We start from the raw sequence: 115,392 nt of genomic DNA, 5'->3' as shown, positions 1-115,392 counted from the left end.
AAGGTTATCCATCTCCTCATCCTGCTCCCATCAGGATCCGTCTCCATCAAGCCCCCGACAGCCAATCTCCCTCCTGTCAGCGGACGCTGCCATAAACCCGGACACTTGTCTGTCAACTTCATTTGTTTCCATTTCTCCAGCCAAGCCACTAAAAGCCTTTCCGGGCTCTCCGGGAGGCCCGGCCACGGTTCCTCCCAGCTCGGGGACCGAGGTGTGAGCCCTGGCAGAGCCACATTCCAGGGGCAGCTCCAGGGGCACGGCAAAATCCAGAGCTGCCACCGCACAGAGCGATGCCAGCAGTGTTTGTGGATTGGGAATGGGGACGATCCAAAGGGCACCGTGCTGGCCAAGGGGTCGGCCACGGGTTGTGGTGCCAGGTCATCAGCGGGCACTCGCTGGCTGGACATTCCCAGTTCATCCCAGCTCATCCCAGGGCATCCCAGTTCAACCCAGTATATCCCAGCTCGGCTCAGTGCATCCCAGTTTAGCCAAGTTCAACCCAGTGCATCTCAGCTTAGGCCAGTTCAACCCTGTGCATTCTAGCTCAGCCCAGCTCATCCCAGTTCAACCCAGCACATCCCAGCTCAGTCCAGTGCATCCCAACTAAGCCCAGTACATCCCAGCTCAGCCCAGTTCAACCCAGTGCATTCCAGCTCAGCCCAGTTCAGGCCAGCTCAGTTCTACTGGAGCTGTGGGGGATCCCAGCTGAAATTCCCTGGGAAATGGGGTGGGATAGGAGCAGCCCCACACCTGCTCCGGTGCATTCCCTCCCAGCCAGGATCAGTCCCAACACGTCCCTGCCCCAGGCGAGGGGGGGGCCCCAGCCCTGCTTTGCATGGAACGACTTCTCCTTCCCCACTCCTGGTAACGGGAAGGAAAACCTTTTCCAGGATTTTTCTGGCTTCTCCAAACAGCACCGGATTGTTTTTCTAACCAAACAAAACCAACTATTTGCCTTAATTACTGCAAATCCTGCAATTTCCAGCCCCCAGCTCCATGCAGGGGGCAAGGCTGGATGCAGGGAGGGATAATTCACACCCGCCTTCTTCTGCATTAATTGGATCGGCCAGGAAATTATGGAAAATATTTGCTACCGACAGAAAAAACCTTCCCACTAAAAAGGTGAGGAGTCGCAGGGAATGGGCCAGGAAGCACTGGTGCAAAGCAGAGCCAGGCTGTTGGGAATGGAGATGCAACAGGAAAAAAAAGGGGCCCGGGCGGGTCCCTTGGAGCTTCCCAAACTGGAAGGGATCGGTTTGACGGGAAATCCCAGCTGGCAGCAGGGTCCAGATGCCTGGCATGCAGGCAAGAGGGTGGTGCTGATGCCCCCAGCCAAGGGATCCTTGGCATTGTGTGGCATCCACATTCACCAGCTCCCATCCGTGGGCTCTGACCTCATCCATAGGCTTCGATCCCATCCAAAGGCACCGACCCCTCGGGGAGGAGCCTCTCCCTCCGGATCCCCAGGCTCGCCGGGCTGGGTGGCAGCGCTGGGGACACCCATCATTGTGGCCAGACCATGGTGCAGCTCTGACTCTCAGGTTTTGCTCCCTGGAGCATCCCAGGTTCCCTGAGCTCCCAGTTTATTCAGGACACCAAGCAAGCTGCCACAGATACACAAAATTGAAAATCTCCACAATCATACCCCAAATGTGGGTGCACCCGGAGCTCCTGTGTGGCCTCCAGGGATGCCGGGCAGTGTCTCCCCTCGAGCTGGGTGGGAGAGAGCCACAAGCCTGCGGCTCAGGGTGGCAACCCGGAGCCAGGGAACACCGAAACCCCTCCCTGGAATCGGACGCGCCTCGCCCGGGGCTGTTCTCTCCTTCCCCCATCAGCACCGGGCGCGTTCTGCCGCCTCATCCCATGCTCGTTAAAACACCCAGCCCCAAAATCCAGCTGCGGATAAATCCTTCCCACGCCGGAGCCGTGCTGCCACGAGAGAGCGCGGCTCCCCTTGGCTCGGTGGCATTCGGTGACCGCTGTCCCTCGGCCATCGGGGACGATCGCAGCGGAGCGCCAGCTCGCAGCAACGTCCTCAAAGCAATTTCCAGCCATTAATTAACTCACAGCCCCCTCGAGAAGGGGGCGGGAGCGGTGCGGGATGGCACTTGGGTACCAGCGCAGCCGACACCTGGAAAACCAGCCGGGAAACCGCCAAGGGCCAAAATCCTGCGGTTTCACCCCAAAGCCGAGGCGGCGGCGGCGGCGGAGCGGCGGCACCGCATTGCTTAGGCAATACCCCCCTCTAGTGCCGGTGCCCCTCGCCGCCCCCGGGGTTGTCACCGTGCACTCGGGTCGCCGCTAATGCGACACAGCCCCGGCCCCTGCTTGGATTGGAGGAATCGATCACCCGGGAAAACAAAAGTGTGGGATCACAGCTCCACGGCCCACCCAGACCCGCAGCCCCCAGCCCCCCTAATCTTGCACCCCCCCCCGAGTTCCGTAGCCTTCACCCCACAGCCTCCAGCCCTCCCAGTCTGGCATCCCCTCAGTCCTGTACAACACAGCCCAGCACCCTCCAGCCCCCCAGTCCTGCAGCCCCCAGCCCCCCCAGTCCTGCACCCCACAGTCCAGCAGCCCCCAGCCCCCTGATCCTGTACCCCACAGCCCCCAGCCCCTCCAGTCCTGCAGCCCCCAGTCCTGTATCCCACAGCCCAGCACCCTCCAAACCCCCCAGTCCTGCAGCCCCCCAGCCCCACAACCCTCTGAGGACAAGCAGACGAACAGCCGGGAGTTTTGGGGAGGGTCTGCAGCCCCTCACTCCTCTGGGGAGGCCCCATCCTTGCACAGACCATCCCAGAATCCCATTAACGGCGCTAAAGGGACACAGCACAGTGCCACGGCCACCGTGTCCCTCTCCCACGGTCACCGGCCCCGCACGCCGACCTGAAGCCCCCAGCCCCGCAGCCCCCGCTGCCATCCGGCCGCGCTCCGGGAGCTTTTGAATATGGAAAGCGCAGGGGAAAAGCGTTTTCTGTTCGGCCAAAACCCACCCAAGTGGAATGGGGAGGGGCGGGGGGAGGGAGGGCAGCCCGAGGAGTTAATCCACTTTGAATTGCAGCGGCTCCAGCCCGCGCTCCGGGCTGACAGCTTGACAGAGACGGATTGGCAGCTCCCGAGGTGAGGCATCCCGGCCGAGCCACGGAGCTGCAGGAAAACCCGGCTTGGAGAGGGAAGGTTCCACCGTGTGGTTTTCCATGAGGGGGGAAAAAAACCCCAATAAATTAAATAAATAAAGGTGAGAAGGAAGGGAGAGCAGGGAGCTGGAACAGGCCCTGGCAGGGGGAACGGTTCCCTGGAGCCTCCCTGTCACAGGGACCCCCGAGTGGCTCTTCAAGCACCCCCAAACCTGACCCTGGGGTCTTCAGGCACAGACCAAATCCCCCAGCGACCACCACAGCATCATCCCTCAGCTTCCACCCAGTGGCTGAGGCACCTTTCAGTTCCCACAGGACTTGGGGCAGGGTTTTCCCACCGGGATCCCCGAGGAGCCACTGGAATACAGATCAATAACGAACCAGGGTGAAGGAGAATGGGCACCGTGGGGTGATATCCCACAGGGCCACACACCTGCTCGGGGGTGTGATGGGCGAGCACAGCGTTAAATCCCTTCGTTTGGTAGAAAAAGGCATTTCCCAGGTAGAAAAGACCCGGGAAGGTGAGGCCCGGCTCTGCCTCCCAAGGCTGCTGCCTGTCAGCAGCCGGGAATCACTGAACTACGACGGATGTCTCGGAGGGATGATAGGGCAGCGACCCTCATATTTTCTGCGGCAAGCACTCCTGTAAGCTCCCTTTGTGCTGGAATGATGGGAATTCATTACAGACCACCCCCCGCCGCGTGCTGGCTCCCAGGGGAGGGATCTGCCGGCTCTCTCCAAGGCTAAATGGGATTAGGTTATCTCCCAGCACAGATACCCAGACAAGAGCACACCAGGAATGGTCCGGGAGCATCCAGCCCGGCACTGGCAGGACTCAGCAGACACGGTGCAGGTATCACCACCGGCTCCTCCAGGTGAGGATCCTCCATGGAGGATCTGCTTCCAGCTGGACATCTGCTTCCAGATGGGAGATTCAGTGGTGATGCTGATCCTGGAGATGTTTGGTGTTGGGGGAAAAGTCACCCTGTTGTGTGGCCGCCACCAAAGGAGCCTCACCCCAATCCTGACCCTCACCCTGTGATCAACCTGTGATCAACTGTTCAGCAAAGCATGGCACAGGTTCTGCCAGCCCTGTTCTCCCAGTTTTGGTGCCAGCAGCCCCGATGCCGCTCTCAGTTCTGGATCATGGCACGGGGAGCAGGGCTGAGCTGGGCTTCACCCTGGGAGGGAGCAGAGGGAGTATCGCTGCGCCCAGCCTGGCACTGCTGGCACTGCCAGTGCTGCTCCCAGGAGGACCCACAGTGAGCTGCTTCAGGAGCAGGAATCCCCAGGCTGGGCCCAAACAGTTTAAAGCACCAAAAGCTCCATCTCAGGGCCTGGCAAAATCAGAGGTCGAGTTGGGGTGGGAGCACCCTCACTCTGCCCTGCCCACGGTGGGGCTTGGCTGCTCCAGTCCGGAGGCATCACTGCCCCTAAAGACCACCACAACCTCCTCCCAAAGGTCACCATAACCTCCTAAAGACCACAACAACCTCCCAAAGACCACCACGATCTTCTGAAGCCCACACCTCTGTGCAGGTCCCAGCACAGCCCTGCTGCCCCCCCCCAAACCCTCCCGGTGCTCCCCCTCGGCACAAGCACCGGCTGCAGGGCTGATGTGAGCATGGCTGCACTTGCTCCATTCCCTCTCCCTGTGGCTGCTGGATTCCCTCAATCATGTCAAACAAACCCAGAGAAAAACACGTTTGACTGCATCAAAGTTCAAACCTCCACCTGGCCGCGTCCCTGAGCAGGGACCCTTTAAAGCTGCGAAGATGTAAACTCCCCCAGGTCTTCATTATGTCTTACAGGCCCGATATTATATCAGATTATGGAATCATTAAACAAAAAATTGTACTCGGCGCTGTCCAGAGGGGCCTCCAGTTACCTTGTCTAAATATAACAGCATCATTTTTAACTGAGGAGCTGGTAGAGTCCCTCGGGCCTTCATTATATTTCATGGGTCTGGGCTGGAATATCATCTCCCTCATCGGAGAACTCATCCTGCACTCGTGCCAAGGCCAAGGCCAAGGCCAGCAGTGCCAGATGCCACTCTCCATGGGACACCTCCCATTCCTTGGGGCACCCCCTCACCCCGCACTGGCAGAGAATGGGCACTGAGAGGAGTGGGATGGGCTGATAGGATTGAACAAAGGATGGAGAGGAGGAGATGAAGGGAGAACAGCGTCGAGGAGGGGGACATCAGAGCCAGGTACGCGCCCAATTATTTTAATTGCGTGTAGGTGCCCTTCCGGCTCGCTGATGCGACACATCAGTGTTTACTGCACCGAGCAGAACCAATTATGTTTGAACATGGAGGGGCTGAGAGACAGCAAATAAACACGGCAGCGTGCGGGGGGCTCCGCCAGCCTCCGTTTGCACCCGTCCATCAGTGGCCAGCCAGGCATGGACCGGGAAAGGGGGGCTCCGGGGATGGGTCTGGGCAGGGAGCCCCACGGCGCAGCACGGCCGCCGGCAGGAGGACGGCGCCCGGAGGGGAGAGGGAATAGATCTGTTTGGAAAAAAAAAAAAAAAAAAGGGCAATAAATAAAGCTGTAAAGCGATAGTTTCTGGCGGGGCTTTGACACGAGTTGTCAGAGCCGGTGGTGCGTGTGCTCCTGTCTTTACAGTAAATAACTGTCAGCAATTAGGAAGTGGAGGTGGTTCGGGGGAGTCGGGCGGCTCCGCACGTCACTCACCAGGGGTGGGGAGTGGGGACCACCGGCAGCGGCCCCGGGGCTGTGTCCCCTCAGGGAAGAGCTGTCTTTGCCCCCAGCTTACCCACAGCCAAGGCTCAAACCCTCAGGGCTGCTTGAATTCCCAAACATCGGGGACAGCAGTGGTGTGGGCAGGGGCACAGATCCTAAGGGTCTTTTCCAACCTAAATGTTTCTATGAGTCACAAAATCCCAGGATGGTTTGGGATGAAATGATCAACCAGTCCCACACCCCTGCCCTGGGCAGGGACACCTTCCACTATGCCAGGGTGCTCCAAGCCTCCTCCAACCTGGCCTTGGACGCTTCCAGAGATGGGGCAGCCACAGCTGCTCTGGCAACCTGTGCCAGGGCCTGCCCATCCTCACAGGGTTCTCACCAGACAAATTTCTTCCTTATACCTGGTCTAAATCCACCCTATTTTAGTTTAAAACCATCACCCCTGTCCCACTGCAACAGGTCCTACAGCACATCCCCAGCACCTGGGCTCCATGATTCCTGTGGATCCCTTCCCCCCAGGATATTCAATGATTGCATGATCAGTGATGAACCAAGCCCTGAGCCTCATCCTCCCCCCTGCCCTCCCCACCACTGACATCTCCATCACCTTCCACCTCTCCCTCCCACCCCCCTGGAAATAATTGGCTCTGGCTCTCAGCTCTCCTCTTCCCTCCTCCCGGTTTTCACTCCCCTCTGCTAAGAGCAGCTGTAGCCCCTAGAGCTGCCGAGTTCTTTGACACCAATAACCTCTGTCTTTGTGCTCCGGGGCTCGGCTGCCGCTCCGGCTCCCTCCCAGGCTGGCACAGCCCGCTCCCCCTGGCCTGGAGCAGCCCAGCTTCACAGGCTCGCTGGAGCTCAGCCCCCGGAGCTGGGTCCCGGGGGAGCGGGCGCGGGGGACCCCCAGCTCCCGTTCCTATGGCGACCGAGGATGCCGATGTCGCAGCCCGAGGCGGTACCTTTGGTACTTAGGGATCAAACTGCAGGGCAAGCGGTGCCGGGGAGGGGACACGGAGTGCAGGGAATGCAATGACTTGAATTAAGAGCAGGAGAGCCGGCGGCTCCCCTCGGAGCAGGGCGGGAGGAGGCCAAACTTATCCTGGGTGGGTCAAAACTCAAAATTTTATATTTCTGCCCCTGTCCTTGGCGTCTCCCAAGCTTTGGTGAGGTGAGGACAGCAGGCTGGGATCACCAGCGTGGGCTGCAGGGCACCAATCCGACGGATGTCAGCCCCGTTGTGCTCACCAGGAGAATCCTGACAGACTCCAAGGATCTACCCCTCCAGTGGCCCAGGGACCTCCTTCATTTCCTCCCCCCCCCCCACCCCCCCATGTGCCCACTGGTGTGGGACAGAGCCCAGGAAGGGCAGGAAGAGGGTGAGCGAAGCCCAGCTTTTCCTTGGAGGAGCAGCAGAAGCTGGGGGGACCCTCAGCATCCAGCTGCCTTCACACCAGCAAGGACCAGGAATGTGCAAGGGAAAAGGTGACTTTTCCCTGGTTTTGTGTCTCCTCACAGCCTCTTTTCTTCTCTTCCATCACGCTCCTTCCTCGCTGCTCTTTCCGCTCCGGAGCATTCCGTGCTTTGCTGGGGCATTAAGAGGCAGCAGCTCAAACTGTTTAGTGAAGCATTAAAGGGCCATGAAAACACTCACATCACGGGAGCTGAGAGCCCTGGAGCATCCTCAGGAAAAAAGCACCTCCCAGTTCTGGGAAATAAGACATATTTCTGTGCTCACAGCACCAGACAAAACTCATCTCCCGGCTCTTGCCAGCCCCGTCATCAGCCCAGCCATCGAACATTCCACTGCTCCTAAAGTCAATCCCTCCCCATTCCCATCCAGGTCACTCGGGCCACCACCCCCACAAGCCACCATCTGCCACCATTCAGTCACTCCCCAGCCCCCCCCAGGATGCCTCAGACATGCCCAAGCCACAGGATTCACATGATTTGGACACATAAAACCATCACAGCTTGAGTACATAAAAAGGAACCAACTCCTCATTCCTTCCTTCCCAAATCCACCAGAAACCTGCAAACACCCCAGGGCTAGAAAGGGATTTTCCCCCTTTTAAGTGGTTCAGAACCCATTGGGCACACACAGAGCTCAGGTGTCCCCTGTGCCCCATCCCAGGCTCTGAATGCAGAGCCAGATTTGGGAAAATCAGGAAATATCTGGAAATCAGAAACCTGACTGCTCCGTGGAGGGGAAAAGGCTGCTCCACACACGCCCCTCAGCAGCTGGCTGAGAGTTTTCCCTTCTTCCTTTAAACAGCCACAGGGAATCTGGACTCCTTGGGAGGGGCTGCTGAAGGTGGGAGCAATGTCTGGAGGTGGGAGCAATGCCTGAGCCCCATCAGCCAGCCCTTCTCCCTGTGGGAACTGTGAGGAACAGAGGGTTGGCTTCACATAGTGCAGGATCACAGCAGGAACAAGAGGATTTGGGGCTCCCTCTGAGAGACCCCTGTCCCTTTCCAAGCTCAGAAATCAATCCCAGATCTCCCACTCCCACTACTGCAAGGGCCCAGGGTGTCCCGAGCATACCCAAATGGGGCATTCCCCAACTCCAAGGATTCCAGACAAGAAACAGGATAAGCTGAAGAACGGCCCAGGGAAGCACCGTTCCCTGAGAACACACGGAGTGGGAGGAACCAAGCAGGTGCCATGGCCAGGACACAGGACCTGGGTGTGCTGGCTGGTGCTCCCAGCTCAGAGAGGGTTTGGCACAGGCTTTGCTCCATGAGAGCTGGACCAGCTCTCCCATTCCAGCAGGATGAGACATGACTGGTGCTGCTCCCAGACGCATATCCCCCTTCCCTTCTTGCCATGGATTTGCATCTCTCCTTTGGGCAGCTCGTTTCCAGCACAGACAGGGCTCTGTTGGGGTCTCCTCCCTCCGAGGGCCCCCTTCAGGTTCCCCCCACCAAGGGCTCCATGCGGGGTCCCCCCTTCCTTCCCCAGCAATTGTTATGTTAAAATCCCCAGGACATGTTTCTGCAAAGAATTAAAGGAGAGTGAGGAGGGGATTGTTTTCGTCAGTGTCTCACCGAGTCTCTGACCTTGAGCGTGAATAAAAACAAGAAAAAATGAACTTTATGCAAATCTCCTGCACTCGGCACAAGGGGGAAAATAATAACAGCAAATGGAGATTAGGAATGCAAATCGACTTAATGAAGAGGCAGGGGCTGGGCAGGAGCTTGTTTTGCTCTTGTACAGACGACTCACCCCGTCTGGTCCTGCTGCACCCCAGGTCTGATCGGTACAAATTGTATCGAGGTAGGGAAAGAGAAGCACAGGAAAGGTTTAATTCCCTAATCATGGCATTATTCATCTCCCATGCCCATGGCTGCTCCTTCCAAAGGCCTCTCACACCTCCCTTGAGTCAACTCCCAGCCATCCACTAGCCAAAACTGGCCCATTATCCTGCAGATCCCACCATGGATCCCAGGCTCAGGTCTCCAGTCCCACATTATGGGGGTGCAGCTGCTTCCAGGGGTCTGAGGGGATGTTGTGTCCCTGTTGCTGCAGCCACATCACCAAAGTGTCACCCCAAATGGGTCTGGCACTGTGGGACCCTCCTGCTCTCCACCAGCCTCTTAATTTTAAAGGCTCAGCTTCACTACTTGGATTGTTTTCCTCTCATCTTCCATTCCCTCACCAACCTTCTTGGCTCAGGATGCTGCATTGGGGCAAGGGAATGGCTCCCACATCCCCATGGAGTGGCCATGGAACAAAATCCTGGACCTGGCAGGGACCTCCAACACACAGCCACAGCCTGGACACAGGACCACGAGGAGCAGCAGGAGGCCACTGGCACCTTTTGAGGGGGGATTTGCTCACACACAGAGAAGTTGGGATTGAAATGGCTCAGGATGGCTCTCAGCACCACATTTCCAAAGGTCTGGAATGTAATTGCCTCTTCCCACTCAAAACCCATCTTAGAATCACAGGATCATGGAACATCCTGAGTTAGAAGGGATGCACAGGGATCATAATGCCCAACTCCCAGCCCTCCACAGGACAATCCCAAAATCCCACTTTTGCCAGGGCATGACACTCCTGTAAAAACTCTGCTTTACAAAACCCTGAGCTCAGAGCCACATCCACCCTGAGCAGTCACTACTGTGCTGGAAGGTGCTGAACACCCAGATCCCCCTGGGAAGGTGATCCCAGGTCTCTCACTGGATCACACACCCTCAGGTGATGCTTCCTCACTGGAAGTTTGGGATGGTTTTCCTTTCTTCTACAAAAGAGCAATCAAGGTCAGTTCTATTTAAAGGAGCCTTGCACTGGCTTGAAGGTGAAATCAGGCCCTAATCCCATTCCAAATTATGCTGGGATCACAAGAAATAGCCTGGGCTGGCTGAAACCCAGGCAGGATTAATCCCCGAGGTGTCAGAGCCCTCAGCATCCTACTCCCCCTGGCCCCACTCCTCGTGGCAACCAGAACAGATCCCACAGACCCGAGGCTGCCCTCAGGACACATTTAAACCTCGGCCTAAAGATGCTGAACAATTCCTGGAGTATTCAAAACCGAGTGAGGTTCCAGGGGCAGCGACCTCACCAAGGCCTGGAAACAATCCCTGGGCTCCAGGTCGCGCTTCTCCGCCAACGCCGGGGCTGGTGATGCTTCCACCCCACAAACACCCCCCTTTCCTCCCTCCCAAACAACATCCACGGGAGAGTTTGGCTGGGAACGCAGTGCTTTCATCTCCTAGAAGCCTTTGACAACCTGTCTCGTCCTGGCTTTTAGCTGCGTGAGAGCTGCTCGTTAATGGAGCATTAACCTTGGAGAGCTGCTGCAATTACTCCAACACTAATTCTGACAGTTTTTGGTGTATCTGTTTGTTCTTTTGACAGGCAAAAGGAATTTCTTTTTAAAAGCTGTTTGATACATTTGAGACCTTCTGTCCACATTTCCTTTTTTTTTTATGTTTTTTTCCTACTGGAGACGGGGAAGGTGGGGAAAAATGTGTGGAGGGGGAGACACCGCCTTCCCACTACACCTCGTTCAGGCACCAGTCGGGATATTTCCCCCCTCCCAAGCCCTTCCCACCCCTGCTTTAAGTCACAGAAGCGTTTGGTCTCTCCTGACCTCATTAGGGTAATTAGGAAACCTTTTGAAGCTGGGAAAATGGCTCTGAGCACTGGGAAAGGAGTAGAGCAAAGAAACTCTGAAGGAGCACGAGGATGGAGAAAGGGGGAGAAAAACATCTTCAGCAGCGAGGAGGTGACCTGCAGCTTTGCTCCCCTGGAAAGCTCCTTAAATTGCCTCTTTTAAGAGGATGGAAATCCAAGTCCTGGTTATCCCATAAGACCTGGGCAGCCAGGGAGCAGGGAAGGAAAAGGATGGTGGGGCAGGCGCGGGCTGAGCCGAGGATTTCACTTCCATCTCTGATCCATCACCACTTCCCCGCGTGCCCCTTGGCAAATCAGCTCTTGCTGTGCCTTAATCCTTCCTTCATTTGAGAAAAAAACATTCCCTACGTGTTATTTTCTATGTGGGAAACACAGGCTTTGGAGAGAAAGGGCTCCCTCTGACTGTGCATCTCCCAGGAAAACCAGGCAGCTCCTGGCCATCATCCAGCCTGGAAGTGGTGCCAACCAACACCTTGATCTGAAGTCTGATAAAGCCACAGCCTACCTCAGATGGAGGCAGAAGGTGATTTTGGTTTGAAGTCAGCTGCTTTCCAAACCCACCTGAGCCAGCCGGTAACTCCTGGGTGACAGGAGTGGGAACCTTTCTAAGAACACGCAGCCCTCTCTTCCTCTAATAAATGTGGGAAGCATTTTCCCTGCGCTCATCTGAGCCAGTGGAGAAGCCCAAACGATGACTGTGGCGAAGCTAAAGTTATCGCAGGGATAAAACCTCCAGTTCTAAAGGAAAAACACGCTATCACAGCCCTTTGCTACCAATCACAAAGGGCACAAACCCAATGCCTCTCTGTGTTCTGCAGAAAGAGGAGTTTGATGTGAGAGAAAAGCGGATTAAAATAACACTGGCAAGAAAAAGGATCAAAATAACAGCAATATACCCTGGCACGAGCGAGTTTGAGCCGCCTCGCCCGAGGTCCTGCCGTGCCTCCGGCACACACGGAGATGGAAGCACTGCCACGATCCTGCTCCACTGCTTTGAGGGTCCCCTTTGTAAGATGAGGCCCCCCCCAGCCACCCCTCCATTCCTCCAGGAGAACATCTCATCAGGAACTGCTCCTCCAGGATGTCCTCGGCAGGCAGAGCCACACCAGCCTGGGTTTCAGCAACGTCATGGAACACCGGAATTGTTTGGGTGGGAAGGGACCTTAAAAATCATCCAGTTCTACCCTCTGTCATGGGCAAGGACACCTTCCACTATCCCAGGTTGCTCCAAGTCCTGTCCAGCCTGGCCTTGAAGATTTCCAGTGATGGGGCAGCCACAGCTTCTCTGAGCACCCTGTGCCTCTCCATCTCACAAGGAAGAATTTCCTCCTTTTATCCAGTCTAAATCTGCCTTTTTTGGTTTAAAAAAACCTCACTCCTTGTCCTACTGCAACAGGCCCTGCCATACATCAACTGGAATTGGACTTGATGATCCTTGGGATGTCCTGGAGAGGCACCTGGGGGTTGCAGGTAGAGCAGCACCGTGACCTCCCCAAAGCCTCAGCTGCTGCTCAAGGTGCTAATGCCCATCAGTTTTTCCCTGTCAGGAACAGCCTTTCCAGCAGTTCTGCAGGAGCGGGGGTGGCTGGGCTCAGCTCGGGCTGAACAATGAAATAATTGGGATTATTTTAAGTACAAGAGGTTTTATTCTTTTAAAGAGTGAGAGTAATTAACCACCAGAAAGTAACAGCAGCGTAGCGGGGTGGAGTGAATGCTCCAGGGAGGGGCTGGAGCCTCTCCAGGGAAACCTGCTGCCTTCATCTCACATAGAACAGGACAAACCTCCTGGTACCCTGCAGGGGCTGAGCATGGCCCTGGAATGGGCTTTTCTGTCTGCAAACCTGCAAATCTCAACACCCCCACTTCCAGGCTCTGATTATGTGGCAGATGGAAACACTTTGAGGATGCCCAGGTGCTGCCAAGAGCAGTTCGTGGGGATTCCAGTGCGGCAGGAGGGAATCACACCAGCACTGGGAGATGCTTCCAGTGGGAGAGGGAATGAGGAAGTTGCCCACACACCAGTTCAGTGCAATTCCAGTTCCATTTTCCAGCACTGGATGTGACATCATGAACCTCTTCACACCCACGAACGACAATGACTGGGAATAGGGTGACCATGAAATCCCAGCACGGTCTGGATGGGAAGGGAATTCCCAATCCTCGTTCCACCTCCTGGGGAGCTGCTTCAACCCATCACCCCCCATATTCTTCACATACCATATTAATTAAAGGAGCTGGAAATTGTCTGCAAACACCTCTTCACGGGCAGGGGCTCTCCAAGTCCTGCTGAAGCAGGATCTGTTCAGATCCACAGCAATCCCAAAAACCGTGGAAGTGCTTTGACAACATCAGACCTAAAATCCCCTTTTTCTGGCAATTCCAGCCCACGGGTACATGGAAGTTCCATCCCCCCAACAGGTATCCCTGGACATGAGCTACTGCTCATGACTTTGATCCAGCATCATGAGAAGCAAACGTGGGATTGTAATATCCAAGACATCATCTCCAATTTAATTTTTGGGCTGTTCCCCCCACCCCGCCCCCCCTCCCACTGCAATTGCACATTCAGGAGCACAGAGCCCCTTTCATGTTTACTCATCCTTAGATTGCAAAAATTGTTGTGTGAATTCCTTCTCCAATTAGCTCTGGTACTCAAAAATAAAATATTGTTCCGTTGCCAGCACAGTTCTGATCATTCAAGTCCTTTATACTTTTATTCCCCAGAGTCACATGAAAAGCGGACGCTCCTTCCTCCTCCCCTGCAAAGCCCCCTTGGAAAATTTTTAAAACAAAAAACAAGCAGCGATTCTAAAGGAAAGGCTTTGGTGGCTGAAGTGCCACTTCCATTCACCTTTCCATGATATAAGGAAAAAAATAAAGATCAGAAGGAGGATTTAGAAAAAAAAGCCAACTAAGTAAAGGTAATTTCTGATACAGGAAAATCTGCTCGTTGTGTAGAGGTGCTTTGTTGAGTGGAACAGAAGAGACATCAGAGACTCTGCAGCGGGTTTTCAAACATTCCCAGCTTCCTTCCCAATGTGCCACGCAATTCCACACCAACCCAGAGACACATTCTGGAATGCCAGTGTCCATGGAATGAAGGTGAGGAAGACCACCCAGCCCCTGCCCACAAGGAGCCCCAGAGGGACACAGCAACGGCTGAAAACATTTATGGGGAAATTCCAAGAGCCACCCAAAGTCACCCCAGAGTACCCAGAGCCACCCAGTGAGTGTATGAGCAATAAATAGGACAAAACTTGTGACGCCTTCCCCTGACCATGCTCATCTCACCCATGCAGGGCTTGGCCTCAATGGGACCAAGAGCCTGACGTGTTCATGGGGACAATCTGTGACCCAAAGAACTGCCCATGGGGATAATCCCAGGATACTCTGGGTCGAAAGGACCTTAAAGGTCATCCAATTCCACCCCCTGACATGGGCAGGGACACCTTCCACTATCCCAGGTTTTTCCAAACCACATCCAACCTTGCCTCGGCTAATGCTACCTAAAAAAAACCCATGGTTCATTGGGTAGTGGAGGAATCCAGTGACAAAATCCATGAATGGAGGATCCTTTACCCATTCTATATTTTTCTCTTTTCCCTCCTTAGGGGGCTGGAGGGACTTGGACCATTTCTCCTTCCACACAATGACCAGAAAAATCACACACAGACCGCTGTCACATACAAAAACACCACAAAAAAACCCTAAAAACCCACAAACACAAGACACAAACCCTCATTAAAATCAGGGGACAGCGAGTGAGAGAAGAGCTCTGTGTGCCAGCAGTGCTCCCTCCCAGGGCTGTACCGCAGAGGTGATTTCGCACTCCACGGAGCACAGTGCGAGGAGCCGCAGCAGCAAACAGGCTCTGGAATCAAAAGAGCTCCCTGGCACTCCACCGGCCCCGCAGCTCCCATTCCAGGGAAGGAAATTTGCATCCAAAGCATCAAGAGCACTTTACCTCGAGTTTAAAATAAATTCTGAGCAGATCCATGCCGCCAGCTTGTGTTTGTGACTGGAATCCCAGCCAGCGCCAGCCGGAGCCTGTCCCCAGTGAGAGCTCGGGAAGAAGGGATGGCACAGAGCACGGAACAAGGATGAGGGGAAGACAGCACAGCTGCAGCTGGTCCAGCACCACGGGCCACAGCAATTAGTGCTAATTGGGGTAACAGCCCCCTGAGCCTGAAAAGGAACAAGCACTTGGTTCACATCCTGTGGCAGCTCCCAGCACCGCACACAGACAGAGCTTGGAAGCACACAATCATGAAATTTTTTTAGGTTGAAATAGACCCCCAAGATCATGAAGTCCAACCATTTCCCCAGCACTGCCAAGGCCACCATTAAACTGTGTCCCCACATGACACATCCAGGGGTTTTCTGAGCACTTCCAGGGATGGCGACACCACCACTGCCCTGGGCAGCCTGTGCTGAGTTGGATCCCTTCCTTTTGCAGAAGGAATTTTCCCTCATTTCCAATCTAACCCAACAGGGTGATGCTGTCCTGCCCATGCTGCTGCACTGGGAATGCTCTCTGTTAGTTCATTAGCACCACGGTTAATTTGGCCTGGGAAAGGTAGGGTGCCCCCAGGGTGGTGCTGTGCCAGGGCTGGGTGTTCTTGTCTGTGCTGGAGCATCACTCCATCAAACTAGGGCATCCAAAAAACCTTGTCAAGCCCAGAATCATAAAAACCTTTCCCAAACAAGTCCCAACAGGGCCAGGTGGAACCTGGCTCGGGTGAAACCAGGGCAAGACCCTCCCCTGCTGCTGAGACATTCCCCTGAGAGAGAACCCCCCAACAGCTCCCCAGGAGCCACCCCAAAACCTGCTGCTCCCCCACCCCGACACCGAGAGATACAGCCCCCAAAGGGCACTTCCAGCTCATCCCAGACAGCTGCTGGAGGAAAGAGATTTGCCTTTTAAGGCACCAGGATTTATTTGCAGCTTCTCCAGGTGCCGGCAGTGCCCCGGTAGCTGCAAGTCTGGTCTGTGAGTGCCACCTACAGGGATCCCCTGTGCCCCAGCTCCTGCTGTGCCCCGACCCTGCTGCCCCCCAGAACCCCATCAGCAACGAGGGTAAATCGGGGAGCAAACAAAACCCTCTCCCCCCCTCGGCTGCTCCAGGACATGAGCAGCAAGGACACAGGGACGCGGGCACCATGGCAGAGGGGGACAGGGGGAACGTGGCTCCTGTTTTCTTAGTGTCACTGATCCACACAACCGGAATGAGGAGAATGAGAAGCAGATGTGAGAGTCAGGAAACGCCCTTGGTTTTGTTCTGGAACTAATTCCTTGCAGGGAGGAGCCGGGACATTCCCCTTTCAGCCTGGAGGAGACTCGGGGGAGACTTCCGAGGGATAGCTCTGCTCTGTGGGAGCACGGGCAGGAGCTGAGGGAACGGCTGGAGCTGTGTCTGGGGAGATTTAGGGCTGGATATCAGGAAAAGGTTCTTTCCCCCGCCCCGAGGGTGCTGGGCACTGCCCAGGCTCCCCAGGGAATGGTCCCAGCCCCGAGGCTGCCAGAGCTCCAGGAGCGTTTGGACACCGCTCTCAGGGATGCTCAGGGTGGGATTGTTGGGGTGTCTGGGTAGGGACAGGGGCTGCACTGGATGATCGCTGTGGGTCCCCTCCTGCTCAGGAGATTCCATGATTCTATGATCCAGGGAACAGCCTCTCCTTCCCCACTCCCAAATAAGCAAAATGAAATTTGGTTCTGCTGCTGTGGAGAGGCTGGAGTTGGCCTCACAGGGACCTTATTTGGTCTTCTGTACAAGAAAAAGGATTAATATGAGAACAGGGAGAAAGGAGGAGACTTCGGAAAACTGAAACCAACCCAGAGATGGCTGGAAAATCACGGAATCAAGGCCTGGTTTTAAAAGGACCTTAAAACTCATCTCTTTCCACCCCCTGCCATAGGCAGGGACACCTTCCATAGACCAGGTTGCTCCAAGCTCAATCCAGCCTGGGCTTGGACATTTCCAGATGGGAAAGAAGGTGAGCAGCAGCCCTTGGAGCACAGTGTCACTGTCCTGTGAGCAGGAGCAAGGCAGGGGGAAAACCCAAAGGACTCCATAAATCCCTGAGCACACCAGAGCAGCCTCATCCCACGGGCTCAGCAGCCCCTGCACACAGCAAGGAGGGATGGGTGGGCTGGAATGCTTTATTCCAGTGGTTCCAGGTACAAGGCAGGGGATTCTGCAATGTCAAGGAGACCATGGATTGATGCAGGGCTGGTGGCTGTTTAAAGACAGATCAGCAGTTCCAGGAGGATGAAACACGAGCTGATCCTTGGGGAGCTCAGACAACAATGTGCTCAAGTGCCGTTTATTGACTCCCACCACTGGCCCCTCTCTCAGCACTTCCAGGGCTGCAGGTCCCATCACAGGCACAGAACAAAATGCACAGAACTGATCTGACCCTGTTCCCATGGATCCCACTAAACCTGCAGATGGCCCAGTTGGTTTGGGCAGGCTGATATCAGCAGCAAAGTATTCCAGAAAGCCTCCAAGATAACAGAGGGATTATGTAAACTTTGGAAAATTGGCTTTGGCTCAACTCTGAGCAGACTGTTGTAGTCGGTCCTGATGCACACAGGTGGTAACTGTTACAGGTTGTGGTCCATTGGCTCCTTTTGGCTGGGATGAGCAGGAATCCTGCAGACCAACAGGCACATGAAGCCTCCATCAACATCCTGATTCATCCAGAAGAAAAGTGCAATAGTAGCTGGTGAGGCCTCAGCCTGCCCAGGGCCAGGCACAGGCAGGTCCGTTTGCATTCCCACGTTTAGCCTGAAAAACTAAAACTGGAAAGCTACTGGAAGATCCAACTGGTGCAAACAGACCTAAAACAAGGGTATCAAATGCACATGGAGTAATGGAAGGAACACCTGAACTGCTCCTTTGTGGAAAAGTCATATGAGGTGTTCAAAGCTGCTGGTATTTGCAGGATCCACCCCAAAAACACCTGCCCTGGCCTGGCACTGCTCACACTACAGGAAGTGACAGCTCCAGCTGATGCTTCCCGGAGAAATGGGATCATGCTGAGCACCCCATGGAGTCTCAGATCTGTTAATTGGTTTTCTCCTCTTCGAAAAGGCCTCCAAGGAGTCAGAGAGGAGCAGGGATGGAATGTCACAGCCTGCAAAGGGCAAATCCAGATGCTAACTGCTGCCCAGGATGGAAATGGAAACAGTTTCACAGGGTCCCTGCTTACAGCTCCAACCTGTCTCCAGCCCAAGACCGGGGTAAGTGACAGCCCCACAAGCACCTTAGTACCCTTAGTACCCTTTAAAGGTGACCAGCAGGACTCTGAAAACATGGAAGTGGTTCCCTCAATTCCCTTCCCTGGTACCTACATAGCACAGCCCAGGCACCTCGTTACCTGATCCACGCCTTTCCCTGCTCAAACCCAAACAGCTGTTCCAGCCAAAATTAATTCCAGCAGAATTATTTTCAGGCCAGGACCTACCGCTTGAGGTTCCCTCTGATCCAAATCATTTAACATTAAACAAATGCTCCACTCCTTCGAGGTGAGGAAACTCGAGAATTGCAAACCCCATCTGTTCAACAAAAGGGGAGCCTAAGGAATGCTCATGTTCATTCCACATAAAGGAAGGATGAGGAATGTGTTGGTCGAATACTGAACATGGCAGTGGATTGGGACAATCAGGCTCATCTGGCTTCAACAGCACAAGGAACAACTTTCCAGAGGGAATAAAAGAGCCAGGGAATTACCTTCACATGCAGCCCTGCAGGATCAAGAGAGATTCTTGACCGTGGATCACAGAGCTCTGACCATCCCCAGGGAAGCTGCAGCGGGGTGGAGCCATCCCAGCAATTCCCTCATGGAACCCTCTGCCTGCTCCCACCCGCAGCAGCTACAAGCAGGGGAACACCCAAAAGAGGTGTGAAACGATCCAAAGGACAGGAAAACAGGGCATCCAAGCACTTTGTGCACACCACAATGTTATTAAAAATATATATATATATATAAGTATTTTTAAATCCTTTGTGCACATGCGAGACAGAGCTGCCACGGGGGTGGGATTTCTCCGGGAAACCTCACCTGTCCTGAACAAAGAAATGTGGCTACTTGCACAGGATCACAGCAATTCCCCAGCTGCCTTGGGAGCCCCCAGCCCATCAGCACATCCCTACCCCTGATCCACAGGGGATTTGCAAGCCAAAGGAAAGGAGCCAAAGACATCCTAAATATTCACCCTAAAGGTGCCACAGGGACCCTTCCTGCCCGCAGGGCAAATCCCTCGGGTTCTCCAAAGGCACTACCAGTTTAGGGGGAAGTGGGATTTAAGGATGCGCTGCCAGTTTGCAAGGAAAGATCATCCAAGTGACAGGAGCACTTGGCAAGCAGTTTTCACTGTTTTAGCAGCAGATCCACCCCAAAAAAAAAAATCTCCTGACACATTCACCTTTGGTCCTACACAATCAGATCCGAACCAACCACATAACAAAGGGCTGCAGGAAAGAACCCGGCTAAGTATCAGCCAAGGGAGTGAACCTTCAGGGTCCTTGAGGGGAGATAACTCAGCCAGGGCTGTCCTGAAACACAGTCAAGAGGGATTGGGGGTCCCCTTTTCCAGTTATCAGCTGCTCCAGGACACCCCCTAGCTCACACCTGGTTCTTCCTCAGACATCACAAAATCCAGAGCTTGGCAGATGTCACACATGTCCCTGGTGAGCTCACAACTAGGGCTGGGCAGAGTGCAGGCATTCCCAGCCCTTTTGGTGGTTCTTTTGGAGAAATATTCCTTTGGGTTGTGGCCCCTTTCGTTTGTAAACATATCTGTAAACCCATTAATTACCTGGATTATCCTGCCAATCCTGCAAAATTTAATTCATTTAACTCATTCCCAAAGCTGTTCTGTCTGAACTATCACCCTCCCACCCTCGTTTGTGTAAAAGATACTGAGAGCTCTCTCAGCTCCTCCCAGGAGATGGTTACAGTCACTTCCCAAAGAAGTAACCTGATATTGCATGAAGGAAAAAGGATCAGCCTGGAAAACGAATTTGATGCTTCCAGGGCAAGGAGATAAGAATATGAGGCACAGGGACAGCTCTCAAGCTCAGATTTCAGGTGCTGAAAATCACCTAGGAGCATCTCCCTTACCTCACCCTTTCCCCATGCAGTGAACAGCTCCCATCTTTCCCCAGAAATGTCCCCAAAAATGCATGTGAAGAAAACGGGTTTGGTCCCCATTCCCCTGCCCCAGCTATGGAAGGGCTGGAACTGTTAATTAAGTCACTATAAGCAGATATAAAACTTGAGCACTGGAGATTCCACTGGGATTGGACCCTCCATCATTCCGGGCAGCCAGTGCTGCTGGTCATGAGTCATCTGGAAAAAAAAAAAAAGAGACACTCAAAATCAGGGGGAACTGAGGTGACATTCCTTGAGATGATATTCCTCCTCAGCTTCAAACAACCTCCCCAGAAATCGAACTTGTGGGATGTAAACACAACATTGGGAAAACAGGAATGGATATCCCTGTGAGACTGGGACTTTGAACGGTGATGAGACTTGGAAGCAATTCCCAAAATGAGAAAAAAAACCAACCAAACAAAACAAACCAGGAATTTTGCTGGGAAAACAGGAATGCGTGTCCTGATAGGACTGGGAGATTGAACTGCGATATGAGTTGGAAGCAATTCCTAAGGTGAAAGAAAAAAAAAAAAAAAAAAACAAAAAAAAACCAGGAATTTTTGTTTTCCTGTCTAACACAGGGAGGCCCAGACTGGGCACCACGTCTGCCTCTCCCAACAGTTCTCTGACCCCACAGCAGTGTCCAAATAACCCTGGCAGTGAAACTTTACTGGGCCAGAAAGTGAGGAAAAGTGAGACAAATCCGTGTGCCAACACAGAGACCACACACAGGCATTTTAATTTATGCAGATCTGGTTGTAGGAGCTGTGCCAGAGCTCCCACGGCTTTGGGAAAGGAGCCTGAGCCCCTTGTGAGGAAAAGAGCAACACACAAAACACACAAAATGCTCTCTCACCGTCTCAGGTTCCGGGTTTCAAACACTGTGTCCTCGTCACTGTCGAGGGAGCCCAGCTCGATGTTGTCATCCTGGCTTGACAGGAGCCCGTACTTCTTCCTCTGGGGCTTCTTCAACCTGAAATGAGTTTTGGGCTCGTTTCTGGGGCCCTCGGACCTGGGGCTGAGGGACACGGAGAGTACAGTGAGTGAGCTGCTGCCCCAAGCCAGCAGGAGTGGAGACGGTTTAGCGCTAATTACCTCGGGTAATTAACAGTGCTGGGGATTTACAGCAACGATGCACTGAGAACTAGAGCCCTGCCTGGCAGAGGGGGGGAAGAGATTCGGGGAAAATGAGCACAAACTCAGGGATTAGAAACGGGATTGGGGCAGGCAAAGGACAGGGGACACCGTGACCGGATTCAGGGGGACGGGGACAAGCAAGGGGGACCAGTACCAGGACAATCAGGGTGACATCCCCGACCTGGGAGAACCGGGACAAGCAGGGCAGATCCACGAGCCAGAGAACACTGGAACACAGCCTAGGCCAACGGGAACAGAGACTGGGACCAGCAGGGACACAGCCCCGGGTCAGGGCACACCAAGACGGAGACAAGACCAGAAGCAGGACCAGCAGAACACGGATACAGCCCCGGCCGGGTGCCCATCCCCTCCCCGCACTCACCGGAACGCCCGCAGCACGAAGTAGAGCGCGGCCAGCGCCGACAGAGCGCTCAGCACATAAACCGCCCGCCTCAGCACCGGCAGCCCCGACCCCAGCGACAGCCTCGGCCCGGACTCCTGCTCCGATCCCGACTGCGTCTCGTTCCCTGTGACCGCCCGCGGCGCCTCCGTGCTGTTCCCCGGGCTGGGGGCGGCGGCGCGGCCGAGTTGTGGGACGAGGAGGAAAAGGAGGAGGAGGAGAAGGAGGCGCGGCATGGCCGGGACCGGGACCGGGGCAGCGGAGCGGGAGCGGCGGCCGCAGGAAGGCGCCGGGACGGTGCGTGCGGCACAGGCACCGCCCGGGCCCCGCGGAGCCGCTCGCGGGTTCCGGGGCTGCGCCGTTCCGGGCCGGCCGTGACCCGCTCACGGAGCAACCGCGTGGCTCCGACATTTTATCCTCAGGGTTGTTGTTGTTGTTGTTGTCGTCTCCCCGCCTCGCTGGCTGTTGTCGATTCAGCGGGGCCGTGATTTCTCCCTCACTGCAACGCCCAGTCCGTCACAGACGCCATTTTCCACTCGGGGTCATCCTTCCTCCCTCAGGGCCGCCATTGCCCTTTGAGGACTCTCATTCCTCACTCAGACCCGCCATTTCCCCCTCAGGTTTGTTCTTTCTCCCTCAAGGCCACCATTTGCCCCTGACGATCATTTCTCCCTCAGTGTCGCCACTTCCCCCTCATAGCAGGACCTTCTCCCCCAGAGCCGCCATTTCTCCCTCAGGATTATCCTTCTCCCTTCAAGGAGGCCATTCCAGCCCCATGGTGAAGACAGCTAGAAACAGGAGCATTTTGAATATTTCAAGAATTTCTATCCCCCACCTTTTTCCTCTGCAAACACTTCTGGCTGACCAGGGCTGAGTCACCAACCTTCAGCCCTGCTCCACTTCCCCATTTTTCCTGAGAGAACAGCTAGCTCAAGCTCCTTGCACACACCACGGCTTGCTTTGCAAAAAAAAAAAAAAAAAAAAAAAAAAAAAAAAAAAAAAAAAAGGCATTTTGGCAAAAAAATGGGTCACCCGAGCTCAGGTTAGACCCACGGCACCCAAACACCTTCCCGATTACGCCACTGGGTTCCACATCCAGCCCCTGGATCTGGCGATTCCCTCACCCATCCCAAAAAGGCATCATTAACTCACTGCCATAATTAGCAATGCCAAAAATAACACCTCCAACTAGGCTCTATTTTTGCACCTGTTCATTATTTCTGCCTGCGTCTAAGCATCCTATTTAGGCAGGTCTTACAAAGCATTATTTGTAAGTATTTTTCAGCCTGAATTAATTTAAGCCTCACCTGACTGCATTTTTATCAGCAGACTTCACACACTCCTCAGCCTTCATTATATTTAATACCCTCCTGCATTAACATGCAAAAATCCTCACTGGTGAATTGCTCAATACAACCCCCAGAAGTGTGTCATGGCTGATTGCTTTTTTAAAATGCTGCTCACTTAGATAATTTGAAAAAGGTTAAAGGAGGAAAAGTAGGTTTTGTGAAGTGAGCTCAATAATCCCTTCCTGCAGGCAGGAACTGTCTGGAGACTCTTATCAGTGGAAAATGGGGAACTGATGGCTCTTGGGCAGCAAGCCCTCAGGGCTCCTGAGTGAGCCCATCACCAAATTCTGAGTTTATCCATTTAAAAAACATGGAGAGAAAAGGGCAGGATGAAGCAATCAACTCTTTAGCACAAAAAAGGGCAGGAGCAGCTGAGATCATCAAAAACTCTCACTGCTCTCACCCTGCAATCTCCTGCCAGAAACACAGAGTTGTCAGCCTCTCCCAAGACAAATCCTCCTCAATCAGCTGCCACATTTTTGGGATTTAGCCAGCAGGACCTCATTTTCCATGAGGATCATACATCAATCTGCTTGGAGCAGTGTCCACCTCCAAGCACCACAGAGGTGGTTTGTGCTGTGTTCTGAACTGGGCTGTGCACCAGACAAATACTTTTGCCAAGAATATTCCGTTTCCCAGAGAAAGTACCACAAACATTTGTTTTTTCCACATTTCAGTGTTTTATTCGCGTTTGATTGACTTGGCTCATGTAAAAACGAGCAACACCACTGGAATAGGGAGATGAAGAGCTCAGAGCAGTGTCTTGTCCTTCTGTCTTCTCTGACGTGTCTCCGTGCTGAAACGGAATGGAGACAAAGAGAATTGGAAGGTGAATAAAGATACAGGAATGGAACAGGGTTACTGCACCACTTAAGAGTTCAGGAATACAGAAAAGGGACACAACAAAAGAAAAACTCAGGAAAGGGATGTTACCTGGTTGGCAAACTTGCTCCAGCATCCCTGGAACGCAGCTCTGGTCACTCAGGATCCGCCAGCCCTCCGAGGCGCGTGCCGGGTCCCTTCAGCCTGCTAAAGCAGAGAGGCATTAACAGGAGCCCTGGGCAGAGGCTGCTCTTGCCCCCAACCTCCCCACACAGCTCACAGCGCACGAGGGTCTCACAAGCCATCGCTGAACCCATCACACCACAAAGCACAGTCTGGGAAAACTGTTCCGGGCCGGCTGCTGCCCGTGCTCAGCCAGCCCATGGTTTGGATCCCCTAAGCAGAGAGTTAACACTTGGACATGGCTGCTTAGGAAGTGTGGGCCATGGGAAAAAGTTAATGGCAACAAGTAGGATGGCAAAGAAAGCTACAATTAAAGTGAGCAACTTAATGAAGTCTAGGAAGATTCTCAATAGATGAACACATATCGAGTCAGGGAGTTCGTTCCAATCTTGCTTCCGTACCTACAGCAAGACACGGCTGCATGCCCAACTCTGATCTGTGGAACTCAAGGTGTGCCACAAGCCAAAGGTTGCATACGGCATGGGTTAACGTTTTTCCAGCAGCTGACCAAAATTGTCAAAAGGAATATTTCACAGGTACATTAGACTTTCAAATGAGCTCTCAACAAGAGGAAGGATGCGGACATGAGCAAAAGGAGTTACCTCGAATTACAGGACTATTTCCACATATGAACTAGCCAAGAGAGCAGCTCTCGTCTCAGAGGTTTCTGTTGGAGGCACAACACTTCTTTTCTCCAAGGACACTGCAGTTTCCATTTGCTAGCAAAGAATTCTTAGAACTTGTAAGCAATGACACAGCTAAGCTAAGCCCGGCATTCCCCTACATCGCACACGCGCTCGGCACGCAGGGAACAGCCCAGGGACTACAGCACTTGGCTCTTATCTACAGCTTCCCAGTGTAGGCTACAGCAGCTTTGAAGAAAACATCTATTATCCTTCCTAACATTCCAACTGTATTTCACTCCTAGCACGCCCTCAGGTTTGTACTTCCAGCCTCTACAGACAAGTTTTGACTATTTTATGTGAAATTCGTTGGCCAATTCAGATGCCAAGACAGATTTTAGGATTTAAATTCCAGCGCCTGGGCAATCGTCCGGCTGGCTCTGCCACTGTCCCTAATCTCCTCTCGCTCCCAAGACTGTTCTTCATCTCCAAGGGTTGTGTTGTGCAATGAAATGTAAATGTCAGGAGCAGAGTTCATTTCAGACGGTCTTTTAATAGGCTTCGTAAAGCCAAAGAAAACTGTATACAGGAATCCTTTACCACTTCAAATACAACAGCAATGGAATATGCATATTTCTTCCAGTAAAAAAGGACAATATAAATAAACATTTTCAAGAACCTCTTTATGGTAAGTTTGCAAGTCTAGTTCTGGGTCATTTACATCATTACAACAGTAAAAATACCGTTATGCAGGTTGAACATACAAGCATGTTTCTCTTTAGATATATCAAGGTGGTTTGCCTTCCAACGGAACCCAGGCTGCATTCCTACCTTGCTACACTAAAGGAATGTTACAAAAGACGAAGGTAATGCACTTGGAAAAAAAAAAAGAAAAAAAAAAGGAAAAAAAAGTCCACAGCTTGTTCAGCTTCCAGTGAACATTGGTACAAGGTCCTTTCTAGCTCTAAAGAAACTGAATTGGGGCCCCATCTTTAAAAAAAACCAGAAACGAACACCTTGGCTCATTCATGGAGGATAAAATAAAATCTGAAGTGCTTTCAAAAAAAGATTAAAACCACTTGAAAGCAGAGCTTTCTCCAAGACGGTCTAATCAGACAGTCTCGTCTCAGAAGCTGCCAGGCTGTGTATGACAAGATCAGAACTGATAATACTACAAAAGTGAAAATACAAGTAGATGTACTACACAATAACCATTTCAGCGAAGCTCCAAAAATCTTTATAAATACAGCCATTGGAAGGACGATCTTGAGTCAGGAAGGATTTTTACTCGTTGTGTGTAGCTGAGGACAAGAAGCAGGCACAATTGTAAAGGCACTGAAGCAAAGACAAGTTCCAGCATTTTACTCCCTTTGCATTATTCCGAGGCTACGGCTACTTGGCTACTGAGATCCCCCACCCGCGGGTCAGTGCGTTAGGGCAGCCAGAGTTTGGGCTCCAGGAACACCTTTTTTTTTTTTTTTTTTTTTTAAACACTTGCTTTGCCTTAGATCCGAGCAACTCCTGCACATGCATTAAATTAAGACTCTCCCGGCACCACCACGTCCACAGCCTGAGCCTGCCCCAGCTCCAGGCTCAGGCTCAGCAGGTTCAGAACTCCTACAGCACACGGACTCAGCGCTCCCGGTCGAAGCAGGACTTACCGTAACTGTCGTAGCTGTCTCTGTAAGAGCCTCCTGAGTTCCTGTCTCCATAGCCACCTTGACTCCTGCGGGACAAACAGCACCTGCTTTACAGCTGCTCAACTACTTCTTCGCTGGTTTGAGCTGCCCCATGACTTCCCCACAACCCCTGGTGCTGGCAGAACCCTTACCTGCTATTATAGTAGTCTCTGGAGCCATTATAGCCTCCACTTCTGGAATCAAATCTGCTGCCGCCATAGCCTCTGTCTCCACCTCCTTCGAAAGGCACAGAAATGAGGTTTTTTTAACCATTCTAACAAGTGACCCCCCCACACACCTCCCCTAATCCAGAAATGACTGACCCCCCACACACTCACCTCTGGAGAAGCCACGGCCCCGGCCTCGGCCCCCACGGAAGAAGCCCCGGCCCCCCGAGGATCCCCCTCTGTAGCCACGGGATCTGTTCTCGGAGGATTTCCCAGCTTGGTCAACTCGGATTTGACGGCCATCTACAGACTAAAACACAACCACAGTTAGCCAAATTGAAATATTTAAATAGAATGAGTTGCACACCTTCACAATTAGCTGAGCAGTACCAGGACTTACTGCTTCTCATAACATAAACATGTACTTCAATAAAGCCAAGTAGGCAAAGAAGCTGATGCATTAATATGTTAACTGTATTTACAGGAATGCCTGTAAAGTCACTATCTCAGTCATCCACATTCCATAATGGAACTTCATAAATTTATATTCCTTATATTTATATATGTAGTTTTACATATCAATTCATATAGCCAGATTTTTTACAACTGTGTCATTTCATCTAAGACATTGGCATTCATCTCTTTTTCCACACAGCCTACACAGCAGCACACAGAATCTCTTCCTCCCTTATCAAAAATAAAGAACCAACTCCAGAGCCTCCTCACCTTTCCATTCATGGCCATCATTGCGTCTTTTGCATCATCGATATTTTCAAAAGTAACAAAGCCAAAACCTCTGGATCTCTGAGTCTCTCTGTCTTTCACCACCACGACTGTGAAAAGGAGAGGCAAGAAATAAAAACCCATCAGTACCCGGGAATTTCGACAGACTAAGGAAAACTGTCTCATCTTGGCTCTGGAGTCTCACCTTCAGAAATCTGTCCGTATTTAGAGAAGACTTGCTCCAATGACTGTTCATTGGTGTCGAAACTGAGCCCGCCGACAAACAGCTTTCCCTCATCTGATGCCATTCTGACCTGCCAAACCAACAGAACCGAGTCAGCGACTCAAGAGTACCCACATGATCCCCATGAGGTCTGTAACATTAAATCCTTCTAACTTAGCTATTACAACACCGGTGCGATCTCACACTCCCGGACGCCTCATGCGCCTCTGAACCCACGTTTCGGGTTATCTTCCAGCCATATGAGGGGTGTCCCTCAAGGTGGCCGGGAGCGAGGGCCCACCCGGGGCTCCGCGAGGCTCAGGGCCAACGGCAGAGGAGCAGCATCGTGGCCGGACCCCGGCAGAACCCGCGGCCGGGCCGGGTCCCGCCTGCCCCGGGTGGGACCCCCGGTCTCGGCCCACGAAGCTCCGGACCCAGCGCGCATGCGCGCCCCGCCGCGCCCCCTACCGGCCTCCCCCGCTCAACGCCGCCCTCTCCCTCCCGCCCGCCGCCATTTTGCACGGCCGCGGCCCGTCGCCATTTTGTTTCCGTGCGCGTCTTTCCCCCCGCCGCGGCCCCTTCCCCCACACGGCCCAGCCGGGCCGGCTTAGCCGCGCCGCCGAACCTGCAGAGAGTACGGATCGGCGGGTCTGGAGCCGCGGCCTAGCCTGCCGCGGAACCCGGCCCTCCGCCCCTGGGACACGGGTCCGCTCGCCACGGCCCACCCGGCCCGGTGCGGTCGCGGTCGCCCCGCGTAACTGTGCTCACCGATGCTCGGACGGTGTAAGGTCCACCAAACACTTCAAAGCCTCAGCGAAATGTACGGCGAGCCTGGCGGGGCGGCGCCTTATAAATGCCCGTGCTTCATCCCGCCTATCTCATGAATATGCAGATAAACCCCTCTGCAAGGCGGGGTGACACATCACCAAAGCGCTGCCGCCGCTGCACCTCCCGATTGGGCGGGATCTCATTAATATTAATGAGCCGCACCGGGATCCGACGGCAGAGGCGCGCAAACAAAACGGCAGCGTGGCCCCGCCCCCTCCACCCACGTGGGGGCGGGGCGCGGAGGACGGCGCCTATTGGCTGACCACACGGAGGCGGGCGGGAGCCCCCCCTGTGAGAGGGAAGGAAGTGGAGGTCGCTGATTGGCCGGGGGGCGGGGTTACCACGCCCCTCCTGTGGAGGGGGCGTGTCCATGCTGGCCCAGTTTCGCGCCCTTCTCGCACTGCGGCGCCGGCCGCAGACAAAGGGCCGCCTCAGGGGCCGCCGCCATCTTGGGAGTTGAGCGCTGCCCCCTGGCCGGGCCTCGGCGGCTCCTCCCGCTGCGGCCCATCCGGTCACCGCCCCGCTGGGGGAGCCCATCCTGCCCCCGCGAGCTGGTCCCCGGGGAGGCCGACCTCCTCCCTATCCCGTGGGGAATGATCCCTTCCGCTGCCTCCTTGCAGGGTTGCCCTACACGCACTTGGGAGATGATGGTGAGAAGTAGCCAAAGCAACAAAGTTTTCTTCAAAAATGAAAGGTCTTTGCTCAACCCGTTTTTCCAGGGATTGAAATCTTTAAAAGCCCATCCTGAGGTTTGTCAAAGGTGAGAGTGCGTTCAGTAAAAACTTCTGTATTGAAAGAGGAAACTGGCAAACCCAAAGACATGTCTCATCGAGAGGTTACACAGGTTTTAAAGACCTAAAAATAAAAATGTTCAGTGTTTCATACGATAACTACATTCTCATGTAGAAAAGTGTTTGGAAACACTGGAGAGGAGGAGACGCACGTGATTAAATAGATTGGAGAGGAAGGGGTGCATGGGAGGGAGTAACAGTGGGAAGGAATCAGGAAGGAAACGTGGCAAGACGGGGCTGTGGTGTCACTGTGTGAGTCCTGTGTCCAAGGACAGGACTGGACGCATCAGGGGTCACTCTGTGTGTGTCTGTGTCCCCTGTCCCCAGCCACGTTTGCTCTGTCTCCAGAAACTCCTTGTAATTCATGCTGCAGTTCACAGCAGGAGTTTGCAACCACTTCCTTCCTTCCTTCCTTCCTTCCTTCCTTCCTTCCTTCCTTCCTTCCTTCCTTCCTTCCTTCCTTCCTTCCTTCCTTCCTTCCTTCCTTCCTTCCTTCCTTCCTTCCTTCCTTCCTTCCTTCCTTCCTTCCTTCCTTCCTTCCTTCCTTCCTTCCTTCCTTCCTTCCTTCCTTCCTTCCTTCCTTCCTTCCTTCCTCCCCTCCCTCCCTCCCTCCCTTCCCTCCCTCCCTCCCTCCCAGTATTCCCAGTCAGAGCCAGCCTGCACAGAAGAAAAACACTGGAGTACAGAAATCACTGTTCTTTGGTGACTGATTTTCAAACCAGACAGTGAGACAGGGGAAAAACAAACCAAGGAGAATGCAATGAAACCTACCCGTGATTGCCCTGTGGAGCAGAGATCACTCATTTGCTGCTTCCCAGAGTGTGGAAATCAGTCTTTTCCACCCTGATTTGTTGTGATCCCTTTGGGATCTGCAGGAAAAGGACAGTTTGTACATAGGTTATGCAGTAATTACAAAACCCAGGGGCACCACATCTGTGGTTTTTCTGAGCTCACAGGGCCACAGGGAGAGAATGCTGCCACCGAAGTGCTCAAAAGCACATAAAAAACCCCAATATTGATGACAGACCAAGCCAATATTATTGTTTTTCTACCATGAAAAAATTTACTCACTTTCCTAGGCCTGGAGGAGTGAAGAGACGCATCTGCTGCTACTGCAAATTGATTTTTGCCCTTCAAGAGAGGAAAAGATCCCAGCTCTGCAATCACAGGCACAGCATTTTGATTAAATTAGAGACCCATTAAGGTGAGCCTTTCTGGTCCATGATGAGGGCAGATAAAGTGACCTTGATGCACAGAGCCATTTTCCAGCCTGGGATATGGGACAGCCAACACCAACCCCGCCGCAAATCTCAAGGGACAAACATCGGGATTCATTGGGATTTGACTCCACACAAAGCCAGGCAGGTTGAATGTCGTGAAAATAATACCAAGAACCTTTGCTGCTTCAGGGGAATTTGAGTCCCAGCCTGATGAAGGGCTGCTGGGAGCAGAGGAGCTTCTGTGACAGGGAATGGCAAGCACAGCCCTGCTTGGATGTGTCCCAAAAGTGTGATTTTTGTCTCCCTGGAGTGTGTTGATGCCTTTGCTTTGACAGTGAGAGTCACCAGGGACACAAGGCAAGAGCTGTGCCCAATGGACACTGCACGCTCCAGCTTCAGTCCTGCTGCTAACAGGAGGGTTCAGTGCCCCAGATCATTCCTCACCCAGGGCATCAGACATGGCATCAATTTGATCATCCTCGTGGATATTCCATGATCAGGCTGCACACAGGGGCCGCAACAGCCCCATGTCACCAGCCCAAGGGGTTCGGGGACATCTGCATGTCCCACAGGCTGGACTCTAGCTGGAAGCTGCACTGGGTGCAGCCAGGCAGGCAGCTCACCTGGCAGGTTGCACCAGTCATTAGGGCAGTTAATTAAGCACTGAAACAGCCCAGGATTCACATCCTTAGAGCAAACCTCCTGCAGCAGAAGGGCCCTGGCCAGGGATCCCAAACAGGCAACACCAAGTAGGAGATGCAGAGTTCACTTCTGTGTGAGTTCCAGACGTGAGCACCCATGGGTGTTTTCCCTGACTGGGTCCTAAGTTTGGTCATCTGGATCTGGCTGTGAGCAGGGCTGTGGCTGTAATGACCCAGTAAGTGCCAGCACTTCCTTTAGGGAGTGCAAATATCCGCTCTGAAGCAGAGCTCTGTGTGTGTACAGGTGCAGCCATGGGAAATCATGAATCACCAGAGGCTGGAGGGACCTCAGGGATCACCTGGAGTTGATTCAAGCAATCCCCCCACACGAAACTGATGTTTTTATCACCTACTTTTTAAAGCTTACAAGGGCAGAGGTTGTGGGACCAAACATCCTGTCAATGCAAGTCTGATTTCCTGGAAGTTCCGCCCATCCAGCAGCACAGCAGGGACAGTGCCACATGGAAATACCATGGGGGGGCAGTGATAGGAGGAGTTTTGCTGCCCTCCTGCCTTCACCCCGTGCTATTCCCACATCAGCGTGAACCTCTCTTCTGCCTCCAGAACATCCCGCATCCAGGCAGCTCCTTCCACAGCACCAGGGGCTTCTCCGGGGATCCCCACCTTGCTGTGGTGTTTGTAGGGACCTTTCCCAGTCCTTGCACTCACGGCCCAGGGCACACGGGATTTCCCAGAGCCGTGCAGCAGCTGAGCCCAAACCTGCTCGGCAGCTCCAGCACCTGCTGGGGAGCCAAGGGCAGCCCCCGCCCCGGGCACTGCTCTGATGAGGTTCCCAAATCCCGGAGCAGCTCCTCCGGTGCTGCCGCCGCGGGCCAGGGCTGGGGACGGGAGTGCCCGGAGGGGGAGGACGGGGCAGTGGGTGCCACGTCTCGTCCTCTGGAGCTGTGCCTTACCCGGGGCTGGGAGGGAACAAAGCCCTCCAAGAGCTCCCCCCTCTCTCGCCCGCTCCAGGCTCTGGCACCGCATTCCTGCCCCTGGGACCACCCTCTTTGCTCCCAGGCACAGCGGTGGAGGAGCTCTGCACGCCCCAGCACATCCTGCACGGCGCAAGAGCCGCCCCCTCTGCCTTTGTTTTTGCTGGGATTGCAGGAAAGGAGGGAATGTGAGGCTGGACTGAAGCAGGGCTTATCTCTGGGCCTCCATCCCATCCATCACCAAACTTCTGCCTCCTTCCTGGTTTTCCTGCAAGATCGGCTTATACCAGGAGCAGGGAGGTGCCACGGGGAAGGCACACGGAGTCTTCCCAGCACGGGAACCCTCACTGTCCCCAACACAGGACTCCTCGGTGTCTCTGGCACGGGAGCCCTTGCTGTTCCCACCGTGTCTGGTCCATGGCAGCCTCGGACCCAGGAGCAAAACACCAACCCTGGGCTGGATTAGGGAACCGTCAGTCCCAAAGTGCCCCAGGAAAAAGAATATTCCCTTCTCCCTTACTACTGTCCCCGAGGGAGTTGCTCATCCAGCTTTGCAGTTGGAAAGAAAAGCCCTGACGCAATCCCGCCGTTGCCATGGCGAGGAGCGCAGCCGCTGCGCTTCCCTGTGACCGGGATTTACCGGGTTGTAGGACAAAGCCACGGGGAGCGGGGGGACAGGATCCGCAGGAAACAGATCCACAGACAGCAGAAGGATTGGATCCACAGGGAGCAGCGAGATCGGATCCACAACAAATCTCTAGCACGAGATCAGGGCTGGCACAAGTTGCCCTGAGGTGACGGGGGCTGGGGAGGGTCACAGCACTCCCAAACTGGAGTATTAGGAAATGAGCTGAGGTCAGAGGGGATTTGGAAGTGGGGATACTGCTGCACCCAGCTGGGGCTGAGGAATTTGGAGCTGGGAATGCCAGTGCACCCCGATTGAGGTCAGGGGGGATTCAGGGCTGGGAATGCCGGTGCATCCCGGCTGAGGTGAGGAAGATGGTGAAAATAAGCATGTGGTAACCACGGCAACCATGTAACAGCCTTGGCGCTGAGCAGCAGCCTTTTCAGGGCTGGCGCTTCCCAGCCAGATTATGGAAAACCAAATCTTGTGTGTCAGACCGTCCCTACCTGCCCAAACACAGCCAAATTTAGAAGCAACTGCACCCAACGTCTCCAGCAGTGGCCTCATCACTCCTCACAGGCCACACCAGGGTGTTACTGTGGGATTTTTGCCCTTTTCCCTCCAGCACTCCCAGCTCCCTAGCACAACATTCCAGCCACTGTCATACATGAATGCTTTTCCAGCACAAACCCTTCACGTCCCAGCTCTGCCACACCAGCCATGCCATGGGAAATGTGGTTCAGGGCAGAAGCACTGACCACTCGCTCCCACAGGGTCCAAAACTGCCTGGAAAACCCAGATGGGGGCTGCCCCAGATGCTTTCCCGTGGGTGGGCTCTCCCCCTCATCTGCCAGGGTCCCCCTGCATGGAACGTGGCTGCTCCAGTGTGGGAAAAGCAGCGGCAGCAGCAACGTGCAGTTTCTGGCTCCCACCTTCCCTCCTGTCACCCTCCCGGCTGCGTTAAGGACTCAGTTCAGTTATATAAGCGCTCATTAATCATCATCTAAGAGTATTTGCAGCATTGAGTTCTTAAGGGCAGGAGATACTACCCAAGGGCAGGACAAGCAGCCTCTGACCGCCTGACACCGGGTGACCTTGCAGGACAGAGGGCTGGGGACACAGGAAGGGTTTATCACAGTCTGCAGGGGGAAAACTGCCAAGAATCAGAACATCGTATCCTTCCCCAGCAAGGGGTAAAGTACACACCGAGGGGGGCCAGCCCAGGTGTTGATGGAAACTGGAGCTTTTCCAGACCCCTTGGGCTCCTCCGTACACTGCCTCAGGCGTTGCCTCACACTAGGGCTTGCTGCCAGGATTTGCGGTGGGGCCGGTGGTCTCACACCCCCTACAATCCCATGCAGGGTGACCTTTGGGTCCAGCTCCCTACACAAGGATCCCGGGGCTCCTCAGAACCCCGGTGTTCCCCCAAGACCCCGGCGTCCCCTTTCACAGCCTCTGCTCCTCAGCAGGTCGCTGCGTGCTGCTGTTTCCCTGCGAGGACGCATGAATGACCTTGAGCCCACAGCCCTCCCCGAGTGATTTTATTGCCATCGGCACGAGGGACGGCCCGGCGGAGCGAGCCGGGATCTGCGGGAACAGCCGCGATTGCAGAAATCCCTGAACTGCAGCATCAACGTTTTTTCCTGCCCAGAAGGTTCCCGCGCCCTCGCATGAGCTCATCCTGCACCGTCCCCTTTCCGCGCCTCCCGTAACCCAAGCTCTCCCAGCCCCGCGCCGCAGAGCAGGAATGAGACACGACAGCGGAGCAGATTCTTGGCTCCCTGGGTCACTCTCTCACCGCGCTGCCTCTCGGGAAGCTCCAAGTCATGCGTCTCCTTCTCTTTTTTTCCCCTTAAGGTGGGGAAACGAGTCGGGAAAGTTCCCCCGCTCCCCCCCCTCCCTCGCGCTGATCCGAATGGAGGCAGGTAGAGGCAGCGTCTGTGCCTCCAGCAGCACCACACCTGCCCTGGGAGCCGGGCGTTCCACAGGGAAAGGCCGGATCCTGGCACTGCACAGGCTGCTGCCACCCAGCGCAGCTGCTCTGAGACAGGGAGCAATGAGCTTCTTGGGGGAGCTCTGGGGGCAATGCTCCTGCCAGAGCAGCAAAGACCCCCAGCGCCCATCGGGATGAGCGGAAGGGGAGCGGGGGCTGAGGTCCCCACTGCCACATCCCCGGGATGGCAGTGCCACGTAGCCCCGCACCGCTGGAAATCCTCCTCCCACAGTCCCCAAAAGCGCTGGAAGCGGCAGCTGGCTGCTCCCAGCATCCCGGAGCTGCCCCAGAAAGCTGAGCTCCCCCGGCATCGCTGCCGTACCGGGAGCTGGACGTGACCTGCTTCTCAACGCAGCGGGATGGAGGATGGGAGGGAGCTGCGGGATCCATGCCAGCCCCACACCCCGACAGCAGCAGGAGCCACCAAGAACTGAACCACCAGCCCTCCCCTGGCTGCGCTCCTTCCCCACGGCTCTAAAAGCCCAGAAAATGCTTCATTCCCTCCTGGCTGCTGCATGACCCCATCCCAGCTGCGGGAGTGCAGGGTGGAAGGGGATTTAATCTTTAACAGCATCTCAGAGCCCCCTCCCTTGCTGCCTCACTCTGGCAGTCCCTCGCCCCAGCCGGGGGGATTCTGATGTGGGCCGGGGGCTGGCAGAGAAAGCTGCCATTGTTCAGCACCCAGGGGGTCCCTGCCGCGGCCCCCCAGCAGCATCCCACGGGTGCCGGGGTGCTGAGCGCTGCCGTGGCCGTGGCAGCAGAGGGCAGCCACGCTACACGCACCGATCCTGCCCACGCGGCACCGCACGCGTGTGCCCGCACAGCCCACGCGTGTGCCTCACCAGCAACCCCATGTCACCCCGTGTCACTCCGTTCCCTGAGGTCCTGCCCGTGTCCCCACAGCTCCTGGCTGCAAATGGGGCTGATGCTGGCGCCCAGCACCCCCTCAGCACCCCACAGAGCATCAGGCTCTGCCCACGTCCACACCGTTGAACACGTGTGGCCGCGGCAGACGTGGGCTCCCCACGTGGACCCCCAAGTGCAGTGGCCGTGGGTGGCCTGGCAGAGGGTGCAGGGCACAGCGGGAGCTGCCTGGGGACAGGCACTGCCTGCCCGAGCCCCCCAGCCTCACACAGAGCTGGTCACAGGGCTCGTCCCGGGGTCTGCAGCCACCCGGCTGTGCCGGAGGTGCTGGGTGGTCCCAGGGCTTCCCTGGCCCATGGCCCAGTTTTGGCTCCCACCCTGTGTTCCCCTCATGCACCAGAGCCCCACACAGACACACCAGACCTCCTGCAGCCTCCCCAGTGGGGTCCCACTGCCTGTGTGGTGCAGTCACCAAACAGTTCTGGGTACCCCAGCCCCCATGTGGGACCGTGCACGCATGTGGACACACACACACAGAACACACGTGCAGGAACTCACACACAGGTACCTGCACCTCCATCCCAGCACCGGGTACCTGCACCCCCATCCCAATATGGGGTACCTGCACCCCAATCCCGGCACTGGGTACCTGCACCCCCATCCCAGCACCGGGCACCGGCACCCCCATCCCAACACGGGGGCTGCTGCTGGATGTGTGTGGGGTTACCTGCCTGTGGAACCCCACACACCTGTGTGACCACAACGGCGCTGACCAGACCCAGGACTATGCAGGAAGGGTCAGAGGTGGTGACAGTGTGAGGTCCCCCTGTCCCCAAGTGACCATCTGTGACAGAGTGAATCCAACGCTGCCAGTGCCTCAGTTTCCCTCCCAGCACTGCTGCAGGAAGAACCAGATGGACCCAAGGGCCCCATCTGCCCCAGCTGCCCCAGAATGGGATTCCCGAGCCCCCACAGCCCTGCACGCACACAGCACACACCAGCTCTTGCATGTGTGCACACTCAGACACGCGTGCACGATCTGCACCAGCACTGTGCACACACCTAGGAAATCCCACACACCTGAAGAAATCCCACACACCTGGGAAGTCACATGTGCACGATCTCACGCGTGGATCCAGCTGTCCCCCCTCACCCCCACCCCGTGGGCCTGGGCCCCATTGCAGCGTCGCCGCGGCAACGCTCCAGATTTATCAATGGAGACACTGCGGAAACGCTCTGGGGGAGGTGGGAGGGAGGGATATTCTGTGGGAGCTGCCGGGGGACAGACGGACAGACGGATGGCTGGGGGGGCTGGGGTGCAGGACGGGCTGTCGCACTTGTGGACTGATGCACACGCATGTGTGGGGGTGCACTGTGCACACACGTGTGTGAGAGGAGCTGCAAAGGATGGTGGCTGAGTACTCTGGCTCTTCCCAAAGGTTTTCCCAGCCCCTTGGCAAAGTCCTGGGGGCTTGTGGGGGGGGAGGGGGGGTCTGTGCCCCGTGTGGGCACAGGGAGAGAGTCCTGAGGTGAGGCAGCCATTCCCTGCCTGCATTCTTGCCTGATCTGTCCTTGTGGCTGCTGAGAGCAGTGAGGGACAGAGCCAGCAGCTCCCAGCTCCAAAAGAGGCCAGGGCTGATGCAGAAGAGAACTCTGATCTCAGGGAAGTGACCAACATGTACCAGGGGTTGTCAGGGCTGCGAGGTTCCCCTTTCCTGGGTAAGTGCTGCTGGTTTCACACGTGGGCCGTGACTCAGGCACCCGACTCTATTCGTGTCCTGTCCCTGACTCAGCGTGTGGCTCCAGGCAAGACACGCTCTTGCCAGCCCCACAGGGAAGAGGAAGCAGCTCGGGGACTCCAGAGCAGCAATGTCCTCAGCCGGTGTGGGGTCCTCACCCTGTTCCCCCCCCCCCCCAGCAAGGCAGGACAACTCAGGGCACTTGCACTGACCCTCAGCCCTGCAGCCTTTGGCCTCACAGGCTCTCCCTCCTTTATGAGGCACCCGGATGCCGTGGGGATGGGCACAGCTGTCCACACCCTGCACACAGCAGGGACCTTCCCTAACAACTCTTCCAGGAAGGGCTGGAGAGGAGGAGATGGGGATGGCACGGCAGGTTCACACCAGCTCAGCACTTTCACAGCTCTCGCCAGCCCCGTCACACCCGGCTCATCACATGTCTGCTCACACCCACCCCCACCCCGCGCCTGCCCCGGGCACCCGGCCAAACCCACAGCAGAAGGGGTGGAAAAAAATCCAGTAAGCGACTGACCGTTTTCCAGCCTCACCACAAAACATTCCTGACCTTCTGAGTGCGTGTGTGCGCAAGGTCCCAAATCACACGGTGCTGCTGATGGTGGCACAGCCCAGCCGAGGAGTGAGGACATGATGGACCCTGTACTGGGGCACAGCATCACTCACGGCCACACATTGGCTCTGCCCTGGCTGCAGCAGGGCCTGGGGGAAGCACTTTTGGTCTGAGAACAGACAGAACTGGATCAGTGATGGCACCTCCAGGTCAGGGGCTGCAGAACCAGGACAAGCCAGAGCCGGACAGTCAGCTGCCACCTCAGAGCTCACTCCCAGCCCAGTGGGCATGTGGCTGAGCCGCAGGATGCCCGGGCAGGCTGGCCATGCCATGAGCTGGGCAGCTGCCTGCAGTTGGGTTTTACACCTGCCGACCCAGGGAGAGGCTGCGCATCCCCAGCCCAGGTGAGCTTGGACCTTGGAAATCCCCGGCTGCCAGAGCCAGGTGCCCACTTGGCCCTGGACACTGCAGTTCCTGGGCAAAGGCAGGTTTTTGGAGATCCCTGAATCAGCAGTGCCTGTCAACCCCTGCCCCGCATTCAGGACCCTCGGGTCTGTCCTTCTGGCTACAGGGCAGGGGTGCCCTGTGCGCCTGTGAGTGACACCGCACCTTCAGCAGCTCTGTGACTGTTCCCGATGCCGTGACCAGTGTGAATAATCAATGACTGGGGTGCACCAGCAGCTCCCTGGTGCTGGGGCGCAGAGGAAGCTGCCAGCGCAGCTTCACACGGACTCGCCTGTTTGTTTGTTTAACACATGAGTCATTCCCTGATCATGGTGTCCCCATCAAGGCGTCCCCGTGTCCCCATGTCCCCATGTCCCCATCCACACCTGCCTGTGCTGACTCACCGCTGGCCATGACCCCCTCACTGCCACCCACCGGCCCCAGCCTCACCGAGGGGGCTGCAGCCCCTCAGGAACACATGAGGGTCACTCAGGAAGGCAAACACCACCGTGCTCAGCAGCACCTAGGGCAGGAGCTGGAGAGGTTTAAGGGGGTTTGGCCGAGGCAGCAGCTGCAGCAGCACCGTGCTGGGTCACGGGCGGTGATGTGGGGGCAGAAGGCCAAAGGCAGTGTGGGCAGAGTAGGTCAGGACAAGTTCGGCAGAGCTGGGGTGGCTGCACCAGTCATTGCGAAAGTGAATCTGGTGAGCAGGGCCTGGGAACGAGAGGGTGGGGAGGGGGCAGCTATTGCACCTTGCTCTGACTCACAGAGGCTGCCTGTGCTGTGGCACCGCACCTTGGGTACTGCGTGGCACCTGGGCATTGCACAGTGCCACTGACCCCAGTGCACCTGAGGCACTGTATGGCACTTCTGGCTCCTGGCACAGCACTCTGGGCACCGCATGGCACTACTGATCACCTCCCTCTGCAGCTACCTGTCCCTGCCCAGGTCCACAGTGCTGCCTGCATGACATTGTGGCACCCCAGACCCTTGCCCAGCACTGGGCTGACAGCCAGAGCAGCTGCCCGTTGCCAGCGCTGGCTGAGCGCCAGGGGCAGGTGGAGCTGCAGCCACAGTCCACATCCACGGCAAACCCAGGGCAGGTGGAGCAGCCCTAACCCCCACCCAGAGAGCAGCCCCCCGGGCTGGAGCTCGGCGCAGCGCCTGGCACCGCTGCCCGGGGGTGGCACAGCCGGAGCCGCCCGAGACTCCCGGGAAACGTGCCCGATTCGGAACCCCACGCCCAGCTGCCCAAGCCCGGGGCATCCTCCTCCTGCACGCCCGAAGGCATCGGTTCCCAGGGACCCTCTGTGGCCAAGGGACACGAGCACCCAGCACGGCTCCGAGCAGCCCCACGGGCACCAGCATCGCCACCCGCGTCCCACCGGGCCGGCCGCAGGTCCCACGAGCTCCACGTGGCCGCGATGGTCAGAGCGACCGTGAGGTGGAGAGCGGCAGGAATCCAGCACTGAGTCACGGCTTCCTCTGCGAGCCCGTGAGTCATCCCGGCAGCGCCAGGCGCCCGGGTCCGGCGTGCGGAGCCCGCGACGCCGCACACGGCAGCATGTGAGGGCAACCCCCGCGTGTAGGGGGGCCCTGCACACCTGCCCCATCCGTGGGATCGCTGCGAACGCACACACTGATGTGCCCGAGGGCATAAGCACCAACACTCGTGCGCACACACTAGGGGTTTTTAATGCCCGTGTCTTCCGCATGAACAAATTTGGGAGAACACATCTGTGCAAGGCACACACGAGTGCACCTATGCGAGGATCCATGCTCGGCCCCACGCTGACCTGGAGCACTGCCCTGTCACGTTGGTACATCTGGAGCCCACCTGTGCTGCTGGGGCTCACCTGTAGGGCTGCAGGAGCAGTTTCTGCAGCATCTGAGGCTGTGGCTGCTCACTCTCGATGCCCTGGAGAGGAAGAAGAGGACGTGGGGAAACTTTGTCCAGCTGCAGATCCCTGCTGTGCCTCTGCTGCATGCCAGAGCTTTCTGCCACCACCCACGCAGAGTCCTGCGCAATAGGTGCCCGCAGGACCACATCTGTCCTCCCCACACAGCTGGACCTAGAGTGCACGGAAGGAGGGCTGCAGGGTCTGCACAACCCCCCCCACACACAGTCGTGGGTGCACACGTGTGACCTGCACCCACCCTCACATGCAGCACTGCAACACCCCCACTTTGCCACCTGGCAGTTCGCACCCACAGCTCTCCGCTGGCACTCGCTGCAGCCCGCCCCTCTGGGGATGTCCCCACCACGGGGGGGTCCCCACCACTTCGGGGTGGCCCAGGAAATTGCACTCTGCAGAGCCGGAGCTCAGTGCCACGACCACAGAGACGGGGGTGGGGTGGGAGTTGGGGGGTGGGGAGGGATGGTCAAGGTTATGCTGCGCCAAGCCCGGCCCACGATGGAAACCGCCGGGGCCGGGCTGCTGCCCCAGCCCGGGGGAGCGAAGGGGGGGGGCCGCCCCCGCCGACGTGGCAGCCTCTGCCCGAACCACGGCGGGGCTGAGCTGTCGGGAGCCCCCCTGCCTGAAGCCGCACGAAAGAGGGGACCCCCGGGCGCAGCCCCCGGAGCTGCTGTCGCCAGGATCCCCGCTCACACAGAGCCCACGGAGCTCACAGAGCACACAAAGCACACACAGAGCACACACAGCACACAGAGAGCCCACAGAGAGCCCACAAAGAGCACACACAGAGCACACAGAGCACACACACAGAACACACACAGCACACAGAGAGCCCACACAGAGCACACAGAGCACACACAGAGCACACAGAGCACACGCACAGCACACACACACACACACACACCCATCTCACACACACACATCACACCCATCACACACACGCCCATCACACACACACCCATCACACCCCCATCACACACACACACCCCCATCACACCCATCACACACACAGAGCACACAGACCCCGGGGCGCTCTCCGGTCCCCCCCAGATCTCCGGCTGAGCTCTGGGAGCGCGGGGGGGGGAGGGTGTGGGGGGGCCTGGTTGCCACGGTAACGGAGCTCCCCGCCCGCCGGGATGAATGGGCCGGGAGCGCGCGCGATCTATGAATGAACGAGCGGCGTCGGTAGTGCGGAAAGCCCTGGACGGATCAAGGAGCACGGAGTGGAGCCTGGGGCCCAGCCCCGCCTCCCCGCCGGGACCGCCGATCCCCGGGAAGCCCCAGCCCTCCCCGAACCCCTTTGAGCTGCGATCTGAGCTGTGCCCGGGACCGGGGCCGGAACTCGCGGGGTGCCCGGTGCAGTCCCGCTCCCTGCCTGCGGATCCGGGCCGGGCTTTGCCGCCCCGGCGGGCAGAGGTCCGGCGGGCCGGGGGCAACACCCGGCCTGGATTTATAGGGCGGAGGGGAACGGGGCAGGACCTGGCTGTGCCCCCGGCCCAGATCCCGACGCCCCGGTGGCCGAGGGGCTCCAAAGCTGGACCCCACTTCGTGCACCCCTGGCCTGGGCATCCTTAGGGCTGATCCCGGTCATGGCTGGGGGCTGCTGCTGGGACTAACAAGGGACCCGTGCCCTGGGCTGCCCTTCTGAGCTCTGGGTACCCAGGGCAGAGTGCGGAAGGTCCCTGGAGGGACCTCTGCTCCTCCGGGCCCCCTCCCTGCGAGCCGCAGGGCCCCAGCCCTGCCCAGCACCCCCTGACCCCTCACCTCCGCCCCTGTAAGCGGTTCCCAGAAGGCAGGATGGGAGGGGGGGCAGGATGGAGGCGGGGGGGGGGGGGGGGAGCAGGGCGGGGGGCACCGCCTCATCTTCCCAGCAGGGTCTGGGTCAGCCTTGGGTGTCACCGTCCCTCGGGACAGCCCGTTCCCAGCACAGGCCAGGGGCGGGGAGGGGGTGGGGAGGGGGCATTCCTGGGCTGCCTGGGGGCTGAGTCACCCCCGGCCACCGCGGCCACGCGAACACGCAGAGACACGCGGCGGCAACACACACACACACACGCACATACACAGCGTGTGCACGGAGCAGAGCACACGGGGACATACGCGTGTGGCCGGGCATGGGCACAAGCAGCGACGTGAGTGTGCAGATCCACGCAGCGCTGCCGCCGTGCACCTGGGGGACACACGAGTGGGGGACAACGCGGTGACATGTGTGGGAACATGCGGTGACACACACAGCTTTGGACTCGCAGAGACACAGCATCCACTCTCAGGGGCCGTCTGCGCACACACACGCACACACATGTGCGCGCACATATGGATTTGGGGGCGGTGCAGGCACGTGCCCCTCTCAGCCTCCCCCCGCACAGCGCAGCCAAGGGCTGAGCATCCTCCAGCTGTGACCAGCGCACGTGGGGACCTCCCCTAGCCCCCCGTTCCTGGGCGATGGAGGCCGGGGGGCTCGAGGGGGGGCTCGGGAGCCGGTTGCGGGGGCGTGCGGTCGAGCGTCGCCGGGGCTGCGTCACCGCGCTGACGCACCGTCGCTACCTGTGGGTCCCGCTGCTATAAATAGCCCCGCGCACGCCCCATCTGCCGCTCGCACGGTGCATTGTGACCGGAGGAGACGGGGGGGGCACATCCCGCTCCGTGCCCTCCGTGACACCGGAGCCCAGGGGCCAAGTGGCTTCAAGCCAGCCCCGAAAATCTGAGCGGTGACCCGGGGGGGGGGGGGGGGGGGGGTGGGGGAAGCGCTGGTGGTGGTGGCACTGTGCCACCTGGCAGGGACGGCGTGGACGTCACGAGAGCTCCTCGAGGTCCTCGTAAACACGGTGACGCACCGGCGCTGCCCTCTGGCCTCGTGTCCACACTAGCCCCGTGTTTGCCCTGGCCTCACTGTCCGTGTGGGGACGAGACCCTCACGGCACAGACTGTGGGGTCGGGGTCACACAGGGGTGACCCCTCAACCATTCCAGTGTCACCGGGGCCATTCAAACGTCATCCCCTGTGGATAGCAACGGGGCGGAGGAGTTACTGACCCGGTGCCCCCTCCCACAACACCTCAGCTGAGAGATGTTTTTGGGGGATTCTCCAAAAGGAGGGGAGAAGGGAGATTTGGGATCTTTGTTGCTGTCAAGGGCAGGCAGCCAGGCTGGGACCAGTACCGGTTCCCAGAGCAGCTCCCGCTGCTGCTCCGACCCCGCTGCGACCTCGGCCCCGGCGGGTGGGGGTCCGGGGGGATGGGCTGGCCCCGCCGCCCCCGTGATGTCACCGCCCATGCACGCCGGGCTGCACTGGCCGCGGCTGCCGGCCAGGCTGGGAGAGCCGGGGAGGCCCCGGGATTGGCGAGGACACGGGGAGAGCCTCAGCCCCACGATGGGCTGGGAGGGAGCCGGGTCGGGGGCTGTGCAGCCACGCGTGTCCAGCTGCGTTCCACTGCACAGCGGCTGTGTGTGCATCCGCACAGCCCAGCCCAGGGGTGCTGCAGACCCTCGTAGCAGCCGGGGTGATTAGTTTTATTTGGGGGTTTTTTTGAGACCCCCGAGCAGCCTGGGCACGCCCGGGATCCTCCACAGCAGGGCTGTGCTGCACTCGCGTGCACATCGGCTGTGAGCTCCGCATGCACACGCGTGTGCAAGGGCCCGTGGACATGTGTGGGGCAATGGGAAGCTGTGAGGAGCGCCGTGGGGCCGCGGCCGGCGGGCGGGGTGAGACATTCCTCACGGCGCTTGTTATTTTATCTGGTTCAAAGTCAGTTCCTGGAATGTTTTTAATTCCAGGATCCATCCCTGCTCCGGCAGCTCCCGCCCGCCTCCCCCCCCACCCCCCCCCCCCTCCGCGGCCGCCTCTGCACCCCTCACAGGGACTGCCTGTCCACATCCCGGCCCCACAGCAGCACCGGGGCCCGGTGTGGGGGCTCAACCTTCCGGGGGCTTCTACACCCTCAAAGGACACCCAGAGTGCACCCGTGGGTGCCCCAACCTTGGCGGGTGCCCCACAGCCGAGTGATGGGGGGACCGTCTGAAGCCCCCACGCGGGGGCCTGGGCTCGCCCCCACCCGGGACCCCGCTGCAGCAGACGCCGTGTTCCCAACTCGTGCCAGGGACACGCGGCAGCGCGTCGCCCACCCGGCGTCTGGCACCGCCGCGCCAGCCCCGTCTCTCGCCCGCAGCCAGCGCCGGGTGCAGCCGGAGGGATTCCAGGGGGCTGTGGGGCTGGGGCTTCGTGATGTACCCCACACCATCAGGGAGCTGGGGGTCCCGCGGCCGTGGAGATGCGGCACGCGAGGCACAGCCACCGAGCTCGGCCGTGGGGTTCATGGGCACACGCGGGGTTCACACGCGCGTCTGAAGGTTGGGGAGTGAGGGAAGGCGCTGCGGGCAGGCCGGGTGTTTTAATGGGGTGCAGGGTGCAGCGGGTGGGTGTGCAAAAGCTGGGCGTGCAAGGATTGATGTGCAACCCCAAGCATGCCTGCGCTGGGGTGTGCCCAGCACCGCGGGGCCGCGGCGTGGCCGGCGCCGTGGGCGTGCGCGGAGCCCACGGGTGTGCCGGGAGCCCTGGGAGCCGCGGCAGCTGTGGGTGTTTCCTGGCGCACCCTCTGCGGCAAGGGCTGGGCAGAGGGACAAGGAGGGGGGGGCACCCGGTCCAGCTGCCCCCACCCACCGGCCGTGGGTGCATGGACACACCTGCCAGGTGACACCCATGCTGCCCCCACAGCGGGCACCACGCTGGTGCAGTGGATTGCTCCATACTGGGAGCACTGGGATGAGCACAGCTTGACTGTAGTGCCGGGTGCTGGGCAGGGCTGGGGGCAGTGGGGAGAGGAGCCAGGATGGGGTGCAGGGGATGTGAACTACTCCAGTAGCTGGGCTGGGCAGGGCGGGGGGCTCTGCCCAGCCTCACCCACCGCCGGCAACCTCCCTGTTATCAGCAGCACCTGGGGGCCCTGGGAGCAGTGATGTCACCCTGTGGCGTGGCTCGGTGTGGCACCCCGTGTCCTGGCTTGTCTCCTGCTGTGCCACAGACACCTCCTCCGGGTGCCTCGTCCGTGAATCCATGCCGTGGCTTCGGGGCCGGGCCTGTCCCAGCTCACACCCTGCATCTCCCCCAGGACCCCCCAAACCCTGAGCCGAGCCTTTGGCGAGGCAGCGGCTATTGGGACCCCCCCAAGGATGGACTGCAGGGTCCCTAGGGGAGCACCCACAGCGGGACTATTTGCGTGTCCCCCCCGTGGGCGGCTGCTGGCGCCCGTCCCTGCGCGCACACGCGTGTGCGTGTCCCCCGCGTGCCCTCCCGGCAGCGATTGCCTTACAAGGCCTCCGTGGTGCTCCTGCCGCGGCCGCCGGCTCTTCCCGTTGCCAAATTTGGCACGGGCTGGGGGTGTGGGGGGGGGGGGGCCGGGGGCTGCAGGGGGGGAGCCCGAGGTCTGCTCTACCCGAAATGACGTCAAAGCGGGGCGCGGGGTGCCCGGTGCGGCACAAGTCACCGCAGGAACCTGAGCTGCTTCCGCTCCCGCCCGGCTTCCTCCGGAGCTCGGCTGCTCCTGGGGGTTCAGGGTCCGGCCAGGCTCCCCCAGCCCCACGCTGGGCCCCCCTGGGTATTCCCCATAGGAAGAGCCACTCGCTTCCCGTGCTGTGTGTGAGGCGTTGAGTGCCCCGTGGAGCTCTGCATTGTTCTCTGTCCCCAACCCTGGGGTTTGGGGACAAGGCTGGGACATGGCAGAGAGGACATGGGCAGCTGCTCCTGCCCCCTCCCCAAATAACAGCTCCACAGCTCAGTGCCCCATCAGGATTCACCCCACCCCAGGCGTGCCTGGAGGTGACTGTGGCACCGCATCAGTGTCACAGCTCAGCTCCGGGGCTGTCGCAGCCCACAGTGTCCCCCCAAAAAACCACTGACACCCCGAGCCTCACCCCGGCCTCCAGCTTCCTCCCAGGGATGCTGGGGGAGGGGGTGCAGGAAGAGAGTTGCATGGGTGGGATGGTGCTGACACATGGCTCGAGGGCCACCCTCACTCCATCACCCATAGAGGTGGGGAAACTGAGGCACGGCCACATTCGCACAGCCACCAACATCCCACCCCCCCCACCCCAGCCCGCGGCCACCCCGCCGTGACGCAGGAGGGAGGCAGGCAGGGAGCTGGCACTCACGGCCAGCCCGGCTGGTGCAACCGGCCCAGCTCCTCCGGGCAGTGGCCAGTGGGACGAGACTGGGAGCACCCAGTCAAATGAGCACCCACGGGTTGGGGTCTGGCACCCAGAGAGGGCTGGAAACACCTCAAGGAGACCCCAGACCTGTTCACCTCTACTAAGGAGGATGGGGCAGCTCCATCACCCCTCTCCTTCCTCCTGCAGGTAGACACACGTGTGAGTGCTGAGCAGTAGTGTGCACAAGGGGGGTAAACTTGTGGCAGTGCCATGTCCCCCCCCCGACGCTGGTGAGGTGTCTAATCACACTGACACCAGACACTATTGCATCCAGACTGCCCAAATTTATTTCAAAAATAAAAAATAAAATATTAAAGACCGAAAAGCCTTGCTCTCCCCCCCACCCCCCTTTCCCCAAAACACACAAAAAAAAAAAAAAAAAAAAAAAAAGACTTTTGCAGACAAAAAACACGTCACGTGGGGGCTCTATTTGCACAGATCCTGACGGAAAAAAAATCCAAGTCGGACGAGAAAAAGGATCCTACGGCCTATGAAGACTATGTCAGTATTGGCTCAGTCGGGTCATTAATGTCTATAAATACCGGCCCCGTGGCCGGGACCGAGTTTGGGGTTATTTATTCAGGTTTTTTTTTTTTCTTCCTTTTTTTTTTTTTTTTAAGTTAAAAAAGAAAAAAATCCAACCACCCAAGCGGCGGGTGGGAAGGAGTCCAGCGACTCGGAAGTTAGGCTCGGCCACAGAGGGAAGGCGCCTTGGCTTCTCCCTCCCCAAACAAAATTAACACTCCCCCAAAAAACAAAGCCCCCCCCACCCCCGTCCCCCCTCCCCAGGCTGCGGCGGTGGGGCCCAGGCACACGTGTCCCCCCGGGGGGGCCCAGCCCCACAGCCGAGCAATGCTACATATAGAAGGGAAGGAAAACAAATGGCCCCCAAATCGGGGGGGGCTCCAGCACCTCCAAGAGAGACTTCATCTCCTCCTGCCTGCACCGGGGGGAGGTGTGGCACAAGGTGGGGCTGGTGCCCACCAGGCTATGCCCCTCTTCACAGCAAAGCAGCAGCTTCGATACGCCCCAGGACCCTCCCCACGTGCCAGGATCCCCAGCTGGGGAGGCTACAGGGAGGGGGTGGCTCCCGCTGCTCCCCCCCCCATTGCCCCAAACCCAACTGAGCAGAGGGGTGGGGGTTCCCCCTGCCACGCAGGTCGGCCCAAGGCGTCTGGTCGCAGGAGACAGCAAATCTCGAGGAGCCCCGGCTCGCGACACCAGCGCTGCCTCCCCACGGCGGGAGTGGCGAGCGGGACCCCCCGGCACAGTCCCCCGGGGCCCCGGTTCTCTATGCTACGACAAACTCTGATTTCATCTCGGCCTTGACTTCTGGCTTCCAGACCGAGTCCTCGAAGTCCAGGTCCAGGCTGCCCTCGCTGGAGACGCTGCTGTTGCTGTTGGTGCGCCCGGCCTTGCGGTTGGGCACCCAGTGGTACGGAGCCCTCGCGTCCCGCCGCGCCTTCCGCCGCAGCCGCTTCTGCTGCAGCAGCAGCTGCAGCCGCTCCACCTTGCAGCGCGTCGCCCGGTTCTCTGTCTGCCGCAGCCGGTCCCCTGCGAGGGGAAAAAGGGAAAGGGGGTCACGGGGGGCTGTCGTGTAATGCCATGGAGGGGGGGGGGATATGCCAGCCCCACCACGTGGACATCCCTGTAACAGGCAGGTTGTCCCCTGTAATGGAGACTGATGGGTCATGGTGGGGTTCCCTGATTCATAGCTGGGGGGGATACACCCCAACAGGCAACCCTCAGTGGGCTACCCCCATAGCAGGTGCCCTCCAAAAGGAAAAGGGCATGGTGGTTATGGGAGGGTGGCCTGACTCACATCCTGGAGTGCCCCGTGGCACAGCCCTTTGATATCCCAAAAACAGGATGCCCACTACAGTACCAGGCTGGTCCTCAGTGGCCGACAGACCTTTTTTGGGGTGCAGGGTCCCTACCACAACACCTCCTCTATCCCCCGGATAGATGGGGAGGGTCCTGATCCAGAGCAGACCTGGGGGTGGCCCTGGAAGACCTGACCACACCAGCAGGGGCTGGAATCAGCCCAGAGCAACCCTTTGTGGGGAGCTGGACTACCCCTGGCTAGGAGAAAGGGAAGAATGAGCCCTGACAGGGCTGAGCCAGCACTAGTGGTTTCACTTCTTTCCTCTAACCAAATTACAGGGGGTCCTCTGCAGGTGCCTGCAACACCTTCCTGCACTAGGGCTCACAGGTGTGCATCCAAAAATGCCAGGGGAGCCACTGCCATGCCTTGACCAGGCCCCCCAGCCAGGCCCATCTTCACCCCCAGTCTGGGGAGATGGGTTTGGAAAGGGGGCCCCAGAGTCTGGGTGACCCCAAAACCTCTGCCCACACAGCAGGAACAGGCCCTGAGCTCCCAGGGCAGCATGGACAACGCAGCCACCTGCCACTCCCCCCCACCCCCACCCACACAGGGATGCTTTGTACCCACAGGATTTGGCAGAGATGACAACTCAGGGTGGGTGGGGTGACCTCCCTGAATCCTTAGGGATGCTGATTACCCCCAGGCACACTACACCCCTGACTGACACCTGTCAATCATTCAGTTCCTAGTCCCTCTCTGCTCATCCCAGCCACGGACCAGGGACCCCCAAGAAGAACCAATCTCAAATCCCAATCCCTCTCCACTCGGGGGCAGCCAGACTCACCACTGGGCTTGCACATCCGGATCTGGCTTTGGCACTGGACGACAGGGTGCAGGGTGGGGGTGGCGGCCGCTGGCAGCGGCTCTGAGGTAGTTTTGGTGGCGAGGTCCGGAGAGGCAGGCGGCGAGGAGGAAGAGGAGGAGAACTGCGTCTGGCAGCGAAGCTGCGTCAGGGACTGGGGCATGCCCTGGTAGTGTCTCGTGGCGCTGAGGAGGTCGTTGAGGATCTGCAGGATGGTGCCAATGTCCCGCCGCGGCCGCCCGCTGCTGTCCTGGCAGTTGGGGTGCAAAGTGCCTGCAGGGAGGGGGAAGAGGTGGGTGTGAGACAAGCAGTCCCCCCAGATCCATCACCCCAGATCCCCCCAGAAATTCAGCAGCACGTACCGGAGAAGGTCCCTGAGAAGACCCCAGGCGCGTGGTTGACGAAGCTCTCGATGACCGCCCCGGGCTTGCGGGATCGGGCTGAGGGGGCCGGACTGCTGCCCGGGGAGCTGCTGCTGCGAGAACCACAGTCCACCTGGGAGGGGAGAAATATGGGATCAGCCTCGGGGTAGGGGTGTGGCAGGGCACACAACCCTGCTCCTGACCTTCTGCCACCTTGCAAAGAGCCAGGTCAGGAGAGGCCAGACAGGGAGCAGGTGCAGCAGGCACCAATCCCAGTTCTTCCTGGCACGCAAGGAACCACCCTGGGGGTCCCGACAGCTGCCCTGCTCTGCTGTCCATGAGGGAAAGGGAAGCAACAGCAGCAGCTCCTGCACACCCGTGGGGACAGGCAGGGTGAGGACAAGCAGGGTAAGAGCTTGGGTTACACCCTGTCCTTGATCCCCTCCCTGGGACCTGGGGACATTCTGAAGACCAGACAGGGGACAACCCATTTCCACACATGAGGAAACCGAGGGAGGGCCAGACGCGACCCACAGCTGAGCTAGGAAAGTCACAGCTTCACTCCCCCCTTTCCCAAATGCCCCAGAAGACCCCCCCCAAGACTCACCTCTGAGCAGGAGGAGACCACGCTGCTGTTCACCGTCTGCGTGCTGGCCCCGTGCGACCGGAACATCCCAGCGGTGACGGGAGCGGCGTGAGGGGCGTTACAGTACATGGGGGGGGCCGGCGCAGCGGGCGTGGGGCTGGGGGCCGGGCTCTGCTGGCACGAGGGCACCACGGGGATGCGGGCGAAGCCCGAGCCGCTGGCACCGTGCAGTGTCCGGCAGTGGGGGCTGGCACTGGCCCCTGCCTCACCGCGGCTGGCGATGAGGTGCCGGTGCTGGAGCTGTCCAGTGCTCTGCTGAGCTGCCAGCTGCAGCTGCACGAACATCATGTGGTCACCCACGCGCAGGGCCAGGGTCAGCGGGGACCGGCCCGACAAGAAGTCGTTGACCTGGGGAGAGAGAGAGAGAGAAGGGATCCTCATCAGCCGTGGCACGAGCAGCAGGGGATGCTGAGCAGGGGATGGTTGTTGCCCCTACAGGTTTCCCTCGGCCACAGGGATGGGTCACTGAGGCAGAGAAGGGGTGACCCCCTCCCGCAGCCCTTCCCAGGCCCTCACCCGTGCCAGGCTGGCAGAAGAGCCCAGCTGCCGTCCCCACACAACCCCAGCCCGGTGCCAGCTCCGTCAGCTGACAGTGCCAGGGGGTATTTTTCTTCCTTCTGCCCTTCCTGCCCTTTATTCCCCACCACTGAGTGGCTGGGCCTGCCCGGCCACCCTCCCCAGCGCTGATCCCGATGGGCAGGGACCGCAGCTGGGGCAGCCCAGAGCTGCATGCCTGGCCAAGGGCCAGCACTGCTGCTCCGGCCAGTGCAGCGCCAGCCAGAGGGGTGTCCCCCCACAGCTTGGGGGGGGGGGGTGGGGGTGCCCTGCTGGCACAGGGAGAATAGGAGGGGGCAGGTGAGGACATGCTGGGTGTCCCTGCATGCCCACCACCGTGACTCAGGCAGTGCAGCCCACTTGCCCTCCCCCCGCCAAGGCAGCTGGGGGTGGGGGACAGGCCCTGCCCAGCCTGGAGGCTCCAGCTCTGGCAGGTGATGGAGCAGCTGCCGTGTGGAGACAAGAGGCAGGGCCTGACCCTCCCCAGGCTGCAGCTGTGGCGGGTCCCCAATGCCCAACACCTGCCACCCCCCAGCTCACACCCCTCAGCCTGCCCCCTGCCGCATAAATCACTTGGCAGCTTTGCCAGGGAACAGGGGAGGCCCCTGAGCACTGCCCCACATTCTAGAGGGGCTGGGACAGCTGTGGGCCCCCCCCTCACCCTCATGTGTGCCGCAGGGGGGCTGTGGTTCTCACCCCTGCCAGCCCAGATGGGTTAATTGGGATGATGCACTCCCCCCGTTTCCACCCTACACCCCCTTCACTGTTCCAGGGCATGCAGGGCCCAGCTTTCCCAGCCTGTCACATGCAGCTCCTGATATCACCCCCCACATCCCCTGGCACTTTTGGGGTGCAGCCATCGAGGGGTCCCCAGTGGACACAGCACCCCCCAGTCCCCAGCACGGCGGAGCAGAGCCCCCCCAGCCCCGGCCCTGCTCCCCCACGCCCCGCTGCCGCGGAGGCCGGTTCTGAGAAGCCGTGGGAAAAGCAGCTTTAAAAATACCAGCAGCAAAGCCCCGAGCGTGTCAGGCGGAGGCTGCAGAGGAAGGGGTGGGCGGGAAGGAGACGCTGCAGCTCTGGACACGGAGGTTACAGGGCAAGGGGGCGGGAGAGGACGGCAGGCGTGCACATGGGCACACGTGTGCACACGCATGTGCGTGCACAAAGCACCTGGCTGTAGGAAAACATCACCCCAGCCCCCGTCCTGCCTCAGTTTCCCTTCCCATAGGGGCCTGGATGGCCTCACGCCAGGCTGGCAGCCCCATCCACAGTGCTTGGGCCCATTCCGTCTCTGGCCATCTCCAGCCCCTGCATGGAGCCCCCCACGGCTTCTGGGCCACCCCAGCCCTGCTGCTGCTCTCTGAGCCACTGTACGGAGTACATTTCACACAGGGACCCTGCAGACCCCAACGCCAGGTCCAAGCAGCATTCACCAAGGCATGGGAAGGGGACCCAGCTGGGCCCTGCTCCCACTGGGCTCCAGAGCAGCCCCTTTCACAGCCCCAGCTCCTGCCACCCTCCTCCAGGCCCTGGCTCTGCACCCAGGTGTGCCTGGGGGAGCCCCACGCACCTCCCCGGGGCCCCCTGACGTCAACCGGCCCCGCTCCCTCTGACTCACCCCTGCCCTGCCTGACCTTCGCCAGCGCTGTGAGAAACCAGAGCACCCCAACCCGGCCAGAACCGCGCTGCCAGCACTTCCCAGCAGCACAAAGAACCCCCCGCCTCCATGCCTACGTACGGGGGTCCCACGGCCCCCCGCAGCACCCCCGGGGCTGGGCCGTGGCGCGGAGCCGGCCCGGTCCACGCGGCGCCCCAGCCCCGGGGCTCCCAGCACCCGCCCCCACGCCGCTGCCAGCCTCCCCCCTCCCGGCGAAACCAGCCCGCTCCAATGCAAACACGTCCCACCCAGCCGCCCGCTCGCTCGGCCGCCCACGCCGGGAGGACCCCGTCCCTCCCAGACGGCTCCGCCGGGGGGGGGGGGAGCCGGGACAGCTTTGCCGAGGGGGCTGGGGCTGCTGAGCCCCCTAAAGCCCCCGCACCTAGGGGTCCCCCTGGGACCCGGCCAAGGCCTGGGGGGGGGGCTCAGCTGCACTGTACCGGGCTCGGGGCCCGCGGGGATGGGGCAAGTGTCTCCCAGCTGCTTCTCAAAAACGCCGATGACTCAGAGAACGCCGCATTCCTGCCTCGCTCCAACGCCTGGCCCCGCGTCACCCCGGCCCCCAGCCCCAGACACCCCCGGGCCCCCAACTCTGGGCTGGCAGAGAGAGGGAGCTGCCCTCGAGTCCTTGCCCCTGGATGGGGAGAGCAGCACCCCCAAAGAGGCACAAGGAAGCCATCCTGGGAGATCCAGATGGCAAAGGCAAGGCCAGGGCAAGGATGAGGACGGGGAGCAGGAAATGCACCCCCAAGCCCCTGCAGAGTCTCCAGCTGGGCACAGGGACAGAGCCCCCCGACCACAGTCCTAGACCCCTGGAAGAGCAGGATGTGTCAACCCCCTCCTCTGTTCCTCCCCCTCAGCACTCCTGGGTAGAGGGACTGAAGGAACCAAGAGCCAAGGCAGTGGGACCGAACTGCCATCCCTGGAAAGCGGGGGCAGCCATGTGGGGAGGAAGGAAGTGCAGGAGCATTTCCAGGAAGCCCCCGTGCCCGGCAGCCACTTCCCCAAAGGCTGGGGAGAGGATGGCAGCGCCCCGACCCCCCCGCCGCCCCCAGAGGAAGCGGCTCAGCTCTCCCCGTGCTCCGGAGGCTGTGTGACGCAGGCAGAGCCCAGCAAAGCATGAATGGGAGGAGTGGTTTCCTGCCCCCCCTCCGCCGCCCCCCAGGTGCTGGCGGTTCCTCCTGCTCAGCCCTGGCTTCCTGAATCACCAACCGGAGGAACCTGCGGTGGGCAGGGAGGTGCGGAGCCGCTTCCCGCAGCCAGTGCCAGACCGTAGCCCACCCACACCCTCCTCCACCCGCCGTGCTTGGTCTGGGGGGGAGAGGGCACAGCCCTGTGCAGGGGGGGTACCCTGAGCTCCACGGGTTTCTGGCTCCCCAGTCCACCACACCTCGCTGCCCACATCAGAGCAGGGCTGCGCAGCCCCACCAGAAATATCTGCAGCCCTGAGGCCAGGAGGTGCACTGTGACCCCCAGGCTGCCAGAACCAGCCCCCTCCCGCAGCTCTGCACCCCAGCTAGGATGGGCAAGCACCTTGCAACCCCTCTCTTCATGGGACACCAGCAGCCTCCGGCACTGGGGATCCACAGGGGCTACAGTCCAAGCTCACTGCTCCAGACCCCACGGGGTTAAACCAGCTCCCAAAAGTCAAGGTCACCCCAGGCAGCGAAGGGCACTGCGGGTCAGTCCTTGCGGGCAGGGTATCCTGGCCCTTGCCACATCCCCACGGTGGGGGCACAGCAGTGCCCCACCAGCCCCTTCTCTGAGCCCTGGCACCACATGGGGCTCAGCCCCTTCCCAGAATTCAGCAAGGCAGGTTATAAAAACCCAACCCTCAAAAAACCGAAGCTGCAGCATCAGCCAGAAAAAAAATTAAAAAAAAAAAAAAAAAAAAAAAAAGGAAGGAAGGAAAGAGTTTCACAGCAGTAACAGAGACGGAAAACAAAGGAGCGGGGCCTGCACGGCTGGGGGTAAATTCCACCTTCACGGCAGGAGCTGGCGGCTGCGCACGCACCCACGGCTCACCCACGGCTCTCCCACCCTTGGAACGCTTCTGCCCCACAGATGAGACCCCCCCCCCTCCCGCCCACTGCCACCCCTCCAAAACTCCACAGCGATTCAACCATGGCCCCGCCAACACCGCCCACTTGGCCCTTTCTGCACCCCTTGCTTGGAACCCGGTGCCCCAGCACAAGGCCACCGAGCAAGGGACAAGGAGAGGGTCAGAACACCCCCAGCACAGCTTATCTGCACCCGCCAAGGACAGCTCCAAGGAAAGACGGAAGAACCCTTTGGGAGCTGGGGAGGAAGCCAGGCTCTGCAGCTCCACGAGCCCCCAGCGTGGCCCTGCCAGCCTCCTTAACATCCATCACAGCTGTGGGGCAGATGGGCAGCCCTATCCCTGCACCCCAAGGCAGGCAGCTGTGGGGGGGACTGCAGCCCCACATCCCCGGGCAGAGCCCTGAGCCGTCCAGCTCTGCCACCGACCTGCGGCGTGACCTTGTGTGAGTCACTTCACCACCCCGGCTCCCGGCTTGTTTGGGCTGAGAGGCTGCGGCGTGGGACCTCCCTGAGCCCGGAGCTGCACAGGGTGACGGTGCCCGCCCCGGGCACCGCCCTCAGCGCTCCCACCCCTGCTGAAGGTGAAACCTCAGCGAGGAACCAACGCCAAAGCTTTTGGGAGGGGAACCAAAGTGAGGCCGCAGCTACCCTTCCTTTCCCCCTCCCCCCCCCCCCCCCCACCTTTGTCTTCATCCAGCCCCGGCATCCAGCCCCTCACCTGAGTTTCAGTTAAGCTTTCCAGAGCTTGCATCACCGACTGTTCTGGCCTGGACGCCTGGGACTGGAAAAAAAAGGAGGAGGGGGGGGGATTAACGTTACAAATGCAGCGAAGGAGGGGGCGTCTGCAGCAGGAGGGAGGGATGACATGTCACTTCCACTATTTCTACACAAGCCCTGAGAAAGGAGTGAAATACTAAACCTGCTGCCGTGCCCAACCCAGAGCTGCCTCCTCAGCGAGAGCTGGGGCAGCAGAGCCGCAGGGCTGCCAGCACATCACATCCTCATCCTTGCCCGGGGCTTTAATAATAGACAGGGACGAGTGGGTGGGATGGAGGGAGCAGCAGGGAAAGGCCACTCACCATCAAGCCGGCCTCCACGGTGGGCACCAGTGTCAGCTTGCTGCCTTCCACGACCCCCAGGTCCTGCAGTTTGCCAGAGCTGAGGCGGCTGTGGGAGGAGATACCAAAAGCAGGGTCAGTGCAGGTTGGGCAGGCCCCCCCAAGAGGGTACACACGAGTGGGGGACACCAGCTGCAAGTCTGGCTACTCCCAGGGGACCAATAGCCCCCCAAGCATCCCTACCACAAGAAATTTCCAGCCTGTACAGGCAGGAGGGAACCCTGGCACCCCACTGCTCAGCTGCCCCCGAGGGGAGCTCACGGTGTGGGGCACCCCTGCCCTGAGCTCGGGGCAGTACTGAGGGAGCCAGAGAAGAGCGTAGCTACAGGCGGGGTGCGTGGTTCAGGAAATCTGCCCACTGCGGGGACGGTCAGAGAGAAGTTGGGACCAGTGTAGGTGGGGGAGGCAACACTGGGAACGTGCTCCCTCAACCCCGTGAGTGCCGACAGATGGATGTGGTGTCCCCGTGCGTCCCCCACCCCCTTACTCCCGGATCCGGGAAAGACTCTCCAAGTTACTCCCGGCCCGGCCCCGCTACACGCAGGGGGTGCGCAGCCCCTCGGCCCGGGCCCCCGGCAGACAAAGGCCCCCCCGCCGCCGGGGGCTCAGGGGGGGCCGGGCCGCGCCGCCGCCGGGGCTGAGCCCAGAACAAAGGGCCGGGGCACGGCCGGGCCCCGCCGCCCACAAAGGAGCCCCGACAGGGCCGGGCGAGGGGGCGGCGGCCGCGCTCCCGGCCCGGCGCCCCCCTCCCTCCCTCCCTCCGCCCCGGAGCCACCCCCCCCCCCCTCCCTCCTTCCCTCCCTCCGGCCCGGCCCCCGCTCGCCCCCGCCGCGGCCCCCCGGGCTGCACCCCCCCGCCCCGCACTGGAATGGGGCCGGGAAGGGGGAGGGGGCGGGAGCCTTTGTGCGGTGCCGAGCCCGGTGAGAGGGGGCCGCCCCCGCGCCCAGCCCCGCTGTCGGGGGCTGGGGACCCCGGGCCTCCCGAGCCGCGCCGAGCCCCCCCGTACCGAGCCGTGCCGTACCTCTCTTTGTGCAGCAGCGCCAGACGCTCCTTGGGCACCTTGAGGCGCTGGGACAGCCGCCGCTTCAGCCCCTCCACCGTCTCCTCGGCGGGCACCGAGAGCTCATAGCGGGTGCCGGTGGTGGTATGGATGTAGAGGTTCATGGGGGGTTCGGGTGGCCCCACCTCGCAGGCGGGAGCCCCGCGGCTGCAGCTCCTGGCGCCGGGCTGCGGGTCCATCCGCCGACCTGCGGGGGCAGCGGCGGTCGGTGTCGGGGGGCGACGGCGGGACGCGGCGGGAGGGGGGGCGCGGCGGGAGCGGACAAAGGAGGGAGCGGGGCCCGCTCCGCCACACGCCCGGCGGGACCCACGGGAGCTCCGGCTGCGCGGCGAGGCCTCGGGTGGGGGCCGGGAAGAGGCGGGGGGAACGGCTAGGAGGGGAGTCCCCAAGCAGGGCTGCACCGTCCGTGCCTTCTATGGCCGGGCAGGAGAAAATTAAAAAAAAAAAAATAATATATATATAAAAATAAAAAATATAAAATCTCCCGTTCTCGCCCCGCTCCGGTGGCTGCCGCGGGAACGAACGGGGAGAGGGGGGAAGCGGTGGAAGCGGCGCTGCCTGCCGCCTCCTTTCTTTCTCCTCGCCGCCGCTCTGTGCTCTCGGTGCGGGGTGTCTGGGGGCGGGGTGAGGCCCGAGGCCGCGGCGAGGGGCGGGGAGGCCGCCTCGCTCCCCCTTCTCTGGGGCCGGACCCGCCGAACCGGCCGCCGCTCGCGCTGCCGTGGGAGCACCGGGGGGGGGAGGGAAGTTACAATGTAGCAACGTCCCGCGGGCGGGGCCTCGCCCTCATTCACTCCGGCTCCTCCGGCGGCCGCGGCCAATGGGAGCTCGCCGAGCGCCCAGACATCCGCGGCGGTGGCCAATGGGAGGCGGGCGCAGCTTCCCCACGTGGCCCGGTGGGCGGGGCGGTCCGGCCGGATTCCTCCCGCCCACGCGGCCGCGCGGCCCCTCCCCCGGCCCCGCCCCCCCCGCGCGCCCTCGCGCCGCGCCTGGAGCCATTCATAATCCCGGCGCACAACAAAGGGGCGCGGGGGGTTCGGGGGTCTGGCCGGGTTCTGACAGCGATGGGCACCCCCCGAGCCGGGCAGCGGATGGCGTTGGCGTGCGAGGCCCGGGTGCCGCGGAGGGGTGAACGCGGGACACGGGCAGGCGCCGGCCCGGAGCGCCGCGGCGGGGGCGGTGAGCGGCCCCCGCACCGGAGGAGGCCGCGGCGGGAGGTGACTGCCCGTGGGGCCGGGCGTGAGCCGGAGCCCCCGGAGCCGAGTGACGCCGGGGCACAGAGGCGGAAAGGGCGGGGGGGACACGTACAGTCACCCTCGGCCGGTCACACCCGCTCGGTCACACGCACCCGCCCGGTCACCCTCCCGGTGACGCCGTTACAGCTACGGGGAACTGTCCCGATGAGGGGTTGAGCCCCCTGTACCCCCCAGCACGCTCTTGCCCCCCCCCCCCCCCCCTCCCCCAGTCCCGCAGCTGAAACCTCCACCCCAGCGGCCCCAGCCCCACCTGCCGCCGCCCGGGGGGTGGAACGGACATCCCGCAGCCCCGGGGCCCCGTCCCGGCACCCGCACCGGGGGGTGGTGGGGGGGGCTATGAGTCAGCAAAGCGCGGGCGCCCTCTGCCGGCCCCGCTGCACCTCCTGCTCCCGGGGGGACCGCGGGGGCCGCACCGGCAGCGCGCCGGGGAGCCCTTACCGAGACACCGGGGAGCCCTTACCGAGCGACCGGGCGGTCCGGCTGCGGTGCGCCCCAGAGCCGCTGTGCCCCCACTGGGCTGGAGAACCCCTGCCCGGGCAGCCCCCCCCTCCGAAACGCCTGGTCTTGGGAGCGAGGAGCCGCTCCCCGGGACGCGGCGGGAGCCGAGCGGGAGCACCGGGGTCCCGACAGCTGGAGCGGTGAGAACCGATCCAGCTCCCGTTCCCCGGGGGCAGGTAAAGCTCCAGGTGACCGCGGGCACGGAGGGTCTCTGAGGCTGAGCAGAGCTCCAGAATAACCGAAGAGGGGCTCTGCCGTGCGTCCCCCGGGAGCTCCGAGGAAGCGGGGCCACCCCTACCGCTCCGGGAAAAGCAACCGAGAGAGCGCGGTCCCGGTCCCCGGATCACCTCCGCAGTCCGACCCGGACCCCCACCAGCCCGGCGCGGCTCTACTCACCGAGTACGGCCCCGCGGATCCCGGCGCGGCGGGAGCTCAGCTGCCTCCTTTGGCAGGAAGAGGGAGAGAGACCCCAGAAACGTCCCGGGGGGAGGTGGTGGTCGGTGCGGTGTCACCTCCTGAGCGCTGCAGCCGGTCCGAGCGCAGCCCTGACGCGGAGCTGCCGGGGAGGTGCCCCAAGTTTTATCCCGCACCGCCCGGGGTGGAGCCTGGCGGGGGCAGGGACCGGGCAGGGACCGGTCTGGCCCCGGCAACGGCCCCGGCAACGGCCCCGGCCCCGGCCGTACCCGCACCTGCTCCCGCGGGGGGTCTCGGTCCTTGCCCCCGGGTCTCAGTCCTGTACCAGGGGTCCCAGCCCTTAACCCCTCGTTTCGGATCCCGCTTCCGGGATCCCGACTCGCCGTCCTCTGATCTCGGTATCAGCCCACCGGGGGCGTCTCAGTCTCTGCCGGAGTCCCGGCTCTGCCGCTGCTCCAGGCAGGGCAGGGGGGACCTGCCCTCCACGGACCGTGGGGAGGGGACACACCGGACACCTCTCCCCCTCCCCGTGCCCCGTCACCGGGGTCAAAGTCAGTCCGTGGGCAGGGAACGGATGGGCTGAGCTCTCCTTGGGAGCCAAGCGTCAAAGCTGCTGCTGCTGCCCGTGGAGACTCAGGGATGTCTAATATCGAGACTCTCTGATGTCTAATAACAAGGTTGGACCGTCCCTCCCCCAGGGATATTCTCTGCCTAACCACGCACTTCCCAGCAAGGACACAGACTTATCCCCACGGGGTTTTTAGGGCAAGGGAGAAAGGGGCTGGTGGGCACCAGTTTCCGGGGCGCGATGTCCCGGGGCAGAGGCTGCTTCCTCCCGGGCCAGCGGCCGCCCCATGCACACAGGGAGGATGCTGGGGGGATGCTCGCGACCTAGGACTGCCTCGCCGGGGTCTCTCCCTCGCAGACAATGCCCTGGCACACCGAGACACAAAGCAGCTGGAGGGGGGATCCGGCGGCCAGTCTGTAGTGGGGAGACCCGACCCGTGAGGAAGCAGCGCCGGGGGTCGGCAGAAGCCAAGGGGGCCTCTCTGAATCCCCGAAATGCTGCCGGTGTATCCCTTCCCCTTCCCCCTCCCCCCCCCCCCCCGCCCACGGGGTGGGTGCAGATGGCTGGGTGCGAGCGAGGCCACTCGTGCAAGGCACAGAGCTGGGCTGGGAGGGAGCCTTTGTCGCTCTGCCCACAGCCCCCCGCCTGCCCCAGCCCCCTCCAAGCTCTCGGGGGGAGATGAGCTCAGGCGGCTCTGACTCCGGCTCCTGCCATTGTTGTCCCTGGGAGAGGGGCCGGGGCAGGGATGCGCCATTGTTCTCTCCGGGAGCTGCGGAGCCCCGGGCCTGCGAAGCCGCCCCTTGGGGGGCCACATCCCCAGCTGGCTGTGCGGGGTGAGGCCCTGGAGCAGCGAGGAGAGGGGACAGCCAGGGGCCACAGGTTAGGCCCTGCCACAGCTCAGGCTTGTGCACCAGGAGGGGCCATGGTGGAGGCAAGGTGGCACAGCAGAGCCGCTCCCACAGGGAGCAGGGTCTGGCCGCCACCTCCCAGCCCCGATCTGTGGGGAGGGACAAGGGGACATTGTGGCCGTGGCTGGGAGTGCGGCCCGCTTGGGTTCTTTGGCAGAGCAGCCATGCCCCAAGGGCAGGGCATCTCCCCACATCCTGGCAGTTCTGAAGAGCCCCTTTCCCAGTCACCACCCTCCTCACACGGCTCCATCTCCTTCCTGGGAGGAAGCTCATCTCCTCCGGCAATCCCATGACTCCGGGAGCAGATGCTTTAGGAAGTGTGTGCAGATTTCAGTGTGGTTGAAGGTATCTGGAACCTCCAGAGACACATGCTGGGAGATCCCAGGATTCCCAGCAGCCTGGATTTTGTGTGTTTAGTTTATTGTGTTGCCCTGGGAATAAATCGCTAAAGATTACAGGCAGACTTGGGCATAATTGCTGCGCAGCATCCGAGGCTCCTGTGTCTCCAGAGGGAGCGTTCTCCAAACCCCGCACGGCTGAGCAGCTCGGGGAGAGACGATCCGATGAGCAAATACCTACACAAATCCCGCTGCAGGCCACACGCAGCTCCCGCAATCCTCTTAGCTAACCTGGGCCTTGGGATTAGCCCCCGCGGAGGCTCACGCACCCGGGAGGGCCGTGCGGGCGCGGGCTGGAGGACAGGGGCTTACCCGGGTCCTGCCGGGACACTTCCCACGGGGCCTGGCCTCCGAGCACGTCCCGGTGTCACGGCAGAGCCAGGGCAGGACCGTGGTGTTGGCTTCTCCGTGCCCCACTGTCCTGCCGGCCCCAGCTCCAGCTGGGGGCCCCGAATCTTTTGGAGACTGGTTCTTCGAAGTTCTCTCCCTCGAAGGAAGGGAATTCCCAGCCCTCCTTCTTCAGGGAAATCCCCCACCAGCCCCGGGCAGCAGCTTTTCTCTTTTCTCTCTCTTTCCACTCCACACCGCCTCCCCCGCCGCCCCCCCCCCCCCCCCCCCCCCCCCCCCTTTTGGAACTGAATTCTTGGCTGATTCCACAGCTTTGGCAAAATGGGGATTTTATCGCAAGCCTCTGCATTCCACTCGCAGGCGCGGGGTCATGGGATTAGGGCAGAGCTGACTCCAGCTCCAGAGCAGGGAGAGGAGGGAAGAGGGGGCGTTTCTCACTCCTGTGGCTGCAAAAGATGCCGGACTGCAGCCTGGGGGGGAGCCGGGTGGGACGGGGATCCTTTTCCTCCCTCAGCCTTAGCCTGATCCCGTGGCCTCCAAGGGATTCCCAGGCCCCTCGGTGCCCAGCTGGGGCCTCGCATGGAGCTGCCGCAGCGAGTGGGAGCGTTCCCACGGGCGCGGGGCCAGCGGCCGGGATCATGCGGGGCACACCCCGGCAGGAGGGTGCAGCCGAACCACTGCACCTCCACCCGCCGGGCCGGCCCAGCCCACCAGGGCACGGTCGGCGCCGCCGCGGTGGGAGCGGTGCTGGGATGGGGGTCCCGGTGCCCCCTCCCCGGGCCCCGCGGGGCAGAGCGGCTCAGCCTTAGTCACGGTGGTAGTGGTGACTCAAGCACCCGCCGTGCTCAGGTGAGCCACCGCTGCTGTCGTGAGTAAGGAACTGCTGATCCCACCCTCCCGACAAAACGCTGGGCACGGACCCCCGCCGAGGAGCCCCCCATCCCTCCAGGATCGGGGTGGCCTCGTGGCGGGCGCGGATGTCCTTGGGCAGGACGGCGGTGCCTGTGCCGGTGACGCTGGCGGGGCTGTAAACACCCAGGCGTGTCCTTAGAAACACACAACCGGCTCTGTGTGTTCCCAGCTCTCGGGGACGTGTCCTGGTGGCCTTTGGCAGAGTGTCCGGGCGTCACAGCCTGGGGACACTTCAGCTGCCAGCCTGATGCAGCCTGAGCCAGTGGCCCTGCCTGGCCTCGCTTGCCATGCCCTGGCTCTGGGGCACCCCACACTTGCGGGGGCTCTGCCCCACACCCTGGTCTCAGGCCTGGAGAGTCCCAGAGATGAAGTCACTCCTGGAGTGATTCAGGCAGACCCCCGTGGGGGACTGGGCACACGGTGAGCAGGGAGACCCCAGCACAGGCTGGATGGCTCAGGTGAAACCCCAGGGTGAGTCAGCTCTTGTGGGGGGCTGGGGGCCGTCACCAGAGGCCCCCACCCACCTGGCCCTGGCTCCGGGGAGGATGGCGAATCCCTCTGGATTTAGCAGCGCCCAGGTGTGGAGCCATACTTGGCTGTGCTGGGCCATGGCCCTGCTGCCACGGTGAGGCCAGGGCTATTCTGGGCTCCCTGAGCTCACGGGCCCTTTCAGGACACTGAACTCCAGTCGCTGCTCCCATCCCAGTGGCTCCCAGCCTTCAGCCTCCCTGCCCAAGGCCCCCTCCGCTGGGGGAAGCAGCTCTTCTTCAGCCTGAAGTTGTGAGGGGATGAGAAGGGGGAACCATGGACCTCATCCCTGGCCACCTCCTGTCCTGCTCTGTGCCCCAGCTCTGCCTCTGTCCCTCTTCCCCCATGGGCCTAGTGTCTCCCAAGCTCCATCCTGCCCCCAGCTCTGTGATGGTGTGGCAATTTTTGCAATGGTCGAATTTGGGTCAGGAGAGGTCCTGGTGGTTCCAGCAGTACCATGGGCACACGCTGCCAGCTTGCGCCCACCAGTGGGACCCTCCCCGGGGCACAGCCAGGGGCTAAAACCCCCCCATAGGGCAGGACTCAGCTCCTGTGCCTGGGGAGCCCTGCAAACACGGGCAGGAAACTGTCAGGGTGAGAAAGGACACCCAGGGGACAGACCCCCTGCCCACTGTGACCAAGAGGCACCAGAGCCCTGACTCCCCACATCTCCTGTGCCCCCTGCACCCCCTGACCCCCACACCCCTCCCTCAGCGCCAGAGGCTGTTTCCCAGACGCTGCCACATTTCTTGGTTTGTTTTAAATCCCGGCTCCAGGAGTCAGCCGACAGCTCAGCTGTTGGTGGTGGTATTATTATTGTTGTTATTATCATTATTATTATTTTAAATGCTTAAGCGAGTTGCCAGCCTTGGGGAGGGGAAGGACTCAGGATTTCAGGAGCCTCAGTGGATAGACACAGAACCTTGTTCCTGGGGTGACCCAGCCTTGTAAACCCGAGGGAAAGTAACTCCCTATTCCACCGTAGCCAATCCCATCCCACCCTATCCCAACCCATCCCATCGTACTCCAGCCCTCTGATCTCACCGTGGGCTCATCCCGCGAGGCGTCATCCCCAGTCCTGGGAACGCTCGCACACAGGGTGGCAGAACCTTGTGGGCTGGATCCCGAACCCGTGCCCAGAGCCGGGGGTGATGCCAGCAGGGGATCCCGGTGCTCGGCGGGGAGCAGAGGGGGCTTGGGGCGGGTGTCCCGCCGGGCTGCCCCACGTTCTGACACACGGGCACACACTCAACGCCGCGGCATTCCCGTCCCGCGCCTGCCCCCGCTCCCCTTGGAGCCGCCTCAGGAATGCGGGAACCTCACCCGGGCGGGGAGTGCGGTGCCAGCGCGGGGCCGCGGGCACTTCTCCACCCTCCCCCGCCTTGGGGGGGACGGCGGGGAGCTGGTAACCCCACAGCCCAGCATGGAATGGGGTACACACAGACCTGGTGTGGGCTCAGTGCCGTCCCTGACCCCCCTGCAAGGCTGGAACCCCTTGACCCCCAAAACCTCGAAGGAGGAACAGGATCCATGCAGGCAGGATGTGCCCCAGGAAAGCCCGACTCGGGCGGGATGAGGACGGGAGGAGGCACTTCCTCCTGGCCTTGTCCCTTCACACACGAGCGCAACACGTTCCCCCAGAAGGGGCACACGCGTGTGCACAGCCACGCGCGCTCACCCCGCACACAGACAGCGGCACACGAGCTCCATGTGTGCACACATTCCCCGGGCTCGCTCGGTCCCGGTGGGTGCTGCACCCCCACCCACGCTCCCACACCCACGTTCCCACACCCGGCCATGGGCGCAGGCCCCCCCTCCCTTCCCGGCCCCCCGCGCTCCCCCGCGGCCGCAGTTCCTGTTTACGGTGATGGAGCCGCCTGCCCGGCCCTCCCGACACCGGGAGGGGGGATAACCGGGGCATCGCTGGTGCTGCTGCCTCTCCCGTGCCTGGCACCGGTGCTCTGATGGGTTCCCGGCTGCGTGGAATCGCTCCACGGATGCAAGACCACGGCCCATTCTGGGAACAGCAGCAGGAAATCCTGACGGGGAAAAGAGCTGGACCTCGTGTGGCATCGGCATGGGCCGGGTGCCACGAAGCCGCTGTGGGTGGAGTGTGGGTGCCCCTGCCCGGCACTGCCAGGCACTCCGGTGTTGGGATGTCCCAGCACCGCCGGACTCTCCGGCTGGAGCGGGGCCCCATGCCCAGGTGAGGGGGTCAAGGGAGGTTCCGTGCCTGGGGTCCAGGTGTGTCACAAGGAGCTGAGGGAGGAATCCAGCCCTGGGCCAGACCCACCATGCCGCATTCCCCAGTGCCGAGCCACGCTGTGAGGAGCTGGGCTCAGCTCATCCCAGCACCAGACCTGTGGGGAAACTGAGGCACCGGCTGGGGAAGTGACTCACCTGCACTGTGGCCTTTAAATGCACTGCTCCGATTAGATAATGGGCGGAAGGATCAGAGGGAGCCCGACAGCCCCTCATTAAACTTTGGGCTGCCAAAAGAGCCTTCAGCTCCATCAGAGCCCGTGGCCATCTGGGCTGGTGCTGGCCCGCGGGAGGCAGCCCTGCCCAGAACCCACCCACTCACATCCGCAGGCGGCTGCAGCACCTCACATCTGTCCCTGTCAAAGGGTTCCTGCCCACAGGAGATGCTGCCTCTCCCACAGCCTCCCAGGAATTTGCAGAAGGTGGGGAGAGGCGTTTTGCAGCCCCCTGGCAGGACCCTGCACCTTTAGGGCGCCCTACCTTGGGCACAGGGACTGCAGCCGGCCGGGGTCGGGGCTGTGGCCTATCTGCAACACAGGATGTGGGGCCGGACGGGGGACACAATGTGGGGAAGTGAGAAGGGGACAGCAGGAACGGGGACATCCCGTCGGCACAAGTGGGTTCACAGCCACTCCAGTCCCCGGAGCTCCCGGGCACCAGCAGCTCTGACTCCTCCAGGTCCCCTGAGCGCCCCCAGCTCTCCGGGCTCTCCCGCCTCCTGCACCTGCCTGGCCCGGGGGGCCCTGCCTGCAGCGGCCTGTCCGCGGGCGGCCGGGACGCGAAGGAGCTGGTTGGGCCGGGCAGGTGTCGGGTGGGAGCGGGGTCCGCTCAGCCCACACAGGTGTGGCCGCGCCGGCTGCGGCAGCAAAGCTCCGCGCCCGGCTGGCCCCGTCTTGCTGGGTGGCAGGAGCCTCCCGCGCCGCTCGCAGCCCGGGGCGGGCGGGCACACCCCGTCATTACCCCACAGCAGCTGCCGGCGCTGCCCGGGCAGGGAGGGGACGGCAGGGCCGGCACGGCCAGGTGGAGACGGGGACGGTGCGAAGACATCGCCCGCCCCGCGCCTGGCTCTCGCCTGCAGCGGGGAGGTTCGTAGCACCCTCCCTGCGTGAGACCCTGCGGGGGCACCCCCGCGCCCCATCGATGCCCCCGACGCGTGGGGGAGGGAGCCGGAGTCAGGCCCAGCAGCTGCTCAGGACGTGCCCTGCGGGTCCGCAGCGCACAATGACTCCATTGAGGTCCCGCGGGGCGGGGGGGGGGGGGGGGGGAACGACAACCAAGGTGGTGGTGGCAGAAGTGACTCCAGTGTCACGCCAGGCCTCAATCCTGCTATTTATACCCGGCGGAGGGGTGGCCTTTGAGGGAATGGCGATGGAAGCGCTGCCGACCCCTCCCTGCAGCATGCGGGGCATCCCGGAGGGCAGCGGCCCCGGCCCCCCCGGCTTGCCCTCCCCACCCCACGCCCCAGCCCGGCGCCAGCCCCGCCAGGAAGAGCCCCAGCGCCGGGACCAGCTGCAGCCGCTTCCTCCCGGCCCCGCCTGGAACTGGGGAGCCCGCGGGGGCTCCAAGCCCCTGGCTGCAGCGGGGCAAAAAGAACCTAGCGGCGGATGGAACCCCAGGACTCGCGGGGGGCTTGCACCGGGCACCTGGTTGCTGGATGCCGGGATCCAGCTGAGAACTCCTTGGGAACCTCCCAGCTTTACCAAGGGCGAAGTCCCGGCACATCAAAGACGGGCGGAGGCAGCGGGAGCCGGGGCAGGAGCCTTTGGTCCCTGCCAGCACCCAGCTCCACCACCCCATGGAGGTCCCACCGCCCTGCACCGGGGTCCCGTGCCGGCACACCTGGGTCCGGGGTCGTGCCCCCCTCCACGGCGTGGCACCCAGCCCATTGCTGTGGCAACCGCCACCAGCTCCGGGTGTATTTTCTGCACCAGGGCCACCGTGGGAACCTGGACGGGTGCCACCTCATTCCGCTGGGCTCTCTGGGCCGCCTTTGTAGCCGGCATCGAGCCCAGCTGGCAGCCGCTTCCTCCCCAGTCTCCCCCTGCCCCGTGCGAGTTACGGCCCCGGCTGGGAGGCGGTGGGAGGGGGCTTTGCTGGAACCCCCAGCACGGGGCCACGCACGCCCTCTTGCCCCCCATAGCTTTGGGCCCCCTCCAGCAGAGCCAAGTGCGAGTGGCCTCCAAGGCCACCCCGAGCAATGGCCGTGCCCATGGCCACGGGGCACAGAGCCCCTGCCAAGGCACCTGGGGCCCCCAGGGCAGTGCGCTGCCCCCACTGCCCCCTGCCTGACTCCGGCAGCTCCCGGGGGGCCCCTGCACAGGAGTGGAATCTCCAAGCACAGCAGCACGGGCTGAGATTCCCATGTCCTGTTCCCACTCTCCGCAGCCTGCCAGTGGTTTTCCCCATCTGTGCCTCAGTTTCCCCACGAGACAACGTGCCCCGGGCCAAGGTTTGCCGCGTGGCCAGCGCGGTGCTCCGGGGCTGCTGGCCCGGGAGCAGCATGACAAGCTCTGTCGTGCTGGCTGCAACACCCGCCGGCGCTTGCTCCTGTGCCCAGATTTTGGGGGTGAGGCCGCTGGGACGACGCTCCCCGCTGCAGGCAAAGCACCCCCAGAACCGGGACCGAGGGGCCCCACCAGGACAGATCCCGGTACCAGACCCCGAGCCAGGTCCCGGTCCTTCCCACAGGGTTTTCCCTGAACTGTGCCACGCTCCCTCCGCAGGGCCACGTGCGTGGGAGGGTGTCGGGAAAGGAGCATTTTCCAGAGCTGGAAACCCAGAGGAAAAAGGCTGCCGGCCGGAACGATTAACGCGGGCTGGTTAATCATTACAGCAGCCCCCCTTCTATCCTAAGGAAGCCGTGAGGATTCGGCCTTCAAGCTGCCCAAGGGCAGCATGGCCCAAGGACACTCCGGGCTGTGCTGGCAGCGTGTGGAGCCTCCGCTGACCTTCCCACGCCAGGGCCAGCGGCAGCACCCGCGGGCTTGGGGGTGGGAGGGGGCCAGGTCTGCACCCAGGTGTTGCCAGTCCTTGGGGACTGGCAGGGAACTGCCCGGGGGAAGCTGCTGCCACATCCTGCTACCCCTGGCAGTGTGAGGGGTGGGGGCAGCCTCTGTACCCCCACCCCGCAGCATCAGGGTGGGCACCGATGGTGCGGGGCAGCAGCTGGGACTGGCAGGATCCCCAGCGCGCCAGGGTTTGGGCAGGGAAAGGGGCGGCTCTGCCGGATGAGTCAGCCCGGCGGGAGCGGGGCTTCCTGGGGCTGCGGTGGGGTTTGGGGTTGTTTTTCCTGCAGAGAGAGGAGAGCTGGAACCTTTCGCCTGCATTCGGGACTGGGTGGGACGGGGAAATGCCACGCGGCCAAACGCAGGGAGGGCCGCCAGCACCGGGAGATTTGGCCTGGCAGAACGCGGCCAGTCTCGGAAATCATCCCCCGGAGAAGCGACGCCGCCGGCAGAATCCGTGATGCTTCACTTTCCGAGCGCTCCCGGCCCCGCTCCACACCCTCCATCTGGCAGCAGAGGATGCGAGTCATGGGCGAGAGCCCTGGGTGGAAAGGGAGGAGGTGGGGAGGGGGCAACACCAGCCCTCCTCTTCTCCCACCATGTTCCGGGCAGCCCTTCCCCTCTCACACCCACCACGCCCCAGCCCAAAGCCAAACAGGTCCCGGGCTCCCTGGAATAATTCCACAACACTGCCGATGCTCCCGGTCCTGAATGGCCCCAGCAGAGGCAGGGACCCAAAGGCAGGGGCACCTCGGCACACACCACCCCAAAAAAGAGGCAGGAACCACGGATGGAGGCTGCCGTGCCCCAAGGCAGGCACCAGCACTCCAGGGACAGGAAAGTGCCACACTGGTGTCACAATCTAGGCTGATGTGGGGTGGGGGGAAGAGGAGGCAGAGTCACCTGCTGAATCACATCATGCTCCACACCAGGGCTGCCCCCCGCCTCCCTGCCAAGCTGGGCTCATCCCTGCAGCACCTGCACAGTGAGCTGGGAGCAGGAAAGGGATTTGCCTCTGGAGCAGCTGCAGTCACACACCCCCTGCACCGAGTCAGGCAATTTTCATGGCATGCAGCAGGATGTGACTGATGGCGGCTCTGGCATGGGCAGTGGGAGCCAGGAGAGGAGGAGAACGTGGCTCTGCAGAGCCAGATAACGAGCAGGGAGGGGAAGGGCTGGAGGCAGAGGTGAGGGGCTCAGAGCTGAGGCTGCAGGCAGCAGGCTGAACTGGGAGTGCAGAGGAACACAGGGAATCACCCACACATGCCCTGCACCCCCAAAAGTGCAGCTCAGGGTGAGGAGGGCTATGATGCTACCAGCCAGACACCCACAGTCCCTGCCCAGCGCTGCTCCCATCCTGGCTCAGGACAAATCCTTGTCCTTGCATCCATGAGGCCCCATCCCCAGGGTCTCTGGACATGGAAGGGACCCTCACTGCTCCCCCCAAACACAGCCTACAAGTCCCAGCAGGCATTAGGCTGTGGAGCACCCAGCCAAGGGCACCCTGCAAGGGGGGCAGGACCGGATCCCTCAGCACCCTCACAGCTCCCCCGGCGCTGGCAGGAGGCAGTGGGAAGAACTGGTGAGAGGACGCTGACGGAGACACTTTTTTCCCCATCCTAAAAATAGCAGCTGGCCGTTTCCCCAGCTTCCCGGCCTCGCCAACGCTCTTCCATTAAATGAAAAACCCAAGGCAGCCACCTTCCGTCAGCGCGGCTGCGTGTGCCGGGGGAGGCTCACGCAGCCGAAATAGCAGCTGGGGACAGAGAGGGGCAGCGGGAGAGGGAAGCAAGCCGGCTGGCCCCAGTAATTCCCAAGATGTTTTAATTAGCACAGCTCTGACTCTGAAGATTTGCTCGTGCTCTGTGCAAAGTCTGACCTTTAAGAAAAAAAAAAAAAAAGAATGAGAGGGGAAGGGGAAAAGGCACTGGAGCAAGCTCAGGAGCTGGAAGTCGGCTGAGCTTCAAATAGGCTCCGCGTCAGGCACTCGGAGGCTTTTAATAAGCCACAGAGTGAGAAATTTAACACCACGGGCTCTATTTTTGATCACTTGTGAAGGGGGGGGAGAGAAAGACAGAGTGAGCGAGAGGAGGGGGAGGAGGTGGCGGTGAGAAGAGGAGGCAGCCAAGATTACATCCTGGGTGGCAGTGCTGAAAATAGCCGTGCCCTGCTCTGAGCACGGAGCCACGGGAGCCACGCGGGGCCCGCAGGAGGCCGGAGCGGCAAGCGCTGACCTCACAGGCAGCCAACGCACCTTCCCCGGCTGGAACACTGCAGGGAAAAGCGGATTAGAGCGACGCAGAGGAAGGGATGCAAGCTCTGCACAGTAGTGGAAACCCAAAATCCCTCTGGGAAGCTGTGGGAGGGTGGCACGGAGCGAGGGGCCCGGCAGCAGCTGGTGCAGCAGGACACACACCCCGGATGCCTGGCAAAGGCAGAGCCGTCCCCTTGCCGGACCCGCCCCTTTCCCAGTGGTGCCGCGGCCCAGTAAGCCCTTCCTGCTTCCCTGGGCTGAGGAGCCTCAAGGAACCCCGGGTGTCCTCCTCAGACAGGGCTGCACCCACCGAGGACCAAGCTCAGCAGAGTGGCTCCAGCCATGCCCAGCACGAACGGAAGCAGGAAAGATTCCCACCATGCACAGCATCTGCTTCCCTCTCCACACCAAGCCTGTCTGCAGGAGCAGGGGTGGGGCAGAGCCCAGCAGCTGCTGGCCAGCTGCGGGAAGCACTGTGCCGTGCCAACATGGATTCCTACAGCACTGGAGCCAGGAGGCTGAGGCAGAGCCAGTGCTGGGGCAGGGAGCTGGCAGAGGACAGCTCTGGAACAGACCTGTACTCCTCCTGTGCTGCTGAAATCCTGCTGTCCAAGTGGTTACTGGAGATGGAGGTGGCTGCACACAGGGATTATAAACCTGTCTGATGACGATGAACCTCCCAAGGATGGGTGTCCCCTGGGCATGCCCAGCCAAACCCCAGGGCAGTGCTGGTGACCCCTTCCCAGGATGAATCTGCCTTGGGGCAGGAACTGGGAACTGCTCCCAGCTGCAATTGCTGCCTGGGAAGAAGGCGAGGTGCCACAAGAGGGGGTCACATTTCCTTTTAATTGATCAGAACCATTTCTCCGCTTCCATTTGTCCCTTCCATCTGTACATCCTGGGGAGCAGAACAGGGACAGGCTGGGAGTTCTGCATCCACAGTGGGATTCCTGCAAAACACAAAGGTGGGTCGGGTTAGCGTGGGGTGGGCTCGGCTGGGCCACGGATCTCAATCCCAAGGCTGGGTTCCATTCCAGCTGCTCAACTGCTGTGAGTAAACATGAGCCACCAGCTCTCTAGGACCAAAGAGCACCTGGACCAGAGATCAGGAGAGAACAGGAGCTGGTGCCCTCCTGTGCTCCAGGCTGAGCCTGTTGGAGGCTGTCAGTGACTCACAGCCCTGCACAGCACACAGTGCCGCAGTTCCCAGCTGCCAGCACGTGGGAAGGGAAGGGATAAGGCACAGTCTGTGCAGGGCAGAGCAAAAAGAGGCCACAAGGTAAGAGCCTGGCCTCACCTCCCTTGAGACTGAAGCTGTTTGTCTTTAGTGGGAGTGTGTGGGACAAAGGTCACATGCTGCTCTCCCTGTGGGGCCCAGCATCTCCCCTCTGCCCCTGAGCTGTTCCCAGGTATGGCCAGTCCCAGTGGGGACCTGGGGCACCAGCAAGGCCCCAGCAGTGACCGCAGCTCCCAGTCTGTCCCAGCACCATCCACCCACCCTTCTCAGGGCTGAACTCCAGTGTCACAGCTGGGCTGCACTCCACAGTGTCACGGTTGGACCCCACAGTGCCACAGCCCAGCCCAGCCTCAGGTCACCTCTGGGCTGGGGACCCCTATGAGCCCCCCCAGAGCTGAAGCCCGACCCTGGCAAGGGACAGCTGTGGTCACTGCTCCCCGAAAACAAGGCAGATCCCTTCACCCAGCCCAGCAGGCCCTGGAGCAGGTCTGGATGCTTAGCCAGGCTGCAGGTGAACCTCACCTGGATTTACTCCAGAGCCTTTACCAGGGCTTCGTTAGCTTCTACCTTAATCTGAGCTTCTGCTTTAGCAGCTTCATCGGATGCTGCTGCCATCTCTGACACAGCTTTCTCCAGGTTGGATTTAGCAGTCTGGACATGAGGGCACAAAGAATGTGTGTCATTGGGAGACACTGCAGGAGAGGGGACTGTCCTTCCCTCCCTCCCCTGCAGCTACTGGTCCTTCATACGGATGCCAAGGACCCACTGACTTGGGAGCCCCACAGAGCTACAGACACAGCTGTGCTGGCCTCAGACACCTTATCAGCAGGGAAAAGCTGCTCTGGAGGTGAGGACAAGGTCAGTGTCTGTCCAAGGAGTGGGAAACAGTGTGAAGATTTGAGAGTGCAGAGCTCCCTCTCTCCAAAGAGTTCACCAAGGAGGAGCCCCAAGCCTCTGATCCCAAAATGTAGTAGGGGTGCAGCCATAACCCTGGGTTCTGGGCACAGGAAGCTCCCAAGACAAGGACCCCAGAGCAGAGAAGGGGGCAAGTTCCCCCTAGGGTGGGAACCCAGGGCTGGGGAAATCTCTGGGTACTCACAGCCAAGTCCAGCATATCCATGGTCACTGCCTCCTCTGCCAGCACCTGCACCGTGGAGTCAGCGTGGACAGTGACAGAGCCGCTGCTCACTGCAAAACACAACATGGAGTGGGTCAGCCATGGCTGCCAGAGTGCCTCAGCCCTGGTATCCCCACCATCCTTTCCCAAAACAAACCCTTGGCCCCCTCCGATCACAATTCCAGCATTCAGGGACTCAGCTCCCACCCCAAGGCAAGCTGGAGCAGCAAGTGCTCCCAAAGAGCCTGAGCAGAACCAAGAGCTGACCCCAGCCCATGGCTACCAGAGCAGCTTCCAGCAGCCCCTAGCAGGCTAGGAAAGCAAAAATCCCTGGAAGTGCACCAGGCCACACCTGGATGGGCAGAGCCTCTCTTGTGAAAGTGCCAAGAACACCATCCCCATGCACACCTTTCCTCCCCAGCACCTCCTGCTTCGCTCACCAAAATACTTGGTGGCTGTCCCATCCTCAGCGTGGACTGTGACAACACCTGGCCGGAGCACCTGGAGCGTGGGGACGTGGGAAGCCAGGATGCCAAAGGAGCCGGTCAGCGTGGGCACATCCACCTGCTTCACGTTGGCACCGTTGTAGAACACCTGGATAGAGAGGGCAAAGGGGCACAGTCACCAGGGGTGGTGGCTCTGGAGAGCCCAGGGAAGAGCCCATCCCAAGGGAAGAGCCCAGCTCCTGGCAGGTTCAGCACGCCCAGGTGTGCCCAGGACAGGCTGCACCTGTAAAGGGTGGGAACGGAACCGGACTCTGGAGGAGAGCTCCTGGCAAAGGCAGTGGGGAAGCATTCCCAGCTCCCAGGGGCACGGCAGGGAGGCGGCACATGGAGACACAGAGTCGGGAGTGGGCGAGACGCGCCGGCACAGCCGGGAGCAGCCTGGGAAGAGCGTGGGGAGCCCTGAGCTGCCGTCCCCGCTGCGGCCCACGCTGCCGAGCTGTCCCTGTCCCCAGCGCCAGCCCGCGCCCTGCCCCGGGGACAGCCCCGGGCCCGGCGGGGGCGGACCGGCCGTGTCCCGCTCCGGGCCGGCGGCGCTGCGGTGGGGCCAGGCCAGGCAGGCACAGCGGGTCCAGCAGCGGGGCTGGAAGGCCTGGACCGGCCTCAGGCAGGCCCCGGGAGCGCGGCGGCGGGGACCGAGCGCCTGGGGCAGGCGGGCAAGGCCCGAGGTCAGGGCCAAGGTCAGCCCGGTGACAGCCCTGTGACAGCCCGCCCGTGCCCCGGGAACCACAGAGCCCCCGGGAACGGACAGTCCCGCGGGGGCGGCAGCGCCGGCCGCGTCCCGCCCGCCCCCGGCTCTCAGGAGACACCGGGCGAGGAGGCGGCGGGGACACAGGGACTGGGGCCGGGCCGGGCCTACCTGTGTGGGTGAGGCGAAGGTGAAGGCCATGGCAGCGGGGCCGCCGGCAGGATCGGCATAGCCGCGGGCGGGGGGCACCGGCAGTGCGGGGCGGGCGAGGCGGAGGAGGCGGCGGGCGCAGAACATAGCGGCCATGGCGGCGGCGGCGGCGGCGGCGGCGCGGGGCAGGCCGGGACGGCGCCGGACCACAGCTCCCAGCGCACCCCGCGCGCCGCCCGGCGGAGGAAAAGCGTCACGACGCACCGCCTGGCCTTATGGGAGTTGTAGTTTCCCCCGCCTGCCGAGTGTCGTGGTGCTGGGCGGGGGGGTCCGCTCCGCCTCCGTACCGAGGGGCCGCCGCACCCCCGGCCCCCGGTCCGCCCGTGCCCCAGCGGCTCGGGGGGCTCCGGGGCAGGGATGGAGACAGGGGTGCAATCAGGGCTATTGGGCAAGCAGAGGTACAGGCAGGAGTGGTAAAGGCAGGGATGTAGGCAGGGATACAAGAAGGGCTTGTGCAGGTAGGGGTGGTGCAGGAAGGACTGGTGCAGACAGGTGTGAGGGCAGGGGTGCAGACAGGGCTGGTGTAGGCAGGGCTGGTACAGGCAGCGCTGTAGTCAGGGCTGGGGCAGACAGGTGTAGTCAAGGCTGGGACAGGCAGGAATAAAAGCAGGAGTACAGTCAGATCTGCAGGGAGGGGCACGGGATGACCGAAGGCAGGAGTTAGAGGCAGGACTGTGGGGCAAGCAGAGGAGCGGGGAGGGGGGTCCGGGCGGGACGGGCAGGGCTGGTGCAGGCAGGGGCTGGGGCAGCCCCTGTCCCCACGTGACGCCCGCGCCGCGCGGGGGCGGCTCCGGTTCATTCATAAATCCCGGGGCCGCTCCGCCGCACCGAGCGCAGCGGCGGCGATGGAGCCCCGGTCTCGGTTGTAGGTGAGTGTCTGGCTCCGCTGCCTCGCGACAGCCCCTATCGCGACACAGGGAGCCGGCCCGGCCGAGCGGAGACCATCACGCCCTGCCGCGCGTGGAGGTCCCGGTGGCTCCTGCCTCGCTGTCACCAGCCGTGTCGGCAGCTCTGTCACCAGCTCTGCCTGCATCCCTCATCCCTGTCCCACATCCCCGCTCGCATCCCTCATCGCGCATCCTACATCCCCGTCTCCATCCCTGCCCCACAACCCTGCCTGCATCCCGCATCCCTGCCTGAATCCCGCATCCCTGCCTCCATCCCCGCCCCACATTCCTGACCGCATCCTCGTCACCGGGAGCGGGGCTGCAGTCACAGGGGGCAGAGCGGGTCCCCCACACGCCCCCAGCCCAGCCGCGGTCCAGCCGGACCCCGTGGGTCTCACACACGCGTGGGGCGCAGCCCCGACCCGCCCCCCGCACCCCTTCCCACGTGCGGAGGCGCGGCACCGCCGGGGTCCCCCGAGCCCCCGCCACGGGCACTGGCGGCGACCCAGGGTCCCGCCTCGTGTCCCCCTCGGTGGGGACAGCCCTGGGACCGGCCCCCTCCTCCAGACAATGGCCGTCCTGTTCCTGTCGGGTCGCCATGGAGACGGGATTCCTCCATGATGGGGAACAGGAGGGATATTCTTCCTGCTCCCCCCGGCCCCCAGCTCCCCCCGTCTCGGACCTGAGGGTGCCCCACAGGGATCCCGCCCATGGGGCGCCCATCCCGTAGCCCCTCGCCCGGCGTCCCCCCATATGGTCGGAAGCGGGGCCGCCCCACCTCCTTACCCTTTCTTGGGGGTCGCGGGATGGGTCCCCTCACCTCGTGCTGCACCCCACCAACTTGGAGATGCCCGAGGGCCGGTGTAGGCAGGGGGTTCTCCTCCTCGGGAGACCCCCAACACCCCGATGTCCCTCCAAGGGGTTGGTACCCCGACCTGTGACAGTGCTGCTATCAGCCATCATCGTCCCTCACTGCCAGCTGCGACATGGCCACCCCTGCGCTGTCCCCACGAGTGACAGTCCCCACCCCTTCACGGGCTCCATTCACATTTTTCACTGACCTAATTTTGAGAGGCTTCCAAGTGCCCACCCCTGCCTGCTTCCGGGGGTCTCCGACACAGCAAAGCCCACCCAGCTCAGGCTCAGCCCCTTCAGCAGCCTGGAGACACACGGAGGGGACACACGGAGGGGACACACGGCTTCGCAGCGGGAGCTGGAGCTCGGCAGCCCCCGGGAAGGGCCGGATACGCGGGAGGGTGACGAGGTCCCCGCCGGGTCCCCAAAGGCCGCAGGGGCGATGCCGCGGAGGGGAGTGGGATCCCTGTCCCGGCGGCTCTCGGTCCTCAGGAGCTCGGCCCGGCCCCCCCGGCCCCTCGGTGTCCCCCCCGCGCGGACAGCCCGGTGACGGAGCCGCTCTCGGGATGACTCACGAGCGTCACCCGTCGTGCTCCGGCGACACCCACGCCACGAGCTGTGGGGCGGCCACCTGCCCCCCGTCCCTGCCGGGAGCCCCCAGCGCGGCTCCCCCCGAGCTTCCGCGGGCAGGGGTTCCCTCGGCGGCGGGGCTGGGGCTGCGTTTGGCCCCCGGGGACGGCAGCGCGGTGTCACCCCGGACTCGGAGCAGGGACTTCACCCACCGGGCCGGCTCTAGCCATCAGCACCGGTCACCGTTTGGGGGCTCCGGCCCCAGCCGGGTGTGGGGACCGAGGCCACTCTTCGCGGGGCCGGGGACTGTGCCCACGCGAGTCCGGGGGCTGTGCGCGGGGGGAGTGAGGGGTTCCCTGGGGAGGGGCAGCGGTTCTGCCTCCTCGTCCCCATCCATCCATCCGTCCATCCTTGCTTCGCTCCTGACCACACCCTCCATCCCTTCATCCTTCCCCTGAGCACACCCTCCCTTCATCCCTCCATCCCGGTCCCTCCCTCCCGGTCCCTCCCGGCAGCTCCGCACCGCGGTGCCGGGCAGGGGCCGGGCAGGAGCCGCCGCCGCCGCTCCCGGCCCGGCCCCACCGTCCCGGTCGGTGCCTCCCTCTGTCTTCCCCTGCCCCAGGACACGCTCGGGCCGGGACAGACCATGAGCGATGACCCAACACCCTGGGACAACGCGACCGAGAGCGCCACGGTGAGTCCTGCCTGTCCCTACCGCCCCTCCCCACGCCTCCGGCCTCGGGGTCCCGCGGGAGGGGGGATGCATGTTCGGAGCTGTGGGGCTCTCGTGGCTGCCGTGGGGCTTGCGTCTTAGCTCGTGTGGGGACGGCAGCAGCCGCGCTGTCACCTCCTGCTCTGCCAGTGCTGGGAGAAGGTGACAGCTCTGGGTGTCCTGTGCACCGCTGGGATGCGCTGGGTGCTGGGGATCCAGGGGCCTGGGGGCTGCTGCCGGATCAGCCCCACTTCCCCGGGCAGGGGGAGGGAGCACCGACCCCCGCAGTGGGGCAAGGTTGGGGGTCCTGTCGCTGTCCCCATCCCGAACCCCATTCCTATTCCCACTCGGCGCGGGGGCCGCGGGAGGCTCAGCCCCCCCCCCCCCGCTGCCGTTGCCTTGGTGCAGGCAGGGCCCGGGGGCGGCGGGGGAGTGGAGGGTGGGGGGGACGCGGCGGCTCTGGGGGGCAGCGCTGGCGTCAGCGCGGTGGGGGCAGGTTTGGGATGGGCCAGGGTCCCCCAGCGCGTTCCCGCGGCTCAGCTCCTCGGCCCCGGGCAGGCGGTGCCCGGCGAGGTGTCCCCTCAGGATGGGTACGTGCTGCTCCTCGCCCTGCTCTCCATCTTCATCGGGGGCACTCTGGTCCTGCTCTCGGGCATCCTGATCATCTGCCGCCGCTGCTGCGAGGCCGACCGCCGGCACTCCAGGTGGGCAAGGGGTGACTCCATTGTCCCCGGGGTGTGTGGCACCGCGAGGAGGGTCGGGGGGCACCTCTGACCCTGCTCCCCCCTTAGAGCCAGCGATGACCCCGAGAAAACCAACACCACTTACCTGGATGACTCGCAACAGGCGCAGGGTGAGTGACCCGAGTGCTGCGCTGACCTCCCCCTCTCAACTGCATCCCAAGTTCCGGGGAGGGACGGTGAGGCAGCTCCTGGGCCCTCCCCTCCCAAGGTGCAGCTCTCGGCTCCGTGGCAGTGACCACCACACGCTCCTTGTACCCTCCATTGTCCATCCCTGGCTGTGGAGCGGGTCTGGCAGCTGGGAGCAGGGAATTCCAGGCTGGCATTGAGGCCATGAGTGCAGCAAGCCTCAGCTGGGGAAGCTGGGGTGCACCACGGTGGGGGGAGCTGGTTGCTGACCCCCTTCTCTGCAGATATCACCGGCAAAGCAGAGGACCCCGAGTGCCTGTCATCCTCCAGCTACCGGGATGCAGAGAGCGAGCGGTTCCTGTCCTCCAGCTCCTCCACTGCCCGGCGCGTCTCCTTTAACGAGGCTGCGCTCTTTGAACAGGGCAAGAAGACCCAGGAGAAGGGGAGGAGGTGAAGCTCTGGGCTGAGGCGGGGACAGGGGCTGGGGCTGCCCCTCCTGACTCAGCTGTCCCACAGGTACACACTGACAGAGGGGGACTTCCACCACCTGAAGAATGCCCGCCTGACTCACCTGCACCTCCCGCCGCCTGCCCTCAAGATTGTCACCATCCACGAGTGCGAGTCCAGCGAGAACAGCCTGGCCATGACCCCCCGCCTGCCCCCACCCAAGCCTGGTCTCGCCATCTTCCAGGTGAGGCTCCAGCACCTGAGGGACAGGTGGGACATGATGGGCCAGGAATCCTGCAGCACCCCAGGGAGGCACTGCTGCGCCCAGAGTGGGAGCTGAGGGCATTGCTGGAAGTAGAGACAGGAGGTCCTGGGGTGTAGGGGCCCCTCCTGGTTCCTACCCTTGTGCAGACCCCCTGAGTGTGCTCTGCCTTGTAGCCCCCTGCGGGGGCCCTGCCCCGGCCAGTGCTCCCCAGCCATGCCGTGGGCCCCAGCTCTGCCCTGCCCGGGGACACCTACAACTCCACCGTGGACACCAGCTTCACAGAGGCCAGCCCCTCTGCCTCCTCCGACTCCGGGGAGGGGCCCTCGGTGAGTGCTGGTGTGGGGGACCGGGACTGGGAGGGTGAAGGGGCTCCCAGCCTGCACAGCCCAAAGGGTCCTGTCCTGCTCCCTCCCTGTTCTCCCAGATCCCATCCCTGCCCCCCTGCTCTGTGCCAGGGCTCAGGGAGAGATGCGGGCATCCAGCTAGAAACAGGCTCCCCCGCCTAGTCCCTGCCCCGGGGGACGTTTGTGCATCTGCTGCAGCCCAGCTCTGCGGAGCGGACAAAGGAGCTGAGTGGGATGCGGGGGGGCTGGGGGTCATGCTTGGGTCCGAGCAGGCATTCACGGCCCCCCCCCCCCCCCCCCCCATACCCCCAGTTCACAGCAGCACCCAGGAGTGGGAAGGCAGCTGGGGCGGGCAGTGCCGGCCCCGGGGACGCCCCCCCGACCCCCCCCCAGGGCACCGTCCTGCAGTTCTTCACCCGCCTGCGTCGCCACGCCAGCCTGGACGGGGCCAGCCCCTACTTCAGGATCAAGAAGTGGAAGCTGGAGAGCACCCAGCGGGCGTCCAGCCTGGACACCAGAGGTGGGGGTCAGCGAGGGCCTCACGGGGCCGGGCAGGGTGGCTGGATATGTGTGGGTGGGGGGGCCGGTGGTGCCGGTTGGGTTTGTTCCCTCAGCCCTGCCCTGCATCCCCCAGGGTCCCCCAAGCGTCGGCAGTTCCAGAGGCAGCGGGCGGCCAGCGAGAGCATGGACCAGGAGGACCGGGACCCCCATCAGACCGACATCATCCAGTACATTGCCCACACGGACGATGTGTCCTTCCACCCCGCGGGGGGCCCCTTCCTGCCCTCCCCCGCCAGCCCCCCACCCTCTCTCGGCAGGTATTTTTCAGTAGATAAGAGGGGATGGGGATGGGTGACCCGGGCACCAGGATGGCACCGAGGGACCCCGCACTACCCTGGGCATGGGGGGCTCCAGCCTCTGCGGCTCTAGTGTGGCAACCGGGTCTGGGGTGAGGGGTCTGGGGGGTACTGGTGAGAGGGAAGTTGGGTTGAGGCGTGAGAACGGTGGTGGGGACAGCATGGAGGACTGGGTGGCACCATGGCACTGCTGTGGAGCCGGCAGCGTCCGGGCTGCACATCACTGCCCGCTGCCTGCGGGCTCTGTCCGGTCCCTGACGTGACACCGGGGTGGTGCCCGCAGGCTAGAACCAGGCGAGGGGGGCGCGGGCAGCCCCGGCGAGCCCGGCGTGCCCGAGCAGCCCAGCGCCTATCACGACATCTGGAGCCTGCGCGCCTCGCTGGAGCTGTACGCGGCCTCCGAGCGCAGCAACGACCAGGACTCGGTGCGCAGCGACGGCGGGGACAGCGTGTCCTCTGCCAGCGGCGTGCCCCCCTGCCCTTCCCCTTCCCTGGACGAGGCTGAAGGCCCCGAGGAGAAGTTCTGGGGTCGGCCCAAGCCGGAGGAATCGGAGCCCGGCACACGCAAGCTGCTGCAGATGGACAGTGGCTACGCCTCCATCGAGGCGCCCAGCCGGGGGGGCGAGGAGGGCCCCCCCAAGGACCAGACGGCCTCCGAGAAGCGCATTTGCTTCACCAGCGCCGGGCGGAAAGGAACCATCTTCGAGAGCTTCGAGGGCCGGGAGCCGGAGGAGGAGGAAGATGAGGAAGAGGAGGACGGGGGGAGCACGATCCTGGGCGCAGCGGGTGGGGGACACCTCCGTCCCCACAGCCCCTTGGCCTGGTCCCCGTACGGGCAGATGTTCCCGGGGCGGGAGGGCCTGCCCCGGCGGGACTACAGCATCGACGAGAAGACGGACGCGCTGTTCAACGCCTTCGTGCGCCACGATCCGCAGTTCGACGAGTCCCCGCTGCGGGGGAAGCACCGCTCCCGCACCCACCTGCGCAAGCAGTGGCAGCACACGAAGCAGTTCAGCGACCCCGGCGTGCGGTACCCGGCGCTGGAGCGGCACCGGACACCCCTGCGCCGCGGCGACAGCGCCAACTATCCCCTGGACTCCCGGTTCCACAGCCCCCTGCCCCGCATCGTCAGCGCCGGCGATGAGGAAGCGGCCGAGGCGGCTGATGGGGCCGCCCCTGCTCCGGCGCTGCCTGACCCCGAGATCCAGGTGATCGTGGAGGAGCCCGGAGAGGCAGCTCCCGAGCCCAAGGCTGGCTCCGAGCCCCCCGAGGACCATGACTGCCCCGGCTCCGGGAGGTGCTTGGGGCTGGGCTCCGGCTCGGAGCTGATGGACAAGATCGCTGGAGGGCTGGAGGAGCGGCTCTACGGGCACCTGAGGAAAGCAGCAGAGAGAGAGACCCCCGAGTGCACGGTGGCCGTGGCGGCCAGTGATGACCCCCCCGACCACGGCGCGGTCTAGGCTCAGTGTGAGGGGGAGAGACCCCGGCACAGGGGAGCTCGGCCCTCACCGGGGTTCAGGGCTCCGTCCCCTCTTGCTGCCGGCACGGGGTGCCCGGTGTGGGAAGGGGGTCCTGGCCCAGGCCAGGAGGGCACGTGGGGGTCCCTGACTGTACCCCTAGAGCGGGAGGGTCCGGTAGCGTGGGGTGGCCGAGCCCCCCGGCTCCCGGGAGCGAGGGCCAGGGCTGGGGGAGCCCCGAGGGTCGGGGCACGGAGGAGAAGCCGAGCATTGGCCGGGGGTCAGCGCTGAGGGGCTTTGCTGGAGCCCCCGTCCCGCTGAACCCTCGTGGCATCCCACTCTCCCCTCTCTCCGTGGTTTTACAAGCAATAAGCCTCTCGTCCGGCCGGGAATGTCCCCGCCAGGAAGGGGCCGGAGCTGGGTGTCCCCGCTCTGGGGATGCTGCGGTGCCACCCTTGCCAGGAGGTAATTTGGGGAGAGGGGAGTTATCTCCTCAATCCCCCCCCTCCCTCCCCCCGATCTGCAGGGAGCCTGGGATCTAAACTGGAAGCAGGGGGCCTGGGCTACGGGGGACTCTTGAGGGGCTCAAACATCTCCTAGGGGCCCAGAGTGGCAGCCCAAGAGCTGGGGGGGGGGCAGGATTGGCCCCGGGGATCCCAAAAATACCCCCCGGAGGGGGGGGGGGGGGGGGCTACCTGGTGTGTGCCCCTGGTGCTGCCCGCCCTGGCCCAGGGTACAGGGTGAGAGCAGAGCAGGGCAGCCCCAGCATGTGCTGTGGGTGGTCCCCAGTGCCCCCCACCACCCCAGGAGCTCAAGGATATTTATTGATTTTTACGGAGGCGGCTGCTGCTCCGCAGGGGGGTTGTGTGTGTGTGTGTGTTTGCTTTTTACTGAGTTTTTATTTGTGTTTCAAAGGATGGGTGAAAAAGAGAAAAAAAGAAATTGCCCCAGCCCAGCTGTGGCTGTGGCACCTGGGACTCTGCAGCCAGGGGAGGGACATGCAGGGTCCCCCCAAACCTCCATTGCATGCGAGTAGAGGCCGGGTTGCCCCTTCCCTCTGCGCAGGCTCTGCCCAAAGCCCTCCTTCCATCACCTCTGCGTTTTTAAGTCTATAAACAAAGGAGAAAAACCAAAACCAACCAACCGTGATGTTTCTGAGCTCTTTTCTTACCTTCTGCCCCTCCTGGGATGGTGCCTGCTGTAGGGGTGGGGGGGGTCAGGGCAGGGGGTGTCTGGGCCTGGCATTGCCCCACAAGTGTAGGGTTTGCCTGGGGGGCTGTGCCCTCCCAAAAGGAAAAGGAGGAATAGGGGCTGTTTGTGCCCCTGACCCTGCCTGCTGCAGGAGGAAGGACATGAAACCCACCTGCTGTTTTCACTTTATTTTTCTTTAAAAAAGGAAAAAAAAAAGAAAAAAAAAAGGAAAAAAGGGGGGAAAAAGCAAAAAAAAAAAACAAAAGGCAGAAAAAAGCCAAGTGGCTGCCAGTGCCCCAATCCCTTCAGAGCCCAGATTCTTCCCAAGCTCTGAGCCCTTCCTGGGCCCTGTTCCCTTCCGAGCCCCCGTGCAGCATGCAGGTGTAATAGAGTTCTGCTTTGTCTTAATACCTGTTTTTGTTTTTTTCTTTCCTCATCTGGTTTATTTTAACACATCACGATGTGTAGGATTCTCTAAATATACCGCAAATATAAACAAAACAAAACAAAAAAAACCCAAAACAAAACAAAAAAAAAAGGAGGAAAATATATAATATATAACAGTAGTCTAAAACATAAAGTGCACGGCAATGGCTTTGCACGACTCTACATGGCCCGGGGGGGGGCCCGGCAGGGGTGAGGGTCCCACCCCCCCCGACCCCTCATCCCACCCTTCCCATCGCAAAATTGAAAACAGAATCAGTGTCTTGATTGGCAAAGAGTGATTGGGGGAAGGGGGCAGCGTCCCGGCAGCCACAGAGTTCAACTTCCAGGTGTCCAGGCAGGGAAGGTCCGGCCACTGCAGCTTGGTGTCCTGGCGCTGGCTGGAGCAGGGGGTGTGGGGAGGGAAGGGGGGCTCCTTGGTTGGTTTCCTCTGGTTTCCTTTTGGATTGCAAGCACAGTCCAGTCCCAGGAGAGAGGCAGAGCTGGGGCGAGGAGGGGGATGCAGGCTGGCCCAGGCCTGGGGATGCTGTGAGGAGAACAGAGACAAGGGGGTTAGGGAGGGTTAAGGGGTGCCCAATTTGGGCTGCTGGTTCTGCTGCTGCCCTGCACCCTGCTCCGGGGCTCCCTCTGGCACCCTGGCATGGGAATGAGTCCTGTGCTGCCCCTGGAAGGTTTTGGGGACTCCCACAGAACATGGCCCCTCAACCAGGTGAGCCCAGACCTGCCCAAAGCAAAACGCCGAGGAGAAAACAGCACCAAGGAACATCATTTATGCCAAGGAGGGGAGCATTCCCTTCCTTCCAAAAGTTTCTAGGCTAAGGGAGGGGGAGTGACCCAACCAGGCTTGGGCAGCCCTCACGGAGCTTCCCCTTCCAGCAGCAGCTAAGCAGGAAGAGGCAAGAGGAGCAGCAGGTCCGGGGAGCCCCATCCCAGGCTCTGGCTGCACTGACCCCCCGTAGGTGACTCACTGCCCCCATGAATTAAAGATGGAGCTGCCACGGGCCTCTGACAGCTGCAGGGGGAGGATCCGGCTTTTATTTCGGGCTTTTTTCACACCACAAAGCTGGTCGTGATCCAGGAGATAACAGCTCAGCCCCAGCAGCGCTGTGACGAGCATGAGGCCGGGGGCGGATGAGGCTGAACATGAGTCACTGCTGGCTCCGTTATGAATGAGGGGTGGGAAGGAGGGGACAGGGCTTGGAGCTGGGGAGGATGGAGCCGGAAGGACGGGGGGAGGGGGAAGCAGGGAGTGGGCTCAGCTTCCCCTGGAAGCAGCTTGGATATGGCAGTGGCCGGGCCATGGGTGACAGGGCCACCTCGCAGGCCAGGGATAGGTCCCATGGGGGCCTCTCTGGAGACATCCTGGAGCTCAGCATCCCTCTGTGCTCCCCAAATCCAGGTGTGTGGTGAGGCTAGGAGCAGGGCAGAGGGGCCCCGGTGCAAGGGAAAGGGGATGTCATGGCACGGCCCGGCCATAGTACAGGAGGGGAGAGGGATCAGTACAGCACCTGTCACACACCAGGGCAGAACAGAGCAGAGCCAGCTGGGCAGAGCAGGTCATGGGGGGGGGGGGGGGGGTTCCCTGGGCTCTGCACCCTCCAGCACCACAGGAGATGCAGGCCTTGGGTACCAGGGACTCTGCAGAGGGATGCTCAGGACCCAGACTACAAAACACCCTTCAACTCCCTCCCCCCCGCCCATGGCTGGGGCAGGCTCAGATGTCCCCCCACCCCCTCGGGCAGACCCCAGGGTGCCCCAGCAGTACCTGGGCAGAGCTCACTGCTGCTTGCAGGTGGAGAGCTTGCGGATCTTGCTGCTGGCAGAGCAGGCCTTGCGGGAGGGGTTGGAGGAGGAGCTGGCCCGGCGCTCACCCTTGGCCCTGGTGCTCAGCTGCCCCGGCTCCGTCCCGTTCATGCACACGGCCTTGGGCAGCCCCCTGCCGCGGCTCTGCCCGTTCTGCCCGGCCTCCTCCTCAGGCACCTGTCCTGCAAGGGAACGGCCACGGTGAGGGAGTGGCAGCAGATTCCCCAAGGAGCATCCCCTTCCCAGTGCATGGCACGGGTCCTGCTCCTGTGGGAAATCTGAACCTGTTCCTGCGCCTGCGAGGAGTGCAAGGGAGGGAACCCCAACCTGGGATGTGCAAGGCTGGGAGCCGCAGAGTGCGCCTCCCTCCCAGCTCCCCTCCAGGACTGGTTTGGCCCCCATTCCCCCAGCACACAATGTCCCCTCCTCCCTGGACTGTCTGTGTGCCGTGCCCTGCCCCAGACCTCAGGCAGCAGCCTCACTTCTCTGGAGATCAGTGGACGAGGCAACTCCCCTTCCTCCTGCCTTCTCTGCAGGTCCCAGCCCCAGGTACCAAATTTGGGGTACTCAGGGGCTGGATGTGTTTGCAGAACGGAGCAGTGCAGCCTCTCCTGGCAGGGCTGGGGTTGAGGTGTGTCACTGTCCCCTGAGGGAACACCCCGATGGGTGCCATCAGTCCCTCTCCCTTCCTCAGCTCCCTGTGATTCAGCAGAGCAGGTGAACAGCCATTTCCAGAGGTATCTCCTGCTGCCACAGCCACAAGGGGCTTTGGTCACATCCCCTAACTCGGGGATGACAGAGGGATGTGGCTGCATCCCGGGGTGCAACCCCCAGCCCAACTCGGGGCTGAGGAGAGGCTTCGTCAGGCCCCTGGCTCGCCCCCACCGGATCCAGCCGAGGCAATTTCCTTCCAGCAGGAACGTCACGCTCCAGGGCCCTTCAGTTATGACTCAGAGGTTTGAGTGGAAGCAAAGGCTGTAAGACGATTATGTATAATTTTCTTTAAAGGATGCTCAATCCTTTCTCCGCCAAGGCCGGGCGGGACGTCAGCTCCGCTTGCGCCAACGATCACCCCACTGCTGGGAGCTGGGGGGGGACACAGGGGTGGTGGGAGAGCTGCTTCTCCCCGTGGGAGCACAGTGGGGGGTCCCATCTCAGACCCCTGTGCCTTGCCACATTATGCCTGGCCACTGCCAGAGACGGGGAAGGAGGGAGTGGGTGTATCCTGGGTTACACTGCAATGGCTTCCCTCCTGGATCTCCCCCTGTATCCCCCTCCCAACAGCTCCCAGTGTTGCCACAGCTCCCCATCACTGGCTTGTGGCTGCTTACCAGAGCACTCCTGCCACTAGAACAGACAGGGATGGACTGACCAGGGACAGCTCCAGGCTCTGGGCACCCAACCCTGACACTGCTGGAGCCAATGGCACCTGCAGTGTCCAGCAGGCCGGAGCAGCACAGCTCCCTGCCCACTCACAAGAGATTGTAGTGATGGGGGTGCTCTGGCCTCCCCCAGGGTATGTGCCAGTGCCTCTGGCACTCTGGCAGTGACTGGCACAGTGAGAGCTCAGGAGCACAAAGCTCATGGTCCTGCTATGGATTCCTCCAGTGCCTGACCCCTCTGGAGGAGTGATGGCTGGAAAGGGCTCAGGGGTCCAAGTTCTAGAAGAGGGGACATGGGGCATGGGGCTCCCTCGGGCCAGGCTGCAGTCCCAGCCCAGCACAACCTGGCTGCAGCACCCCTGAGCTCCAGGTTTTATCTCCCATCCCTCCATCCCACCAGCACGACTGCAGAGCCTCAAACAACCCCATTCAGAGCAAAGCTGAGCACTTCTCCTTCCCCTCCCTCAGATGAACTCGGGCCAAGTCAATTAACATTTCTGACTGGGGAGGGAAAAAAGAATCTATCCAAACAGCTCATTTGTCTTTTGTGCGACTCTTCCCTCCTCCCCTCCTTCCTTGCTTCAAAAGCACAGTCCGGGGAGTCTATTATGGATACCAAGGAGGGAGGTGAATCGTGAGCTAATTTTACCTCCTCCACCAATGACAGTTGCTGACGTTCAAATTAATGAAAATAAAAATTCAGCACGGGCTGAAGTCTTGGCAACTGCTGCCCCCGCGGAACCGCTGACCCAGCGCTGTGTCTGCCTGAGCAGCTCCTGCCCACCTCACCCTCACCACCAGCAGGGCTAAAAATAAAATAAATAAAGGCAGGCCTGAGAGAGGAACCAGGAACGTGGCTGCTCATCCCTGCTACCCCTCACATTCTTAATGGCTCTGCATCCAGCTCATTCAGGCACCAAAAAAGGTTTCAAAACAACACCGCAAAGCGCTCTTGAATCGCTGTTTGTCAGACTGAGCACACAGACACTGTGAGCAGCCAGGAATGCACCTTCCTGAACACCAGGCTTGGCTCAGAAGCTCCAGTCCTGGCTGTATTTTCCAGCCTCAGACTGAAAAACCCAGGAGCAGGTGCTGCAGGATGGGGCTGCAGCAGAGGAGGGGTTAATGTAGGACAGGAAAGAGCAGGGCTCAACCTCTAGACCTGAGGCAGCACAAAAGCACCGATCACATCCCTTCACTGCAGGAAGAGTGGTGAGAGGATTCTGTCTCCAGGCCACAGCCATCCTCTCCTCCATCCTCTCCTAGCACTTCCCTGGATGGGAAGTTTAACACCGATTGAACCAGGGGCTTGGAACATTTACATCTCCCCACAGAGCTGCATGAATCTTTAAATAACCCTTTAAAAATGAAAGCACTTCCTCAAAGCCCCTTCTTCCTCTGAAGAACACAGGATTTAATGAGGTTTCCTCTTCCCCCCTCAAACCCAACACCCACCCCCACCCATGAGTCACTCACATTCCTGCTCTGGCTGCCCAGCAGAGCCACAACTAAAATGATCCCCCATGTACAAGGGGGCTTTTAATTTATATTTTAATGTGGGATCACTGCTAGAAATGCAGCATTAGGCAGGTTCAAAGGGATGCTGCAGGAAGACTTTGGTGGAAAAATTCATATTTATTCCCTCTGCAGCTGCCCCCACCTCTGCAATGCCTCACAAACCCACCAAGGTTCTGTGCTGAGACCCTCCTCACCCTGCTCCTCCCACAAGCGTGTTCCCAGTGTTGAGGGGATTCCTGCCCACCACAAACACTGCACATCCCACCTCACCAGCCCCTCTCATCCTTTAGGTCTCTAATCCCTCTGAAACAGCACAAATTCCATAGAAAACATGGAAGATCTTCCAGTAATCTGCCTGTCATCTGCCATGACAGCTCTGATTTGGGTTTAAATGCTGCTGTTTGTACGAGGAGGGTGAAATTCCTGGTGTCACTGATCCCCGTGTGATCCTTTACCTCAGACATCCATCCTGCTCAGCTGGGATGGACATGGGGGATGTGGGGAGCACTATCAGTGGCCAGGCTGGGATGGACACAGAGCTGAGGAAGGCAAGGGTCAGGCTGGGACCAGTCTCCCAGCATGTAGGGGAGGTGTGCCACATCCCCTGAAGACAGAGTCATTTCAGGGCTCTGCTCACAAATAACTCATTCTAGCAAAACTGGTCCAAAGAATTAACTGTGCTGAACAGCAGAGTCCAGCAGCAGCTGTTCCTGGGAGAAGGGAAGAAGCTGGCACAGGAGTAACACTGGGAGGGGCATCCTGGTTGATCAAATCAAGGACTGAGGAATCTGGAGGATCATGGCTCACTCACACCATTCCACAACCAAGAATCTCCTTCTCTGTTGAAAGGATTATTCAGACCTCTAGGCCTTTCCTAAAAAAACTTTAAACACAGAAAACCCCCCATAGCCACTTCTCCCCTACCTGGTACTGTGAAGTCCTGAGTGTAGATGATATCATCTTCAATGTCATACAAGTCATCATCCTCTTCCTCATTGTAACCATGCAGATCTTCCAGGTAAGGCACCGCTGTCATGCTCCTCCACCTGTCCTTTGTCTCGGGGCTGGGAGGGATGGGCACCAGTGCCTCTGCCTGAGCGTGTTTCTTCCTAAACCAGCTGCAGAGAGCCCAAGGGCAGAGCTGGGTCAGTGCACAAGGCATGCAGGAGTCCTCCAATGAGGATGGCCCCAGCCCACCCCAATATTCCAAGCTGGGAGCACCACCCATGGCAGGTCAGGAGGAACCAAAAGGTCTGGTCAGGTGTTGGTATTGGAGTGTGCTGAAGGACACACAGGACAGGAACAGAGGGACAGGCACAGAGGGCAGCTCAGAACCATTCTCTCCATCACCAACTCCAGCCCAAGCTACCTGTAAGTCAAAATACATCAGCAGAGCTGCCAGAGCTCCTGAGTTTTATTATCCAAGCAGGCAGGACTGAAGGAACTTCCCTTATCCCGAAGTTGAGGCTGATCCATCCCCACAGACACAAGTTTGTAGGTCCCAGCCTGAGAAGAGGGGCAATTACTGCAGCAGTTTTCTCTAAAAGCCAGTTTGCACCAAGGCCACAGCAGAAACACTTCTACTTTATCTTTTTATCCCACCCTGTCTCGGGGGACTCCTATCACCATCAAACCCTGTGCTGCCATCTGGCCAGGAAAGGATATCAGCTCCGAAAGCTGTTCTTAATCAGATCAGGAATCCAGCAGGCTGCTCCCCAGCAGCATCCCAGAGCCAGATGGGATAAACCTCTTAGGTTTTCATCATACTCCAATAGCAGAACTCTGACTCCAGATTGTCTGGGACATCTCCCAGTGCTGCATGTGGGCACCCAAAGTTTCCTGGAAGTGCTGCTGGAGCCGCCACACTCCCAGTGACCCCCTAAATGTGGGTGGGAGCAGAGGTTCCTGCAGACCCAGGTACCTCTAACACACCTTTCCAGCCCACACAAGCCTGATGGGACACAAGTGCTTCCCATCCTGCAGTTGGCATCCAGTAACTCCTGGCCTCTAACCATGGAGGAGGGCCTGAGCCAGCCCAAGAACTCTCACCAACCTGAGCCATCTGGTTTTTATCACCCCAGTTCCAAATTCCTTTCAGGAAGGAAGGCTGAAGGCACCTCCTGCGCAGAGCTGTAATTATAATTTTGTTCTAGTCTTACACTGCTTTGACAGTCGGCCTAAAAAAAAAGTGGGATTCTAACAAAACTATCAGGAAAAGCGAGGAGTGAGGAGATAAACAAATGGAAATGCAGCTACTGGGACAAATCAGGCACGATTCGAGGGAGGGGTGAGCTCTCATCCAGAAACTGCTTCACCATCAGCATCTTTAAACTGTTTTCTCTGCAGCAATAGAGTTTTGGAGCCAGGCAGCCCCTTGTCTGCATGAAGGGAAGTGTCGTTTAGGGAGAGGGACAGGAACTGTTGCAGATCTCAGCTGGCAGTTGTCACCTCTGGTCCCTGAAGGGGCACTAGAGGAGTAAGCAAAGCCCACCCCAGCTGCTGGGCCAGTAGGAAGGGAGTGGGACCAGCATAACTCAATTCTGGCCCAGGGCTCTTCACAGATGCCATGGATGGCTTCCTTGGTGACGTGCATGTCACACCGCTCTCCTAATCGGATCAATCCATTTCCCTTCCTTGGAGACTGTGTTCATCAAGGAAGTGACTGCCAAGACAGCAAATCCAGCCTGGGCTGATCCAGCCTGGCAGGATCAGCAGCACAGGGGCAGAGGAGCCACCAGCCGGTTTTGCCAGGGGCACTGAGGCTTGAGGGATCCAAACTCAACACCAGAGACCTTGGGAGAATGGAGTATGCAGGACAAATGAGATCAGAGTGACTGCTGTTAAAAGAAGAATTTTAAAGAGAAAAAGCCTGGAAGTCTATGGCAACTGCTGTTTTTATTTTGCTGTATTTCAGCTCTGCCTCACTCTTCCCTCCTGTCCTACTTACCAGGAGAGTAAAAATAGGTTTTTATTAGCAGTAGAAACCTGAATCACTGTACTCCAGTCATTATGCTTCCATCCTCCGGGAGGTGATTTCAAACACTTGCATATGCATATATGGTAATGAGGACAGAGAGTGAGAAGAGAAATCCATTGAAGTTCTAAGAAAAATCAAAGACCTCTTGGAAGGAGCCTAGAGCAATTCTGTACAGAGTAGTGGAGTATTTCCTGGCAAGGATTTTCCAGCAGGGACAGACATTCTGCTTTCTGTGCTGGTGCTGAAGGTTGTCACTGAAGATTTGTTCTTCAGCTGAGGACCACTGGCTCTTGGAACACCCTCATCTACTTCAGGAAGCCACTGCCTGAGCCAGAAAGCAGCACCTCCTGGTCAATGATAGCCATGAGATAATGCCCCTCCTCAACACTGCCCTCACCACCACCCAAAACATGGGCTGGGTCACAGCCCTGCTGATGAATGCCCTGTTCCACCAGTTATTCCCAGTTTTAGGGATGTTTCCTGAGCCAACTGCACTGGCACACACAGAGTTACCTGGTGCTTGTGGCAGCTGCTTTAACCCTGAGGGCAAAGAAAAAATTTTGGATATCTCAGAAGCGCCCCTTGCACAAAACATCCCTCTACAAGAGGCAGATTCCTCTCTGGTCTCTGTTTCAAAGGGCTGGGAGTGGCTTAGAAACGCTTCAGAGTGAAGGCAGCAGTAGTAAGGGATTATTTCTTCCTATTCCACAAGCTCATTGAGGTGCCTGCAAAGCTCAGAACCCCCAGCCAGCAGCAGCACAAGTGTTAATTGTGATCCTGCCAGGCAGAAGTGGTGCCCAGACAGCTGCTGTCAGCCACAGGGAGATAAGACAGCAAGGGTCAAGGACTGAAGGAAAAGAGGAATTTGGGTTGCCCAGTGCTTAATGAGTCTGTTTAGTTTGCAGCTCCCAAGCTCAGATCTCCTATCACAAGTCCTCCCTCTGCTCTTTTCAAGTCCTGGTATAAGCAAGGTTAAAATAAGAATCTTGTAAGCACAGCTGCAGCTTTCCAACACTCCCAGCTATTCACTTCCCATTTGGGTCACAAACATTGCAGTTGGCTTGGTTTGCACAGGGATGGTTTTCTCTGAGAGCAGATGTCAAGCTGCAGATCCCTGCCCTGCCCTGCCAGCCAGGGTCAGGATGAGTGATTCTCCACCTCCTGTGATGCCATGTAAGGGCCTCAAGCACCCTGGAAGGTCACTGTCACCACAAGCAGCACTGAACAGGGCTCCAGTTTAGCTCAGCTCCCTCACAGGCAATAGTGGAAGGCACACAATGTCCCAGGGAAAGGCAACACATGCCAACAGTGTCCCTGCCATCACCACTCCAGCTCTTGTTGGATCAAGAGACGTCCAAGCTCTCCAGTCAGGTTTAGAACAAACAAAAGTATAAAAACAGCATTTTTTTTCCCAGCTGGTGGTAGGACCAAAGGTGGCAGGGATGGCTCAGACTCCGACAAGGCATTTTGGAGATTCAATCCTTTAACACACCACGTTAGAAAACTGATTTACAGAATGTGGGTAAAAGAAGGAAAGATCCCTTCCAGGTGCTACCAGAGGGCAAGAAGATTGAGCCAGGTGCTTCAGGAAGGAAGAGGAATGCTTCTTTGTGTCCTGCTGAGGGGAGATCACTGCCTGGCACTACAGAGAAGGGATAGGGAAAGCCCACAAGGCAGCAGCAGAGGCTCAGAGAAGCCCCTCTCCCTCCCTCAAACACAGCCCAGAGGCACAGTCAGCTTCTGCAAAGGAGCCCTCAGCAGCACTAGACAGATTTCCAAGGGGGTTGGTACCCAAATTTGAACATCACAGCATCCCAGAGCGACACTCCAAACCCCAAAATGCTGGGGAAGACAGCAGAGCAGCTCCAGGAGGGCAGGAGGAGACCCCAGCCCTGCAGGTTAATTTGCACCTCCACTAACAAAAAGTGGAAGTGCCTTCCCTCTCATGCTATGAACTCCTGCAATCGGATCTGCTCCCGAACAAATTAAGTGTGATGCTTGTGGAGAGGGAAGGGAAGAGGGTTGCCTTGGAAACAAGGGACAGAGGTAGAATTCTGCATCCACTTCATCACTTTAAGAGCTGCAGCAGGTCAGTGAATTAGTAACAAAACGCAGTGTACGAGCAGGAAGCCCTTCAGCAAAAGCACGGGGCAGAGGGGAGGTGGTGGATAATCCATAGGGAGGAGGTTGGAACTCCCTGGCTCTTGGCAGCTTTTCCTCCCTGCCCTACAATCCTCATCCCAGGAGCACCAAATATTCATGGAGTTGAGCTATGAGCACTGGTTTTCCACTGAACATCATCCCACTTGGATTCTTCCAGGGAAAGCAGGTTTTCAGACTCTTCCACTGCTATTCAGGGGTCAGCTTCTGGCAGTTCTTAAGCTCTGAGATGACAGGCTGGGAGAAGTTTAACTCATTTCCAGTTCCAGCTCCAGGTCTGTTCTGCACGGACTGGGTTGAACAGAGCAGAATTTTGCTTTGTCCCACTCAAGTAAAAGTGCAGAGACAGGAGTTTGATGCAGTTCAGCTGCAGGAGTGAGGAGGGAGGAAGGCAGCTGGTAGAGATGAAACTCAACAGACTCTTCCTCCAGCATTCCTCTGCTGCTGGAGGGCAAAAGCATTTGGAATAGCTGACAGGAATAATGGGAGGAATGGCTGGATTACCATTGCTGGGCTGCCTGGATGCTTTCCCTGCCTCCTGCAGCTCTGCTCCCTATGGAATAGCACTCTGTGCTCCCTTGATGGCCCTGAGCTACTGATTTTAACCCTGATCCCACTGCAAGGGCATTCACACTTTATGGAAGGTGAAGTGGGGAAGGATGGATCCTGAGCCCCAACTCTGTAGCTGCAGGACACCTTGGGATCACCCTTCCCACAGGGCAGGGGAACACTGCCCCTTTCCACCACCCTTGGACACAAGCCTGGTCCAGCAGCCTGAGTGCAAAACCACTGCTTGGGGCCCAGGGGCTGCTCCTGCTGATTTCAGAACACTCTGACAATCCTGACTGTCCATATGAGTGAGTCCCCAGGAACAGAAGCTCAAAGACATAAAAGGAGACTTCCAGCAGCATGAGAAGGCACGGGGTGATTCTGGTTTGAGACAGGCTCCATCCCAGCAGGACAGCCTGGGGAAGTTGCTTGATGTTTCTCTGGTTTAGTTCCTGTCCTTAGCACATGCTTTTGAGGGGTGGAGTATAGAGAAACCCACAGTCATTAATGATTTATTCCTGCCAATACATGAAATCTAAGGGTTCTAGAAATCAAACGTCTTCTTACTAAAGTGCTTTCCCAAACCCCTCTGTCAATACCCAAATGGCTGCCTGCTCTCTTGACTGCTGTGTTCCATTTACAAAGAAAAAAACAAAAACAAAACAACCACAAAAAAACCCCAAAACCCCCCCCCAAAAAAACCCCAACCCCCCCCCCCCCCAAAAAAAAACCCAAACCAAAACAAAAACAAACAAACAAAAAACCACAAAAAAAACCCAAAAAAACAACATGGTCAGGTTAAGCATCAGGGCTAAGTTTCTATTTAAAGAAAAGGCAGGAGAACGAAGCTCTGGATTCTTTAGCACAAAAAGAAGCTGGACAGATGCATCCAAGGCCCAGGCCACAAGCTCTGCTGTGCTTGATGTAATTACTACATGCCACAGCAGGAGGAAGGAGGCAATTACTAATAGGGGAGAAAAGCCTGTTAAGAAACACTGGCTAAGCTCACACAAAACTAATAAGAGCCTAAGCCTTGGAAATGCTCCTGGGTTTGCAGGTAGAGCCTTTCCTCAGCCCCTCTGAGTGTTGTGGGATGAGAAGTCTCAGCACAGCAGCCAAGGAGCTCGGTGGCTGCCCCGTGCCAGAGGCTTGCTCCAGTTTCTCTGGCTTTCTAACTACAGGCAGCATCCCTGGAGACCCCTCTGTGCTTCCAGCTGGGCAATGCTGACACAAAAAAAATCACTGCCACGTGGGAGGAGGGCAAAATGGAGTATCTAGAATTGGGGAACCAGCTCAATCACCTGGCAGTGACCCATGAGGGCCCAGAGCAGTTCCTGAGCTTAGGGGTAGCCACTGCAGCCACAGGAAAGGAAGCACTTTTTTTAGTGTTTTTTTCAACACCTACTGATGACTCCATAGACTTAATTCCTGCTTCTTTGCAGTGCTTCCTGATGAAGCATGGCAAGCTGATCCCCTCTGGTCATGGCCACTGGCACTGGGAGACATGCAGAGAAAGGCAGCCTCAAATGGAAGATGCCTGCACCTGTGAGTGCCCAGAGCCCCTGAAAACCTAGGCTTGGGGCTTGGCTACCTGACATTTAATTAATCACCTGAGCAGCTCAATAAACCCTGCCCCCAAAGCCCTGCTTACACCCTGGTCTCTCCAAGTCCTGTTGGAGACAGTCCCACTTGCTCCCTGAGGAGTCCCAGTGCATTTCAGGCCTCTCAGGTTCTGGCTGTGGCTCCTTGGGCACCTCCCAGGGACCATCACCTGACAGTACATGGCTTTTACAAAGACACAAGAGGAAAGCAGCACTATTCTTCCAGCATGGAGTAGGCTCAGCACCACCCTGGATCACATCCTTGCTTTTACAGCTCCCAAAAGGATCTGGGTAGGCTCACAGGCCAAGCAGCTGCAGTCCAGAGGCAGCTCTGCCTGTCCTCAGAAGCACTTCCCATTTCAAGAGGAGATAAGCTAATGCAGCCTCCGCAGTGAAACAGCCTCATGCTTTTTGTTCTTGTACTTTTATCCACCCAGGAAATCTCTGCTCGGAGCCAGCCCTCAGTGATAACAGGGCATGTCCCCCCCCTGACTATGGCACAGAAAATGGGGGAGGATATGGGGGAGGGAGGACTGTGATATTAAAGAGAAAGAAAAAAAAAATCCTATTGTCCTGGAACTCTTTCCCACATACTGACTCCATATGGAGCAAATACCAGGGGATATTTCTGTCCCCAGACTGGCCAGAACTAACACACGTTACTGAACAGTCCTACTTCAATAACACAGCCTTCAGGACCTCTTGTTCTGCTCCATTAGTACTTGCTGGCCTCTGGAAAAAATTATCCAGAACCCTTAATTATCCAGAAGCAGGCACGCCACAAACAGACGTCCAACATATTCCTTATTTACTGGTTAGCAATTCCAGCGCTTCACCGGATGCTCTAATAGGAGGAAAAAAGCCAAGTGGGGGTTGCCAGAGCCCCAGCAGAGCTGGAGGAAGGAGATCTAGTGACTTCCATGTGTCTGCTGTCAGAAGGAAACAGGAGGTGAGAGCAGGAGCACAGGTACAGGAGAAGCAGGAAGAGAAGGACTGGTAACACTCACTTGTGTTGCCTTATCTGCTGTATTGAGAACCTCTTGGCTGGGTCGTATTCAAGCATCCCTGAAAAGAAGGAAAAAAGTCCAGGTGTAATCACAGACACTCTCAGTTGAGTCTAAGCCAGGAAGCACAAAGCTCTGCCCTTCCCACCGCCTCCCTCCCCGACAGACATGCTGTGTCCAGTCCTGGCAGCTCCAGGCAGGATTTGCTCCATTGGCCACAGGAAACTCAGCATAAAATCCCAATCCCATTGCTGACTTGTTCCAATTCGTTCCTCAGCTTCCCACCAGTAAAGTGGGTACAGCCCTTCCCTCCCTCCCAGTGCAGGGACTGAGGCTTGTCCAGCCTTCAATCACAGCTCCAAAAAAGTCTCCAGGCAAGGAAAATCAAGACTTTGCATTTCCATGGAAGAGCCAAAGCCTCTTGCTCAGTGTCCCAGATCCTCTGGTATAGTGGAATTTTATTCTGAGGTGCAGTTGGGGAGAACCAACAAAAAAAGCATCCTGCTGCCCATCCCTGTGCTCTAGCTAGGACTTAGATTTCTGGGATCGTCTTCTGAGGTAGCTGAGGTGGGTGGTGAGGAGAGTGGGGAGAGGAAAAGCAGCTCATCCCTATTCTCTCTGGGAGAGAGGGAGGTGGATTCCTTAAACAGCCTCCTGGGATGCCCACTCTGCTCCACTGCCTTTCAGAAGCTTCACAACTCATCAGAAGGGAAGGAGCAAATTTTGCCATAGTTTTTGGAAATGAGCCAATGGTACCCTGAGAGTTTCATCCAGCAGGATCCAAGACCAATAAAAGTTCCAGGAATATATTTACCTAATGAACATTAACAAAGCCTCATGGCCGAGCACTTCAAGGGGTTTAACTTTTACTGGATGATCCCCTGCTGCTCCTGAAGCACCTGTACTATCAGGTCTTGCACAGGTTGCATGAAGAATGAGGGTTTGGAGACAGGCTGCAACAGAAGGAACCCATCTCCAGCAACCAGAAAAGTCTGGGAAGCAGCACTCACTGTCAAACAGGAGTTCAGAAAATCAGAACAGGAACAAACAGTGCAGAGTGCTGGGGAGAGCCAGGACAAGGACACTTTGAGAACACAGGGGTGGGGGATACATCTGGCTGGATATCTGGGAAGTGAGGGCTAGAAAGACACATCCTAGTACAAGCAGGAAGCTGCAAGGGCCTTGCAGGTGAGATCCTACAATTCAAAAGTCATGGAAGAGATAAATCACCACAGCACATGTGATACCAAAAGCTGCTCCAGAACACCTTCCCTGTCATTCCGTTCATATCACATCAGATCCTGACATGGGCAAAGAGTGAGCATAGGACAGTACAGTGGGGAAAGACTGCAATTATTTTGCCCCCAGAACCCAAAATACACTTTGCTCTGGCAATTTGGGAAGGTTTATCTATGCTGGTGACAGCATTAAGAGCTTTAAGGCAGATGGGATCACTACTGATCCACATGACATCACATGAAGTAGGTTAAAGCAATCCAGGAACAGCTCACCAGGCCACAGGTCAAGGTTCCTGACTCAGGAACTCGAGGCACTGGAGTCCTCAGAGCCCAATGCCTCAGAGTTTTGGATTGTTTGGACTGGGTTTTGAAAGTGTCTGAGGATGGAAACTACAAACTCCCCTCCCCACTGCAACCTGTTCCAGAGCTCAACCCTGGCAGCAAAGGAGTTTTCTCATGCTCAGATGGAATTTCTCCTCACCTTACAGAAAACAAAATTAAGTTCAGAGGAAAAAAAAAAAAAACAAAAAAACCCACACCTAATTAAAGAACCTATTAATAAGATGATCAGACAGTTTCACAGCTGAGCTGCCCAAATGAGTCGGCTTTTTTTTTTTTTTTCTTTTTAAGAAATAGGGTTGCAAAGAGCTCTCACATGAAGTTTAGGGGACAAGAGCAAGTATTGGTTGGGTTCTCTTATTAATCTCGTGAGAAACAGGGAAGTCAGAACACCACCCACTCCCCCCATTGATTTACCAGCCACACTTCAAGGTGTTTTTGAAATTTAAGGCATTTACCAGATGAAACCAGTACAAGCAGGAGAATTTAAGGTAAATGATTAAAAGAGGCCCAAGAGCAGTAGTCACAAACAGCCACGGCACAGGCAGCTGCTGCTCTCAAGCCATTAAAAAGGCAGAAGGAAAATAATCGACCAAAAGGAATTTTTACTTCAATGAAAAATGACCGCATTTGGGGCAACATTTGAAAGAAAACAGAAAGTGTCCTCACTGAAAATGTACATTCATACATTCAGCTCTGAGTCACTCGTGGCAGCTCCGTGGCTCAAGTCCTGCACTGAAGAGAGGCTTCAGCAAGACAAAACATCATGTTCTATTCACCAGGCAAGTCATCCCGGAGCGTCTGCCCGCAGCAGCCGCTGCTTGCGGCCATTTAGGGTAAAGACTTCCCTGGAGTTTATCTGCAAGCAGGGATGGGACAGGCTGTGCCAGGGAATGCTTCAGGAGGCCCAACTCCATGCTCTGCTCCCCAGTATTCCCTGTGTCCATACAGGGGTGTCACAGAATCACTGAGTCCAACTTGCAGCTGATTCCCAATTTCTCACTCAGAGCAGAGTACTGAGTGTCATGTTCAGGTGTTCCTTGGAGTCCTCCAGGGATGGGGGCTCCAAAACTCACTGGGCAGCCCTGTCCAGTGCCTGACAATCCTTTCCATGAGGAAATTATTCCTAAAATATTAAGTCCTCTAGTGGAGAATTATCAGGTATTAAACTGATAAGAACAGACACCCCACAGCCCTGCCCAGACAGGGCTATCATGTCCTCTGCAGCACATCAACAGTTGCAAAACCCTTTCAAACCACATCAAGTGACAACCCAGAAACGGGAGATCATGGATCTGCCCTGAGCTCCTCACAACCCCCAGCCCTAACACTCAGTGATCCTGGACAGGCACAGCTCCAGGGCAGAATTCCTGGAGTTCAGAACACAGGACAGTCTCAAGTGTGGAACTGGAGAAATAGGAAGAAATCCAACAGCAAGGTTAACAAACTCAACCTCGGATTCTACTTCAGTCTCCAAGTTGAATGAACATTTAACAACCACTGTAAAACCAGTGGGAGGCTAATCTGTAAATGAGGCAGGACCTTCCCCCTCTCCCTGCACTCAGCTGGCTGTGCTGGCCACAAACTCCCTCTGCAGGCAAATCTCAAGCCTGTGATCCAGGCCAGGCCTCTGGATGGGCACAGACAGCCCTGGGAAATCCTGCCACAGCAGAGTTAAAGCACTCCACTGTCACCAGGACACATCCTCTCACTGTCCCAGCAAGGAAAGGTCATGGAAGTGAGAAAACAAACTGCTGAGGATCCAACCACCATGTCCTAGGTCACAGAGCCTGGAAATCAATTCAGATGCTGATTAATGCAGAGCTGCAGCCTCAGAGCTTCTTCTTCCAGTAAAAATATATTAGACCAAGAGGAGGAAAGCTGACCTTGTGCATTTTTCTGGTCCAGAAGCAAAGTGCACAGGAGTTGATAAGCCATGGGCAGATGCTGCCAGAAGAACCTTAAAGCTATTTATAAACTCTTCCACTCTGACACATCTCTCCTGACTGCACACACAAAACAGCACCAGCCCTTCTTTTCATCCCTGAAGAGTATAAATAAAGCTTCATCCCTGATTAGGGAGACAAAATGAGGAGCAGCATCCCAACTAATCTGCAGGATATACTGTCATACGAGTCTCTTTACAAGCCAAATACCACTGAAGCTTTAAGTCCTCTAAACTCTGCTGATCTGGAAAAGGGGAACAAAGATAAGAACAAGCTCAAGGGGAAGAAACAGTAAAGACGCACTACAAAAGTAGTCAACAGAAGAACAAAAAAGCTTTACAAAGTGTGTTTGTGTTTACTTCACAGCCCGGCTGTGGGGCCTGTGGTCAGCAGAGCCCTGGCAGACAGAGGAAATGAGCACTTTGCTGCACTGAATTCTACCTCACTCAAGCCCAGACCAGGCGCTCGCAGCCCCGCAAGGGCTTTTAGAGCCTTTCAAAGCAGCACAAAGATGAGACAAAACCGCTTGAGCGACAGAGCTGAGCTGGGGTGTCTGTGCTGCTCACACACACACAGCCATCTACAGTATCTATCTGATCCACAGGCAATGGAGTCAGCTCCAGCCTGCTGCAGGAGAAGCAGGCACCAACTAGGAAATGCAGATGTTCTGGAGGAAAAGCAGGAACTAAATAAAGCATCCAGGTTTGTCACCATAGCTACGTGCTGCCACTACTGCACGGCTCAGCCCTGGGCCTCAGCAGATGCTGGGGAGGTGCTCAGGCCTCCAGAGCAGGTAGAGCTGGGGCAATTCCACCTCCAAATTCATACCCCTCGAGGCCACCTGGTATGCTGACCACCGAAAAATGTTCCTCACACTAAGGAAAGGCAGTATCAAAAGGTTTTGCCAGCTTTTGCAATGTAGCAGCTTGCACACAACAAGATGAGGGGTGGGAGACTGTTCTCAGGTGGGAGAGAAGACAGGAAAAGGGATTCTTAGGGCTTCCCACTACCCTGAAAGAAAGGGGTGTAGCCACCTCCTCCCAAACAAGTTCTTCTCCTTGCCAAATCCACAAAGGGCACCAGATTCAAGGCTCCTCCATGTAAAATCAGGCAGAGGGAAGAGTAGGTAATTCTGGCTCCAGATCTCATGCAGGGGTGGGAAGAGAGCTAGGAGAGGACTTATTGTGCTAATGAAACACAGGATTTTAAGCTGTCAATATCCTCAGCACAGAAAAAGAGAAAACTGCCACACTCCTTTTCCCTGGGGGAATCGCTAAGTGCAGCTGAGAGGCTGATCACAAAGCCCCAAGGAGTTCTGCTGGATGCTTCAGGAGAACTGCTGCTGGACCAACAGGACTGCAGGATTTGCTCCATTTGGGCAATTCCCAGCTCATTAAAAGGCCGCATTTGAAGTCAGCAGTCACAGCCATATGCCACAGACAGCTCAGGCCACTGTTCCCTGGGGCTGGCAGGCACAATGTGAAGCACACCAGGGCAGGAGCAGCCACCGTGTCGGGCTCAGTGGAGCAGCCGGATCCCGGCTGTGCCGAGCGCCATTGGAAGCGCTGCCTTATGTAACGCCTTCAGAAAGCTGCTAAAGCTGGCTAATGCTTTTGGAAACACATGGAAATAACTGATTTCATCATTGGCATGGGGCCAGGGAAGCTAAAATAGCCTCCGAGGGGGGCTGCGGAGGTCTGGCAGCTCCTTGGTGCTGAGGGACCGGGAGCCCCGGGCGGCAACAGCGGAAGAGCTCGGACTGACAGCACCACCTGCCGCCAGCACGGCCGGCACCGAGCCAGGAGCCAGGGCCGTGCTCCGAGCCCGAGCTGTGTCCTGCACCGAGCCAGGAACCAGGGCCGTGCTCCCAGCCCGAGCTGTGTCCTGCACCGAGCCAGGAACCAGGGCCGTGCTCCCAGCCCGAGCTGTGTCCTGCACCGAGCCAGGAGCCAGGGCCGTGCTCCCAGCCCGAGCTGTGTCCTGCACCGAGCCAGGAACCAGGGCCGTGCTCCCAGCCCGAGCTGTGTCCTGCACCGAGCCAGGAGCCAGGGCCGTGCTCCGAGCCCGAGCTGTGTCCTGCACCGAGCCAGGAGCCAGGGCCGTGCTCCCAGCCCGAGCTGTGTCCTGCACCGAGCCAGGAGCAAGGGCCGTGCTCCGAGCCCGAGCTGTGTCCTGCACCGAGCCAGGAACCAGGGCCGTGCTCCCAGCCCGAGCTGTGTCCCTGCACGGAGCCAGGAGCCAGGGCCGTGCTCCGAGCCCGAGCTGTGTCCCTGCACGGAGCCAGGAGCAAGGGCCGTGCTCCCAGCCTGAGCCGTGTCCTGCACCGAGCCAGGAACCAGGGCCGTGCTCCGAGCCCGAGCTGTGTCCTGCACCGAGCCAGGAACCAGGGCCGTGCTCCCAGCCCGAGCTGTGTCCTGCACCGAGCCAGGAACCAGGGCCGTGCTCCGAGCCCGAGCTGTGTCCTGCACCGAGCCAGGGCCGTGCTCCCAGCCCGAGCTGTGTCCCTGCACTGAGCCCGTGTCTCTCCACGGAGCCTGGAGCTATGTCCCTGCAGAGCTGACACGCTGCCAGCAGGGGAGCACAGCCCCTTACCAACCCCACAGAGCACAAGGACCAGGAAAACCAGAGTGAAACCAAACAAACATCCCACATCTGGGGGCTGATTCCTCACAAAGGGCTGAAGAGAGAGGAGAGGATGAGCTCGTGCTGAGAGCTGGGGAGCATGGCTGCACCCGGGTGTTCTGCTGCCAAGCAGGCACTGGGAATGCAGGTCAGGCTCTTCCACAGGCTGGAACCACATCCCAGCTCCTGACAAAGGGGCTCACCAGGCTGCCTGCTGTGCACAGCACAACTGCAGCCCTGCCTGACCACTCAGATTCCACAGGTCAAGACTGTTTAGCACTAAACCTCAAACTGTTCCAATAAGTGATGGGAATAAAAAAACCCAAAAACTAAAAACAAAAAAAGCCTCACAACTTTCCCCTCAGAAAGTGCCACTCCTGGTCCTATCCCAACCCTGCTGTGAAACTGTCACTGCTTCAATATCCTGCAGCTCTGAATTTGGGGGGAAAGAGACAAATGGGACTGAGACAAATAAGTCCAGAGCAGAGGTTGATGAGGAGGGACAGCAGACCCCGAGTACTCAGTGTGTGACATCAGGGAAAGCCTGGACACAGCATCTGAGCACTCTCACTGTCCAAACCTGTATCAATGCTATTATGCCACTTTAAATTTAACCTCTTGTGGGCTTTGGTTTTAGATGTAGAAGATTCTCAGAGCACAGGAAACAATGCAAGAACCAACCCTATACAGTAGTGGCTGTGAGCTGTGCAAGGATCTCAGGAAAACACCAGTGCTGAAGATCTGCCAGAGTCTTGTAAGGCTGTAAGTATAACCTCCCTGACTAACAGGATCCCATATCCCCACAGGACACTTGGAAGGAAGCTCTGGCACTGTGCAAGCTGAGGAATTGTTGTATCTATAAATGCTACCCTTTTGGAAGCAGCTCGGAAGACTCACCTCTCAATAAGTCTGAGAGTGGAGGACCACAATCCTCTGGAATTGTGTAGTCGCCTTTCCCGATGTTTTCAAATAATTTATAGATATTATCCCCTTCAAAAGGGTACAGACCCGTTGTGATATTGTATCTGTGAAGGCAGAAGGAGAAGCAGGATGAGAAGCAGAACACAGGAACTCAGTTCTTACCTGACTATGTAATCCAAAAGCATCCAAGAGGAAACCAAAGGAGGAATATTTGGCAGTAAGTGCAAAACCTCTTCAAGCTTAGCCTGCCTTCCTCACAGCTTTTCATTCACAGGGTTCAAAACCACCAGGACATCTCCCTGACAGTCTGGGACAGCAAAAACTTAAAAATAAATACTGGAGATACTTGTGGTTTCTGTCGTTGCCCTGGCTGTGCCTCTGGGAGCTGAGCAACAGCTGCAGTCACTCATGAAGAGTAAAGATCCCCTTGTGAAGAATCACAGATACTTTGGGGAGCATAAACCCATCCACAGGAGCAAGCAGCACCCCCTCTCAGCTCCCCCCGCCACACAAGAGCAGTGATGACTGAGCTGGGCCAGGATTGAGCTATGTGAAGGTGTCATTAGTTATGAAGTTCCCGGGGGCTCCAGGGCACTCACAGTGTCACCCCCGCAGACCAGATGTCGACTTTAAAGCCTGAAAAGGTGTCAAGGCCATTGGCAATTTCTGGGGGCTGGAATGCTGGCGACCCTTGGCTCGTCCTGCACGTGTCATCCTCTGCAAATGGATGCAATGCCTGCAGCAGGAGAAACCAAACAGTGTCAGGCTTCCAAGGAAAACAAACTGTGACTCTTGGAAAAGTTCCACCTGGGAAACAACAGGGGAAAACTCCTCTACTGAACATCTACAGATGATGAGATCATGCCACCACAGCAGCCACACACCACAGTGACAAGTCTCGCACCTCTCCTACCTAAGACAGTTCTCCATATAAAAAGAAAGATAAGGTTATGGAGCCTATCCCCATTTCCCCCCACTTTTGGGCTCATCCAGGATTGACATCTTCCTTCTCTGTGCTTCCTGAGCAGAGGCTTCATGCTGTTACTAAAAAAAGTGCTTTGCCAATTGCAGTAAATATTCAGAGTTACTCAGAGCACTCTGCAAGTGCAACAGAACAAAAGCCTAAATGCACAATAAATCAATGACACCACAGAGGTGACCTCAATCTAGAACGTCCCATTCTGACTTTGCTGTGATTCTCACATACCTCTGCTACGCCTAAATCAGATATTTTTAGTGTCCCATTGGTTGTTAGCAGGAGGTTCCCCGGTTTTATATCCTTGTGGACAATCCCTTGGCTGTGCAAGTATTCTAAGCCATCTATAAGCTGACAAAAGTACCTGCAGAGAGAAGCAGAGGGGAAAAAAATCAAACACTTTTAGCCAGCAGAAAGGAGCTTTTTGCTGTGGTCAGATTCTGGGCCATCATCATCATAACTCACACATAGCCTGGCAGTTGTAGAGGCAAGTGTTTCGTCTCATAATATCCAGAAATAATATTAATGTGCCTGAATTTCACTTAGGCTGCCTGCAATCTCTAACATCTCTTAAAATAGAATGAAAATATGACCATAAAATTATGTAGTTGTCACAGATTTGCTGCTCTGTCCTGATTTGATCCTGACAATGTTTTTGTATCTATTCCCAGAATTCTCAAGTTTCTTTCCCTGAGGAGTGAAAGGAGCTCCAGCTTATCCCAGCCAACTACCCCAGCTACCAGATTATGCTGGATATTGCCAATCTGTAATCCATCTCAATGCCTTTCAAGTCTTTTCTGATGCTGAAATGTGGCTTGACCTTCGTTTAGGAAGGAGATTCCCCCCTCATACCCCTTGGGATGGCAGGAGCACAGGGATCAGGGGGAGCTGTTGGGCAGTTCAGAAAGTAAAACAAAAAGAACAGAAAAATCAGTAGAAGGATGGTTTTCCTCCCAGAATCTAAGGGCAATCCCTGCTGGCCACTTCAAGAGCTTTTCACTTTTTCGCATGGGTGTAAAATATGAGATTATTGCACAAAGCCAGGTTTACTTTCAAATGCAGTCTGAGCAGAGCAGAATGTGCTCTCCACTTGAGAGAACACAGTAGGGAGAGGAACAAAACTTACCCGTGAGCCTGAAACACTGGAAACCTCTTTTCTGGGACACTGTCCAGCATTTCCTGCATCCCACACACACAGTACTCCATCACCATATACGTGAGAGCAGAGTTAAGGAAGCTCCAGGGTTAACACTCCTCAGTGTTAAACTTTCCTCAGATGGGCAGCAGCCCCATCCCAGAGGGAATAGCTGCACTCCCCAGGTACTGAGGGATGTTCCTCCAGCTCCCACAGGACAGGAAAGCACCTAGAGGAAAATCCTTCTGTCAAATGAGCATCTGTAGCTCCATGACCACACCTGGAACAGGATGGGAATGCCACAGAAAATAAGCTGGAGATCTCACAAGCATGACAGAAAACAGGGAAATACCTTGAAGTGGGCACAGAAAATTGGGAACTCCCTGGCAGAAGAGCTGCAGCCCATGCCCCCAGTGCCCTGGGTGTTCTCCACCTGAGATGACAGTGAACTCCCACCAAATTCCCCAAAGTTGGTTACTCCTCATTCCCCATCCCAAACAACCCAGTTGTGTGCTCTCTGGAACAGCTTCTCCTTATCCCCAGCTCCATGGGAGCATTCTAGTAGCAAGAAAAAGAATCCTTGGAGAGCTGGGAAGCTTTCTGAATCCATGTGGATAAAAACAGTTACAACAGAATGCCAAGAGCTGGTGGCACTTTAGCAACATTTGCTCCCTTGCAAATATTACAGTTTTTATCTCTATAAGCTTTAATGTTGGGACCAAAAAATGGGAACCAGACTGCTTGATGCTGTAATTGCCTGTTTCCTCCTCTCCCTGGGCTTTTGAAGGCAAAGTCTGGCTTGGAGGGGCCTAGGAGAACAGAGCCTGAGACACTGGGGAGTGTCCTGACAGAGCAGAGGCTGCCAGGGCTCCCCTGCAATCCCAAGCATTGTCAGTTATTCTTCCAGGCAGCTACCTTCCTAACCTAAGCCCAAAATAAGTTACTTTTGCCCCAAGAAGCCACTTGAGGTAAAAGAGGCAGAAGGGAGACTCCTCCCCTGGCTGGGATCTGTGCTGAAGACTCTGCTGCCCCTCTCCAGCATGATCCATCTAGCAGCTCCAAACACTGAAAGCTCATTAAATTCCTGCTCCATTTCCCATAAGCTGCTCTTCAGAGAGACCCTAAAATACTCTAAATATACCCCAAACAAGATTTTATGATGGCCACAAAGACACTCAGGAAATCAATAAAAGCAAGAACTGAAGAAAGAGTTCCCAAAATTCACTCCTACCCCTTCTTACTTTGGAAAAAAATTTGTGAACTACTTCTCTCAGAGTGATGTGGAAGACATCAACTCTCCCACTGCCAGAATAACAGTGATGGCAGACTCCAAACCAGTTCTTGGGGAGCAAAGAGGCTCAAGGACAGCCTGGCTGGGTGTCATTAACAGTCAGGGTGCTCCTCACCCCACCCTGGGCATTGATCCACTTGAGGTTGATCAACCAGATTAGAGAATGGACTTCCAAGTTGAAGCAGATCTATTACAGGTGCCCCAAGCTCTTAGTTCTCCTCCTCAAGGGGTTCTGCTCCCACACTCAGCTGTACACACTGGTAACAGGGTCCCTGGGATGATGCTCACTGGAACTGGGTTCATTTTCTGCCTAGATGAGCTCTCCATTCACCACCAACTCTGCACTCCCAGCCACAGCAGGCCACTAAACAACCCTTAAATATTAGAAGTTGTTGATATTTTTAATCCAGTCATCACAGCTTTCTCTTTCCCACAGAAAATCACAGAAGGTTTTTATTAGGTGAGTGCTCAAATGCTGTCTGAACTTGAAGGGAGCATAACAGGGAGGATGGGGAGGAATTTTTTACAAAAGCACGCAGTGACAGGAAAGGAGAAACTGCTTCACACTGACAGAGAGGGGGGTTAGATGGAAGATTAGGAAAAAAAATCTTCCCTGTGAGGATGATGAGGCCCTGGCACAGATTTCCCTGAGAAGCTGTGGCTGCCCCTGGATCCCTGGAAGTGTCCAAAGCCAGGCTGGATGGGGCTTGGAGAAACCTGGGATAGTGGAAGGTGGGTGGGAGTGGAATGGGATGAGCTTTAATGTCCTTCTAACCCAAGCCATTTTGTGACTCTATGGCAAACAGCTCAGGCCTGCAGTGTACTTCCACCAGCAACAGAACACTCAGGTGGGAACAGAATCCTTCCTTCCACAGCCCCAATTTCCAATCCCACAATGCTTGGCCTGGAAATGAGGATTTTTTTTTTTTTTTTTTTTTTTTTTTTTAAATCACTAAGGTGAAAGTTGACATCTCCCCCTAAATCCCAGCTCTGCCTCCTGCAAGGAACCAACACAGCCCTGTGCATGACTAAGAGCTCTGCCTCCAGGGCAGCCTCAGGGAAACAGTCCCTTTTCTGCTGGATCCTTCCCAAACCTGTTCCCCATGTGGCTGCTCAAGGTCTGCTCTGTCACCATCCAGGAAATGCAGCACAGGCAGTGCCAGTCAGGAGCTGGGGAAGGGTTTGAACAAAATCATGGATGAATTCCTGCTCCCAGTTCCAGTGAAAACAAATTCACCCAGTTATTGCCAGAATCAGCACTAGGAGGAACAAACTTGGTGAGAGTGTAGTAGCAGATAAAGATAAAAATAACAAAGTCAACCCATCCTTGCAAAGGGAAAAGAACTGAAAACCAGCTCTGAACCAGCACTGCTCAGAAAGTCCAGCAAGGAGCATCCTTGGAGAGATCCCTTTTCCCAGAGATGGTTTTGGGTTGTCATCACCTGGTACCAACACACGATGTCTCTCTCGGGCTCCTTTTCCCCATGCTGCCTCCTCCCTTCTACCTAATTAAACAGGATTTCTCTATCAGTAATTGACTCGCAGTCCCCCTGCTCTGTCAAGGCCACAGCACAAGCAGAAGTTGTCACACTGCTTTATCCTAATGATCTGGTGGCAGAGTGTTTGATCTAATTAACGCACACAATTCAATTACTCCTTTTCTGGAGTACTGTAATAAGAAGACAGTAGTTAGAAAACACTGTCAAAAATAAAAGCATCCCCTGTAGCATTTATAACACATGCTACAAGGGATCAGCTCCAGGAACTTCCACACTGGTTCCAGGCAAAATGCTCTCAGTGGGGCAGAGTCACATAAAATGCAGCAAAGTGAGGATAAAATTGCCTTGATTGGTGTCAGTGTGAAGTTGTGTTTGTGTGGAAAGTCTGCCAGGTGGGCAGAATGGCTAATAGCAGTGAAAGCAATTTAGCTGCAAAAATTTAAGCTTAAGAAACATCCGAAAGGGCTTTCCCAAAAGCAGAACTACAGCAGGGAACAGTGGGAGTTCAAACCTGATCACCAGCCCTGTGCAAAAGGATATATTTTCTGCTTCTCCTCGTTGTACAACACATCTACCAGCTGGATGACGTTTTTGTGCCGTAACCGCCGCAGGAGCTGGATTTCCCTGCAGGCAGAAACAAGGAAAAAGTTATGTTTAAAAAGCTTATTCCCAATTCAATTTCTTCCAAAATTTCACCCAAACTCGACTGAATGGCTCAGAGACCTGAACTGAATCCTGTGTTTGTGGGGAATAAATAAGGTAAAACAGTGAGGAGCCACCTTCCCTTGGCTCGGGGAACAGCCCTTTGAATGTCACTTTCTGCCAGACGTTCTGATCTTTGTCTCCAGGGATTTTGCACCTACCCCAAAACACACTTTAGTCTCTTTTGCATTAAACTCGTCCTGCAAAATCCCACTGGATGCCAGCTGTGGAAAAACAGGCAGAGCAGGACAGTCAGGTCAGGGTGGTTCTGTTGGTGCCTGGCAGTGCAGGTCCTGCTTTTCTCTTTGTTCTGCTGCTGCTCCATCCTGGGCTGGGCTGAGCTCCCAAATTCTCCTTCCCAGCTCCCTTCCAGAGAGATTTGGTGAGTGCTTTAAGCAGTGTGGTCACACTTCATCGGCTCAGCCTCTGGGAAGCAGCATTACAAGGAATTCTGAGCACAGCTTTGGAAGTGAGAGCCCCTGCCCAAAGCCAGCTCAGAGCCCCTCATGGGCACAATTAGCAGTTTCAGTAATGAGCTGGGGCCAGCACAAAGGCTGAGTAACAACCAGGAGCTGCTCCTTGGAAAGGTTTCTCTGATGCAGGAGTGCAAGGAAAATCCTTAGTAATCTTTTAAGGATGCCTGAGCAGTATGAGTTATTTCACTACCAAAGTTAAGGCCAGACTCTCCTTTCTCAGCTCTGGATTTAGAAGAAGCCACACCAAGAGCTAAGCTGAGATCGAGGATACCACAGCAAAGCTCCCAAGTGCTCCGTGGACATGGCAGACAAGTTTAATTATAGGAATGACCAAAGGGCTGAAGTGGATTAAATTAGCACAGGAACTGCAGCCAGTATCAGTGTGGGGCTGAGGAGATCCTGCAGCATGGAAGGAGAGGGCTGAGGGCTCCAACCAGGGCTGCCAGAGGGGAGCAAACACACTTAAGCACCACTGCTTTAAGGCCCAAATATTGGGAACACATCTAAAATCCTGACCTCAACAGCTTATTCCCTGTAATACAGCTCGGAAGCACAAACGCTAATTCCTCCAACCTTACATGGACTAATAAATATCTCATATTTCTGCAATGATCTCTCCCTACCAGGAGGACTTTGAGAACCAATCCAAAATGCCAGGGCAGTGCCCCCACCCCTGGGGCAGAGGCCAAGCCGCCCTTTTCCCAGAGGAAAGATTACTTCTATTTTTAGCCCTTCTTTCGCTCTGGAATGCCTGAGGAGCAGGGACAGCCAGCCCAGTCACCTCCCATCCCTTTCGCTTTGCAAACCCCTCGAGTAGGGGAATATCTGTCTCACCTCCTCAGAACAGGCCTAAATTTGATTTTTTTTTTCTTCCAAAACTAATAACAAAACCCCACCACAGCCCACTGCAAGTGTGTGACCAGACAGACTGCCAGAGGGCAAGGCCTGCTTGCAAGTACAACCCCCTTGGAGGGAGACAAGGAGGGAAAAGACCTTCTAACTCAAGGTCTGTCAGATCCATTAAGCTCATCCTGGTGGATTAAGACTTATCCCCTGCAAGATACCTGCTCTAGCAAATAACGGGGGGTGTTATTGCTCAGAACTGTAAATAGCAAAGCTGCCCCCTTGTTCCATGTGCCACACCATTTTGGAAGATGCCAAAGGCAGCCTGCAAAGCAGATTCTCCTTCCTGGAAACTGTGAGATCCAGCGTTCTTCCTACAGCTTATTCCCAGCCATTCCCGCCTAAACAAAAGCCAGCAATGCAGCCAAAAGATTAATTCCCTTCCTTTGGTTCACAAGGTTTTTCCCAGAACATCCTGAAAGCTTAGGAAGTGCAGCATCTGCTCTAGGACTCTATGAGCCCAAGGGCTGGAAGTGCCAGGAAGATCTCAGTGTCGCTTTTTCTCTTTCCTAGTCCCAAGGGTCCATCCACATCCTGCTCCTGCAGGGATGTCTGGCATTCCAAGCTCTACATCCATCACGACCTGTGCTTTTCCATGGAGTATAGGTCTCAGCATTTCACCTCTCAACCCAAGCAAACATCCAGCTCAGCAGAGAAAGTCCTTGAGCCACACAGCTCCATGGGGAACACGTGTCTGGGGAGATGGGATCAGCTTGTTCCCAGCTGAGCCCACACCTCCAGGGCTTCCAGCAAGTCCTTCCCCAGCATAGCTGTCCCTGTTTGGAGGTTCCACCATGGGACTTGCAGACCTCAGGAACAAACTGTCACAGCACAGCCCCATAACCCAGGTTAACCCTCTAAGGAATTCCAAGGAACAGAAATTCCAACCTGAGCAATTGCCGAGGTGGTAAGTACAGCACAGGGCACTTGGGATCCCACAGAGCCCCAAACACTTAATTAACGTGTCAGGCTATTAGCACACAGCGTTATTAAACCACTGCTACTGCAGCCACAGGCTGCCAGGTTTTCCTGCCTCTTTTTGGAAATCCTACTAAACTCCTTCTTTTTTTGCAGGGACGAGATCCAGTAGCATCAGCCTGACTGAGCCACCTCCACCTGCTCTAAAGTGAAAAGATGATTCTCCCAATGGATTTAAGGAAACTGTGTCTTACAAGTTTAAGCCCTCAATATCCTTTCCAGGACTCAGAAAGCCCTTCAGGGCTCATTTTCCTGGGGCAGAAGTGGAGTATTTTGGTGTAGAGAAAAAGAATTCGATTTTATAAAAGTCCCAAACACATTTTAGTTGTTATTTCTGTGTCTCTAGAACACCAGGAGACAGGGCTGGGATGAGGCTGTGGCCTGAGATATCAGCAAGCAGTGACCCCAGGATGGCATTAACATTCTATTTCCAACCCAACATCTCCAGGTGCCCAAGACCCAGCTCAGATCTGTATGATCCTCCACAACTCATTACTCCATTCTCATTACTCCCAGTGTGTTACTGCTTGTGGAATTACCCAAGGGCCACAGTCTAGGAACTATTTTCCAGGGAATTCCTTGGATGACAGCAGCTGAGGTGCCCTGTGAGGGATCAGAGGCAGGAGCTTACCACAGCAACTCAATCACCTCTGCCCAACAACCCAAGCCTCACGTGCAGCTATTCCCTGTGTGGTAGGAAACACTGGAAACCACTTCAGTGATCAGATTCCAAGAGAGAAAGAAGAACCTGACAGTGTGATGCAGCCCACAAACTGATTTCCTGCTGTTCTGTGCACAGGAGCAGTTTTTGGACATAAACTCCTCAAAGGTGTTCCAACACAGCTGCCCAAACTGAAATTCCAGTGCAATCTGGCCATGCTGACATTAAAACACTGTGCCAGTGTCCTGTCCAGCACTACCTGGAGATCCCACAGCACTTTGTTCCTCCCACACTGACCACTCAAGACACCTGGGTTTGGTCACATATCTTCATACTCAAAGCAGACACAGCTTTCAATCCCTGTCACAGGCAGTGCTGAAGGGTTCTGATAAGCTCAGAGTGCCAGGGAACCAGGGGACCAGAAAATACAACAGTTTGCCTTAAAATTCCCCACTGAAGCAGCAGACAAAGCACATGGATAGGTGGGCAGAGGGAAAAGAATGAGGGAGCAGAAATAGGAACTTGAACTGAAGTAAACCCCTCGGTACAAGGCAAGACTTAAAATATGTCTCAGTGTTTTGGAGCAGGTGGGACTGAGCCAGGAAATGTCCACAGAAAGCTCCTTTTAATAACTCCCTTAATGACCCATCTGATACTCACAGCCCCACTCTGGGCATGAATAAAACTTCCACGGAGTTCACCTCAGGACACAGGAGCATTCCCATGGCTCTGAGAGGAGGGAACTTTCCTGATGTGGGCAAGCTCTTTTTACCTAATTTACATTAAAAGCTTCCCTAACGAGGAAACTATCTCCAGATTCCCCAGTGGCAGCCCTGGATGTGCCCGTGGTGGGACCCAGGGACGGGGCACTCAGCCTCCACCAGAAAAACAAGAAACATTTTATTACACATTAACCAAGTTTGCTCCATCCTGAACCTGAGCCAGGAAGGGAGAGACAGGGAGGTCCCAGCATTGGGATGTGACTGTTCCACAGCCAAGGCTGTCAAGAAAGGTTGGAAGGCAAAGTGAAAGAGCTCCCTGACAGCAGTGCTGGGACAGGATGTGAAATATCTCACAGCTAAACTGGGAAATCAAACTGAGGGACAGAAACAGGACTCTGCAGGTCAGGGCTCACCCACAGCAGAACACCACAGGAGTCTCCTCGACCTCGCAGAGTTCCCCCTCCCAGCCTAGATAAACCCTCATGGGTTGTTTGGGCTGCAGAGGCTCCTGCACAGCTGATAAGCAGCGCCTGGCAGGGCTGGGACGCAGCTGCTGCAAGGTCCAGGGAAGGGAAAGTTCCCACACCAGCCCCATGGATCCCAGCCCTGCATCCGATTTCTCCTGGGGTTCACTTCCATGAGGGCTTTGTGCCCTGAGTAACCAGGTGTGTCAGAGGCACAGAGAGCCAACAACCCTTGGCCCCATTTTACAGCCACAGAAATCAGCTGGAGAGAGCCTTGAGTTACCTCCCAAGTACCTTAGAAATGAATCCAAGAAAAAAACCCAAAAATTCCTGTGTCCATTGGGTGCCTCATATATTGGATCCTGTTCCAGGCACCTTCCACATGGGTGGGAGAAGGAATTGTCACCACAGAGAGCTCCAGGGCCTTTGGAACATACCTGGGCAGGTACAGGAATAACCCCAACTGTGAGGACACTAGGTGTCTTTGTGCCCCCCTCACCTTTCCCAGCCAGCAGCACCTGGACAAGCTGAGACCTTAGATAGGAATTGGTTTAAGGGACACTATTTTATCCATTAAATGACATCAAAGTGGTGTATTCCAGACTGTCCCAGTCCTTAGGAACCTGTCCCTTTCCTCCGTCCAGCCTCACCCCCAGCGCTGGCTGCTGTTCAGAGGGAAGACATTCCTAAATACCTGTGGATTAGGAAGCACTTCCACAGCAGAGCCACGCTGTCAGCTAAAACAACACAGGAGCTCAGCTGCTAAACAAGGACCAAGTTCACCCCCTCAGCTCCAAGAACTCTACTCACTTTTTCACGTTGGCCTCCCCGTTGGGGATCCGGCGCAGCTTCTTCTTCTTCAGGATCTTCACAGCTCTCCTGCACAGGGTCTCTGAGTCCAGCATCTCCTTGACTTTGCCGTAGGAGCCCTCTCCCAGCAGGTCTCCCATGAGGTACTTGCCAATGAGCTTGGCCCGTTTGCGCCGGGGCTGGTAAATGACCTCGGTGGAGTCGATGCGGTGGATGAATGTGTCCATCCCCACCGACATCAGCTCGCTCTCTGCAAACATTCCCAGCTGCTGGGGCTCCTGCAGATCCATCCTGGATTAAGTTCCTTAACCTGTTTTTTCCTTAAGCGCTCAGGGCTTTAATCCTGTTTGTTAGTTTCCAACACTCCCTTTTATTCCTTCTCGGAAAAAAAAAAAATATCCAGAAGATTGTACAAACGTGAATAACAAAAAAATCCAAAAAACCAACAAACAAACAAAAAAAAAAGGAAAAAAAATAGTAAAACCAAACCTAAGAGCTGCTTCCAGGTCAGTTGGATGCCAAAAGATCCCGGTCTGGCTCCAGAATGTCTTTGAAAAAGAACATAAAACTGTGACGGGACACACTCAGTTTGGGACTCGCTTTGCTTCCGACCCGGTCCCACTGCCGGGAGCTCTTCCCAGTCAATTGGCCTTGACTGGGCCCAGTTTGATCCTGCAGAGTTAGGTCATCTCCGGGCCGTCAGACCACCCCGTGGAACCAGAGCAGCTCCCAGTCCCTCTCGTGACTTTCCATCCCTAGGAGCTCATGATTCCCAGCCGGGGTGGGAAGGTGTGCTCCCGCTGCCCTCCCGGGAGCAGGGGCTGGAGGGGGGGGGTTCAGCCGTTGGGGAGCTGGAACCAAGTTTCCTTAAAGGAGTTTTCTGAAACAATTCTCGCGTCTTCGCTTTCGCCTACAAAAGTTTGAGGCCTTTGGTGCCTACCGAGAGCTCCCGGGGGCATCCTTCATCCACCGGGATTCCGCCTGGTACATGATGTGTCACCACCTCTGCTCCGGGTGTCAGCGGTGCAGGACAACACAACCCACTCCGGCCCCGCCGACCCCGGGGAAGGGGGTCAGGGGGACCCTCTGCCCGGTGCCCCAACACCCGGGTCCTCCCGGGGGACCGGACGCACCTTGTACCCGTGAGGTGCCCGGCCGCTCACGGATGGGCGGGGGGTCAGGGATGCCCACCTGGCCCGGACGGTCCCTCCCCCACCTCCCACAGGTGTCACCGGGGCTGGGAGGGTACGGCGGTGGGGCAGGGAGGGGTGACAGGGGACAGGACACTTTTAGTGCGACAAAATCAGCGCCGGAGCCGGGACGAGACGAACTCCGGGGGGCGTTCGGTGACCTCCGGGCCCTTCCCGGTTCGAGACGGGTTCTTCCCCGCAGGCAGCTCCGTCCGCTCCCGCCGGCCCGAACGGTGAACTGGGGGAGGGGGGCGGGCGGCCGAGTCCCCCCTCCCCGCGACCGTGCAGGGGGAGCCGGGCCGGGCCCCGGTGCCGCGCTCCGCCCCGCCGACCCGCCGCCTCCCGCGTCCCGCGTCCCCCCAAGTTCAGGGGCCGCCCCTCGGCCGCTGTCCCCCAGGCTCTCCCGGTCCCGTTCCTTTTCCTCGTCCCGGTCGCGCCGCCCCGTTACCGCCCGCCCCGCCGCGCGCGCGCCGCCGACGCCGCTGCCGCCATCTTGTCCCCGCCCGCCCCCGCCGTTCCGTCCGTCCCCCGTCCCCCCCCCCCCCCCCCCCGCTCCGCGCCTCGCGCCGCCCCGACGCGCGCTTCCATTGGCCGCGATGCCGACCCCGTCCCCGAGCGATCGAGCGTTGATTGGATGCGATCGCACAACGTCGGATTGCGGTTGGTTCGTTACGAGAAACCCGCCCACCCACTCTGGCCGGCGGCGGAGCTCTAATGATAGACTAATTGAGCTGTCTGTCACGTCTGGAGGCGGGGTTTGAGGTGAAATTCAGATGTGATGGGTCGTAAGCGAAGTCCGTCGCAAGTGAGGGCGGAGCTATCTGGAGCAGCGCGCTGCGATAGGCTGTGAGAACTGTCCGTCAGCGCTCAGAGGCGGGGCGGTGGGAGGTGAAGGGCGGAAGGGCAGAGGCCAGGCGGGTGTCGTGGAGACGAGGCCCGGTCCGGAGTCGGCCCTGCCCCGCCGGGGACGGGCCCTGCCGGCCCTGCCGGTTTCGCGATCCGCCCGCCGCGCTTGGGCCGCACTGCAGCCGCTTCGGGTTTGGGGTGAACCCGCTCCCCCCGCGGTGTCCCCCCAGCCCGCGCGGTTCCGCTCGGCTCTGGCCGCGCC

General features: G+C 58.7%; 6 protein-coding genes across 11 annotated transcripts; 1 reads left to right on the top strand and 5 right to left on the bottom strand.

Moving 5' to 3' along the window:
* Window positions 1-20,995: 20,995 nt before the first annotated feature.
* Window positions 20,996-21,916, bottom strand: FAM174C (family with sequence similarity 174 member C). The gene is made up of 2 exons (XM_062510387.1): window positions 21,663-21,916; window positions 20,996-21,161 (listed from the first exon to the last, which is right to left on the bottom strand). Exons 1-2 carry the CDS (start codon window positions 21,914-21,916, stop codon window positions 20,996-20,998), a joined length of 420 nt encoding a protein of 139 aa, XP_062366371.1.
* A 1,775-nt stretch (window positions 21,917-23,691) lies between these two features.
* CIRBP (cold inducible RNA binding protein) lies at window positions 23,692-28,413 on the bottom strand. 4 transcript variants are annotated; one of them, XM_062510378.1, is made up of 8 exons: window positions 28,218-28,411; window positions 27,432-27,540; window positions 27,230-27,336; window positions 26,675-26,813; window positions 26,489-26,573; window positions 26,319-26,383; window positions 23,963-24,058; window positions 23,692-23,825 (listed from the first exon to the last, which is right to left on the bottom strand). In XM_062510378.1, the coding sequence occupies exons 2-7, from the start codon at window positions 27,532-27,534 to the stop codon at window positions 24,051-24,053; spliced, it is 507 nt and encodes a 168-aa protein (XP_062366362.1). In that variant the 5' UTR covers window positions 27,535-27,540; window positions 28,218-28,411; the 3' UTR covers window positions 23,692-23,825; window positions 23,963-24,050. The 4 variants fall into 4 exon arrangements, with proteins under 4 accessions (XP_062366362.1, XP_062366363.1, XP_062366361.1 ...); XM_062510379.1 differs by having other exon boundaries at window positions 23,963-24,055; XM_062510377.1 differs by lacking the exons at window positions 23,692-23,825; window positions 23,963-24,058 and adding an exon at window positions 25,191-25,958 and having other exon boundaries at window positions 28,218-28,413.
* An 18,268-nt stretch (window positions 28,414-46,681) lies between these two features.
* MIDN (midnolin) lies at window positions 46,682-56,687 on the bottom strand. Of its 2 annotated transcripts, none has more exons than XM_062510312.1 (7): window positions 56,378-56,687; window positions 55,318-55,405; window positions 54,957-55,019; window positions 49,927-50,313; window positions 49,320-49,452; window positions 48,940-49,230; window positions 46,682-47,824 (listed from the first exon to the last, which is right to left on the bottom strand). In XM_062510312.1, the coding sequence occupies exons 1-7, from the start codon at window positions 56,593-56,595 to the stop codon at window positions 47,562-47,564; spliced, it is 1,443 nt and encodes a 480-aa protein (XP_062366296.1). In that variant the 5' UTR covers window positions 56,596-56,687; the 3' UTR covers window positions 46,682-47,561. The 2 variants fall into 2 exon arrangements, with proteins under 2 accessions (XP_062366296.1, XP_062366297.1); XM_062510313.1 differs by having other exon boundaries at window positions 49,948-50,313.
* A 13,904-nt stretch (window positions 56,688-70,591) lies between these two features.
* On the bottom strand, window positions 70,592-73,631 carry ATP5F1D (ATP synthase F1 subunit delta). Its single transcript, XM_062510381.1, has 5 exons — window positions 73,481-73,631; window positions 72,559-72,712; window positions 72,101-72,189; window positions 71,524-71,652; window positions 70,592-70,714 (listed from the first exon to the last, which is right to left on the bottom strand). The coding sequence occupies exons 1-4, from the start codon at window positions 73,613-73,615 to the stop codon at window positions 71,530-71,532; spliced, it is 501 nt and encodes a 166-aa protein (XP_062366365.1). The 5' UTR covers window positions 73,616-73,631; the 3' UTR covers window positions 70,592-70,714; window positions 71,524-71,529.
* Window positions 73,632-76,477: 2,846 nt separating this feature from the next.
* Window positions 76,478-80,821, top strand: CBARP (CACN subunit beta associated regulatory protein). The gene is made up of 9 exons (XM_062510293.1): window positions 76,478-76,525; window positions 77,102-77,247; window positions 77,335-77,396; window positions 77,697-77,862; window positions 77,929-78,103; window positions 78,298-78,450; window positions 78,781-78,988; window positions 79,103-79,286; window positions 79,609-80,821. The coding sequence occupies exons 1-9, from the start codon at window positions 76,478-76,480 to the stop codon at window positions 80,783-80,785; spliced, it is 2,319 nt and encodes a 772-aa protein (XP_062366277.1). The 3' UTR covers window positions 80,786-80,821.
* An 865-nt stretch (window positions 80,822-81,686) lies between these two features.
* On the bottom strand, window positions 81,687-114,723 carry STK11 (serine/threonine kinase 11). 2 transcript variants are annotated; one of them, XM_062510319.1, is made up of 10 exons: window positions 113,095-114,723; window positions 107,919-108,002; window positions 104,580-104,669; window positions 103,685-103,817; window positions 103,077-103,213; window positions 102,454-102,581; window positions 95,415-95,472; window positions 88,045-88,238; window positions 84,183-84,402; window positions 81,687-82,943 (listed from the first exon to the last, which is right to left on the bottom strand). In XM_062510319.1, the coding sequence occupies exons 1-9, from the start codon at window positions 113,382-113,384 to the stop codon at window positions 84,194-84,196; spliced, it is 1,323 nt and encodes a 440-aa protein (XP_062366303.1). In that variant the 5' UTR covers window positions 113,385-114,723; the 3' UTR covers window positions 81,687-82,943; window positions 84,183-84,193. The 2 variants fall into 2 exon arrangements, with proteins under 2 accessions (XP_062366303.1, XP_062366304.1); XM_062510320.1 differs by lacking the exons at window positions 81,687-82,943; window positions 84,183-84,402; window positions 88,045-88,238 and adding an exon at window positions 92,249-92,727.
* Window positions 114,724-115,392: the final 669 nt, after the last annotated feature.

The sequence above is a fragment of the Cinclus cinclus genome, chromosome 28 (assembly GCF_963662255.1).
Source record: "Cinclus cinclus chromosome 28, bCinCin1.1, whole genome shotgun sequence".
In the NCBI taxonomy this organism is placed as follows: domain Eukaryota; kingdom Metazoa; phylum Chordata; class Aves; order Passeriformes; family Cinclidae; genus Cinclus; species Cinclus cinclus.
This window is presented reverse-complemented; position numbering and strand designations above follow the sequence as displayed.

Bases quoted from the DNA above. Each gene is read 5' to 3' on its own strand.
- ATP5F1D (XM_062510381.1), bottom strand. From the start codon at position 73,615: ATGGCCGCTATGTTCTGCGCCCGCCGCCTCCTCCGCCTCGCCCGCCCC. The intron at 72,190-72,558 runs GTGAGCGAAGCA...TGTGTTTTGCAG, and splicing joins GACAGCCACCAAGTATTTTG to TGAGCAGCGGCTCTGTCACT. The intron at 71,653-72,100 runs GTGAGTACCCAG...CCTCATGTCCAG, and splicing joins TGGATATGCTGGACTTGGCT to ACTGCTAAATCCAACCTGGA.
- MIDN (XM_062510312.1), bottom strand. From the start codon at position 56,595: ATGGACCCGCAGCCCGGCGCCAGGAGCTGCAGCCGCGGGGCTCCCGCC. The intron at 49,453-49,926 runs GTGAGTCTTGGG...CTCCCCTCCCAG, and splicing joins TGGTCTCCTCCTGCTCAGAG to GTGGACTGTGGTTCTCGCAG. The intron at 47,825-48,939 runs GTGAGTCTGGCT...TTCCCCTCGCAG, and splicing joins CCGGATGTGCAAGCCCAGTG to GGGACCGGCTGCGGCAGACA.
- CIRBP (XM_062510376.1), bottom strand. From the start codon at position 27,534: ATGGCATCAGATGAGGGAAAGCTGTTTGTCGGCGGGCTCAGTTTCGAC. The intron at 27,337-27,431 runs GTGAGACTCCAG...TCCTTTTCACAG, and splicing joins ATACGGACAGATTTCTGAAG to TCGTGGTGGTGAAAGACAGA. The intron at 26,574-26,674 runs GTGAGTGTGTGG...TGCCTTTCGAAG, and splicing joins GGGCCGTGGCTTCTCCAGAG to GAGGTGGAGACAGAGGCTAT.
- STK11 (XM_062510319.1), bottom strand. From the start codon at position 113,384: ATGGATCTGCAGGAGCCCCAGCAGCTGGGAATGTTTGCAGAGAGCGAG. The intron at 108,003-113,094 runs GTGAGTAGAGTT...TTCTGCCTGCAG, and splicing joins GGGGAGGCCAACGTGAAAAA to GGAAATCCAGCTCCTGCGGC. The intron at 103,818-104,579 runs GTAAGTTTTGTT...TTCTCTCTGCAG, and splicing joins CCAGTGTTTCAGGCTCACGG to GTACTTTTGTCAGCTTATAG.
- FAM174C (XM_062510387.1), bottom strand. From the start codon at position 21,916: ATGCCGCGCCTCCTTCTCCTCCTCCTCCTTTTCCTCCTCGTCCCACAA. The intron at 21,162-21,662 runs GTGAGTGCGGGG...CGTGTCCCTCAG, and splicing joins TTCGTGCTGCGGGCGTTCCG to CCCCAGGTCCGAGGGCCCCA.
- CBARP (XM_062510293.1), top strand. From the start codon at position 76,478: ATGAGCGATGACCCAACACCCTGGGACAACGCGACCGAGAGCGCCACG. The intron at 77,863-77,928 runs GTGAAGCTCTGG...GCTGTCCCACAG, and splicing joins ACCCAGGAGAAGGGGAGGAG to GTACACACTGACAGAGGGGG. The intron at 78,104-78,297 runs GTGAGGCTCCAG...TCTGCCTTGTAG, and splicing joins CTGGTCTCGCCATCTTCCAG to CCCCCTGCGGGGGCCCTGCC.